The following is a 140,619-nucleotide window of genomic DNA, read 5'->3' as shown; positions in this document are numbered from 1 at the left end:
CCCTGCCTGTGACAGGGGTTGGAGCTGGATGGACTTTGAGGTCCCTTCCAACTCAAACTATTCTGTGGCTTTATGAGAAGAGTCTCCAGCAGTGAGGTTGATAACTTGTCCCTTTGCCAGGGCACCTTGTACTATGCTGGGAAGTGCTTTTCTGAGGAGGTGGATCTGGAACGTGTAGGAACAGATTCTGTCTGAGACCCACGTGCCATGGTGGGGACTAGACCGATGAGCCATGTCAGCTTGGGCAGGGAGTGAAGCCCAGGGGCCTTGAATAGAGGGTAGCTTAGAAACCCCAAGAGGCGGAGCTGGACCTGGAGGGCAAAGCTAAGAAAGGATTTATGAACACCTTAAAATACCAGAGCCCCCACAGTATTACTCTAGATACACTGGCCCAGATTTATTGAGGACAAAATGCTTTTGGTGCCATGCTTCTGAGAAGCATCCTCAGCCTCTGGACCCATCCCTATGGAGCCACACAGAGCTGGGGCAGGCAGTGGAGGCACAGGTTACACTGCAACCTGTGTAAAATACATTCAGAGTCCCAGCTGGGTCTTCCCTGGTGATTTCCAAGTCCCAGGTAATGCACAAGAATGAGCCTGCTAAGGAAGGGGAGAAGGGCAAGGATGTGGGCATGGAGCTGCATTTGGAGTTAGGAACATCCCCACATCTACCCACAGTTTGTTTCTGTTTTGAGTTGGTTTTTGTCTGGGGTATAGCTGCTTTAGCTAAACATACTGTGTGAGGAATATAGAGGTGGAAAAACACATTTACTTGGCTTGAAGCCCTGGACAAGCTGTCCAGACTGCTGCTGCCCACCAGACCATGGAATGGGTGAAGGTAAGGTCAAATGTAGCTGAAGCTGCATTTCTCTGTCCTACGTGTAGACACACAAGTAAATAGCAGGTGGTTTTCAGCAGGAGCTGAGTAACTTCATTTGCAATTACGTATCCTAATTAGCACTCTATTAGTGTTTGCTTCAGCCTGCATCTACTGCACCCAGTCATTGTAGGCCTGGAGGGCAGAGGGAGGAGGAACCACACCTGGAAGCTCTGCTGTGCCCTGAGGTTGGTATCTCTGAGGTCTTTGTGTGATAAGACCCTGGTTAAATCCTTCCACCCTCAGAAGCAAACCCTCAGCTCCTCCCTGACAAAGGTGCAGTGAGAAGCATGAGGGAGCATGTGTTGGTGATGGGGGAAAAGTGTTATTCTTGGCAATCCTTTCCAAGCCCTCTTTCTCAATTTCTTTTCTCTTCTCTTTGATGTTACACTGTTCATTTTCAGATCTTGAGTCACAATATTTCTCCAAGCGAAAGGCCACAGGTTTGGAGAAAATCCAGTTTATTCCTTCAACATTCTTTGCCATTACTTCAGCAGAAAGAGAGCCAAACCACACTGGTACCTGCTGCTGATGGGGATGGAGGAGCAGCCCTGTGCCAAGGATGCTCAATGGCACCTTCCAAAGCCTCCTGCCAGGTGCTTGGGGACATATTGTGGGTGGTGAGGACCAGAGACTGAGTGACATTGAAGGATGTCTGAAGCCTCCAGACAGGGCAAAATGGAGATGTTTTCATTAACTTATCCCTAAGGTGCAGTTAAGTGAAGAGTTGAACTGAGATTTTTTTCCCCCCATCTTTGCCTGGTTTCTCATGGGTAGTATCATAGAATCATAGAATAGTTTGGGTTGGAAAGGACCTTAAGATCATCCAGTTCCAACCCCCTGCCATGGGCAGGGACACCTCTCGCTAAACCATATCACCCAAGGCTGAGTTCAACCTGGCCTTGAACACTGCCAGGGATGGAGCATTCACAGCTTCCCTGGGCAACCCATTCCAGTGCCTCACCACCCTCACAGTAAAGAATTTCTTCCTTATATCCAATCTAAACCTCTGCTGTTTCAGTTTCAACCCATTACCCCTTGTCCTGTCACTACAGCCCCTAATGAACAGTCCCTTCCCCAGCATCCCTGTAGGCCCCCTTCAGATACTGGAAGGCTGCTATGAGGTCTCCACGCAGCCTTCTCTTCTCCAGGCTGAACAGCCCCAACTTTCTCAGCCTGTCTTCATACAGGAGGTGCTCCAGTCCCTGATCATCCTCGTGGCCTCCTCTGGACTTGTTCCAACAGTTCCATGTCCTTTTTATGTTGAGGACACCAGAACTGCACACAATGCTCCAAGTGAGGTCTCATGAGAGCAGAGTAGAGGGGCAGGACCACCTCCTGTGACCTGCAAACTAGATGCAAACTGAGGTTTAAGTTTTTGGGGCCTCTGTTTCTTGAGCTTCAGACATGGCAGAAAAGCCAAGCTTTGGTTTTGCAAAGTTTCATCCCCTGTCAGGAAGAGGTTACTGGATTGGGAAATCCAGCTTCTCTGTGCTGTTCCTCCACACTTTGAGCCAAGTGCTTCAGCAGCAATGACCTGGGGACAGGAGAATTCCCAGAAGAGCTGCAGCCACATTATATTCTTCTAAAAATACCTTCCAACAAAACATAAAACCTCTCCAAAATAACCCATCAGAAAGAGCAGGATCCAATTCCAGGCTCTCTGTAGACCAAAACCTGCTCTGTTAAAGGGGCTCTGCTGGGAGAGCATCCTCTGCAGCACCCTGTGTGGGTACCAGTGATGAGGAAACCGGGAGGTTGGTGGGAAGGTGGCTCGACTGTTGTGATCACATCCCTGCAGAACAGCATCTTGGTGGCTCCAACACCAGGATGCTCTGAGCATCCCTGCAGTGGGAGGGTGGCTCACGGATCCCTCCTCGGGCATTGAAGTTCATTCTGCTCCCTGGAGCTGCAGCGTGGCTCCTGAAGCTGGGTTTGTCCTCCTTCCTCCTCCTTCCCAGAGCCTGTTTCATTATTTGCAGTTAGTCATATCCCTAAGAAAAGCAAACGTTGTGTGATGGTGAGTGGCAGCTCCTGAAGAACTGTCACTAATTATATCTCAGCACTGCAACAGACCACACCAGGCTGGCAGATCCTGCTGGAATGGAGCTGACTCCTCCAAGTGCTCATGCCAGCAGCTGGGATGCCCCAGACTCATCAAGCAGCCGCTCTCCTGGCCCATAGACCCTTCTTCATCTCCCCACCGTCGGTTTAGGGATGAGAAATGGGTTTCATCCCATCCATTTCCACCCTGCTTTTCCTTCAAGCCTGGTGGGTGGCATTTAGGGAGGTCTCTCTTCGACTTGTATGTCTGGGATGGACTCAATCTGCCGCTCACCCCTCAGCAGCCAATGCTCTGGGTTGGCACCATCAGTGACTACTTCCCCTTGCTGTTTGAGCATCACCTCTTCCTTGGATGCTGGGAGAAGCCAGGCATTTCCTTCTGTTACAGTAGAGCTGTTCATGAGCCAGGAGCATTGGATGGAGGGATGAGCAGGATGGTGTGGCTGAGGGATGTGCAGGCAGGTGAGGGATGTTGCTATTAACTCTCTTCCATTTATCCAGCTGAGCAAGTGGTACTGCCCTGCTCCCAATAGGGTTTTGTCCTTTCCTGGGGCATCTGGGGTAGCCCAAACACCATGTTTTGGGATATTCCTCCTAAAACCCTCCATTCCCTGTGGGTGGGCAGCAGGGGCCAGCACCCATCCTGCTGCAGGACATGGGGACGGTGAGGACTTGGCACCAGGACTGTGTCACACCATGCGATGCTGTGGGCACCAGGATCTCCCTCAATCTTGGAAGGTTTTGAGGATGAAAATGCTGTAATCTGGGGTAGAAGATGCCACTGGTTTTGCCTGGTTGTGTAAATGGAGCAGAGGGAGGGAGGTGCTTGGTGATGCCTCTGCTGTGGCTGCCGGACCTGTGTGGGGACCACTGGTGTCCGGCCCAAATCCAGAACATCCCCAAAGGGCCTCTCAGACCCTTGTCAGAGCCATCTCCTCCCTCTTCCCGGTTCACAGAGACAGGCAATCCAAGCAGTCTGCACTGGGGCTAAAACCCCTGTTTCAGCTGGGGTCTGGTCCCCAACCCCAGTGCAAGGATGCAGGATGCTCCCAGGAGCACGGGATGCTCCCAAGGACCGGGATCAGCGCTTGGCTCCGTTTTCCCCCGATGTTTCCAAGGTGTTTTTCCTGGATGGGGTTTTTGTCTTCTTAAAAAGCCCAAGAGGCCAAAAATATCCCTGAGCTCTCATCCCGACGGGAAGCGGCGCAGGCTGCGTGCGGAGCCGACCTTCAGAGCCGCAGCTCCAGCAGCGGAGCGCGGCTGCCTCCTGCTCCCCCCTGCGAGCTGCCGCTTGTGCTGGGCTATTTAAAGCAGCTCTTTTGCCTCTTGTGTGTCTGTCTCAAGGAGCACCTGACGGGAAGGAAGGGGGATGGGTTTCCCGTGCTGGAATAACCACCTGGCCAAGCGTTATCCTGAGCTCGGGTTTGGATGGGATTGGATTCTGCACTGGGCTATAATGAGCATTTAGTTGCATGGGCATATGGCATCTCCCCCTCCCAATGGGACAGAGGGGGATGTGGGCATGGCTGTTCCCTCTGGGGTCATAAGCTGTGGGTGCAGCAACCCAAAGAGGCAGGATTTGAGTGTGAGTGACTCGCTGAGGTAGGATCTGGACAGTTGGGACTCAACAAGGTGTGATTTGGGGGAAGAGACTCAAGGAGGCAGGATTTGGGATGCAGGGACCCAACAGGGCAGGGTCTGGGGGACTCAGGCACCCAACGAGGCAGATTCAGGGAGAGACACCCCATGAAGCAGATGGGAACTGCTGCTCCCTCCCCAAAGGACAGAGATTTGGGCTCCATGGAGCAGTTCTGGCTGCAGCAGCTCTCCTGGCCCTTGGGACAGTGGGGACTGTGGAGAAGGAGCATGGACACAGGAGCAGCATCACACTGGGATGAGTTATGGGGCTTCACACTCATCCTCCTCCCTGGGCTGCCTGAAAACATCCCAGGGGGTTGGTTGTGTGTAGGCTAAGGCTGTGTAGTGCATGAGACACCGAAATGACCTTGACACTGGTTTGTGCAGGTCAGGTTTCAGCTCCAGCAATGCCCTTTGTATGCTCCATGAGGCCAAACCCGCTGTGGTGCTGGCACTGGGTGCTGTGGGGTGCCAGTGGCTCTGCAGCTCAACCCGACCCTTGCTCTCTGCTGTCATCTCTGCAGCAGCTTCACCCGCAGTGTAAACCAGAACAACTGAATGGTGCTCTGGGCTGCTGCAGAGCTGCGACAACGCATGAGCATCCTCCTGCCTCCATCCCTCATGGCTGTCCCTGCAACACCAGAGGCACAAGTGTGGGAGGAAAGGGGTGTCCCATTGCCCCCCATCACTTGGTGTGGGTGGGAGAGCTGTCCCCCCCTGGGCTGGGTATGGTGGGCAGGGACAGACGGACCCAACCATGTTCTCAGCCCTGGCACCAGCAGCATCCCCATGTCCCCACTCCACCTGTGAGTCATGCTGCAGCTCAGCACATGCTGGGTCCCATCCGCTGTTTGCAGGCAGGGAGCTGAGAGCCAGCGCCTGGGAAGCACCATGGTGGGACCTGGGACCCCAAGAGCACAGGGTTTGGGGCCTTGGACCCCATGGACCAATATGCTGAGGATGACAGCAAGAGATGGGTGCTTGAGCTGGTGCCTGTGTAGCACCTGGAGGTGAGGTGCATCAGGCTGTACATGTGGGACCATTACCACATGAGTTTTATCCCATTGCATCTCCTCCAGTGACAGCCACTCCTGATGTCCTCATCCCCATTGCTGCTCCAGGACCAGCTGGGTTAGAGGTTTTCTTCCATGGAAGAAAGCCGTGGGATTCACAATCTTGTGCCAAGCAGCTGATGGAGCAGAGGGGGTGTTGGTAATTCTCCCCCACCAAAGACATAACTTGTTGCCAGCATGAAGAACTCCCAAAATGCTTGTGGAGCTGGGCTGGATGGGGCCAAAGCTGCTTGGAGAGCACAGAGTCAATGGGAGTCTTCCCCAGTGCTGTCAATGCAACCAGGGCATCAGAACATCCAAACCTGGGTTCTTCTGCAATGCTTTGAGCACTGCCCACCAGAGCCAGCAGCCTGGCTGCTCCCCATGAGCTTTGGGTCGCCCCTGGTGCCATCCTCCTGTTATCTTCCCACCTTTTGTGGGGATCTGTGAAGAGGAAAGGATGCTCCTCTCAAACCCAGCACCGCTGGGAGCCCATAGGGATGGCTTCAAACCCCACTCACATGGGAGAGGACAAGCACAGACCTTCGGGAGCCCATGGCTGAAGGCTGGGGGTTTCTCCCCACTTTCCTCCCCATCATTAAGAGGCACCAAACCCTCCTGCTCCAGATAAAAGGGTGTGAGTGGGCAGGAGCAGCAGAGCTAAATATAGCCCATGTACACAGAGTGAGAGCATCGCGGTGGAACGGCATCAATGAACACTATGGTGGTAATGAAGAGCTTCCTAATGAAGAGCTGGGAAACCAGGGGTGTTCCCAGGGAGAGCCTCATGCAGACATGGGGTTCCTGACAGCAGTGGGGGGGTCTGCAGGGATGGATCTGACCAAATCCACTCTCCACATCCCATGTGGAAGTGATCGGGAGTCCCAAATCAGGGAATAACCCCCCAGTGTTGGCATGAGAGAGAAGGTGAAGCAGAGGATGAAGGGACTGAGCAGGCACCCCTGAGATGTGCCTGGCTCTGGGGTGGGGATGCCCCATGGTGATGAACCCCAGCAGCAGAAACAGCAGGCTGGGAGGCAATGGGTGCTGGTGACCTTGACCACTGGCCACAGTGACCAGTGGCCTCAATGCCAAAGGTGACAAACAGACACAGCTCCCCTGGTGCTGCCACTGTCTCACCTTTGCCAATGAGGGCATTGGCAGCATTGCAAAGGAGATTTTCCTAGGATATACAGAAACAGCCTAAGGAGGGATGGGTGTTTAGTGAGCTCATCAGTGTCTCCTTCCATTGCCTCAAAGCCACTGCAGTCCCTGCAGCTCACAGGTTTCCCAAGGTACCAAAGCCAGACATTGAGCCCAATGCTCATCCATATCCCTTCCTGGTCCCCTCCATCTCCCAGCCCTGTGGTGTCTCCAAACCTGAGCCCGTCCCATGCTCAGGGACCTGCCTGCTTGTCCCTGCAGCACCATGGATGGGAAAGAGCCCAGCATATCAAACTGTGGGAAAGTTGGAGTGAAGGGGAGTTTGTCCTGGAATTGTTTGGGGTTGTGTTTCCCTGTCACAAGCAGTGATTAGGGTAATGAAGGGATCCTCTCCCCTCTGCTGCCATCCCTATAGCAACCAGCAGCCTCTTCCTGTTAAACAAGTGACTCATCAAACACAATTACACTGATAGCAGGGACCATGATGGTGACTTCCAGCGCTGACAAAAGAGCTGACCTTTCGGGAGGGAAACATAAGGGGAAAACCTGGATGGGAAGGTGCATTCCCATGTCTGGTATCCCACATCTCCCACTGCCCTCTCCCTCTCTGGGGACTCCAGGTGGGAAATCAGAGCTGAGAGGTGTGAATCCCCTTTGGCTCCATGCAGGTGGTGGGAGGCAGGATTCCCAGTGGGCAACTGGATGGCTCCAGTGCCAGTGCAGCCGGTTGGATGCAGGACCTCAGTCCTGGCTGAGCATGGGGTGACACATCCCTGCAGGCAGGTGTGACCTGTGTCGTCAGCCTGCTTCTGTCCATGCCCCACACCCTGTTCCTGTCCATGCCCTGAACCCGGCTTCCATCCGTGCCATGCATTGTTCTTCTGCACATGCCAGGGAAACTGTTGTTCTGCTCCCAGAAACCTGCACCAAGACCTCCCCAACCCCTTCAGACATGACAGGTTTGAAGTATTTGGAGGGTCTTTATCCTCTCCTGGTTTTCCACTTTCCCCCTCTCTCTGCAAGTCCCTTTCCTCCCTAAATCCAGCTGTGGGAATCTCAATGGAACGATGTTTCTCAGCCAAGCAACCTCCAGCATCGCTGTGGGGAGAGGCACAGCACAGCTCTGGGGTGAAGTCTTAGGACTGAGGGGCAGCAGCTCACACAATCCTATGGGAGCGCTTGGCTTTACCTGGTTATATCCCTTCCTCCCTCAAGTGGATGCGTTTCCAAACCAGTTACTCCCTTTGTACAAATGAGTTCACTCACCAGCAAGCCATGACCTCTTCCCGATGGAGTCCTAATGCACCCCCTGTTTCAGACCAGGCCTCTGGGTCCAGGCAGCGTGGTCCCCAGCCTCATTCCAGGGATGTGCCTGTGCTCAGGAGATGCTCAGAGGGGAGCCTGGCACCGTGAATCCATGCAGGATCCTGTTTAAATGTCAGAAGCCTGAATTAAAGCAATGAATAGGGAGGCCCGGCTGTGCCTGGGTGAGAGGGAGCTGGAGCTGCCTTTGCTCCACTTCAAAGCTGAGTTTGCTCCCTGGGATTTATGGAACCCAGCATCCTTCCTGCCCAGCGGGAAAGGAGCTGGAGGTGCTTTGAGTGCTGCCATGGGGGGCTTCTCCTGCTGGATGGGCTGCGAGGGGGAACCAGCACAGGGTTTAGTGCTTGCGATGGAGCAATGATGTGCGGTGGCTGCACATCCTTCAGTGCTGATGGATCAACACCTCCAGTGGCTTTTCTGCACAGACCTGGGACCTTCCCGGTCCTCAGACTGCATCTCTGCAGGGCTCAAGTGATCCCAGAGTGGGTGCAACAACAGAGCTCCTCCGGAGCAGCTCATTCCAGGCTGGAAGCTCACGCTGGTGGCAGCAGGGACTCCAGCAGCGAGGGAGGCTACTCGGCACATGGCTGCAGGGAGGCTCCAGATTCATTCTCTTTAAGAACCTTCCTTCTTTTGCCCCTTCCCAACCCCAGGAAACCTCCCTCTCCCCTGCACCACATCACGTAAACCAGGTTATCATCAATTATTAATTATCACAATCATTTGCCTTAATATTTTGCCTCGCATCCCACATGTTCCCAGTGTTCCCTATGGCGGCGTAGGCGAAACACAGTCACTCCTGATGAGGTGGCCACTGAGAGCAGTAAATACAGCCTGGGAGAAGGAGGAAAACATGGTGCAAAAGCCCTTTATTTCAGAAACACTACCCTGTCTGAGGAGCCCTGCTTGCCAGAGCTGAGCTGACATATGGTGCCATGGTGTGTGCCAGCAAAGGTGATCCAGAACATGTTCCTCTGGCTCGGGAAAGCTCAGAGCAAAGTCATTCAGGTGGGAATGAGACCATTGAAGGAAGGAGGAAAAATCCTCCCCCTGGTTTGGCCTGAGTGTTTGGTGGGGATGGGGGGGGAGAAGTTGGAGGGAGCAGATCTGCTCCTTCCCTTCTGGCACAGATTGGCATTGCCCCTGCTCATCCGTCCTGGGAGTCCTGTCTCTGTGCTTGGTGCCATTTGGGTCCTGTCTCCATCTGCACACCAGTGGGGTCCTGTCCTTGTGTGGGTTTCAGTGGGAGGCAGGGAACAGCTTCTGCCTAAGAGCTCAGCTCAGTCTCCCCTCGGGCAGGTTAAAGCCATTCCCCTTGGCCTGTCCCTACAGGCCCTTGTCCCAAGCCCCTCTCCAGGTTTCCTGCAGCTCCTTTAGGCACTGGAGCTGCTCTCAGCTCTCCCCTTCAGGAGCCTTCTCTTGTCCAGGCTGCCCCAGCCCAGCTCTCTCAGCCTGGCTCCAGAGCAGAGCTGCTCCAGCTCCTGCAGCATCTCCATGGCCTCCTCTGGACCTGCTCAAGCAGCTCCACATCCCTCTGGTGCTGTTCCCCAGAGCTGGACACAGGACTGCAGGTACCAGAGTACCTCATTTTGGTGCAAGAAGGTCTTGCACAGCACGGGTTAGGCTGGGATGTGTGCTCTGGTGCTGCAAAAGCCAACCTTCCATCTGTAGCTACCAGAGAGGTACAAGTAGGGTTGCAGTGGTGCTGCTGCAGGCAGGAAGGCAGAGGTCCCTGCTGCAAGCCAGACCCTCAAATGGGCCTAATCCAGCTACTTGTGAGAGACTTTCCATCTGAATCAGCTGTTTTTCAACAGGGATTGATGGTTTCATAAGCCAGACTCCTGCCTCCCTCCACCTCATCCCAAACCCATAATGGAGCCCACAATCCTTCCCCCTGCCAGGATGGGAGGCTGGACCCAGCAACTGAAGCAGCACTGGGAGAAGTCCCTGCTGTCGAGCAGCAGCATGAAACCGGCCTCATTTCCTCCTCATAGTCACAAAGATTATGCAAAGCCTTTGAATGTAGGACTTGCCTCTCTCTTCGGCGGCGCGCGGCCCCCAATGGCCTGTTTTGGGGAGGCTGGTGCTTGTTTGCCACCCTGATTAGTCAGCACCGCTAATTATAGCTCTGCTTTACCGTCTTACAGCCCTTCAAGCCCCGCTGGAGTAACGGGGAACAACAGAGGTGCTGCAATGAGGCTGTGTCCGCTGGTGTAAATGCAGGGATGAGCTTCCAGCCGTGCGGCTTTGCACACTGATCCCGGGGGTCTCATGCAGTGAGCTCAGGCTTTGCTGTGGCAGGAGCGAGAGCTGGGGCAGGGGGAAGCTGGTGATGCAGGGAGGGAATGACGTTTCCCCCAGGAAAGGGAATAAAGCTGATTTTAATGCTTTCGGAGGAACAAAAATGACTATGAACTGCATCACATCTGTTCCATTCAGTGTGTCCCAGGTGGGGCTTTGTTACAGCCCATGATGGAGAGTAGAGGATGCTCCGATGAGCTCCCTGCATGCCCATGGAGCCAGGGCAGTGCCTGTGGAGCCCCATTGCGTTAACAGCAGTCAGCAGTGGTGCAGGGCTCCCTGCATAGCCCAAGGGAGCCAATCCCTTTGTCCCCTGGCTCGGTTGCCTGTGGCTTTCAGGGCATTTTGATGGCTGTTTGCAAACCAACACGCAGTGATGAACATGCTACCAGTCCATAAGCCCCATACCCACCCAGGCATTCGTTAGCTCCTCATAGGGCCACCCAATCACCATGAAGATTTGGCTATGGGAATAGCTGCAGCAAAGCAAGCTGGGGACATGGATTCACCATCCCAAGTTCATTGCCTGCCTGCCAAGGAGCCATGTTACCAATAATTTCATTTTTAACCAAAAAGCACTATTTCCAAGGCAGGATGAGGCCCAGGTCAAGTCCTGCTATGGGTTGGCAGCACCCTGTGGTGTTCAGTACCAAGCTTCCTCCTAAGGGCCAAAAGCCAAGGAGGAAGATGAGAAATTAATATGGGAAAAGGAAGGGAAAGCCTTGTCCTTGCTGAGCAGCATTCCCAGGGGAAGCAGGAGGCCTCCCACAGTGTACTCACAGCACCAGGGTTTTGCTGGTGTCTTTGGTCTGATTTTTACTCCTTGCTGTGGAGTCTAGTTTGAGGATAGACAAAGTGTACTTCATACACTGTCAAAAGGTCCTTGCCGATACCCAGGGAGCTCAGAGCTTTACATGCAACTATAAAAGGCAGATGCTCAAACACTACAAATCATAGAATCATGGAATGGGTTGAAGGGACCTCAAAGCTCATCCAGCTCCAACCCCTACCACAGGCAGGGACACCTTCCACTGGAGCAGCTTGCTCCAAGCCCCATCCAACCTGGCCTTGAGCACTGCCAGGGATGGGGCATCCAAATACAATGCACAGCAGCACATCCTCACAGGGGTAGCAACACTTACATTCGGGGCAGCTCTGGGGTGGCCTTGGCTTTAAAATGGCCAGATAACATCACTGTTGTCACCAGGACACTCCGGGGGTGTCCCAGCAGCCCCAGCTGCCCTGACAGACACAATTTCACTTTCAGACAGATGTTCCAGCCCCCTGTGAGCTGCTGAATCCTGGCAGCCCCATGCTGAGCTCTGTGCCCAGCACCACTGAGAGGGTCCAAGGTATCCTAAACAAGCCCCCAGCTAACAGGGAAATACTCTGGTCCACAGCTGTGTGGCCAGCCCATGGGATGGTTTGTGACCTCCTTGATATGTGGCCAAAGGGAGAGGAGGATGGAGATGTGTTGGCAGAGCCTTGAGACCTCTTTCAGCCTGTTTTGTCACCCGGATGCAGACTCCACCAGCTGTGGCATGGGGCACAGAAGGAGACTATCAGGGCCACTGTGGGGCCTGGGATCAAACAGGGTGTTTGAGAGGGGAAGGGCTGGATGCCAGAGGGAGTAGGAACTCCAAGCAGCCACCAGTGACCATGGGATTTGGTGTCAGCTGAGAACCATTGGGGTGCATGTGTGTCAATGCAAGAGGTGGCTCCAGGTGAGAGGATCCAGGGGCCAGATTGGGACGACTTGTTTGTGTGTCTGAGGAGGGATGCACATGTTGGATGCACATGTTGGAGCTGTGGGTCTGGAGCTGCGGGTCTGGAGCTGCAGCAGCCTCTTCTCTGCCAGGCAGGGCATTCGGCAGCCCCCAGGTGATCGATCCAGTGGGGACAGCAGGAACAGCCCAGCTCAGACCTGGGCTGCTCATGGTCCAGCAGCCTGGCTGGGCTGATGCTGCCCACACTCATCCCAGCCTGGGGTCCCTGGGTGAGCCGTGTCCCTGCAGAGCATCCCTCACGGCCACCGCATCCCCGGTGCCGGCAGGAGCAGCTGCGGATGGGAGTCAATCAGAGCTCCGCATCCTCCTCCCCTCTCCCGAGCAGTGCGTAATTACCGGGAGCGGGAGCGGATTCATTCAGCTCCTGCTCGCGTTTCCTCCGCCCCTTTCCGTGCTGCTCATGTCACACAACGAAGAGCAGTCACGCGGCTGCCATCCCCAGGTAGGTGACGATCTGAGTCCTCTGGGATGGGGCTTGGCCTGATTGAGAACCCAGATGCTCCTCAATGGGGTGATGGGGTTCAGCCAAAACCACTGATGCTCACCCGAGTACCTTTGCACCTTCCCGGTGTGGAGCTTGCTGCGCTGCATAGATACAGCCTGGGAGAGAGGGGGGGGATGAAAGAGTAAAGCTGGAGTGTTATGAAACCAGCAGGGAAGGGGGGAGAAGGTGTAGCTAAGATATTGCGGAGCCGGGAGCTGGGCATCCTGCTTTGAAGATGCTGCTCCGGAGCTGAATCACGGAGCTGTGTGTGGCTGCACAAATAATCGTGTCTTTGGGATTTGTTCCTTTCCAGGTTGATCCTTCCCTAAACAGGCAGGAAGGAAGCCTTGGGGGTGGGTGGGTGCTGCAGTGCTGTGCGGGGGGCAGACCCCTGCACCCACCGTCCTTGGCCAGGTCCCCCATGCAGGTGAACGCCAGGCTGGGTATCCCATACAAAGCTCCCGGGTGTTGATCCTCAGCGTCTGGGCTTTTCCACTGCCTGCAGGGAAGCCCGTGTGGGATGAAGGCTTTGGGATGTGACATCTGCCCCTGCCTGGCTGCACAGAGCCCCCTCAGCACCCCGGCTGCCAGCCCGGGGGGTGCAGTGGGGTTGATGCTGCTGTCTCTGTGCATTGCCCTTGAATGCCACACGGGATCCCCCCCTCCCTCCGCATCCCTCGGCACAAGTGAGCTCCGGGGCTTGGCTTGTGCCCATCCTGCACCCGCAGAACGGAGGTGGCAGGGCCCGACCTTGGGGAGGTGCGTCGGGAATGCTCATGAATGAACGGGGCGGGAGCGAGCGGGGCGCGGGAGCGCGCGGGTACGCGCAGCCCCTCGTGCCTGCGGGTGTGGATGGGATGTGGAGCAGGGAGCCAGGCTCGTTGTTATTCTGATCACAGCGGCTCTGATTCACAGACTTGGATCATGAATATAAGTGAAGACTTTGACGTCAGAGTTGAGATTTATCAGCAGATCCAATGGGGCAGGAATATTAAGTGCAAGTCGATGCCAGCTATCTGCCAACGTTATTAGCAATGCTCGCCGAGGAATGAGGCTTAACACCAAGGGCTGGAAGGACTGGGAAGGGGGAAAATAAAGACGGGGGGAAACAAGCTGATCCTCGAGCATTAAAGCCAGGTAAAACAGCAAGCCGGGCGGTCGCGGCTGAGGGAGGGGAGGCGGGGAGGGATGCTGGAGGCAGCGGGTTGCTGGCAGAGTCCCCCCGACCTTCACACCAGCCCCGGGGGGGATTTACTCTGCCAGGGGACCGAGCCGGGCAGGGCAGGAGCTTGCAGCTCTTCTGCAGCGGCTGGGAGCATCTTGCACCGGCTTTTGCCATAGGATGGGGAAGGAGGGAGGAAGGAGAAAGTTAATGCAGGCTGTTCCTTGCCGTTGCCCTCCCGCTTCATCAGCGGCGCCGCATACATGCGAGGGCTGGCCTATTAATAGCATTTATTTTTACTCGCTGCGCGCAAAAAAGAAAGGGCTGAAGGAAGGGGGGGGGGGGGGGGTGCGCTATAAATAGGCAGCAAAAGGTAATCGTGTCCCAGGGAAGGGAGGAGGACGGGGCCGCCGGTGCTGTGCTTCCCCCGGCGGAGGGGTGCGCAGCGCTTGCGGATGCTGCGCGGGCAGAGCGCATGGAGGGTGCTGCCTGCAGCGGGGCGCTGAGTTGTGCTCGGCCTCAGCCCGTCGGGAGGAGCGGGAGGCAGCGGAGCCGCTTCCCCGGCCCGAGGGGTGCGTGTGGGGCCGGGGTGGGGGTGACTTACTGGGGAAGCTGCAGTCGGGCTGGGGATGCGGGCGGGGGCGCTCGGTGCGGGGCTCGGTGCTCTCCCCGTGTGCTTCTCCCCTCATCGCATCCCTCTCCCTCTCTCCCCAGCGATGCTGCACGGCCCCGCCGCCATGGGGGAGCCGTGGCAGCCGCAGCCGCAGCAGCAGCGGCTCCCGGGGCTCGGCAACGCCTCGGAGCCCAGCGCCTGGCCGGGGACGGCGGCACCGGGTGGTGGTGCTGGTGGTGGTGGTGGGTCCGGTGCCGAGGGGACCGTCAACCCCTGGGACATCGCGCTCTGCGCCACGGGGACGGCGGTGGCAGGGGAGAACGCGCTGGTGCTGGCGGTGCTCTTCTACACGCCAAGCCTGCGGGCGCCCATGTTCCTGCTGATCGGCAGCCTGGCCCTGGCCGATCTCCTGGCTGGGCTGGGGCTTGTGGCCAACTTCGCCGTGCGGTACCTGCTGCGGCCGCCCAGCGAGGCGGCGGAGCTGGGGGCTGCGGGGCTGCTGCTCGCCGCCTTCTCCGCCTCGGTCTGCAGCCTGCTGGCCATCACCGTGGACCGCTACCTGTCGCTGTACAACGCGCTCACCTACCACAGCGAGCGCACGCTGGGCTTCACCTGCGCCATGGTGCTGCTGATGTGGCTGCTGTGCCTCGGCGTGGGGCTGCTGCCCCTCCTGGGCTGGAACTGCCTGCGGGACCAGAGCGCCTGCAGCATCCTGCGGCCCGTCACCAAGGACAACGCGGCTGTGCTGGCCGTCACCTTCCTGCTCCTCTTCGCCCTCATGATGCAGCTCTACCTGCAGATCTGCAAGATCGCCTTCCGGCACGCCCAGCAGATCGCCGTGCAGCACCAGTTCATCGCCACGGCGCAGGCCACCTCCACCCGCAAAGGGCTCTCCACCCTCTCGCTCATCCTCGGTACCTTCGCCCTGTGCTGGATCCCCTTCGCCATCTATTCCCTGGTGGCCGATTCCAGCTACCCCGTGGTCTACACCTACTCGCTGGCGCTACCTGCCACCTGCAACTCCCTCATCAACCCCATCATCTACGCCTTCAGAAACCCAGACATCCAGAAGTCGCTGTGGTTGGCCTGCTGCGGGTGCATCCCCTCCACGTTCTCCTCCAGACCAAGGACATCCAGCGATGTGTGAGGACTGAGCACGGAGCGAGAGGCGCTCCCTTGCTGTCCTCCTCCTCCTCTTTTTCCCCTCTGTCGTTATTGTTTCCTACCGGGAGGAACCTCCCCGGGCAGCACATCTCGTTCCATGAAAAGATGGCCAAAAAGAGAGGGGGAAAAAAAAGGGAAAAGGGAAGAAGAAGGGCGAAAGAAAGAGAGAGAGTAGAATGATAATGGTTTCCTTTAGAAATGTTATTTTCTTACACATTTTATTTTTTATTTAAAAACTCAAAACACCAAAAAAAATAGAAAAGGAAAAAAAACCAACAAAAAAAGGATCCTCGTTCGATGGCGTTTGTCTGCTCTGGGGGTAAGGAGCCAGGGGTTCCCCCCCAGGCCCCTCCGGTGCCACATCCCACAAGTGGCAGCAGCCGGGAGGGCGACAGGAGCGGGTTAAGGGTCCGGGCTGGTCCCCACGCTTGGGGTTGCAGTGCGGGGCGTCCATCCCCCTAAAATCAGGGCTTGCGATGCTATGCAATAACGGGGGGCGGCGTTCAGCACCGCGGGCGTGGACAGCTCCGGCTCGGGGGACTGGGGTGGCTTTAGGGATAGGGAGGGGATGAAGGGGACCCGGGGGGGGACACTCTTTACATGTCGTTTGTGAAGCACTTTGAGAACTTGTGGGGCGAAAGGCACTTTAGGGGACGGGCGCTCTCTGGGCTGTCGCAGGGATGGGGGTACCCGGGGAATCCATTCCCCTGCCCCCCACCCCCTGAAAAAGGGGAGGAAAAGGTGACTGCGGGTGTGCAGGTGGGGGGGCAACCGGAGTGCCCCGCATCACAAAGCTCTGCGGGGCCGGGAAGGGCTCTCCTGTCCCCTGCTTGGGGCCGTGGGGTGATGCTTTCACATGGATCGGTTATGGAGGGGGTTTCTTCCAAAGACGGGTCCGGGCTTGCTGGGGTCCCCTAGAGGGAAGCCTCTGTAATCACACGTGTTGTTCCGGATGCTACCAGTTTAATTTGCTTCATCGCAGAAGCTAAAGCACCCTCACATTCCTCTGCTGTGTCATGTGCTTTGTGCGTTGGTGAGACCATGATGAAGTGTCCTTTACTTTGTGCTTTCTTTTGGCTGAGAAGTGGAATAGTGTGTTCACTTAAACAGCAAGCAAGAAACCCAGCAGCCTGCAGAGAGATGGCAGGGCTTGGGGTGAAGCATCTCGGGTGGCTCAGGATGGTGGGTGCTGCTCTGGGGCCCAGTGCAGGAGCAGCTCAATGGCTGAGGCAGGAGTCCCCTACCAGTGGTGTCCCCATCAGTTGCTCTCCTTTAAAGATGCTGTGATCTCCAGCATTCAAAATGCCTGTTTTGAGAGCAGGAGCTGGGTTCTGCTGCACCATGGGCAACACAGACCAAGGTTCCTATCAACACCATCCAATGGCACCACCACCAAACCACAGTGTGTACACTGGTGTGCTGTGGAAGACAGAAATGCTCCTGCTCTGTGAGGTTGTAGTGGGTCCACAGCCACCTTATGGCTGGATACAAACAACTGTGTTTTCTCTCTGGGTCTGTGCAGTGAATTTCTTGCTCCTCAAAGCTTAATGCACATGGGGAAGCTATGGATCTCCAAAGTGTGCCTGGGGCTTGGTCTTCCTGCCTACCTTCGTGGCCAGTCTCTTTGTTTTCATTTCCCTTCTCTTTCGAATACCTGGGGCAATGGACAGTAAGCATCACACTGAATCAGTATATGTTTTAAAGTAAATATATAGGTAAGAAATAATAATATATATGGGAACACTTTTCTCTGCTCATTTTGTTTCTCTGGTTTCTGACAGCCAAGTCCCTGCAGTTCCTCAGTATGAAAACTCAAGGCACAGTTGGTTTAAACCATTTTTTGAGAGGTTGTGAGCATTTTTAACCAGTTTTATACAACCCTATCTAGAAGACAGCATTGGTTTGCCTGTGCAGCTCATTTTGGATCTTTAAATGAAGTGTAGTATTGACTAATCAGCTCTAGAGAAACCTGGACATGTAAAAAGCTGCATTTTCTTGGCTTTCCAGTCAATTCCCTGTTACTGAAGGTTTTGGTTTTAATCATGTTCTGTTTAGAGTTTAAGTGTATGCTTGAAACTTGTCTCAGTTTGAGGGATCTATTGATAAGCTTTGATAAAAGCATACAAGGGTCAATGGAAAATCATTTCCCTCCACAGCAGTAGGAGAAAGATTCGGGATGTGAGGAGCTGAGTTGAGGATACAGCCCCTACCAGACAGTGAAGCTGGAGAGGAGATGGAGACATCCTCACTGAAATGCTTGGTACTAACCTAAACACATGTACAACAAGTGAGGAAGAAGAGGAAGAGGGAGAAGTTCCCTGTGTGACAGTGTTGGAGATCAGTGAGGGTGTTGGATGTTGGAACCTCCTTGTGCTGGACATCAGGGGAGCTAACTTTGTGTGCAGAGAGGGATTGCCCTGGTGTTTGGTGTCCTTCAGTGCTGGCTTTGGGACACATTTAGTACAGAATACAGGGCCTGACTTTGGATGAGGTTGTGTTGCCATAAGGAGCAGCTCTCAGGAATGTAATGGTATCACATGTGGTTGGGGTACCAACAATAAGAGGAACACTGGAAAACAGAAGGGGTTTTTCCAACGCATTGAATTCTCCTGTGGCCACTCCAGGTGGAAACTGGACCTGCTTGGACAGGGATGGTCAGTGTTCGGTTGTGAAGACCTTCATTCCTTGTGCTGCTGAATGGCACAGATCTTGCCATTGTACCTTCAAAACTGGGCTTTGCAAATAGCTTTTGATAAAAGATGAAGGACCAGGGCCTGGTCCTGCTTCCATTCATAATACTCTGAACCCTACAGGAGCTGGTCTAGATCTACAGCAGCAGAAACAAGCAGAACTTTGATTCTGAACAATTACATGAGGTATATAACCAGCCCTATAGCAAAGGTCAGTGCAGCCAGGGAAATGAATTCACTGCTTATTTGGTTGATTTATTCCCAGGTTTCTGTTTGTCGTTGGCTTTTCTACCGTGAGTTGCAAGCAGAACATAGGTATGAAATGCTTTCTGTGTTGGTGGTGGCTGTTTTAGTCAAGGTGATGACAAAAGGGTGAGGAGGAGAAAGAAAAGAGAAAACATTCCCCAGATACACTGTGAAAAGGCCAGAGACATCATTGGATGGGATGAAAACACTGCTGTATGAATGCCCTGAGTTTCATTCAGCTGTGTTAGGGGTGAGTGTGAGTTTATGCATTTACAACAATCCCTTGTCCCTGTCCCAGTGTATTTCAACTGAGAAATGATAACTTAAAGAAGGCTGATGAAAGGTATAGACTCTGCCAACAGAGGAGCTTGGGTTTGGGTTTTTTCCCCCATTTTGTTCGGTTTGGGACTTTGAGCCATGAAAACGCCTCTTTTTAATCAACTTCATTTCAGTAACTCACAGTAACTATCTCAAGGATCTCAGTCCTGATGTGGCAGCCACAATTTGCTCATCTCAAACAGAGTTTTAATTGAGCTTTGACTAAAACCCCAAGAAACCATTACTGTTCTCAGTAGGTGATCAAGTACCTCTTTCTTGTAGAAGCATCAAATCTGGGGGGGGAGGTCTTGAAAAAGATGTTGGGAATCACTTGTATTGATGTGTACTGACCAGCATTGATGACTCAAGTAATTGTTAGCAAGTAATTAACAGCTCACTTTTAATTGTCAGGTAATTGTTCAATGCACATGGTATTTCATTGTATCTCCTTTCATTCACATGCAACCTTTCCTCTCCGTGGGGCAGTCAAGCTGATGAGTTAGCATGTACCATTTGTACCTTTTCTGTTAACAAAGCAGTTGCCTACTGCAAAATCCCTGAGAGCCACTCTTCCTGCTGTCCTTGCAACCCCTGGAATGGAGCTTCCCCATTCCCATTGGAAAACTCTGCAATACAGAACATTATAGAGACAAAATGGATTGTCAGCAAAGACCCAAATAAGAACGGGTGGTCCAAAGCTCTTTTTTGTCCCTGACTTTGAGGGATGGGAACAAATTGCATCCAACCCCAAGGGTAATAGTTGCCTTCACAAATCCTGCTTGATGTCAAGTGGAATTGTGTCTAAAGCAAGGTTATTCCTTTACAAATTGAGCATGCTGAAGCAGGCAGGATGCTGGATGTCTGGCAGCACATTGTGTCAGTAGACACTGAAATCACAAGCACAGGTTTATGGCCTTATTGCAGGATCTGGGAGTTGGAAAACATCTGTCTTATTCCATGAAAGACTCTTTTCCAACTAGGCAGTATCTGGCTAAGGATGAGAGGTAGTGCTGGCCACTGGTGGCCTTGGTTTCCCCTACACCACATAGAGAGTGATGAGGACAGGGTTTGTTTCTGATGCCCCTTGTGAGTAAATCAGGGTCAGGCCCCCGGCAGGAAGAACAGCATCCTTCCTAGATAGTGAATCCTCTAGCATGGAGGGAGTTCATCCCCATTCCCAACCTGCCTCCCATCCTATCTGCTTCTGCAGGAACAAGGCCATTGCACAGCAATCAGAACAGCAGCTTATTTTGATGTGTTTTTATTAACCTTGACTGGGAAAGTTGATCTCAATGGAAAATGTACAGTTATCATTCAATTCTGGTTAAATCAAGCCCCTTCAATGCACTTTATGAACGAGTGAGAAAAAAATGCTGTTATTGCACTGTATCTCTATTGTGTATAATATTATACATTCATCTGTAAGAGTAATTTATTTTTATTACTGTAAATAAAACTGTTGAAGTGATTTGTCAAGAGGATATCCAAAAATAAGGGGAGGGAGGGTTACAATTAAAACAGCTGAAGATCTGGGCTCCTGTCCCAGGTACGTGCCATACTGTGTGTGTCTGTGTTTTGATTTCAGACTAACTGAGTCTAGCACAGGTCTCTGCTTTCCCTCTCCCTGTGTTTCCTTCTACTTGGATTACAATTGACGATAAGAACTGCTCAGAACATTGATTTACGGGTTGGGAAGGAACGGCTCCTGCTGGTTGGAGCCTGCAAGCACAAGGATGGAGATGTTTCCATCAGCAAGCCATCCTCTGCCTTGTGATTACCCAGGCGGTCAGGGATTAAATACCCATGAGAATGAATTGATCTTTGAGAGCTGGTTTCTCCAAATGAAAGGTTATAGAGATATCACAGCTTTCTGCTGCTGCTTCTGTGCCCTGGCCTCTAATAGAGAAGGGAGTATCACAGGGCTGATAACTCACAGCGAATGGCCCCAGTGAGGGCAAGCTGACAAAGAGCCGAACCCAAATCTACTTTAACCTCTTAAAATCTTTATTTTTTAATATTTTTTTAATATTTTTTAATATTTTTTATTTTTTTTTTAATTAGCACATGCATAAAGTGTCAACAGTTTGGGATTAAGATGACATTGTCTGAACAAATGTAGTTACAAGCGGTGCTTCGGATCGATCCAGGTTTCCTCTCTACACTGTACAGAAGAAAGCTTGTGTTGCAACCGACGTAGTCCCTACCTTTCCATCATCGTGTCACGACAGGCAGAACCCACAACACTGGGGAGAAATACACTTGTTCACACGTAGCAACTGGGTACGGTAGATAGATACAAGCAGCAACATCTACTCACCTATTGACTAAGTGCACATGTTAAAAGATCCCATTAGACAGTGAACATCTCCTTTTTTAATGTCAACTATATAATACTGGAAACCAAGTTATGGCCTGTGGTGGGTGACCCTCTCTTGGGAGAGCTGCCCATCTCCTGTCAGCTGCTTCTATCAAATGGCAAGTCAAAGGAAATACAGGTAATGCTTCTCCTGGTATTAAAACTGAGCCTTTTGCAGGAGCATCAGGGCAGCCCCACTGATGCTGAGCATCCCAGGAAGCCAAGCATAATGTGCCATCGGGATGGTGCCTCTCTGTCCCTACCCCTGCAGAGCTGGAGCCAACCTCCATAAAGAGCAGCCCCAGCCCTGGCTCCAGGCTGTATGTGTGGTTCAATTGACCAGTGCCAAAAGGGGAGAAAACGGCGTTTAAAATGCTCAGCTCAAGCTGGCTGCTCACTGACCCTCTGGTTTAGGAGAGTTGGTTGCTCCAGTGCTGTGGGAGGTCTCCATAGTTCATAGCTGCTGAGTTTGGGTTGTGCAGAGGGGGCTTGGTGTGTCTGAGGTGCTCCAGCCCAGCCTGGGCAAGCCTGGATCCCTGGACTGTTTGCTGCAGGGTGCAGGAGATGATCCTCACCTTCAATGTCCCCCAAAGTAACACTCCTGCAGCGCTTGGCTTGTGCTCCTGCTCACTCTGAAGGTGATGGACACCTGGCAGCGAGCTGGCTCCTGGAGGAGAAAGGCTCTGCAGCCTGTGTGTGCATGTCCCACAGCAAAGTGGTGACAGGGTTTGTCCCCTCCTGGCATGACCACTATGTCCTCCTGGGGACTGTCTCCATACCAAAGATGCATCTGCACCTGGAGACGTGTGGTTGCTAGAGCCAGGTTTCCTTGGGTTGGCCAAGATCAGAGTAAATGATGCTCCCAAACCTATTCCTGTGCAGCTGTGGGGTAACAACCCATGCACAAGGAAGGAGGAATCCCAGTGGATACCTCGGGGTCTGGGCAGGTCCAGGTTTCCATCCAGGTGAGGACAGGCTGAGCATCAGCAGTGCTTGGAAATGCTCTGCCCTCCCTCAGCTCTGTGGAGCCCCATGTTCCTTGGCCATGCAGTGGGGACCTCCAGGAAAGGCACTTGTGTCAGTAGGGAGCTGCCACACCATCGTGGCCCCACTGCTTTCCTGACTGGGGAGCACTGGACCTGAGGCCCATGTGTGACACAGCACAGCTGAAAGCAAAGTGCCAGCAATGCTTCAGCATCAACCCAAACTCACACCGGGGTTATCCTGTTCCAGATTCCCCCCATGAGTCAAGCAGCCTCAGGATGAACCAAGTCTTTTATGATGAGGAACTATCAGCCCTGAAACACTCCTAAAAATGTGTTTTGGAGAAAAAGACTTCTTTTCTCTTTTTTTGGTAGGGATTTTCTGTCCTTTTTCTAACTGCTCTGATCTGAGATGAAAGGCACCACAAAGAGAGGCTCCTTTCATGGGAAACTGGCCAGAGCTAAAGGCAGACCTGAAACATCTCAGTATAAGAACTACTCTGGTGGTGTTTGATGCTTGTAACAATGGGATTTTTGGAGACCTGTGCTAAAGATGTGCCAGTGGGACACCAGCAGCTCCTCGACCTGCATCACAGTAACATCATCAGGCTCTACATCCACTTTGTTGCTAATGAGATTCTTACGGTTGGTTTTCTCATGGCAAGAAGATTCTTTCTATGGAGTAAGTGTTCCCAGCTGAGGCATCAGGGATGCACAGGTATTGGTAATAGGTGAAAATCAATGGGATTTGAAACACTTGAGCTGGGGTGGGCCCTTCAGGGATAAAAGTACCTCCCATGGGGGTATGAGACCTATTTCCTTCTTGCACTTGTGGGCTGATATGCTGCTTCCTCTGGTTTTAAACACTGATGTCTTAAGAGCTGCTTTTCAGAAGTGCTTATGATGATAACTGCTCTGTTTCTTGGAGGAGAGGCTGGGTCTGACTTTCCCTCAAGGTCCAATGGAAGGAGACAGAACAGATTGTTCCCTCTGGACATCACATGTAAGCTGTTTGGTTGGTTTAGTTTGGGGTGTGGGTTGTTGGGTTTGGATTCCTCAGCTGAGCTACCCCAAATCTTAATGACTTAAACTGTTCACCTTAATGTACCAGTATAGTTTACATGCTGCAGACTGGGGCCATGAATGGTCTGGAGGAGCAGGCTGCTGGAACTGCTGCCTTCTAGCTGTTGTAACACAGCAATAGCTGCTGTTTTTGGCAGTTAGTTCACATCCTTTTCTGTCTCAGGTGTTTAATCTGCAGTGTATTTAATCACTATTGTATTTGAGGGTCAACAGCAGAAAAGGGGCAACAAAGCTAAGGGAGCACACAACCAGGCTGCCTTGCGTGACTCCTGGATGGTGTTCTTTGGAATCATCCTGTTCTCTTCCCACACTGCTTGTGGGCACGGTACTGAAGGCTTTGGGGCAAGCCCCTCACTCAAGTTCTTGACTGCAGTTTTTCCTTCCATCCCAAGCCAAATGTAGGCACAATCCTTACCTGGAGAAAAGTGGAGCTTGAGACAGTGGACCTGGAAAACATCATAGTCACAAAAACCAACTCTTTGACCCCAAAAGGTTGAAATCCTTCAAAGTCTAGGTTTGTGTGTAAGGTGCCTGAAGGAGGAAAGACACTTTCTATGATCTTAGATGCTATCCCATGAATTGCATGGGGAGCTCCAAGTGTTGGCAGGTAGCTGCAGTGGTGTGGCTGGGCATGTTTCCTATGGCATGTGTGGCCTTCCCAGAGGAGCAGAGCTGTGTGAGGATTGGGAAAGGCGCATCCTGAGGGCATGGTGACCCTTTCAGAGACAAAACCAGCATTTCTTGGCACTCCTGTACTTTGGTCAGGCACTTCTGCATGGGGGCAGTGGAGGGGTAGGGGAACCCCACTGCTGCCATCGGTGGGGGATGTGGATGTGGTGCTGGTTGTGGGGTCACCTAAGGAAAGGACAACAGTCCTAAGGTGCTGCTGCCCAGTTGAGGGTAAATTCATGGGTGAGTGAGCATTTGAGGCTTCTAAAGTGCAGTGCAGGTTATATGGTCTTTGCTGTAAACTGTGAACTCCTCAGGACAGAGTCCTTGCCCTTTTAATCTGGAAAGTGATGTGTGAGCTGAGAAATCCTTACTCCTACATAACTACTACTGCTACAGGAGAACAGGAATCATGGTGAAAGGAAGGGCTTTTGTTGCTTCCCACACTTCCTACAGTCCATCCACAAGGAAACAGCACAGTGCTCCTGCCAGCCATACACCTCTGGGATACACCTCTCAAAGTACCACCTCAGTTGCTACAACCTGCATCCCTCCAAGTGGAACTTCCACTTATCATGAAAGCAGAGGTGTTAATTCAGGCTTTGTTCCCAATGGAGTCTGCAAAGCTTCCATTCAGGCCATTGGGAGACTTGAAAAGGAGATAGGGATGGAAAAGCTACTGGGAGGAAACTCGAGGGCTCCTGTGTGAAGGGAACTGTCTGGGGAAGCCATGTTCAGCCTTGTGTTTGTCACCAGAGTAAAACCTTCCCAAGGTAAAACAGCTGCAGAAGCAGGAGCTCTCACAGGATGGGATGATTGCTCCTCTCTAGGACCCTGTCCAGGATGGAGAGTTAGAAACTACCTAATCCCTTATTTCTTCAGGACATGGATAATCTAAGAACCACTGTTGTTGGCAGCAATGTTCACTCAAAGTCAGGATGTGAACACTGCAGACTTCCACCAACCTTCATGAAACTTGCTCAAGACCCAGACTTCACACCTGATGTAGCCTTCACAGGCAATAACCAATGTACCATGGGCATGGTGGTCCCATAATGTTCTTTCTCAGCTATATCAGAGACGTCCAAGAGGTTCCTGATGGACCTTGAGGACTATAGCACTCTAAGCAGAACCAAACTGGCTTATTTACTCTTGTGCTGCCTCTGCCCAATTAATTTGCAGGCACACAGAATATACTTCACCCCCTTGGCAGTCGTATTTACTGTTTTTAATCTATGCTCATCATTTGGCAAGTAGGAGAAAGCAGATAAAATGGGAAGAGAAACTCCTGGGCTCATTAAATGTTTGGCACTCTGATTATCTGTTGGCAATGAAATGCCACTGCTATATTTTAATGTGGAATATGATACCTTAATGTACAGGAGAGCCTCCTCAGCCCAATTCTGGTACACTTGAGAGAGGAGCAATTCAATCATCTGCGACCTGGATTGGTATTTTTAATGGCTGCCAAGCTAGATAAAATATTTAAGTATTCACTTTTATATCAGGCCACATGAGGATTTGAGCCTTCCAGGTTGTGTAACGCAGCCTGGCCTACTTTTGGAAGAGTCTATGGAAATAGGCACATATGTACAGAACAGAGTACACAGCATATGGGTCAGCCAGCCAGTGTTAATGACTGTGGCACAACCAGGTCCGGCACAGCTAGCCCAGACCAACCAAGGAGTCTGTGTCCCTTGTGTTGGATTTCATAGGTCACCTGGACAAAAACTAGATGAATGCACCTAAAATAGAGATGGTCATCCTCAAATGTGGCTGAATCCCTCAGGCAAAGGCACTGAGGATGGTGGCTTGCCAGCAGAGCTGACCTTATGGGAATGGCTGTATTATGAGACTGGGGCTCTGTGCCACCGTGTGCTTGCCTGCCTCGTGGTGCTGCTAGAAGGGAGCTAGAAGAGCAAGGTGCACCGTGATCAGACTAGAAATGGTTGTCTGCAGCCCACACTCACTATGCAGGTTATTTCTCCACCAGCTACACAGGAAATCTGACCAGTGTGCTCTGATGTAGACATCTTACTGGGGAAAGGCTACCTGTAGATCAGCCCCAACCCTGCTATTAAGACTGCTTCAGTGGAGCTGAGGCAGTTCAGATCCCTGGAAGACCTGGATTGTGATGTCTTCAAGCAATAGGCAATGCTGGGAGGTTATGGTCCTACTTTGGAGTTGAGTGTGTAAAATGGGCTTGTGCTATCGGGCTGGGAATTCCATTAAGTGGGATACAAACATGAGGATGTGCTGGGATGTCCAGGGATGGTGTAAGAACACAAAGGTGTGAGGAAATGGGGTGACCTTTGCTGCCTTCGCAGGGCAGGCTTGAGTTACATGATTGTCAAGTGCTCTGCCATGCACTGGCATCAACCCTGGTAGTAGCATGGGCTGACTGACTGCTGCCAATCCCAAGCACAGCAAAGTCACTGTGGGGTGACAGGGAAGTGGGGGCTACAGCACAGGGCACACACAGAGCATGGAAAGAAGGGAGGCAGTCTCCTATGGACACTCGGCTCCTCTCCAGTTTCCACCAGGATCAGTTCAGCTTTGTGGAACTGGGACAGTCACAGACCTAAGGGATGAACCAGCCCCTTCCCTGCCTCCGTGTGCTGCTGGGGCTCGTTGGCTCTGCCCAAGTCCTAGCTGGGTCCCTGCAGCCAACTCTGCAGCCCTTCAACCGCTGTCACAGGTACCAGAAGCTCCAACAGCCCTCTGCTATTCCCTCTCTCACAAAGGATTATTGCTCTTCTGAGTGATCCAAACAAATCCAGTTTCTCTTCACATACAAACAGTCTTGTGACTGCACCTATATTAATAACACCCCCCAACAAATGCCACCAGGTGGCTGCTTCAATGCTGCTCTGAATCTTCACAAGGCTTTCCTGTGACCTTGCTCCAGGCCAAATCCCAGCTGCATTCCCAAGGAAAGGCTGTCACAGGAGCTCTGTGCCTGGACAGAGGTGCCAGGCTTTGGCCAATTGCTTTTGCAGCCAGTTCTCTTGCATCTTAGAGGGTTAATATCAGAAATGAGAGGTCTAGGTGAGTGCCAAGCATCAGGAATTTCCTGGTCACCTGCAGTACACTGTCTCCATGCTTTGGTTAGTCAGTCCTGTTTCCCTGCCTTTTGGAGATGAGCTGTTCTGTGCATCCTATTGCTCTGCTCCTCCCTGCCTGCAATGGCATATCAGGGAAATGGGAGGCATGGAACCTCCCAGCAGGCTGATGTGGGAACTGGGATTGATCCCTACAGCTAATCCCACACTGTCAGGTCTTCCTCTTGCTGGGAGAGGCTGCCCTTGACAGGTGGAGGAGGAGAAGTGCCTGAGCAGCTTAAATGGTGCTGCTGAGATAGGGAATTCTGGGGTTAAATCCAAGGATTTTATTTGGGTTCCTGCTCCAGCAATCAGCCCTGATGAAGTCAAGAGGAGCTTTCTCTAAGGAAAGGGGGGGGGCAAACCCAGGATGTAGCCCATAGCACCCCCTTCCCCAAACCCGTGATACTTGGGGTATCATTCCCACTTGCATTTCTCAGGGTGAATGTAAGGATTGGCCTTTGGGTCCCAGCCATGTCCTCCCACCTCCTTTAACAGTGTAGTTGCTTCTAGATAGCCAAAATACTGCTTTTAGAGCCATCACCCTCATGGCTACTGGGAGAGCCAGGAAGGTGGGCTCAGAGCCCAGCTTCTCCCCAGGAGAGAGGTAACATGGGGGCTCTGTTTAACCCCATGCAGGGACTTGTGGTATATGGGAACACAAGAGAGAACCTCAAGACACCAGGATGGGCAAGCCCATGGCTGGTCCTGGCCCATTTTCTGCTGGTGGGGAACCTCTCCCTGCCTATTCCATACTGTGATATGTTCAGTATTCTCACCCCTTTGCTCTGCCTGCCTGTGCTCCCCTCTTCACAGCTGTGTGAAAAGCCTTGAATGAATCATGCTCTATTTTCACAAGCAAAGTGGTATTTTCAGTGCCATGCTGGGGGTCCAGCTCTCCAGGGTCCCCCATCAGTGCCCAATGGTGGGGTAAGGGATGGGGCAGGATCAGGCCAGTGGGAATTGTGCCTGGATCTGAGCTGATCCCAATTGTACAGGCGCAGTTTCTGGGGCTGCAAAGTGCAAGTTGAGAGTTTACCTAAAAGCAGCATTTTGCCTATTTTTTCCCCCAAATAATACTGAAATGGTACAGCACTAAGGCCAAGGAGAGCTGGGCTTAGGGAAGCTCCCTGGACACCTCTGCTCCCTTGCCAGCAGCCCCTTTTCCCCTGAGGACATCATATATTGCACCTTTCCAAGCCTAGACAAGTGCTGTGTTTCCCTGCCAGCTGCACAAGCCTTGATTCACCCTTTTCTCCTTGAAAAGTAGGAAAGGATGGAAACAGGCTCAGGTCACCAATGCCTTGGTCTTCTCCAGGGAGCAACAGGACAATGGTGACCAGTCCTATATGAAATGTGGTAAAATATTGGAACAGGTTGCCCAGAGAGATGATGGATGCCCCATCCCTGGAGACAAGCAAGGTTGGATGTGGTTCTGAGCAACCTGATCTAGTTGGAGATGTCCCTGCTCACTGCAGGGCATTGGACAAGATGAGCTTTGAGGGACCCTTCCAACCTGAGCTATTCTATAATTGAATGATTCTATGGGGAAGGAGGCTCCTGCCCACACGCAGCCTTTGGAGCTGCCACATCCTGCAAATGCAGGCAGCAGAGCATCCCCCAACCCAGTGCTTGGCCACCCCTGCACACCCATGGTGGCACCAGCTGTGCAAACAGGCTTCTTCTCCAGGAGCTTCTCATGAACACATTTGATGTCTAGCTGACAAAGCACTACTGCCTCTGGGTTTCCCTTCTCTAGCAAAGCATACTCAGGGCTGGTTTCTGGTCTTGCTCCAGGTGTAAACCTGGAGTAATCCTATCTAATCCTGCCTTCAGAGCAGTCATGAAACGTGAAGGTGCTGCTGATTTCAGGTCTCACTGCCTCCCAGGTGTATCCTACCAGTGCTGCTGCTGCTGCCCGAAGGGTTTTTGACATAGTGTAAAAGCAAAGCTCCGGAATGAGCAGGGCTGCCCGCTCTTGTTGGCATCGAGGTTGGGGAAGGTGCCTGCACACCCCTGGTACGGAGCCGGGATGCTCCGTGCCCGCCCAGCCCCGGGGCCCCTCAGTCTGACCACTCATTATCATCCAGCTCCGAGTCGTCGTCGGACTCGCTGTACTCCACCGCGATCCGGCGGGACAGGATGGTTGCCACATCGTTGCCCACCGGCTCCTTTTTGGCCTCTTGTTCCCATTGCTCCTGGACTTTCCGGAGTTGGATTCCTGAGGTAGGAAAGGGGGAGAAGGCTTTAGGGGCAATGCGGCCAGCACCCATGGATGCACCTGATGTGTGGTGTCCCACCAGTTGAAAGTATTGGCTGAAATGAGATGGCTGCAGCCCCCTTCCAGGAAGATGCACAGGACTATAAAGCTATATGGGATACATGATACATGAGATCATAAGGCTACATAATAGAATAAAGCTCCTCCTCTGCTTCCACTTCACCTGAAGGTTATAACCACCGCTCAACCTAAGATATGCAGGGAAATGGGAAAGACCTTGGATCACATCTGCTGCAACATGGAAGGAGGCCACACACACAAAAGCTGCGAGACACCCCTATGGAACTGCACACCACCTCTGATCATGGGTTACCCCATCTCCCTCCAATCCCCTGCACTGCACTTCTTTCCCTCCCCAGGTCCTATCTGGATGCCACCATCCTCACACATCATCTCACACTCCACCACCAACCCCAACCCTATACCAAGAGGTATTTTGCCACCACGTGGCAGCACTCGGGACCTGTCCCCCCATTCCTACTGCTTCCTACTCACCCCTGCGGATGGCTGCCAGCAGATCGCTCCGGGCATCGCTCATGGGCATCAGTGGGATCTGTGGCTTCCGAGGCTCCACGGTGGGAGCCGGTGGCGATGCCGAGTGTGCCGGTGAGGCAGTAATAGCGGGGGGCCCCGGTGGTGGTGGTGGGGGTGCCACCGGGGGTCCCATGGGGCCGGCCTGCGGCGGGGAAGCGGAGTAGGGCCCGGGGGGCACAGGGGGGGGTGAGGGTGCATAGGATGGGGGGCCGGTGGAGCCGGGGGCCAGCGCGGGGGGAGCCGAGATGGGGCTGTCGAAGGCGGTCTGTGCCGAGGGGATGACGGGTGGGGGGGGCGGTGGGGCGGGCGGCACGAAGTACTCTGCAATGGGCACCGGCTGTGGGCTGCAATGGGAACAAAGGAATGTTAGTGGGACAGGAATGACTGCATCCATCACCCATCCCGGGGACCCGACTGGCTTGGTTTGCTCTGGACCCTTATGTAAGCTCTGTCCCAGTGTCATGGAGGTGGGGGGTTCTGCTGGTGGGATGGGCAATAGGGCATGCAGTGGGGAAATGGTCCCCTCCATCCACCTTGTTGCCTTATCTGGGATGAGGTTACCCCAGAATTGCTCTTGACCGATTTGGCCGTGGGTCTCACTGGTGGTTTCAGCTGCAGAGAAGGGCTCTCCCTGCTACACCAGCCCACCAATGGGTGGTCCACCCCTCACCAAGCCTCCCTTCCCCATGGGCATCCCTCCTCCATGAGAGAAGAGCAGGCTGAAGCCCTACCCGTACTCCTTGACTAGGTGAGGTCTTGGCCCATTGAGGATGGCCTCGGGAGGCTGCGGCACATGAGGCTGCTGGAGCCGGTTGAGGCTGTTCTGCCGGCTGCCTGCCGACGGGCGGTAGACGTGCTCCTGGGGGGGGGCAGCCACCAGCACCCCTTCCTTGTGCTCCATTGGGGCCTGGTGGGATGCTGGTGCCAGGAGCTGTGCCGGGTGGTTGGGGCTCGCTGGGTACGAGTGGTCGGCCGCATCCGATGCGTAAGATCTGTGGTACAGGAAAACCCAACTGTTGTATTCCTGGGAAGGGGGTGTCAGGAGGATGTGGGGCTTGGGGGAGTATTTTGGGGTTAAGACAACAAAGCAAGAAATGGGCACAAAATAGAGATGTGCAATAGCAGAGAAATAGCGGAGGGGAGGAGAACACTAACACGATCTCTTCCCTTAGCTGCTGAATGGAAAATGCTCCAACTTTATCCCATCACCAAGGCTGCTCCTGAGGTCCTGGTTGTGACCCTGAAGGCACCAGCTGCCTCTGAGCTACCAGGGATGTACGGTTGATCACCCCAACCCTCCTACAAGCAACGCATTCCCCCAAAGACAGAGAAAAGCAAAGGAGAGGCAGTGAGCTATACGTGCAGTAGGTAAAACCTGCCTATTATCTGGGGACAGTGATCCTTCCGATGACGCCATGTGATAGGGGGATGGTGAGAACCTGTTATCGGGCCGGAACTCTTTATCATACGCCATCATGTTCCACTCCAGGCGCCGGTTCCGGGCTTTCCTCACTTTCTTCACCTCCCGGGTGGAATCTTCCACCAGCCGCTGCTCCTGGGGGCACACACAACACATGGCTCCATCTCAGCCCTGCTGCTCCATGATCACCACCCAGCACCATGAGATGTGCCCACCACCATGGGCTGGAGCACACGGGATGCACCAGGAAGGTGATTGTCTGCCAGGACCTGGGAAGTTCTCCCCCACCAAGGATCCCCACCTGCTCCTTACCTTCTGCCTGCGCTTCTCCTTTCTCTTATCTTCTGTTGCCTGCAACATTTTCTCCTTCCATAAGTTGAAGAAGTAGGAGGGGTCAGTGTAGAATTTGAGGCCATCCTTTTTGTCATCCCTGGTGGGTTGGGAGAGTGGGTTATCAGCCATAGGAGAACACCCCCTTCCCTTGAGCACGGTGCGGTGGTATGAGCACAGTCGGAAGCTGTTGCCCCACCATGAACATGTCCAATACAACAGTCACTATCTGTGGTACCATTGCATCCCAACCACCCTACACCATGGGGATGGTGGCACAGCAACTGGAGAAAATAGCCTCTCAGCCCTTGCTGAGCAGCAAATGGGGTGCAACCCTGGTATCTCTCCTGGAAGGGACCTCCAGGACCCTTTCGGTCACCCCAAGGAGTGATGCATTGGCCTCCCTACCTGTATGGTGTGAGGATGTTGAGCGGCGGGGGCTTGTCGCAGCGCTGGTACATCTCCATTACCGGGTTGGGGATGGAGTTGCGAGACACGACCTGTTGGTTCTGCACTGTGGAGCTCTTGAAGGCTTTCCTCATGTTGATGTCCTGCAGTGAAACTGGGGGCACAAGAAGAAGAGTGGATGCAGGGGTGGCCTCAGCCCCATGAACCTGGGGCTACTCTGGCCCTGAGCACCCAGCCAGCACCCCAAAACAGCCCCAGCCCCTCACCTTCCTCCACCGTGGAGTCCAGCTGCGTCACCTTGATGACCAGCAGGTCAACCCTCTCCTGCAGTGAGTTCATCCTCATGTAGAAGCTGTTAGCTTCATTGAACAGCTCTCCGAAGATGTCCTCTGCGTGCCTGCCTGGCAGAGGGCAGTGCACACACGTCAGGCAGCTCTCACCCTGCTCATACCTGCACCTCACACCTTCCCTCACTGGCTCCATGGGGCTCCCTCCCAGACCTGGCACAAACCACCCACCCTTGTCCTGCCCCCTCCATGCACACAAGCATCCTTTTCAGTGACAGTGGTACCCATGGGAGGCACTAAATCATCACTCTCTGTGCCACAAAAAGCCTTTGGATCTACCAGGACAGATGCAGCCAAAAACTGCCATCACACAACACGACCTGTGGAAACCCAGTCCTGAAGGTGGAAAAGCAAGAGCAGGGCAGTGGGGAGAGTGCTACAGCAGTGAGAAACTGTCATTTGTTTCACTTTAGCAGTTATTTCCCTGCAGTGCTCGGTGTTATGGTAACTCTTCATTAGGGCTGTGATTACCACAGGACTGAGCAGAGCACTGCTGACATCTGCAGGCTCCAGCACCCATCCCATCTCATCCCCCATCCAAGCTCGAGGTTTCCTCCAAAACCATGTATCAAATGGCTCCTGGGATCAAGGCACTTCTGGAATCCTCTCAGCCTGTCACCTGAATCAAACATTCATGTTTGATTCCCTTTTCCCCTGGATGAGGAGCCATGGCCTGAGCATCTATGGGTGCTGCTCATGTGAGTTCCTGTGCTTCCAGCAGCTCCCTAAAGACAGGGTTTACTTTTCTGGGATGATTTTAGTTCCAGATCTAGTTCTGGAGGAGGGGGAAATCAGAAGGGGAGCCCTGAAAAGCCTGTGCTTCTTTCTCTATTTTAAGTCAATACTCAGCAATGAAATAGGTTGCCCCTATTAAACCTGCACACTGGTGTGCGCAGTGCTCTCATCCTCCCCGTTTCTGCTGAAACCAGTCTCAGCACAGGAAGACAGATGAGGATTTAGACCTTTTACACAGACCTCTCTTTCACACAAGGCTTTAAGATCAAAAAGAACAGGTTGGGGTTTTTTAATCTTCACCTGACCCTCCTGTTTCAGGTCAACTTGAGAAGCAAGAGGCTCACAAAGGCTTTTTGTCCCCCACTGCACAGATCAACTACAGGAGGAAAACAGGTCTTAACAATGTCATCAAGTCCCCATTTGGGCTTGACCCTGAGCATGCTCCTTTTTTAATTAGCTGGATACTTCCTGCTGAATTCAGGATGGTTGCAGCCTGTATGGCTCTCACATAGCCCCATTTCTCTGTGATTGGAGCTGGACCAAGCAATTGTGGTGTCCCATCAGCGTCCCACCAGCATCCCACCATCATCCCACCATCCCACACCAAGGTCCCTGTGCTGTGACTTACTGAGGCTGCCCAGCTGCTTGATGATGGCAGCCAGCGTGCTGTTGGTGACACATTCCAGCTCACTCGTCACCCCCTCGGGTAGAGCCCCCCGGCACAGGTGCCGGGGCTCGATATTCCTCTTCACCAGCGGCATGCTGCCGGCGAGGCCTCACACCTCTCCTGGGCAAAGAGAGAACAAGAAACACTCATTTGTCTGCTTTTATCCCCATTCCCTCTGCTCTCTGTGCAGGGCACTCATCCTGCCAGCACCAGTACACAGCAAGTGCAGCCCATGCAGTGGCATCAGGGCTTTTCCAAGCAGGAGATGCTCTGTGGGTGCAAACCGGTGAGGACACGGATGCCAGGATGGAGGTGAGGACCCTACCCTTGTGCTCCATTGCCAAGCCACCGTACCCAGGGAGCTCTTCCCACTTACCTTCCTGGAGCTGTGCACAAACCAGGAGCAATCCCCCATGTGCTGCAGCCCTGAAAAGCCTCATCCAACCCAAACAACAGCCAGAAGCGAGCAAGCGCTTGTAATGCCATTACTTCCAGCTCAGTGCAAAGCTCTCCAGGGTTTTATATGTGCACACATCACACCGAGGCAAGCTGCCGTGGCCAGCTCTCTGTAGCACCCTACATGCCCCCTGATCCACACCATCCTTTCCTGAACTGGGGATGGTTCATTTTCTATGGGGCTTAAGGAGATGTAGGGAGATGCCTGCACCCAGCAGCCCCATCTGAGAGATAGGAGTGAGAGCACCTCTGGGAGCTGGCAAGGAAGGAGGATAATGGGCACAGTAGGGTAGGAAGGGGGTGCTGGGAGCAGGTCACCCCACTGATGTAAAGAGCAAGTGATGTGAAACAGGCTGAGAAAGGAGCACAGAAAGGCATTTATTAACCACAGTGGTGTCTCCTGGGGTGCTGCAGGCTGGGACTGCGACATGGGCAGGCACAAAGCACGCAGGATTGCACAAGGGGGTCTAATGTGACACGAGTGCATCAGGCCTCAGATCCATCCCTAATCCAAGGGCAAACTGCTGGCTTCAGCATTGAAATCACCAGGAACTGGATCCAGGGTCGGTAAGGACCAGAGGGCACAAACAGCGAGATGAATCCCCCATTTCACACCCCCATCCAGCCCATCCTTCACAAACGGTCCTGCTTTGGCAGCGAAGGACACCCAGCTCCCGAGCAGTGCTGTTAATAGCTGGATCAGAGCAGCCGGGCACAGCAATCCCAACCACGAACGGAGCCAGAAATCTGCAGAGTTCACATTTTTTGGCCCCGGGAGCGTTGGACAGAACAGTTTCCCATTGATGGCCCCCGCCAGCGCTCCCGTCCCCCCACCAGCACCGCCGGCTCCTTCACAGTTTTCAAATGCAAATGCAAGCTCCCTCCATGAAAGAGCCCAAAACTTGGTTCTAAATCATTCATATCGAGCTTCCCAAAGGGCTGATTGTGCTCCCGGATCTGTATGTGCAGGGGGTGAATGGTTGGGCTCTGCTCTGCCCCAGGGCACTCAGGGCACCGTGGGAAGGACCCCAGTCCTGAACCCTCCTTAGAGCCAACCGTGTGTCCTCCAGCGCTTCCCAAAGTCACTGCACATGTGTGGGGAGCTGGTCCTGTTCCTGGCTCCCAAAATATCCTAGAGGCTTCTCCCAGCCGGGTGTATTTTGGCTGGGAAAACTGTGATGGAGATTTCAGGAGAGGCTCTGGATGTTGCTGATGGATGTTTGCTCTGGATACACACAGCTCCTCTTCACAGGCACCCCCCCTAAGCTAAACCCTATATTTGGGCTTATAAAGAGAAGAGCAATGCTGGCAGCTTCACCTTAGGCTCACTTGGAGATGGTTTTATGTGTCACCCCAAAATGTGCACTCAGAGGCTGAGCCCCAGTGTGTCCCCATGGCTGCAGGGACTGGAGGGTGCAGGGCAGAGCAGCTAATGAGCTGCTTGGGCCCAGCAATTAGAAACAGGGAACAAAGAGCCATTCTCAGCACCCGCCTGGGACACGGCCACTGGCACCAGGGCTTTTTGTCCTGTGCATGGGGCCTGGGAGGAATCAGCCTCCAGCCCTCATGGGGACCACAGAGGGGAATGAAGCAAAGAAGGATCTGAGGTCTGATACTTCCCAGCAAGGACAGCCTTGAAGAGGGGCAGAGGGTGGGGAAGTCATCTGATAACAGCATCTGAAACCATGCCATGGGAGAGCATCCTGGAGAAGAAAGGTCCCTTTAATCTCCCTCCCTTAAAGCACTAACAAGACTCAGAGCTTGCAGCAGAAGAAACCAAGGAGTTAGGCACACACATTTTTAGGCTAGGGTAGCCAGGACAGACAGCCTTTCAGTTGCTGGGTTTAACCTCCCCTGTTAATGGCTCATATTCCAAACACAGAGTCAGGCCAAGGGCAATTCATGATTTCTTCCACACATGTGGCCATACCAGAACAGACCTAAGTGCTTAGGACCACGGGCCATCACTGACACACCATGTGCACCAGGCTTAGCAGCAACCACTATGGCACCCCCAGTACAGCCCAGCTTGGCAATGCTCCAGTAAAGCCACATTTGAGTAGTTGCAGGACCGAACTGTCATCATCCCATAGGCACTATTAGCACTTCATGGCCCTGAGCAGCCTCACCTGGGACCCACATCCCCACCCATGGGCCAGGAGGTTATTTAAGCTCAGCTGGGGGTGCTAGTCCTGCTCTGAAGGATGCTCCAGCCTTGCTCCTGGCCAGACCCTGCTGGGTATCACCCCTGCAAGCAGCTCCTGCCCCAGGTAGGTCCCTCAGGGATGGGTTTGGTGCAAGGTGTCTGAGCCATGGGCTGGGTTCTGCTGTGAGATGCCTGCTCCAGCACCAAGGGTGTGGAAAGGAGTTCCTAAAATCCTCCCATGTCTATCCTTGTGGGCCATGGATGCCTGCAGGTGGGGATGCAGCCTTCCCCTCCTGCTCTGCTCTCTGATTGCAGCTCAGGAGAGGTACCAGCCCCTGAGGGCTCAGGTCTTTCTTTCCTTTCTAGCTGAGGGTGCATTAGGAAATGCAGCAGATGGCTCTGAAGCAATGTGGAGATTCCAGCTATACCTGCCCAGCACAGTCCCTCTCATCCCACCCTTCTGCTGCTCTGGCATACTGGTGCAAGCCCCCGTGATGTTCCATCTTCAAAGCCCCACTCAGGTTTAGGTGGCTATATGGGCTTTTCCAGCCACAGTCAGCAAGGTTAGCTTCTCCTTATTTATTTCTCATGGATAGTCCCAGTTTCTCTAGGTGTGGGATTCACAGATACAACCTCAACCAGCTGCAATGGTCTGAGCCTTCCCGTTTCCATGCGTGTCTCTGGGACATCGTTGTAGCATGAGCGTCTCTTCTGCTGGGGCTGGGACCATCAGCCAGGTTCTAGTATTGTTTGCATGGACTAAAATCCATGAGGTTTTGTTATCTCCTCAGTGGAAGTGAGGAGCAATCAGAGGGGTAATGCCAGTGTCAAGCTGCAGGAGGAGGAAAATGGGAGCTGCAAACCCAGCAGGAATTTCCTGGAGGTGGAAGGCAGGAATGAGATCAGCTGAGGGCTTCCCAGGAGCTGCTGCCATGGCACAGGCACACTGTGGGGGCTCTCCCATCACTCATCTTCTCTCCCTAACTACTGAGCAGGTCAGTAACTCTAGATCTTGTAGTACTGGGAAACACTGCAGATGAAAGGCAGTGGTGATAGCTCAGCTGTCGGACCAAGGACACACTTGATGATGATGATAACCAGAAAGTGCCCACTTCTCCACATCCAACTCACTGCTGCCCAAGCAAAGATCAGCTGAGATACCCAGCAGGGGAGATGAGACAAGGAATGAGCTTTATCTTCTGCCCTAAGAAGCTGATTTCTCCCATGGAACAATCATCAAATTGACTGCAGCATCCCAAACCCTGGAGCAGTCCCTGCTTTCCCAGGCCATGCAGTGGGAGAGAACAGGAGGGATGGAGCTCAGTGCTGCCCTGGACCACGACTGCCAGCCCCATGTCCCTGCAGACCAGATGGGCAGTGTGATCTGCAGATGCTGGCTCCTTCCAGATGTCATCCTTCATCTCTGCAGACATCACATCTGGCAGCTGAAGTCCTCAGAGTCCATCAGGGGCAGACAAGCAGCTCTTGTTTTGTCAGAGGGTCCAAAAGATTCGAGTTTCATGTCCAGCCACTGCTCCCTATATTCTTTGCTATAGCTCTTTATGCACATAACTGTCTCCTCGCCTTCACTCTGCCCCCAGACCCACTTGCCTTCTCCCACTGAGACTGAGCTGTGACTTGCAAAGCCAAGCTGGGTTCCTGTGCTGGGGTCCAAAGTGGCCTGAAGGATCATGCATGCTCTGGGTGGCCCTGCAAGGAGGGACAGGCTGGGTGCCAACAGGCTTCTCATGCTGGCTATTCCCCATGGCAGATGTCTGGTTTGTGCCTACCTGCAGTGCAGCCTCAGTGTCCTGCTTCATATCCCATGAGAGAGCAGAGGAATGATGCTCTGCTGCCATCCTCCTTCATGGGGCCAGGGTGGGACAGAAGGCAGTTTTGGGGTTTGTTATCTACTGCTGGGTGTTTCCTGCAGGAGAAACCTGGATTGGGAATGGAACCATGGCAGTAATGAGCGGAGCTGGGCTGGGGAGGATGATCAGCCATTGAGGTATACTTTGTGTGAGGGTACTGAAGCACAGCGCACACCCACATGGATGGTGTATGAAGCAGCAGCTGAGCTTGTATGAGATGGCCAAAAGAAACCTAATTCACCATGTGTCAGATGGCCGAGACCAGCCCTGAGCCTGCATTTGGGGAGGACATGGGTAAGGGTGCAATGAGCACAACCATCTAGAGACCAGGAGCTCAGCTCTGGGCCAAGCTTTGGGGACAGTCCCTTTGCTCCACCCTTGCAATCAAAGCTCTTGCCCAAACTGGGCTCCCCAGTGTGCTGCTGAGCACTGAGGACCGGACACTGCCAGGAACTGGAGGGTTTGGCAAAGGAGCAAAAGCTTTGGTTGGATGCCAGGAGCCCAAGTAGTGCAGGAACCAAAGGGGTAAGTTGAAAACTCCATTATCCTTGAACAGAAGACTAATATCAAAGCAACAGGAAGGGCCTGATCTCACAATGCCTGTTCAGGATGGCAACCTGTGTTTCAGTGCAGGTACCCTGGGAATGGCAAGGTACAGAAGGGCTGTGGGCTTAAGGAGGCACAAGGCAGTCCTTAAATATTGAAAGGAGGGGGAAAAGCCAACTCTGGAGTCAGGAAAGGGACAAGAGGCAGAGGTGACACTCAGCTGGGCTTGTGGGTGCCTGAAGGAGCCTGTCCTGTGGAGCCTGGCAGAGCAGAAAGGGCTGGGAAGGGTCTCTGGGATGTGCAATGTTTCCGAGCAGACAGATGTCAGTGGTAGCTGCAAAAGCAGCTTTGAGCTGATGGTTTGTGGAGCTCTGCCCCAGAGCGTGCTGGAAATCAGTGCAGGAGAGTTCAAAGAGCAACAGGACATGGTCATCAGCAGCTACATAATGGTTGAGGGGCAACCTCTGGCTCAGGTGAACCTAAGTTCCTGCTTCTCAGCCTCAGATGCTCGGCTGCTGTGCCCCACAAACAGCCTCAGGAGGGAAAGCAGAGTCTGTAGCCTAAAGGGGCTGAAGCTTTGGTGCATCAGGAAAGAATCAACCAGCAGAAACTGTGCAGGTGGCTCTTTGCAATGCGGAGGAACATCCTTGCTAGAGCTGGACCAGATCTGCTGATTTACCTCACTCAAAATGGAGCGTGATCTGCACCACAAGGACTCGTTGCTCTAATTTATGAAATGCATCTGTGACCACCTTTTAATCTGTTGCTAGTCCAAATGACTGAATGCTACCAACGTGACAAATGTCCCTGCTTTGTGTGAAGCCGATGGTCACTCCGGAGCTATTGTCCAAAGGTGAAATGTATTAAAACTGGTTGGATCTCCAGCATTCCCCTTGCTTGAAATAAACCAGAGGGCAGATCTTCAGTGGGAGTAAATTCTCATTGTGCTGAGGCTGATGGGCATGGGAGAGGCAACATCACATCCTGGACCTCTCTGCACCCAGGTATCTGCCTTTACACATGGTCTGGGCCATGGAAAGCATCCCAGCCCCATCCCAAGTGAGAAGGATCAGCACATCTCACATCAAAGCATTGGATGGCGAAATGCCTTTGGGACTGAAAAGCCCCCAGATGTGGGATGCTGTTTCTGGTCCCCCATCTACAGGGTAAGCTGGGGCTGTGGACTCACAGTTGAGAGGTCCCAGCCCTGATCCTGGTGGCATAGAGGAATATTTGCTGTTGGCCAAGAACAGACTGGGGCTGAGCTGCAGCAGGGGAAGGGTCAGGCCCTCCAGCCAAAGGGAGGAGGGAGCTGGATCTCTGGCTGGCCCTGGGGCAGAGCTGCATCACTCCCTGGGCTGGGATTGCACCAGTGACCTGTGTCCCATAGGAAGGCACACCACCCACCCTACAGCAGCACCTCTCCTCCAGTCCATCTGCAGCTCTCCTCCCCTGCTAACTCAGCTAAAGGCAGCTCTACCACAACTAACAACTGCCAGGAGGCTTCAGCGAGCAAACACTTCCCAGCAAAGTGCAACATAACGTTAAAGCACAGCTAAAAATATTCCTAAAGAGTTTTATTAGTAAATGCCACAGTCGGTTTTATTCCCCCCTCCCTTTCTGCTGCAGAATGTTTCAGCTCTAGGAACAGCACTTGACTAAATTGCCTCTAAATCACAAACGCCTCTGAAGCTGGGCTCTGCAACACCAACCTTCAACAGAAGCCTGCTTAGGAGGATGCCATAAATGCAACGGCCTCGTTACCTTGGGGTTAGTATAAAAAGCTCATCCTGCTGCCGGTTGGGTTTAAAACAAGCAGGCTCCTTGCACTGTTTTTTATCTAAATGATGCTTTTTTACAGGTTTGTGGGTAGCAAACAGTGTGATTTGGCACATGGGTTTTCAGATACTTGTTTTCCTTAGGTTTTAGTTGATGTGTGGTTTCATTTCTCAGTGATGCTCATGGAGCCAAGGGCCACTTCACCCGGTCCTTCCCATCCCATAGAAGCTGCTGCCAGCAGCACAGCCACTTTTGGCTCTGTCTCTGCTTTGGATACAAACAAAATCCATGCAAACGCAATGCCCCAACATGCTGAAGGGAGAAAAGGGTGAGAAAGGGGGTGGATAAAACTATGTGTGATCCTCCTCCATCATCCTTTGGTAGCTCTGTGCATGGCTCCTGTGCTGGGGCTGCCTGGGAGCAGCAATGCCTGCCTCGATCTCCATAGGAGGAGCCAGGGGATGGGGCGATGGGAACAGCGGCACAGATCCCGGCTGTGTTTTGGCTGGAAGAGATCCCTGCTGACCGGGGAATCATGTGTTGGTTTTCATGACTCTCTATCACCAAAGGAAAACCCTCAGTGACATTTATCTCCCTTTTGTGCTCAGCTCATTAACAGAAGGACCCCTCTTGCTCGCTGGCGGTTTGTGTGACCAGGATGGCTCTGAACAAACCACCCTTATTCTCCCAGTATAGAAGGAGCTTTGATAAACCCAGGAAACCCTCAGCAAGAAGTGAGGGTCCTTCTGGAAAGCCGGCTCTCACTGCCTTTGGGAACAGCCGCAGGACCAGCATCTCCAGCCAGAGAGCTGGCATCTCCAGCCAGCTCAAATGTGATTCCCTCAGGGCTGCGCCTGCGCCCGGGTGGTCCCTTCCCAAAGGATGCCTTTTGGGATGAGCAGCTCTGCAAGAAAGAAAAGCATTCCTGCCTGGTTTATTTTAACACTTTGGGCTCGAGGGCTGTTATTCGTAACTTGTCAAGATCTTGGCATCCGCAGCTGATTTGTCATCCACCATAAAATGGAGGATGAGCATCTTTGGTTCAGAAGTGGGCCAAGGGAGATGATAGCTCAAAGCAAAATATGCTTCATCTCGAGTTTTCTCCGTGGGCTTCAGCTGCCTGGGGAAGGAACGGACATTTGGGGTCTAAGTTGCATCACAGGCATCATGTGTAAGAGCCCTTAGCGTGCTCTGCGTCTGTGACAGAAGAGCACAGTGCACCTTAACCTCCTAGCTGCTGGATGAAGTTTTGCCTGCCTGATGCCCTCTTCAAACTCTCCTCATTGCCAAGCTGTTCAACCTGTCATGGGGATGTTACTGAGATACACAAATGCTGTTATTATATATATATATATATGAATCTAGCAACCTCTCTAAAACCCAGGCAATGAGATGCAGCAACTGAGGGGTGTGCCTTGGCATGCTGAAGTTTGGAGATGAATTATTAATTCTGCCATTGCTGATCTGCCCCCTCCCTCCCTTCAGCTCATGTCCGGCACTGTATCCGGCCCCTGGCTGCTCTCTGCCTGGCAGCCGCAGACAAAGCAGCCACAAACTACACTAAAAAGCATCTTAATCCATAGGTATTTTATCGTGCTGACACCACCACGAGGCAGCGAGAACTCGAGTTTGAAGTCATAGAATTAAAGCTCTCTGCAAGTAGCTGAATCATGGAGGATGGAGGCCCCAGCTCTGCGCTCTTTGGGGGGTGTGTGCCTGCCTGCAGCCTGCTTGTGGGGCTGCTGGAGGGGCTCCAAGCCCCAGGGAGGGCCCTAGGTTAGGAGGTTCCATGCATGGCAGTTGCCATCAGGCTTCTGCCCTGCTTGGCCTTGTCCCCTCTGCTTCCCCAGACTCACACCATGCTGCAGCCCCTCCATGCCCCCCACATTCCTCAGCCAGGGGGTGATGAGCCCTACCCTATGCTGGCTATAGGTGCCTCTCGCTGCACACCAGCTTATCTTCCACAGTGATGTAAAAACGAAAAGCAATGGTGGATCCTCCCTCCCCACGATGCAAGGAGGTAAAGTGATGTGCCACCCCCAGTGCAAGGCTGCAAAGGAGCCAGGTACCCCACTCTCCAAGCAGGAACGCAAAGTGAAAGCACACACACACACACATGCAAAGGTCCAAAGAGGTCCAGAGCACCATGATGTAAATGTGCTAAGTAATTCTGGGGCTCCCCTGCACGAAAAGGTGCAAAGCAGCCTGACTCCCTCTCTTCCATGCAAAGGATCATCCTTCCCCCTTCCCCCCCCTCGATGAATAGGTGTGAAGTGACAGGCACTCTCCACTCACGGATGCAAAGCTCGGACAGCCCCTTCCTAAAGCAAGGCTGCAAACCGACACACACACACACACCCCCATGCACGATTCAAAGCTATGAGTGACACCCCTGAAACCCAGGGATGCAAAACCACCCGGACCCCCTATGCGGGGATGCAGAGTGGTGGAGATCCCCCCATCCATTAACGGATGCAGAACGCTGGGGGATCCCCTCCATGCACAGATGCACCCCCCCCCAAAGGATGCAAAGCCGAGGGGGACCCCAATAAAGAGGCTGCCAAGCGATGATCCCCCCCTTGCAACTCACAAATGGGGGTACCTCCGCTTTCCCCGTGCCGCATCATTCCCGCATCCCCCCCCGCTCACCTCCGCCGGCTTCGGGGGTCCGGGGGGGGGTTCTCCCTCCGCGGCTGCCCCCGGGGCTGCGCAGGGCTGCGGCGGCGGCAGCCGCGCTCCCGCTGCGCGCCCCTCCGCGCCGCTCCGCAGTGCGCGCACGGCGCATGTGCCCGCTCCGCCGCCTCCGCCCCGCTCCGCCCCGCTCCGCTTCCCACGGCCGAGCCCCGGGGCCGCTCCGCTCCCGGTGCCCCGGTCCCGGCCGTGCGGACCCCGCTGCGTGCCCTGTGCCATCCACCGGGGCTCCGGCAGCGGTTTTCCAGCTGGATCGGCGGTGGCACCGGGAATGACCCGCTCAGGGGATGGGACTGCGGGAAAACCGTCCGGCTCTGCCCGTGCCGGATGCGGGTCCGTGGCAGGGATGCCAGCGGAGCCAGGGAGGGCTCTGGTGACCCTTTACCCCCTCCCCGATCTCCTGGTGACCCCCCACCCATCCTCTGCCCCTTCCTCAAACCCTTGGTGATCCCCTTCCACGTGCCGTTGGTGAACCCCCATCCCATCCTCAAACTCTTGATGACTCCCTACCATCTCTTCAGACTCCACAGTGACCCCCGTCCTTAAGCCCTGGTGCCCCCCTATCCCTCCCCAAGCCCCTAATGAGGCCCCGCTCGCAAACAGCCCGTTGCTGTAATTCCAGCCGCTACTAGAGGGCAGAGCGAGCCCGGCGAGGATGTGGGATGTGGGAATCGCTGTCTGCTTCCCACTGAGGCATATGGGGGAGAGGGAGAGCTTCAGCAGAGCGAGGGATGCTGTGACATGGTTTGAGGTTTGGAGTAGGATGATTCACACTTTGATTTTTTCCCATGGAGCGCTCCAGGGCTGGATTAAGCCGTGTTTGCAAAGAGGATATCGCTGAGCTCCCTGTTTCCCAGCACATCAGGGTGCTGCACCTCGGATCCTGAGCACTGCTGTGGCCATTCCTGGTCCTCATCAAAGACAGAAACCAAGAATGGATGCATGGCATGGACATCCCGAAAGGGACAGCTGATATACACACTAGGCTGGATCTAGGGGTCTGGCAAAAGGCTGTGTCCCATCCCAGTGCCTGTCTCTTTCGCAGGCTGCAGTATAAGGGCAGCTATGACATGCCTGCATAGGTCTGCAGCCTGTGCCAGCACCAGCCATGGGTGTCCTCACGGATCCTCCTCAAGTGGCTATAGCAGCTTGGCTGCTCAGGCTGGCTGCTTCAGATTCAGCCTGGACTGCCTTGTCTGGCTGTGCTGTCCCCATGCTGATGCATGAGCTGGTGCTACCAGAGGTAAAAGTGTTCCCTGACCCTAACAGAGCCAGAAGTGCAGTTGGTCAGGGTGAGACAGGCTGATGCTCCTTCCAGGAACAGGTATTCAGAGGACTCACGTTTGGCCAGGAGGTGTGGGCATCCCCTTTGCCATGAGTGATGTATCTGAGGTGAGAGCTGCAGTCACCAGTCACACCCAGACCATACCTGGAACAGCTCTGGGGCTTGTTGTGCTGCAGGTGCAGGTGAGCGCATCATGAAACCACAAATTGATGGTGTCACAACCATCTTGGTCCTCAGCCCCAGAAGCCCCTGATAGTACAGAGGCTTTTTCACCTGGATTTAGATGCTTGAATGGATATGGTTGCTTTCTGGGCTGTAAGCACACACTGCAGCCGGCTCATGTTCATTTTCTCACTGACCAACACCCCCAAGTCCTTCTCCTTGGGCTGCTCTGAATCTCTTCTCTGCCCAACCTGTAGCTGTGCCTGGGATTGCTCCGACCCAGGTGTAGGACCTTGCACTTGTCATGGTTAAACTTCAGGAGGTTGGCATCAGCCCACCTCACAAGTGTGTCAAGGTCCCTCTGGATGGCATTCCTTCCCTCCAGCGGATCAACAGAACCACACAGCTTGGTGTCATCAGCAAACTTGCTGAGGGCACACTCAATTCCATTCTCCATGTCAGCGACAAAGATGTTAAACAAGACCGGTCCCAACACCAATCCCTGAGGTACACCACTTGTTACTGGTCTCCAGCCGGACATTGAACCATTGACCACAACTCTTTGCATGCAACCATCCAGCCAGTTCTTTATCCACCGAGTGCTCCACCTATCAAATTGATGACACTCCAATTTAGAGACAAGGATGTCATGTGGGACAGTGTCGAACGCTTTGCACAAGTCCAGGTACATGACACCAACTGCTCCACCCCTGTCCATCAGTTCTGTAAGGAAGTGATGTCCATCAGGAGCCCCTGGACCCTCTCCTGCATTGCTTGTGAGCTCACAGCTCTGCACATGCCCGAGCTTGGAGAGCACAGGCAAGAGAGCAGGCAGCATGCCCGGGGTGCTCCATGCAGCTTGGCCATCTGCTCCACACATGGCAGGGTTGGGCAGGGAAGGGCAGTGCACTACTCCTGTCACAGATAGAGGGAGAGCCAGGGAGCATCAGCCCCACTCCTGCACACAGGAGGCCTTTGCTGCCTTACTGCAGCCTCAGGTGGTAGCCAGCCCATGTGCTAGAGGACACGTTAGCAGACAGTCTGTCCCTGGGAGGTCTTTGCAGGCATTCTCTGCCTCTTTACCAGCTCTGCAGATTAGGAGCTTCTCTTTCCATGCCCTCTGCAGAGCTATGGGAAGGGATGCTTTGTGCCTGGTACCTCTGCTGTTTCCAGGGGTGCTGCAGCGTGGTCTGGGGAGGGTGCAGGCAGGCAGCAGCACCCTCAGAGCTGAGCAGCACCTCCAGCCCAGGACCAGCCTCTGCCCAGGCTCTTCCCAGCTCTGTGTACACCAGGTGTGGGTTTATTACCCAGTGCTTTTTCCTGTCCCACTTGCAGGCTGGGTCTTAGACCAGTGGTGCACTCCTGCTTGATCTCAGCTGCACGAACCAGCTGCACTGATACTCCTCTGCTCCCAGAGCTGTTAGCCCTGGAGATGTTTGTGCTGGCTTTGCTATGGGTCATGGGGCAGGAGCAGGCAGCCCTCCTGGCCATGCAGCTGTGAAGATGCTCCAGGCTTGCTGTGAACCTCATGTTGTCCTGGAGCTGGGATATGTTCGCCTCCTCCAAACTCAGGATCTGATGGGGAATTTGCTCTGTACCTGGATAAACTACACAGTTACCAGTTCCTACCAGTAATTAAGGTACCATGGGAACAACTTATGCTGGGAGCACATCCACAAACTTCTCTGCTAGCAATGCCAAGTAGGTAGCACCTATTTGGATGGCTCCCACAATAGTGGGACACTGGGGACACTGACACTGGAATAAGCACCGAGCCCAAAACCCCCCAACTCCAACCGCCCATCACACTCAGCTCAGCAAACCAAGCCCTGTGCATCCAGAGCCGGATGCCAGGAGGCTGCCAAAACCTGTCTGCCCTATGGTATGGGTCACAGACCCCCATCCAGCACAGGAGGAGGTGCTGGTGCTGTGCCGCTGCCGCACGCGCCTGCCTCCCATGCAGGCTGCTGCAAGGGGTGAGGTAATCCTGGGTAATTCCTGACTTCCATGGAAATGCCTTGAGGCCGTGATGATTATCACTGTAATTAGCCTCTCTGATTTTTCTTGGTGTTCTATAAAATATTAATTTACAGCTGGATCCTTGCCTCCTTTGTGCGCCGGTTTGAGCTCTTCCCATCGGCAAAGCATCTCTGGCACCTCTTGCCAAGGTCCTGTGGGGTTACACAGCAGAGCCAGGGTGGCCGCTGGCAACTGGACGGTGGTTGGGACTGGTGGCTCCAGACAGAAGCTTCCACTTTCCCACAGGAACATGCCCTTGGAGCTCCTGTTTCAAAGGCAAGACACAAAGTCAGTGAAGCACTCTCAGGAAGCGCTCTTCACATCTCTTCAACTGTATGGTGAAGGTGAGCAGGCAGCTAAACCACTCCAGAAGCCCTTTAATACAACATGAATCCATCTTCTTGCTCTGTTTGGTCAGAAACAGTGTTTTTTGCTCAACTGTATGGTAAATCAGGTGGGGCAGCAACTGTGGTTGAGCCAGACCATGTTCCCTACCCAGCCTGCAGCTGCTAGAGTGAGCATGGCGCTGTGATTTCCACCACCAAATAAAGACAAATGTGGGCCTTGACGGCACATAGTGCCCTGAAGACCTTCTTGCTCACACCAGCACGTTTAAGTTGCCTCATTTTTCAACCCAACTAAGTAGAATCGACTTTAATCTCATTCATGAGGTGGAAAATGCCACCTCTAATATTTTGATCCTAACCATTGTGAAGGTCAGGCAGTGGAAGGATGCTACAGAGTGCGTTTTGCCTTGGCTGAGTATAGCAGGCAGCAGCCCTGCAGTGCTGCCTGCAGCCTGGCTGCCTGTTGTCAGGGCTGCTCTGCTTTGAAGGCAGCACCAGCAGCATTACAAGTCCTGGTATTCTCTGGTATTCTTGCTGCCTTCTCACCATGACAAGCACTGGGCTCTGCACACTGTGTCCCAGCATCCCTGCCAGTGGGTGACTGCTGCCATGTCCCTTCAGGCTGTTCTCAAGTTGTTTATTCCTCTGGGATAATGTATGTGTTGTCTTTGTCAGGCCAGATGTAACAGCTGTCTTGACTACTGCTGAAATCTGAAGAGAAAAGCATTGCTAATGACAGGAAGGGGTCGTGCCCAGCATGTGAATGTCTCTGCTGGAGCTGCTCGCTACCAGAGCTGCTTTCCTGGTGCTTTCAACCAGGCAGCAGATGCTGTCAGTGATGTTTTGTCCTCAGTGTCCCCACACCACTGTGCAACACCCACTGAAACAAAGACAGGTTGCAAAGCCAGCAGGAATTTGTATTCTCTTAGGCCACATCCCCCTGCAATGCTTCCCAAGGTGTTTGCATAAGATGTTTTATTCTGTCACTGCCCCTTTCTGCAAAGCCAAACACACACATTTTGTAGCTGCCAATCCCTTTGGCAGAGGCTCTGGCACCACATTTTGGAGACAAGGAACAAGCTGCTGACAGCCACGCTTTGCCTGGGCAACCAGAAGCCTTTTGACCATGACATGAGGTGCCACATGCCAGCTCTGCAGGGATGTCGGATGTGGGTACCAAAGAGCTTCACCATAACCCATACCAACCAGCAAGCTGGGGGCTTTGGGGAAAGCCATGCCATGGACACAGGAGGGTATTTCTACCACTGAGTGTAACCAGGGAAGAGCAGCTGTAACTGTGTTTTTCTCTCTTCTTTTTTTAGCCATGGTTATTGAGCTGCAAACCCTCTGGGTGGGATGCTCCAGTGTAAATAAAAGCTGATCTTACACCGGTAGCAGAACTACTTCTGCCTAATGTTCCCTGAGCATTCTATGCTGCAGCTCCCTTGTACGTGAAGCCTCCACCAGCTCACCCAGCTCAGCCCTTTAAGCCCCACTTACCCCTGCCTGGTGATTTTACCCCCAGCCCCACTGGTGTTCAGCCCAGGAAGCTGCTTCAATGCATAGCACAGCCAGCACAAGAAAACACCCTCAGAACCCTGTGCAGCCAACATCCAGAAGAGATGCTGCTCAGTGGGTTTTGTGCCTGCCTTAAGGTCCACAGTACTATTCACCCCAAAATCCCTACTCCATGAGAGCCTTCTGTAGCTCTGGAGGGGAGAAGTCCCAGTATGATGGTGTGTGCTATGGCAAAGGCCCCTCCCATCCTTCTCTCTGCTGCTTTTAATCCAGCCCCAGCTCTGCAGCATCAGGGACTTAGCATCGGAGAGGGGAGCAGCTTCTCTGCGCACAGCCTGGGGTCCCCCAAACCCTTCCCTCTCAGGTTGTAGGGTCTTCACGAGATAACCCCAGCAACCTCAGGCTGCCCTACACTGAAACGGTTGTTAGGGTCCAGCTCTGCGGCTCCTCGTGTCGGCAGAGGGCAGTGGAAGACGCTCCCAAACCTCCCCAGCCTCGCTGCGGAGATGGGGATCCGGGGAGGAGACTGCACGGGAGAGGAAGGGAAATAAATGCAGTTCCTCCAGCACCGGGGCTGAGCTGAGTGTGGCGACATCGCCGGGCACCCTATGGGGAAGGGGGGCATTTAGGGCTCATCCATTGGCGACGATGCGGGATGGCGTGCGGGGGAATCCGCATCTCTCATCCTCGCAGCCCTCCGGCTTGTGTCTCTCTAACGCACACGCAGGCTGCTGGGAGCCAGGGGGAACCACGCACTGCTCCTCATCCTGGGTTATAGAAAGCGGATGGCAATGGAGCAGACCTGCAGCTGGCAGTGATTCGCACCCATGAGCAGGCGGGCAGGCCGAGGAGAGGCTCTTCTGGCTGCAGCCGTGACCCGGAGGGTCTTCGCCAAGCCCGGCGAGCCGCAGCACGTCGGAAAACGCCTTCCCACCCTGCAGCCCGACCGCCCCTGGGCCGGTGCTGCTCGGCGGCTGCGGGAGAAGCGAGGACATGGGGCTGGAAGTGGGGCCCTGCCTGCTGCCTCGCTGCCTGCTCCGCACCCTGCCCCGCTGCCTCGCCAGGCGATGGTAATTAATACCCCTGGAGGTAAAGAGCAGCGTGAGGTTGGGATGTATTATTTTACTCTGATAGGAATCTGACACTGACACAGCCATTAGGGTAAAGAAAGAATAATAACTTAGACTTGGCATATATTAAAGTGCAAATACCTTCAGCGTGTGAAAAGACAGGCTTTAATATATTGGTGGGTTTGTAATTATTTATTGAAAGAAGAGAAAAGGCAGAGCTTATTGCAAAAAGAGAGAGAGGTGAGAGAGTAGTTCCCTGCCGCATCCCTGCCCGTCCTGCTCGGTGAACCACAGCGCAGAGGTAACATGGGGTGACCCACAGCCCTGGGGAACATCCCACATCCCGCTGCTGGGATTTACATCGAGGGCTCCTCACCTCCCCATCCCACAGCACGGAGCTTGCATGGCTTGGGGCTGGTGCAACAAAAGCGTTCTCAAAACTCTCGGGGTAGGGGATGCCAGGGAGCCAAAGATCTCATAGGCAATCCGGCATGAAATGGAATAATGAATTCCTTCATCGGGGCTGCGTTTTGCTGCCGCTCAGCCTGTTCCTGGTGCTTTGTGTACCCCGATGGGGCAGAGGGAGCAGCGGCATCAGCGGCCCCACAGCCGGGCTGTTCCCCTGCGAGATGCTCCCGCAAGCCGGCGGCCGGGACGCGGGGACGGGGCTCTCCCGGGCTGGGGGTAGCGGGAGCAGCCGGTGTCTCCGGTGTGTCCCTCACCCCGACCGGGCCCGGTGGGGGCGGTGCTGGCTGCGGCCCGCCCCGGGCTGCGCCCGCCGCAGGTTGCAGCGGTGGAGGCGGTGCGGCCCGACGGGCGATGCGGGGCCGCAACCGGGCCCGGGGCCGCCTTTAGAGCCCTGCGGGCGGGCGGCGAGAGCGGACGGCATCGGGGAAGCGCCGCCCGGAGCTGCCCGGGCCCGGGGAAAGGGGAGGGTGAAGCGGGGGGGAGAGGGCCCCCGGCGCAGGTAGAGACCCGGGGGCCGAGCGGCGCGATGGAGGAGGAGGAGGAGGATGGAGGCGGTGGAGGGGAGGCGGGGAGTGAGGCTGCGGCAGGAGGGGGCGGGCGGGGGGGCCGGCCGGGGGGGGCGGCGGGCATCTGGGACCGGCTGCGGGGCAGTCGGGCTGCGGGCGGCGGCCGGAGCGCGGCCGCGATGGAGCAGCGCGACGAGAAGGGGCAGGTAGCGGCGGCGGGCGAGGGAGAGCCCCCAGCCGGGGAAGGAACCGGGACAAGCACCGGGACCGGGGCAGAGACCGGGACAGAACAGGAGCCTAGCGGGGCCCCGGCGCCTTTCCAGCCCCCAGAGGGTGGCTTCGGTTGGGTGGTGGTCTTCGCCGCCGCCTGGTGCAACGGCTCCATCTTCGGCATCCACAACTCCTTCGGGATCCTCTACATGATGCTGCAGAACGACCTGGGCGAGGGCAATAAGGACCCCGCGCTGGAGTTCAAAACAGGTACGGGCTCCTCGGTCCCTTCCCGGAGCTTGCCGAAGCGGAGCCGGGGCCGCGGCCGGCGGGGGAAGGTGCGGCTCGGCCGCCGTTGCTTCCCGGAGCGCACCGAGGTGGCTTCGGGGCTGAAAGCTCCTTCTCGGATGTGTTGAACCGCGGTTGCTCCCTGCCCCCTTCATCCTTGTAGTTGTGGCGATATTTATCTCCTACAACATCATGTGTTTCTAAGCTCCTATGTACTCAATTAAAATTAATACATCTGAAAAGCATGCCCTTAGCTTGTCCTGCCTGGTGTGTTTTGGAGTAAGGAGTACAATGCTAGTGGATCAGCTGGTGTGTGTGTGAGCCACCCCCTTTATTTTGTATTATCCCCGTCATTTTGTTACGGGTTTTTCATGCTGTCTGTCTGTCTGTCTGCTCTGCTGGATCGCTCGTGGGGGTGGCTGCAGGAGAGCATCAGCCTCCCCAACATGCTTCCTCCAAGTTGCATCGATTTGGTGGGAAAGCCTACACAGGGCAGGTCTGGCAGTGCCACCTGCACAGCTACACAGACGGCGCAGGGTCTCCAGTAGTTAACACCTGTTAGTAGGAAGACAGACGACCTGCACCCAGTTGTGTGTTTTGATAGGACCTAACAGGCTCAGGCAGCGTCAAGACTGTGTAATGTTAATACAGAGAAAAGGGCTGTTTCTCACTGCAGACACCCCACTGTTTAAGTAGACTTGGCAGAGGGATATCAGCCTGCCGGAGTGCTTGTCCCCAGTGGTCCATGATGGACACTAGTGTTAGCAGGCCTAATCTTGTCCTAGGTCTTGGTATCCTCCCCTAAAAGATCATATCCATCCTCATGGTGGACATCCATTTCCCAGATTGCTTTTATCTGGTGGGCAGAGACAACCACTTGGTGTTGTGGGAACCTGCTTGTAGCGGTGTCCTGACTCTGGATGGGACATGGGCAGAGTCAGGAACTGAAGTGTGAGTGTGCTGCAGAGAGCGGCAGTGCTGGGGGGTGTGTGAGGTGTTTAAACACTGTTTTGGGGACCAGTGTTGCCTGCATTCCCTCTGCTCAGCTGATGCATGACCGGTGATCATGCTGATGAAATGCCCTGTGAGATACACCACAGCTACAATCACAAATTAACTCTGAGATACTGTTACTGGAGAAACGATGGGACCGTGTAATTATGGGCAGTAATGGAGTGCTGCGGAGAGCTGAGGACATGTGGCCGGTTGTAATTAGAGTGATTGATGGGCTGTATGTGTGTGTGTGATCCCCAGGAAGCTCATCGCGTAGCGCTCTGTTTCCTGCTCTCTGTGATCATATCTAGAAAGCCTAAGGCAGAGCTCTAAAGGTAGAAGCAGTAACAAAAGAAATTAAATGCTGCAAGTTCTGGTGGTTTAAAGGCTCCATGCCCAAGACAGAGGTTGTAGGAGTTGACATTTGCCTCTTGGTCCCTATTTATTTATGGCTATGACCGCACGGAGGCCTCGAAAAAGAAATCGTGTGGGTGTGCAGGGTGAATCCAGGTTTGGTAATTAAATTGCCTGAGTGACGAATATATGCATTTTGGCCTGGGTGCTTAATGAAGAGGCCATTAATAACCCTTGTGCCGTGGAAGGGCTGGGTCTCCACGCTAAGGCTGCGGTGCAGGGGCTCCGGTGGTGAGAGGAGGTGGTGATGGAGCCCATCTGCAGCCACAGCGCGGTACCTCGGGGGCTGCAGCTGCGCTGTCTGGGACCGAGGGCAGTGGGGTGCAGCATGGGGCCCCCCTCCAGCCCTTCCTCCCTTGCTCCCACCCCTCCCTGCTCAGGGTTGCATAATTTCCCTGCGGCGCTCGTTTGCGTGCAAACACAATCAGGAAAATACTGTAGCTCCTTTCCAAGAGCTAAGTGATAGACAGGGGCCTTCCTGAAAAGACTGACGCTGTCTGTCTGTCCTCTGACATCCCTCTGTTCCTGCTGGCTGCAGCAACAACCAGACCTCGGGGTCCCCCTAGTCTCCCATGAACCAGCAGGTCCAGGGGATGAGGGCATGGTCCAAGACTGGCGCTCAGCACATCGCTTAGCCTTTTGGCTCTGCTCTTAAATCTCCTCTCTGTTCTCAGGACTGAGGAACAAGATGGGGTTTGTATCAAAGAGGAGATCTAGAGGCAAAATTAGGAGTGATGTTGTGAGGCATCCCTTTAAAAATAGGGTTATGTTTATGCTAAAACGGGTGCTCGTCTGCACTAAACAATAGCCGCCCCGGCACTCGGCTATAATTATCAAGGTTTATTTCTTGTTTGCATTGGTCACGTTTTCTGGCGTTTGATCTTGGGAAATGCAGGATCTGCGGAGTTCAGGTTTGGGGTCAGGCTGTGAAAACAAACCCTCTTGCAGCAATGCATTGAATGCATAGGCTGCTTTGTCTAAAGAAATATACTGCGCCACATATGTCAACAAGCAGCACTGGGCTGGCTGGGACCACCGCGTGCCCCTTCGCTGCGGGATGCCAGAGCAAGGACTTTTGCAAGGCACACTCTGTGCTTTCGGGTTTGTTTTCTTTTGGGGGGGAAATGGAGGGTTTGGGGGGGGGGGGGGGTAATGCTGAGGCTGGAATGGAAACATAATATACATGTGAGCACTCAAGGCAGGAAAAAATCAGTCTCCTCCACTGGAGAGGTGATGAGTGATGCTTGAAAGCGTTTGTTGGGAAATGAATGGTAGCGTTTCCCTCCGGTTGTACAAGGCTTGTTCCGGTGCTGAGGGATCTAATGGGACACGGCTGCTCCAGTGCTGGTCCTGCCAGGTGCAGGCTGATGCTGAGCGTCCCAGTGTGCTTGTCTTCCCCAGCCCCCAAAGCCAATTTGAGTGGCAGAATGGTCCTGGTAAGCATTAACTGGGCGCTGACCCTCTGAAATCGATATCTGGGATGCTCTCCCAGCCCTGGCAGAGGTGAGCACAAGGTGAGTCTGACCCCAGCCAGGGCTCTCAGCCCAGAAGCACCCACTTGCACCCATGCCACCCAAGGGTCTCAGTGGGTGCTCTGGCTACCTGGGGAGAGTGGCACCTCTTGGTGCATGTTGTTCCTCCAAATGCATCCCTGGTGCTGTGCTCGGAGGTCTGGCAAGTGCTGTGGGGCAGCCTGGAGAGACACATTGATTTTGTACAAAGAATTTTATCTTTTCCTTCTCCCCTCCTCCACTTTGTGTCAATAGTTCAGGTACAGATTAACTCTCTTTGCTTAATATTTAATGTTTTGGTTGCTGCAAATGCTGCTGCAAGCACTTAGGATGGCCTGAGGAGTTGGTCTGGCTTGCCCACAGCTCCTCTGACTACATCCGTGTGTCCTCTGGCCTGTGGGCAGGAACTTACAGAGCAGCTTTCCTGCATTAGTCTAGCCCCATCCAGGGAGTGGAGGCTGATGGAGCACCCCATGCTCAGGGAATCTGGGCTGATGGACCATATCCCTGCGCTTATCATATCTCATTGTTCCCATGAGGCCAGGGCATAGCTGATGTCATCTTTATACCTGAATTCCAACCTGTTGTGGGGGGAATGTCTTCATGAGCACTGATTCACATCCATAGGACAGTGAGCTTACCTGGAAAAGGCTGGTTTTACTCCAGTATTGTAATAGAGCCTTGGTAAGAATGAGTTTGTTTCTTGGAGAAAATAAAACATTTCAGTGCTAACATTAATAGTGAAAGATGGAGAGAAGACAAGGACTCCTCTCTGGCCTGAAGAAGAGTCCCAGAGTGGGTGAGTGTGGCTGCAGCACTAGGAGCTGAGCAGGGAAACCCCAAGGAGAGCATTAATCACAAGAGGTAGTTCTTGGTAATGGTCCCAGCTGAATTTCAGCAGCACACCATGGCCAGGGTGGCACCAAATAGGGGTGATTGCCATGAAGCTGCACTTCATTTAGCCTGCTGCAATGAAAGGCACCTACCCCAGGTGTGAGGTTTGGGTCTGGGAAGGGTGAGGATGCTTTTATGGACACTCTTCCATACAAACTACTAACCTGTGATGGGTGTCATCACCTAGTGCTGGTGCTAAGGAAACTCCCATCTCCAGAAGGTGATACTGTGGTTGTCGCCTTCTTACCCAAATCCACAGGATTTGGAGCTTTAATTAATTGCCAGGGAGCTGTGCTGGCCCCATTTGACAGATGCATTGGCCAAGGATGCTGTGGACCTCAATGTTCCTGATGGCTTTCTCACATCCAAACAGGTTTCCACCGTGCTCTGCTTTTCCTAACCCCATGGAGGGATGCACTGTCATAAACAGTATTTACATTGCCTGGATGGGGATGTAAACCTGTCGAAAAGAGCCAAAAAGGTACCTTTTATCACCCAACCCTGCTATCTGGGGAGTGCAAAGGGCACCCCGGAGCTTTCCCAGCTTTACTGGGAATTTCCCACAGTGGGATGCTGGTGTGCTGGGCTTTTCCCCAGCTTGGCTCCTACTGCGTTGGGAGCTGGAGCTTGTGACCACAATGGGAGTGAGTTTTGGAGGAACTGGGTTTTCATGGCTGGAGCTGTGTGCAAGGTGCCGTGTGAGATAAAGCAGCCTGAAAAGCAAACAAAACACAGTTGCGTCATCAAACCTGCTTCTTGGGGCCATTGGGAGCGATTGAGGTTATGAGGAGGCCAGAGCACTGTTTCTAAGGGAGGTTCTTGTTTTTAAAGGCTACAGGGGCCCTCCCAGCCAGTGCACTTGCTGGTTTAGTGGCTTTTAATTCATTTAATTCAGTCCCCTCCAAGTGTTACAGGCACTTTCCCACCTAGCCAAGGAGATGCTCCAGTCTTAGTTGTATTTCCTGGTGGCTGTTGTCCTCAAGTGGTGGCAGCTCCCATGACCTTGCTGCTGTATATGAAGTTGTGCATAGGGTTGTGCAATTGGTTTGGCTTTGTTGTTTCTCTTTTGGTCCTTTCAGTTACAACAAAACAAACAGAGCCACCCCTTCTTGCAGAGATCTGATCATAGTTTAAACTGTGAAGGTGCCGGGTTTCAGCTGAGACAGGGCTGAGAGGAGGAGGGGTTGGAGGGTGAAGGGGCTGGGTGATGCAGAGTGTGGGCTGGGATGGATGCAGAGGTGTGGGGTGAGATAGGGTGCATGTACAATGCTATGGGGCTTAGGGACAGCAGCAACGGAGCAATTTCAATTCCCCTTTGGGGAGAAATCCAGGATCTTGGTCAGTCACCCTTTAATCCACCTAAAACCCTCCGCAGATGGAAGCCAACCATCAACTGTGGTGGCTGACACCCAGCACCTTAAAATAGACCTGACCCATCAGGTTGGGTGAAGCCCCATAGCCGGAAGGCACTGCTGACCTCGCTGCAGTGCCCATAGTGCCGGCTGCACATAGCTCACACGGGCGTTGTCACCCGCTCGTGTCCCAGGGCAGCTCCTCTGGCTCCCTCCCTCCTTATCCTTAGTGTTACAGACACTTTCCTGGCTCATCACACTTGTGGGGCAGCACTTTCAGGCACCCATCCCATCAGGTATGAGGTGAGGGGAGGGAGAAGCTGTCTTCCCAAAAACACAGTGTCCTGATGGAGACTGCAGCTGGGGTGGATGTGGAGCTGAGGCTGCCGGACTCCCTGTGTGCTCTGTGGCTGTTTGAGGAAGGAGCAATAACCTGGGTTTCCACCATCCCAAGGCTGGTTTTGTATCCTGTATGGGGGAAATTCCCACTGGGGATATAGGTAAACCCAGGGTAGGAGCCCTGCTCTTACCATGTTAACAGGTCGCCAATCCCAGTGGGACAATGGCACCAGCAGCTGCTGCTCCAGAGGGATTCAGATCAGTCAGCAGCATCTCAATACAGGGCCTGAGTAGCTTCTTGCTCTTGTATCCCAGTGACTCCTTGGGACCTCTGCCAAAGCACTGTGGGGTGTGTGCCAGCCATAGGGAGAAGCCACGAGCAGGCTGACGGGGACCTCAGTGGCTTTTGGGTCAGTGCCACATGTGCTTGTTCTTGCCTGCTGCCCCCAGTGTGGGCTCCCAACACAGCCCCCTGATGCTGGAAACCACTGAGGCTTCACCCTGACTCAGTAATTGGGGTTTTGTCCACTTGGGTTTCTCGGTGCCATAGGGAATTTTCTGGCATGTCACCACATACCTTGGTCTCTTCCACTCACTTCTTTTGGGATGATAACCCTTCAGGAGTTTCCTATGAGCCAGGCAGCCATGAAGGAGGATGCCAGCACTTCCCAACTGGGACAGTGACCATGCATCCCCCATCCTGCAGCCAGTGATTCCCTGAGGAATCACTTTTCCCTGACTTTCCACAGCCATGAGCCTGTGGCATCAGCATACCTGCTCTGGCTATGGGGAGCAAGAGGACTTAGGTACCCCCACCATGTATGCCAATATAATATGAGTGCAAAAATGCTGCTGCACCCATTACAGCAGGTATTTGTTGGGCTTTCCCTTCCTCTTCCTCGAAGGATCGATTAGTCCATATTGCAAGGGAAGGCGACGCTGCCTTTTGGCATTCACCCCTATGGAAAAGGGCCTGGTGCAGGGCACATTCCAGGCTGGGCATCGCCGGCGGCTCTGCCTCCTCTCGCGCTGGGGCTTTGCCAGTGCCTGCCGCGGGCGCTGTGGAGCTCGGTTCACTCCGGGCTCTTTCCATTCATCCACCCCAAGACAGTTGGGGCGGTTGCAAAACCCACATGACGTGTGCTGGGAATTGCTGTAACACGCTCCTCGCAGGCGCGAGCCATTCCGATCTCTCCCAGGCACCTCGTACAACAGGTCCTGCCAGCTCCAGGGGCAGGCGGGATGCGGGGCTGCCTGCAGAGCCCTTGCCCACACCGCTGCCTGCCCGGGGCATGGGCCGCAGGCAGCAAAGCTCCTGCACCCTCCATCAAGCACACCCCGTGGGCAGGGGTGCAGCCATGGAGGATGGCACAGCCCTGGGTTCCATCAGCACATCTTCAGGCTTCTTTTTCCCCCCTTGCCCTTTTCTTTTGTAGATCCCTAAAGAAATTACCTGTTGCCAGAGCTCCTCACTCTGGAGCACATCCCTCCAGAGCCAGAATGGGGTGAAGCATAGGGGAAAGCCCTCAGGAAGGGCTGCCAGGTCACAGCCTGTGGTGGGTTGCTTTGCTGGGACTCGTCTTGGGCATGCCTGGAAGCTGTGCTGTGCTGCCCTCCATGCAATGAGCAGCTCAGGGTGCTCCAGGCAGCCTTTTTGGCTTGCATGTGATGGGTGAGAGGATGGTGATGGCATGCTGGCAGTTCAGCCCCATCACACCTTTGCTTTGCACACCCCATGGGAGCATCAGCCTGGGGATAACCCGTACCTGCATTCCATAGGACACAGGCAGAAGAGCATCACACCACACTGCTGCAGTATAAGCTCTCAGTGCTATTTCCTAGTGCAGGAACCTCAGAGATGGTATTTTGGGGTTGGTGCTGCCAGCACCATGGCTGTGGGAGCATCTGGCCTACAAAACCCTATGGTGGAGGAGCCGAGCTCACCAAGACCCTGTTTCTTCCCCTCTATGGGTGGGGGTTTTGGCTCTGGGTTTGGATTTAGCAGCTCAGTGATGGTTTTTATCTTGCTTTCGCTGGTGCAGAGCAGAGAGCAGGGCCGGCAGCCGGTATCCCTGGGGCAGGGAAGCCCCACGTGCTGCCGCTCGCTGCATGGGCTGACTTGTTGGGGTTTGCCCCGGGCAAACACCGGGGCCCTCCTTGGGGAGGAGAAACAACCCTCCTGCAGTGCCTGCAGTGAAGGGTCCTGCTTTGAGCACCCACCCATCACCCTATCCCTATGGATGACCTGGAATGGGGACACACAGTCCCCCTGCCCTGCCCGGTGGCATCCCCAAAAGCCCCTTTCTTGGCCATCTTGCATCAGGCACCAAAACAAAGGCTTTGTTTCAAGCTCTTGGCCTTAATCTGTCTGCCCGCAGCTCCTGTGCGTAAAAGGGAGATGAAATCCTTCCCTCTCAGGGGGATGTTGCGTGAGCGGCTGTGTCGGTGCTTGCCAAGGAGCCAGGCGTTTGGGCTGGAGGGTTTGCAAACCTTGTGTGAAGCAGAAGGAGCTGGTTTAACAGCACACTGGGGCCCACCGAGGTGGAAACCAAACCGAATGGCAGTTCCTTAAAGTGAAGGTTGTGCCTCCTGTGCTCCATCCGAATCGGGTCCGATGGCAAAAAACCTCATCTGTGATTAAAGATTGACGGTAATTACATAATGGGTATGCACCAGATGATGCCCAGACAAGCTCCCTCCTGGGATTTCCCAACTTTTGGAGTGTTTCAACTTTGCAATCATCCTAAAGTGCTTCTACTATGGGGGGGTAATGGTTGATACTACGGCAGCACCCAATGCAATTGCACAAGGCTTAGCAGTGGCAGCGTGGCCAATGGAGCTGAGCTGGTGGATGAGCCTCTGATAGCCTGGACAGCTCTGGGGCATGGCCAAGTACTAGGGATGGATCTCCCCATTCCATACCCAGTATTGTTATAGCAGAAAAGAGTAAAAAATAAGAGAGAAAAGCTGCTTTTTGGGTCTGGTTCTGCAGTGAGCAGGGTAGCTGGGGCTGCGCTCTTACTCTATGGTCAGCCGATAGCAAAGAGGCAATGTCAAGACGTTCTTGATGGCAGGCCACCTATTAAGGCACGTAGTTTAGCAAACCCCAGTTTACTTCTTAAGGTTTGCGTAAGCAATGGAAGTGGGGAGCACTGGGGCTGTCTGGGATTAAACTCGCCTGAAAGCCAAGCACGCCAAGCTTGCGAACCAGGGGAGAGCTTAATTAAAGTCAAAGCAGAAGCGTTTCCAAGAAAATAATACGGGGTTATTTAAACGGGATATTTGTGTTCGGGGCCCAGAATGTCTCTTTTCCCTGTTCGGTGTCAGCTTTAATAAAACAAAATGAGATCTCCAAGAAAAACAAATTGGAGAGCTTAAAAGGCGCTGTTGCGGAGATAAAAATCAGTAACACTGTTGCTGGTAACACCTTGGGTTATTAAAACGGAAAGAATGCTAACGATGGGATTTGCATCGAGCCTCTCTTGTGGCTGAGCCCCTGCCGGGAGCCCGCTGGCCCAGGGAGAGGGGCACAGTGTGGGCCCAGCACCCCTCACCGTGGCCTCTGGGCTGGAGGTGCAGGGAGCTGGCGGCCTCGCTGGCTGGGCGGATTGGGGGATATTTGGGAAACGGTCACGTGGGGAGGATTTGGGAGGATTTTGTTTTTCTTTGCTAGGGCCAGTGAATACGGCTCTGCCGAAGGCTCGTGGGGTCAGGCGCTGAGGACTGGAGGACTTGGGAAATGGCAGGAACAGGGATGCAGGGACACCAAACTTAAAGGAACAAGTTAAATCATGGCTGATTTTGTTGGAAAAGATGCCCTGGTACATCAGAGCTCTTCCAGAGGTGTGGAATGTGTGGATGAAAATGCCAAGCTGGACTGGCTATGGCCTGAGGGCTGCACACTGAGATGCTGGGCTTGGGAACCAGGGCTGCCTCCTTTTGAAGCAGTGCCCTGATCCAGTGGGATCAGCTGAATGTGCCAAATCCTGTCCTGGGGGCCTGCTCTCAATGTGTCCTGGCTGTTGTCAGGTTCTCCTGGCCGTGTGGCCACAGGTTGCTCCCAGGATGCTGAAGCAGGGCTGGGGAGGGCTGGGGAGCAGCTGGTGACATGGATTTGCACTTTGGTCTCTCGACCATCTGCCTCTACTTCCCTGCAAGAAGAATGGATTAAAAGCTGCCCTATTTTTTCCCATGTGCTTCCATCCTGGCTAGAGCTTGACCATCTCCTGGTTGGAGGCTGTCAGAGGCCACCAGTACCTTCCCTGGGTACCAGCCGTGGTCTGCAGGGATAGAAGTGGGGCAGCACATAGGCATAGAGGTGATGCTGCTGACCCAGGTTTGGGGTGAAGAAACCCAGTGCTGCTTTGGGGTCCTGTCTGCCAAGGAGGATTTTGAACGAGGGGCTTTAAAATGCCAGGAGTGATGCTTTCAATCCATAAACCCAACCCACTTCTGCCTGCCAGCGGACAGGGATTCAGAGGCCAGCTCCTGCCTCTCTGCCATGCCCAGCTCCATCAGATAAGGCAATTATAGCTTATCATTTCATTGCAGAGTATAATAATAGCACAGTGTTATTGAGATTGGATGTTGCCAAGGGGTGGATATTGGTGGTGTTTGGTTTCTGTTTCTTTTATCAATATAAGCTTGTTGAGTCCATGGCACTGCTGGAGGTGTGAAGTCTTCATGGGGCACCTCCTTCCCCTACCCCACCATGTCCCATGCCCGCAGGGAGATTCAGCATCAAAAAGAGCCATGCTAACCATCCCAATGCCAGGGAAGCTTGCCCACAGTCAGTGAGGAACCACTGTGAGGGGAATGTGACAACCAACAGGGATGTCAACAACTGCTTTCTGGGTGGCTTTTCCCTTGCACACTGGGAATGTGGTTTCCATCCACTGCAGGTTTTTCTTGTCCTGCTTGGCAGGCTGTGGGGTGCGTGCTTGCTGCTGCATGTGTGCATTGGGTTAATGGTGGATGCTCTCGGGTGGGACAGCAGGGTGTGCATCCTAAAGCCCTTGCAGGAGGCATTTCCACTCACAGTGTTGTGTGTGAAATGCTTGACCAGTTCCTCTGCATCAATGTGGGTGAAGGAAAACTTCATATCTGGCAACCCTTTCCCAGCCTTCTGGGGCTGGTGTGGGAGAGATGAGTGAGGCTCAGTCCTGATACCCAGAGCTCTGCTTTCCTGTGACTCGTGGGGTCTGAGTTTTCCATTGTCCCTATGTGGCTGTCAAGGTGACTGTGTGTTCCCTGCATCAGGATTTAGGGCATTTCCCTGCCCAGACTGGCCTGGCTGTGGATTCTGCCTTGAATTTTGAGACCCATATTGGTGCAGCGTGGGTTTCTCACCAAGAGCTGAAGTTTTGCCATGTTTGTCCTGATGTCCTCAGGGTAGGGTGATAAAAGCTCAAGACCTCTGGGCAGAAGGAATAGTGTTGCAGCTGGGAGAACGTAGCCCTTGCGATCTGCATTTTGGGAGACGGCCTCTTCTAAAGGAGATTCATATAAACCCAAATATGTTGCCCAAAGCTAAGAAATCATGGCATAAGCTGTTAAACTCTGCCCTGCTTCAGTTCATCAACCAAAGCACGAACCAAGGAGTAGAGGTACTTCAGGTCCTGATCTGACCTCTGTGGCTGGCTGTTAACCCTCTCTGGCCCATCCTAAAATACACCTGGAGATAAGATTAGCTCTGGTCTGGATTTGAAAGGTTCCCTTGGGGCAGCATCCTCCCAACACCAGCTTTCCCAGCCACCCCATGTGCAGCTTCTCCCTGCTAGTTTGTGCCCCATTGGGCTCCTAAAGCAAAACACACCACAGGAAAAGGCAGAAGGCAGTTTTTACAGCAGGGTGGTGGAGAGCTTTTCTGCACAATGAGGGTGGTTGCTTAGATTTTTATTGCAAGATGAAGAGGGAATGAGCGAAATAACAGCCCAAAAAGCAGCTGGGAGCATGATGCCAGGCAGAGCAGCTTGAAAAACAATGACTTTGAAGGTTTTAATGTTTCCTCTGCTTCAAAAGCAGGAATTAGCTATTGCAAAATGCCATTGCTGGGTGATGGTGGCCCCTTGGCCACACACTGACACTGCTTGAAGCACATAGACTTTTATCACCCGCTATGCTGGAGTAAAGCTCAGGCTTTGTCCAAGCGTTTGAACTTGGGAAGATGCTGAAGAGCTGACAGAGCAGGATGCTGGGGCTGGTGTGCAAGCAGCAGGTTGTTGGCTGTTTTCCCCATTAGTCAGGCCTGGTGCCGAGTCGATCTCTTGTTCCATTTTCTTATGAATGAATCAGTTTTGGCTCAGCCCGATGGTCAGACTGGTTAAGCGAGAAGCAGCTGGTGTTAGTCTCATTAGACATCAAGACAGGAGTGAGCCTCTCCCTGGCTCTGCAAACACCATGTGATTCCCAGCGGCCCTCAGCTGCTGTCTTGGTGCCCGGTGGGAATGGCAGCAGAGAAGCCCTGGTGGCTTCTCCATGACCCCATTCCCTCACACCTCTGTGCACTTCCTGGCTCCTCAGCACACTGAAGCTTCATGGGCAGGTCAAAGCAGCTGGTGGATGCAAACAGGGATCAGCATCCCATGCTTTCTGCTGTCCTAGAGCATCTGTCCTTGGTGAGTGCTGCAGCACAGGTTTACTGGGGGGGAATTTCAGCTGCAGGTTGTTTGCAGTGGTCACTGCTTGTCTGCAGCCAGGGAGCATGGCTCAGATGCACTCACCGTTCCAGTCCCCAGGCAGCCTCAGTTCAAAGGTGGTCCTTGGTTAGCAGGAAGAGCTTTAACTCTACACTGCTGAAGCTGCTCAGCCCCTGCTCTTCCCTTTGCCCCTGGGCATGCATGGGCTTCATAATAGAAGCTGGAGCTCAGGTGCTTGAAAACAAGCCCAAGGACTGGAGCTTGGGTTACCTTACAGCAATCCCACACCTGCACCTGTGGAAACAGGGTAGTTCTGATTCCTGCCCCTACCCCAAAAGGCACCATTTCCATGGGGAGAAAGAGGAGGCTCCCTCCCACAGAGGTAGGATGTGTGGCTTTCAAACCTGAATTTCAGGAGAACCAAAACTTACCCAGTAACTGATAGAAACTTTCATTAACCTGCCCTGTTATTTATTTTGATTTCAAAGCCCTTGATGCAGCAAAAAAGTGAAGGCATTTCTCCAGGGAAGCATATTAATGTTTCACTGGGCTTCGAAGCACTTTGCTGCCGAGGCACTTTGAGTGAATGGGCTGTCCCTGGTTCCCCTCTGTCTTGTTAAACATTGTGTGGCTCCAGGGAAGCCACAGTGCAGCCATCATGTGGGCTACACCTCTCCAGGGATTGCTTTTTAATATATATGTATATGTGTGTATACATAGATGCTCTGAGAGCTGCAGCAGCTCTGCTCTGGAGCCAGGCTGAGAGAGCTGGGCTGGTTCAGCCTGGACAAGAGAAGGCTCCTGAAGGGGAGACCTGAGAGCAGCTCCAGTGCCTAAAGGGGCTGCAGGAAACCTGGAGAGGGGCTTGGGACAAGGGCCTGTAGGGACAGGACAAGGGAATGGCTTTAACCTGCCAGAGGGGAGACTGAGCTGAGCTCTTAGGCAGAAGCTGTTCCCTGTGACGGTGCTGAGGCGCTGGCACAGGGTGCCCAGAGAAGCTGTGGCTGCCCCATCCCTGGCAGTGTTCAAGGCCAGGTTGGACACAGGGGCTTGGAGCAGCTGCTCTAGTGGAAGGTGTCCCTGCCTGTGGCAGGGGTTGGAACTGGATGAGCTTTAAGCTCCCTTCCAACCTAAGCCATTCTATGATTCTTTGCACACAGGCATGTTTATATGCACATAGATAGGGTGTGTGTGTATGTATTATGGATCTCCGTTCAAGGTGGAGGGCCTGGGGCTGGGTTCCTGGGATGCTAATGGGAAACACTGATTGGTGGGTACCAAACCTCAACACCTTGGCTGTGACTTTTCTCACCGAGAAATCAAAGGGCAGGGCTGTCAAAGCCACTGGGTGTCTGAAACACTTTCAAATGAGACCAGGTCAGCTGGAAGTAACAGCCCACTGGCACAGGGGTATGACCTGCTTCTCTTTGGGGATAAAAAAATATTAAATACAATAAAATATTGCTGTTCTTCAGTTTCCTTTAGCTGTCGGATATGCCTAACTAGAGCATGGTCTGTTTCTTCTGAGCTATCCACTTGTTCTCAGATATGTGCTTTAATGTCAGGAAACGCTAAGGAATTGAAATCACATGGATATTTCATCTTGCTTTTGGCCTCCAGGCGTTTTGTTTAATGTTAATACTCAAGCCTTATACTGATGGGGATTTTCTTCCCCATCCATAGGCTTCAGGAGCACTATCCCAAAGGTGTTAGTGTCTCTGTGTGGTAACTCTCCAGTACTGGAGGAGGAGATAATTCCTTGATGGCTATCAGAAGAGCCCAGATCTTCCACCACGGAGTCATTTTGCTGCATTGATAGGGCTGGGGCCAGTGTGCTGCTCAAGGGCTCTGCTCAGCCTGCTTACAAACAGCTTTTCTTCATGCTGTTTGGTTTTATAGGTGCTCACTCAGCAGAGGAGGCTCCTCAGTGGATCCCTCTCTGCACTGTCATCCCCTTGTGCTGTCCCTTGTGCTGGGGCTGAGCACTGCCACCATCCCAGGGAGCTGCTGCCGTGCTGGGAGAGCCCAGATGGAAAAGGCCATTGCAGGGGGGGTGTTATCTCCTTTGTGAATGAAGCTTGGGGGCAAGACAGCTTCAAAGCCAACTGGAGCAGCCTGGAGTGGGGCCTCCCTTCAGAAGGTGCTCGCAGCAGCCGCTGCCGCCGCCTTGATTTTCCCTTTCATATCCCTAACCCCGTGTGTAGTCTGGTATTGGGCAGACTTTGTCTTGGGGGAAATTGGGGCCATGTTGGGTGTAAGCAAATAAGTAACATAACTGGAATAGTTTGATAATGTTCAGGTGGGCGGCTCTGCTTGGGTGCCGCAGGGGAGGCATCGTGGCTGCCCCAGAGCTCCCCATTCAGGATGAGGCCATGGCAGCATTTTTCCCCCTGGAGCTTTTGGGGGGTCCATGGGGTGGTTATGGGATGGGGGGGGGGGGGGTGGTTGTGGGGAGGATGCTGCTGTGCAGCACCATGGTGGGGCAAAGGTGGCAGTGCAAGTGCCTGCTGCTGGGACAAATATGGGGGATGCTTTCTTTCAGCATCACTCATCCTTGAGGTACCCCAGTGTTTTCCAGTGGGTGCCTGGGAGATCTGGCTCTTCCCAAGCCATTCCCATTCCAACGGAGAAGGGCTGCTGCAGACCTCTGCCTGGTTACCTGCAGCACACACACCCAAGCTGTGCTCCCCAAAGCATCAAACAACCTTTGGGGTTCAAACCCCATCAGTGGCTGCAGGCCATGGCAAGGACACCCCGACACAGGGCTGGGAGTAATACAGCCATTAGGGGTGGCAGGAGCCCTCCATCCCTGCAGGGCTCCTGCAGGGTGGGTATCTTGGGAGGTGCCTGTTGGGGTGCAATGTGACAAAAGCCAAGAGCCTGGAAGGAAGGAGCAAGGGACAACTGGTCAAAGGGACATGGGAAGGTATCTCCACTAAGCTTCACACACTGTGAAAGGGTTGGGCTGACTGGGAGAGGAAGGGGAATGATGTGCAGTGCTGACAGCCAGGCTGGGGTTGTCCCTGTAGAGGAGGGAAGGTGCATCACTGCCTTCAGCTCCCTAAAAAGATGGTGAAAAGGCAATAAGCTGTTTTCTCTCTCTGGTGAGGGACGGGCCGCAAAGTGATGCCTTGAAACTGTGCAGCAAGGATGGTGTTGGTGGGAGAGATCATTGGAGTACAAGATGAGCCCATGTCTAGGGGAGGGTTGGAGATGCCCATCACTGAAGGGCTTGGACAAAAGGGTGGGCAGAAGTTTGTCAGGGCTGGGAGGAGACTGCAGATATCCTGCAGCAGCACTTATTTATATGTATATTTTTATAATTTATGTATATTTATATAATTTATATATAGAATTTATATAAATTCATATTTATATGTAAAAGGGTGGTTCAAGTGCCTGGGTCGGGTGGAGGAGCTGTGGTCAGGGCTGCTGGTTTGGTCTGAAGAGCACTGTGACTCGGTCCCTAATGGTCAGGGCTGGCAAAGGGCTGGAAATGTTTTGCTTTCTGAGCATCCCATAATGAATTGCAGGGAAGGCTGTCAAGTACCCGACCAGGAAGGGAAAAAGACCTTCATGAGCCTGTGATCAGCCCAACATTTCTCCTGTTTATTTTCCCTGGCTTCTTTGTTTTCCCTTTGAATAAAAAGGGTGTTTCTTCTCTTTCCCTCCGTTTAACTGCTATTTATTTGCTGGTAAGTGGAAGGAATTCAGCTGGGATCAGCCCTGCTCCTGCCAGCAACTGGAGTTGGAAAGTTTCCGTGGGGGAGATGTGAGAGCAGAGCAGGGGGTTGTGTTCCAGCCGCCGGTGCTCGCTCTGTGGTCCCTGCGTCATTGGCTAACTAGGTTGGTGGGTTTAATTCTCCTCTTTTACTGGGATGTTGACAAGTGCCCATGGGGATTGCAGTGGGAAGAGCATGGACCTGAGCTGGAGGGTTTCTTCTTGCTATTAATGGGAAACAGAAGATGGCTTGGGAGAAATTTGGCAAGGAGGGAAACTTTTCTGTCTCTTCCAGCTTGGAAAAAAGCATCCTTTCTCACCCCAGCCTCCTGCAGAAGGTGGAAAGTTCCCAGACACAGCCCAGGCAGGGTTTGCTGGAGGGGGGTGAGAGGAGACAGCAAGTTCCCTGTGGTTTCACAAGGGATGGCTCACTCTTGTGCCATGAGCTGTGTTTTGGGAGGGTATTCAACCAGGGGCTGGGAGCTGTCCTGTCTTCTCCATGCGGCATCGAGTGGTTGAGATGCTCCAGGTGTAATGTTGGAGATTTTTGGAGTCTTGGGTATAATACAGATGGAGATGTGATGGCAGATGTGGTGGTGGGTTGTGCTGGGCATAGGAACCCGTAGGGATGCACACGATGCTGTGCCTGGCCGGGAGATGAACCACTGACCTCTTTGGCACTGTCCCCTTGGCCTGGCCCACGTGTTACAGTGCTGCTTTGCTGTCTGCTCTGGTGCTGGCCAGGAGCCACGACCTCTGCATCCGGCAGCGTATCATAGAGCAGCCAAGCTGCTCTGAGCCGGGGAAGTGCCGCAATAGCCACATGTGTGGGGTGGCTGGTGGGGCATGGGGTGCAGGTTAACAAGGGGCAGGGGGTGAGGTGCCCACAGGGTCACCCTCCTGCCCTTCTGGAGCTTCAGGTGTCCCCCCAGTACTTATCTAGGTATCAGTTGGCTGCGTGCTGCAGGAGCTGGGTACCAGGATGAGTCTGCCAGTAACAACAAGTGGCCATAGTGGGGATTTGGAGGAGATGTCATGGTTTGGGAATGGGGGAAAAGGGAGAGTGCCACCACTGCACTGCTGGGGATGGGAGGATGGCAGTGGCATAAGTGCTGAGCTGTTCCCAGCAAGTGCTTTGTGTGCTTGTGCAAGTGAGTGGAGGAGGTTGATCACAAAGTCCAATGGAGTTTGATCAGGTCATGGCTTTTCCAAAGGCTTCAAATTTTGGACGTGCAGTAGCTGGTGTTCAGGGCTGCGGCTGACCCACACCATCCCGATGGAGTTAATCATTGCCTGGTGTCAGCAATGGGAACCCTTTCCCCAAAAACACAGGGTGAAGAGCCAGCACATGGGCCTGGAGGAAACCCCAACCTATCACACTGAGCTGGGGAGAGCTGGGCCCCCTGACCCAAACCTTTACCCTGTCCCTAATGCTGACCAAACCCTTAAATCCTGACCCAGACCCTTTACTCTTCCTTTCATTTCATAAGGTGGATAATGTGTTTATTGCCCTGAGGAAGAAGAAGTTGGGGGTGTTGGTTGATGCCAGGTTGGATGAAGCCTTGGGTGACATGGTTTAGTGTGAGGTGTCCCTGCCCATGGTAGATGGGTTGGAACTGGATGATCTTAAGGTCCTTTTCAACCTGAACTATTCTATGATTCTATGTGAAGTTCAGTGTAACCCAGCTTCAAGTGTGAGCTTGAGCCCAGAACCCCCTTATGTGCTGGGCTGCACCCCAGAGAGTGAGCAGCAGTTAAGGGAGGGGATTCTTGCCCCTCTGATGCACCCTGGGGAGACCCCCCCTGCAGTCCTGGTGCAGCTCTGGGGCAGCAGCACAAGAAGGACCCATTGGAGAGAATCCAGAGGAGGCCACAAACATGCACAGAAGAGATGGAGTAGCTCTGCTCTGGAGTCAGGCTGGGAGAGCTGGGCTGGTTCAGCCTGGACAAGAGAAGGCTCCTGAAGGGGAGACCTGAGAGCAGCTCCAGTGCCTAAAGGGGCTGCAGGAAACCTGGAGAGGGGCTTGGGACAAGGGCCTGTAGGGACAGGCCAAGGGGAATGGCTTTAACCTGCCCGAGGGGAGACTGAGCTGAACTCTTAGGCAGAAGCTGTTCCCTGTGAGGGTGCTGAGGTGCTGGCACAGGGTGCCCAGAGAAGCTGTGGCTGCCCCATCCCTGGCAGTGTTCAAGGCCAGGTTGGACACAGGGGTTGGAGCAGCTGCTCCAGTGGAAGGTGTCCCTGCCTGTGGCAGGGGTTGGAGCTGGATGAGCTTTAAGGTCCCTTCCAGCCCAAACCATTCCATGGCTCTGCAATTGCAGGATGGACATCCAAGGGACATCACATCCAGGGAGAAAAAATATGTCAAAGAAGAAAGATAGAATGAATCAGGATGAAGGTCTCCTGGGCTGAGCACCATGTGTTGGGGTGAGCACTGGGAGCTCTGTGGGCAGCTGGACCCTGGGCCGGTGCCTGTGGTGCTGTGCTCACTGCTGGTGTTCCTGACGCTGGAAGGGGTTTTTTATATATATATAAAAAATACTTTCTTCTCCCTGTGGGTGTGTTTTGAAAAGGGGCTTGGGAACAATGAGAATTAACAAGCAGATAGAGAATTAAATGCAGGGTCTGAGTCTTCAAATGTGAGCACATTTCTGAGCGCGTGTTTGTGCCAAGATAAACTCCGTCAGGAATAAACATCATTGGACATGAAAGGCTAATTACAGATTGGTGCTCCATGGGTGGGAGGAGGGAATTTTCACCAATTAGAATGGGACTTTTCTGTTTTCCATCAAATTGCTGGATGAAAACGCTGCCAGGGGCTGCTGAGGTGTTCGACAGTGCAGTCGAAGGAGGGATGCTCGCCCCCAGGCCATGCTGGACTTCCCCCTGGTACTAAAGAGGCTTTACCAGTTCATTCAAGCAGGAGCTGAGTGAGGGCACTGGTTTTGCCCCACAGCAGTTGAACCCCAAGAGCTTCCCACTTGCAACCGTTGTCTCTCCCCCAACCAGATGGGACATGGGCAAACTTGGTCCAACCCAGCAGCATTTGGAGTCACCCAACATCAGGAGCGATTGGAGTAGCCAGTCCCAACCTCCTCAAGGGTGCAGGTCATGGAAAGATGTCTGGATGGGATGTGGTGGATGGGAGGCTGTGTTGAGATGAAGTTGTTGCAACCCTAGCTCCTATTTGTTGGGTAACTGTAATGTGTGGTAGGTGAATCATCCCTCAGAAATTGTAAGCCAGAGGCGATGCTGAGAAGAAAAACCTTCCCGGCCTGCAGAGGGGAATGCTGGGGAGAAACAATCCAGCCTGGGCACATAGTGGGTTTCAGCTGCAGAGCATATGCTGCCTTGTTGCTTTTGGATGGATTTCACAAGGATTTGCATTTCTGGACCAGCTCTGGGGCCTCCGAGGCCGAGTGGGAGCCGGGCTGTGGATGGGGAGGACGTGATGCAGCTCAGACATGAGCTCCAACACCATTGTGCTCGAAACAGGGTTGAATTTTACAGCTTTGGAATGAAACGATGCAAAATGTGGCTGGGGCCGAGTTTCACTGAGATGCTCAGTGCATGAACCTTAGGAAAACACTGCGCCTGCCGCTTGCCAAGCTAAACCACAGATCTGTCTCCATCTCTGCTTAACATGGCCACAGGACAGCTAATATTGAGACTTTCCTCTCACATAAGCTGGTATCTGCCACTTAGTGGTTACAGGAGGTGGTCTGGGCACTGTCCCTGAAAAGTCCCTGTGTCCTTGAGAGCAAGGGAAGGCAGAGAGGCCCGATCAAGAGAGATGTAGTGTGTTTTAAAGCCTAGTGCATTCCCACCCTGTGCTGCTCTGCTTCCCTGTGCTCCTGAAACAGGTAGAATCTGATTCTTTAAGTTTCCTATGGCAAAGACTGGATGGATGCCTGCTGGGTCTGGTATTTGAGAAGCTGTTGTGTTATCCATGGTCATGGGAACGTGCAGTGATGATGGTAGCTGCCATTTCTCCAGTGACATTCCCACTTTTACTTAGTCTGTCCTAATACTGTCACGAACAGGGCACTGAAAGGGTCTTTAGCCAGACCTGACCTCAAATAATTCCTCTGAATAATCCATTTATTCCAAATTTCAGTCTTCTATGGAATTGTTTCCAAAAGAAGGAAGGGGGGGGGGAGAAGTCAGCCAAACCTGATGAAGGAGGACTTTGTTCTGAAGCTTTAGGGTATGGTACCAAGCAGGACTTGCTATACAATTAATGAGTTTATCTGGCTTTTAGCTGCACGTGATGCATGGTGGCTGCCACCGCATGGCCCTACCACCACCTCCCATCCAGAGGAGCCCAGCTGCTCTTCAGCTTTGGTTTGCTGCTCTTTAGCTTAGTTTCCCTTCCTGCTGTGCATTGCAGTGGCCTCCTCAGATGTGTCTTTGTGTCTGCCTTCATTTAAGCCTTGACCTACGCTGCTGGGATGGGCTCAGTCCATGGGGGGTGTTGAGCACATGGGCCAAGCTGCCGGGAGCATTTCAGGCTGTACTTTGAGCAAGAGGATGACGCAAATCACTTTTTAAGGGCATGAGATAAAACAGCTGCTTCATTTCCACTGCAGATGTGCGGTGAGTGACATGCATCAGCTCCACAGGGGACGGGTACAGTCATCTGCTTCCCCGCTCTATGTAGGTAGGGCCATCAGATTGCTTGGACTTACAGGCCACCTGCAAAGGGAGCCAGGTAGGGCTGGGAAGGGCTTTGAAGATGTGTGATGAGGTTTATCATGCTAGCAGAGCTTCCCTGTCCTCAGAAAACAGGAGTCAAGAGGCTACTTCTTCCTTAGTGAAGGGGTGCAGATGGGGAGATGGAAGTGAATTACCTTTGGCTGCCGCATCTCATCCAAGAAATGCCCAGTGCTGGGGAAGGTGACCCACTGCAGCATGTCCCCATCCCCTCCAGCAGCCGCCGTGTCCTGGCTGCACCGCACAAGCGGGAGAAGCCGCGGGAAGCGAGGGAAGACACTTCCTCCAGTGGCGGATCTGAGGTCACCTCCTGGCCCTTGATCCCTCCAGCCGGAGGTATTTGGGTCAGCGGGGAAGCACGTCTGAGAGCGACGTCCCTTCCTTCTCTCTCCCTGGAGATTCATTTTTAAAGGAACAAATAGGCTTGGCCACAAGTGCTACGCAGTACGAGGGTTTAATGATGTTTTTTGGAACAATGAGCTAAATACCAGGATCTGCGTCTCGGAGCGGTGATGTATTCTCCTGTTGTTTCTCACCTTCCTGCCACCCACCTTGCTCTGCTCCCAGAAACCTTATTCGGCTCAGGAAAAAGCCAGCAAGGAGCTTTTCATCCTTTTGGGATGGCCACGCATGAAAGAGAGCTGATCCGGTGTCTGGCACATGGGACCTGCCTGGACTGACCCCAGGGGTCCTGCCTGTCTCTTGCTGCCATGAACATGTGGACATGGTGCTCATAGTCCTCCCTGGTCCCTTGGCATCACCAGCCCTCTTACAGGTCCTGACCCCATGTGCCAGTCCTCCTCTGGGTCTGCAGCAGCATTGGCACCCGTTGGCAGGAGGAGCTAGTGGCTGAAGCATGCCTGGTACCAGAGCTCCATCATGGGCACAGCTTGATGCTATTGGGTTGATGGTAAAATGAGTCACCTGCCCAGTTTCTACTGCCTTGAGCCCAGAGTGAGCAGGGCCAGGGATGAAGGTTCAGCTTGTTCATGTCTCCTAAATCACTGTATCATGTTCTTCTTGGAGATCCTCAGCCACTGTATTCCCCTGTCCATGTTGAAGGACCCGTTGCTTTGGACCTGCCATAGGCCAACAGTTTGGCTGTCTTTGTGAGTCAAGGTGGGAATGAACAATTCCCACCTTGAATAGCTGGAGCTTCACCCTATGTGATCATGCTGTGGGAGGGCTGCTGCTGGGATGCTCCCCTTGGTCAACCTCTCTGCTCCAGCAAAGGGGCACTCATCCCATGCTAGGCTCTTTCCATACCCCAAAGCATCCCTAGGACCACCAGGAAGGTCCCATCAGCTCTGGAGGGTGCCAGTGGCCTGGGTGGCAGCAGGGTGTGATGGTCCCTGCCAGAGCAAGCAGTGAGCAGTGGGGTACATGATCCAGGTGGGGGGGTCATGGCTCCCTAGCTGCTGTCTTATTGCCTTCAGGAGGGATTTTGGGTGGGAGCAGGGTGGCATGGATAGGGCTGGTCTTGATGTATCTCACAGTGCCAAGCAGGGTGAGTGGAGAGGTGGCTTTCGAGGAGGAACAGCGTGTGTTGAGCCCCTTCTAATGCTACCAGCCCCAAATCAGAAGTCATCTTTGCTCCTTCTCACAAAAGGAGATCACTTTAAATACTTCTTTCCCTGAAAACCAAACCCTAAAGAGGTGGTTTCTGAAGCTTTTGGTGTTTCCTTAAAGGCAACCCTTGGAGAGGGGGTTTCTTGGCCAATACCAGCCAGATCCCCCTGTGGCATCCAGCCGGGCAGCTCCAAAACCAGCCACTCCAGGGACGTGGTTGGACTCATGGCACCTTGAGACTCAATCAAGTCTCAACCTGACTCCTGTCCAAGTTCTGCACAGCTCTTGAGCTCCTTCCAGCCCCATCTCCAGCTGGATTCGGTCCATTGTTTCTTTCAGGATCTGCTTGATCGCACCATGCCACTGATAAGGCTTCGTGCCTCTTGTGGGGGCTTGTCTTGGTGTGTTTCAGTATCTGGCCCAGGTTATCAGCCACAGAGGGTTGTGAGGTGTGGCCGGGTGAGGAATTAATAATCTCATCCAAACCCTATGGAAATCAGAAGCAAAGATTCTCCTCTTTATTTTTATCCTGTGGGCTTTAAATCAAGTCACAACTTCTCCAGCATCGGAGGAGCTGCCGAAAGGAAGCCCTGACTCAGGCTGGTTAAGCCCTGTCTCGTTTCCACCAGAGGAGTAGCTGCCTCTGCCCTTCATGTCTAGGAAAATCCAGGAGAAACTCTAATACTGTGTTACACAGATGGCTAAAAATAAACCCTCATTCCCTGGAGCGGATCCAGAGACTCTGGCTCCTGTCTCAAGGCGCAGGTTTGGGTCCACACTTCACCTGAACCTCGTTTTTACCCCAACCTGTGGTTTTCTGCCTTGGCTTTCCTCCAGCCTTGCCCTGACCCAGGTGGAGGAGATCACCAACATCTCAGTGAGGATAAAAGGATGGGGAGGGAGTCACACAGCCCCTTCCCCAGTGCCTGCCTTGGTGTAAATCATACTGGGACCAGAGCTGGGACTGAGGTGCCTTTCTCCTGTCCCTAGGTCTTGCTGATGTTTCCTTCCAGTGCTGGATCTCACCCAGCCCTCCTGGCTTCCCGGGGCTTCGCTGGGAAGACAAAACCCCGCTCTGGAAGTGAGGCTATTGTTCTTACTAATTTTAACTTTATGTTCTTCCCCAAGCCTATTTTTATTCATTGCTTGTGGTAAGCCCTTTCTCTAAGGTAGAGCAATTTGCCACGGGACTCTATTTTTGTGTTTACCGGTTTTAATTGAGTGCTATCTCCCTTTGACAAACCCAAAGCTGTAGGAGCTTTTAAGCAGCCTGTTGCTGAGCCTCTCGTCCTGGGTTTGCTTTGATCTCTGCAGGTGAGTGCGTGTTTTTAGGGCCAGAGATTGATACTGCTTATTTGCATGTAAATCTCTGCGTTATTAAGCTCTGAATCTGGCCCTTTAAATATAATACTTTGCTTTATGCTTTTATTTCCGCGTTTCTTACAGTAATTTCCAAAAATAACAAACTTCAAACATGATGGGGCCATCTAACGTTTTACTGCCTTGGCTGGAGTAGAAGGAACATTTCTGGAAGTATATTATCCAATTTAACGAGCCTTTTCCATCTTGGCTTTGCTCCCACCCCTCACCCCCTCTCGGAGTTGTTTTGGACGGCTCTTTGGAGCCGTGCCACCTAATCCTATTAGAAGGACTTACATTGCACTGTGCCTTGTGTTTCTAACCAAGAAAATCAGCTGGAGAGGGGGGTCCTCTCTGTCTCCCTCTCCCTTCTGTATTTTGCCTGGTGTTGAGACAAGAGCCTGGCAAGTTCCATGAGGTTACAGCTCAGACCTTGCTTTTCTTTTCATTGCTCTGCTCTGCATTTGTTAAGGAAGGCTTCAGTCAAAACTGGGTCCTTGAAAACTTATAACTGATTTGGAAGGGTCAGTTCTTCCCAGGCTAGAAGGGGCTTCTTTGTGTGGTCCTTTTTGAAAGGCAGAGGTTGGAGAGGCTCTTATATAACCAGGGATTGCTGTTTTCTGAAGGGACCTGGCTATCTTCTGAAGATCTCACGGCTCTCGGAGGGGTTGTTATTGTGCAGGGCTGTGCTAAAAGGGTTTGCAAAGTGTTCGGTTTGGGTGCAAAAACAACAACCCAAAAAAGGGCATTAAAAAAAGCAAGGAGTACACATCCTGGGGCCTGTGTGGGGCAGATCGTGCTTGGCAGCCCAGAGCTGGAGCTGGGAGATGCTCCAGGATGTCCCTCCACTTGGTGCTGGGTAAGGCTGGGCCCCCCTTGTCTGTCCATCCTGCCTCATGCCCCACCAAGGGGACTGCTTTACAGAGCTGGTAAACTGAGATGTTTATCCTTACCACATTGCTTTTCTTGAAATCCTGCCTTTCCTCCCAAAATAGTCACAGAAAGCATTAAAGAGACACAGTGGAGGGCAGGGAGAAGATGAGGAGCTGAAATAATCTGGGAATAATAAAAGCTTCTGGAAAAAAATATAGACAGACAGACAGTGGTTTTCTGCAGAGGTGGGTTGGAAGGAGACATGAGATCATGGTTCACTTGGGCATCACCTGGCAGGGCCAGGGCTGTGATCCAACCTGGCACAATCCATGTGTCTCCCATCAGCTCAGATGCAGTGAGAAATCCCCACTGAACATGGGGCAAGGGGCAGGTGAGGCAGTCCTGTTCCTGGGGAGTGGTGATTGGATGAGTGGGGTACCTGGGGACACAGAGCTATGGCTCAAGGTAGGAAACCCTTTATAGCCAGAGCCAGGGAGCAGGGAGCTCTGAGGAGTTTGGGGTGCTCCTTATGGAAACAGCAGAAGTGGAAGCATCATTAGGGCTCCTACATCACAGGATGTAGGGCTCCTCATCACACAGGGGCCATTAGAATAAAAGCGTGGAAAGCTCAGCACCTATGACATGTATGAACCCAGTGGAGGGGAATAGAAGGAAAACCTGACCAGTGAGGTGCCATAGATTGAGCCCTGTCCGTGATGGTGGTGGGCAGTGCAGTTGATAACAGTGTTATCTGTGAGCTGCACCATTAGTAACAGCATGGTGGGGCTGCTTCTCCTAAAGGCCACCTTCAAAGCTTGAGTTGATCCCTGTTTTCTCCCCATGTAATGTTCCACCCTGACCTTCACCTTTCTCCTCTTTCTCCCCAGCATGGGTCGGCTCCTTGGCCATGGGCATGATTTTTTTCTGCTCTCCCATTGTCAGCATCTTCACCGACCGGATCGGCTGCAGGACCACAGCAGCAACGGGAGCTGCCATCGCCTTCATTGGGCTGCTCTCCAGCTCCTTCACCAAGTAAGGCTGCAAAGAGGCCATCCAGCTCCTCAGCAACCTCCTCTTCCTCACTGCTCCCTCCAACCCCTCTGCCTACATGTTGCTGCTGCCTTTTGGGGTAAAGCAGGTGGTTTCCATCCAGATGAGAGGGCCCCTGGCATCCCTACAGCCCAAGTGCACTCAGCCTGTTACTCTCCAAACCAAACTGAGTTGTTCTTTTGTCCTTGTATAACAAGAGAGCAAAATTTACCTGAGTGAGGGGCTTTAGCTTATGGGATTTCAGCTCTCAGGTCCTTCATGTGATCTTTAAAACACAGTGAGAAGTTGGCAGTGCCTCTTGCAGGCAGCTCCAAAGAGACACTCGTGGGCAAAACCATTCTCTTTTGCAACTGATTTTGCATTTGGTACTGAAAGTAAATTAATGCTTAGTAAGTATTTGGATGTTAGGTATAACTGATTTGGTGTGAGAGTCTTTCCAACCCAAGACATTTGTGGGAGCAAAAAGACGTCACCTCTGGGCTCCTTTATGCAGCACTTGTTAAAATGGAGTCTCAAGGGCACTATGGAGACACCCTCTAAAGAATCATTTTTCTGTAGAAAAAGCATTGCTTTGGGTTGGATTTCAGTTAAAATCAATATTGTTTTAATTAAAATGCTTTAAGTGGGCTTTTTTAAAGCAAGAACACACTAGTTTCTCACAGAGCAATTTGCCTCTGCTGTGTTCCTCCCTGCCTGCATAGGATAGCAGGTCACCAGCTTCCTTTCACCCTGGTCATTGAAACCTTCATGTTTGCCCCAGCCCTGGTTCGCTGTGGGTGTGTGCTGTGTGATGGGTCCCCAAGTCCCCAGCTGTGGGAGCCCCCACTACATGGAGGGGGACTGGGGACCAGGGCAAATATCAGCCAGTGGCCTTGGAATGTTAAAACCACCTTGGGAAGCAGCATGGGCAGCAGTGTGGAAAGAACCACACTCTGCAGCTTCCTCTGCAGGTGCCACCCCTTTGTGTTCCTAAAGATAATAGTAATCAGTAATAGAAAGTGCAGTCAGTCCTGAAGGGATGCTGGGCTCCTGGCAGTGCAGATCACAGGCACTTCCCATGTAATCTTGCTTTCCTTCTAATCAATGAAGCTTGTAATATTCTCCCCCCTCTTGTAAAATGTTCGTGCAAAGCAAACAAGCTCTTGGGACCACATTGCTGCCAGTGGTTCATTGTGTTTGGCTTAAAAAGAACCCAAACAGCACAGACAGAAAAGAGTATTATTTCCAGGAGAGCTCCAGAGCTGAAATTCCCATTTCCTGCCTTTTTGCTCTCAGTTCACATTCCTTTGGCTGCCTTTTAAGGGAGAAAGGAGCCCCTTTGCAGATGGACTGCAGCAAGGGAAGCTGCCTTCGGCACAGCCGAGCCAGAGGAAGAGCAGCAAGGCTGTGGGATTTGGCACTGCTCCATTTGGATGCTGAAAGCCAGTCCTGAAGTTTGGAGGTAGCAAATCCTGCTCACCCAGAGCAATGGAGAAGCTTTTCTTCCTGGTCCCCCTTGCCAGCTCCCCCATCCACAGCTGGAGATGACCCACTCACTGCCAGCTGTGCTACATGCACTGGTGCAGAGGGAGCTGCTCTTCAGGAGCTGCTGCTGTAATGGGGGACACAGCCTGGGTTTGGTGGGCTCAGGCAGGGCTGGATCAAGCCTGAACAAGCCTTTATCTCCTGGTTTCTCTAAAATGGGTTTGCTTTGTCCAAATGGAGGTTCAGGGGGTTCCCAGCACTGCATCGAGCTGATCCAGAACCCCACTACTGAGCCTCCAAAGCTCATGCTCAGTACCTCTTGCTCTCAAAGTACTGGGAGTTTCATATGAAAACCATTAAAGGAACAATATATGGTGAAAAGCAGAGCTCTGGGAAAGGCTGAAGTTTTCTGGATGGGGTTGGGGCAAAGCTTTTCCTCTTTGCTGCCTTGCACTGAGGTGTCTCCTGCACTCATAATCAGCTCTTTCCATGGGAGACCTTGTTAGCCAAGGGAGATGATGCTGCCCATCCCACCACAGGGCAGATGGCTGATTCCCAGCAAGCAGGATGGGAAATCCTGACTAAAGAGCATGGCTAAAAGGAGCCCATGCTCATTCAGGGGTGTCTTAGCATCAGCACAGAGCAGATGGCCAACCACAGCATTTGTCTCCATTTATCCAACACGTCAGCTTAGTGCCGTGCCAAAGCTGGTGTGACCCAGCCGAGATGGCCAGGGTGGGTGTGTGGGAGGTCGGTGACAGCCTGCATGGCCCAGCTGCTTGCCTGGATCCTGCAGAGAGGGTTTCTGATGTGGCTTCATTCTGGAGTAGCTGGAAATTGCCTTTTGTGACAGTCATTTGTCTTTGGACCGTTGGGTACAGCAAACATGCTCTGCTCTTTGGCTAGCTAAAGAGACATGCATGTAATGGAAGAAATGATGAGGTTGTAAACGTTTTCTCAGCTTCATACTCTCTGTTAGAGCTGGGCTGCTGTCTTCTTGCTTGCTGCATGAGCAGTTCTCAGTAGCACATGAGTTGTTCTGAGTGTTGATGTAAAGACCCTATTTGTGCAGCATGCGTGGCCGGTGAGCTGCCCTAAAGGTCCCATCACACTCTCTTCCCAGCCTTGCAGCTGAGTGTACTGCATGGGGATGAAGAGAAGTCTTTCATCTGGTGAGCAGCAAAATGGGTTATTTGCACTGCCTAAATTTAGGCTCCTTTCTCAGCTGCTTTTGTTGACAAAACTGGGCTGGCAATTGGGAAATGGCTCTTTCCAAGGGCTCTCCACCTGTTGTGTAGAGCAGCCACTTTGCTTCCTCCTTGAGAGCAGCTACCAGTGTAAGGTACAAATGAGATTGATTAACTGTCTAATTGAAGGTCCCAGAGCAGCTTAAAGAACAACAACTTAATTAACCAGCCTGGAGTCTGGGCAGAAACTCAATGTTTCCTTCCTAAGTGCCTAATAACCAGCAAGGCTGGTGCCTTCTGCTTTCAAACACTGGGTGCAGAATGTTTTCAATTAGCCCTTTCAGTGGGGAAAAGATGTATTTCCAACTAAAAATAACCCACCCTGGCTACCTTTAGAAAACCTTGCTTGTTGTGGGTTAAAACCCATTCATGCTAGGTCATCTTCCCAAGGAGGGCAGGTTGGATGCTGCCCTTTTCTCTTTGCAGAAAGCACTCCCCAGTTAGCCTTCATGTTCTGGAAGATTTAACGTGCCAGCTGTGAAATGAGGATAATCCTTGCTTTGGCTAAGGAATAAGCTCCTTGAGGCCAGCCTGTCTGTGTAGCACCTGTGGCATGTGAGACCTGGGTCTTGACTCAGGACCATGGGGGGAGAAGTCTTCCTTACCTGTGTGTAATGTAACCATCTCCATGTGTTGTGGTTTTTTCCCCACCAGGTCTCTGGAAGTTCGTTATTTCACATATGGGATCCTCTTTGGCTGTGGCAGCTCCTTCGCCTTCCAGCCCTCGCTGGTCATCCTTGGTCACTACTTCAAGCGCCGCCTTGGCTTGGCCAATGGCATCGTGGCCGGCGGCAGCTGCCTCATCTCCGTGCCACTTCCCTTCTTCCTGAAGGTTGTTGGGGAAGCCATTGGGCTGGCACATACTTTCCAAGTACTCAGTGCCTTAATGCTCATCCAGATATTCTTGTCCATGACCTATCGGCCCATCTTGCCACCTTCTTGTGACTCTCGGCAGGATGGGCAGGACAAGCTGGGCAGCCGGAGCATGCGGCAGCAATGCTGGTCCCAGACACGCAAGTATTTCAACTTGAGGATTTTCCGGAGGAAGACCTATCGGATTTGGGCCTTTGGCATCGCTACTGCTGTCCTGGGATATCTTGTGCCCTATACGAACCTGGTAAGAGCCTTGGCTAGGACTGGAATTGAAGGGAGGTCCCTCTCTATGCAGGCAAGGAAGAGGTGGGAAGATGGAGATGGGCATTAGGGAAAGGGCCACCAAAATGCCTTGAAGCTAAGAAACTGCTGCAGGCATGTCCTGTAAACAGGGAGAATGATGGAAGGAGGCAGCTTGGTAATGATGCTGTGTGTCCTGAGTGCCAGGGTGTGCAGAGTGGTCTCTTCACATGGCTCCTGAGAACAAGCACTGGTAACAGGAGAAGAGGAGGCTGTTGGGTTGGTGTGTGCAGGTCAGCTTGGTGTAGACATGAGGGTCACACAACCACAAGCTCTCTGTGGGAAGTCTCGTCCCTTTTTTAGGATATGAGAGGGATTAACTGAGGATTCACATCCTTGCATCCTTCATCCTAGGTAAAATACGTGGAGAAGAGATTTCAAGAAACCAAAAAGGACTGGATCATCCCTGTTTGCCTTGGAGCCATGTCAGGGCTGGGGCGCTTGATTGCAGGCCGAATTGGTGACTGCATTCCTGGGCTGAAGAAGATTTACCTGCAGGTATGTTGTGTCCAACCCTCCATGTAGCTGCTGGCTAACCACTGTGGGTCAGGGGATAGCATCTCTACATCAGTATTGACACTCTGCTTCATCACTGTCAACTACAGACTGCAAATCCTTTTCTGGTTATTAGCTAACACCCTTGTCTGCTGTTAGGGAAGGGTGTTATAGAAAGGTGCACAGAGAAGTTTGACTTGAGGTCTTGGTGTCTGTTCAGCAATCAAAATCTGCTATCCCAGCTCATCCCAAATTGCTGGACAGCCTCTAACCTTCTTGTGGTTTCTGAACAACAAACTGCTGAAATGTAGCAGCTAATCCAGAAGATAATCCCTCCCAAAGCTTCTTAAAAGGTTATTCACAAAGGCCTCTCCGAGATGAGAGCAGAGGCTGGATGGCATTGCTGGGTCCAGAGGAGGTGGTGATGTCTTTGACCTGTTCAGGATCATCTTCATGATACTTCCTGCTGCCCATCCCCACTCATCCTGCACTCCAGTGACATGCTCACTTTTGTCTCCCCAGGTTGCATCCTTCGTGGTGTCGGGCATCCTCTGCATGGTGATTCCCCAGTGCCAAGGGTTTGAGGGTGTCATTGTCATCTGCCTTTTCCTCGGCCTTTGTGATGGCTTCTTCACCACCATCATGGCCCCCATTGCCTTCGAACTGGTGGGGCCCATGCAAGCATCCCAGGCCATAGGGTACCTCATGGGGCTGATGGCTGTGCCCATGACCGCGGGTACACCGATAGCAGGTTGGTAGTGCCGCGGTGCCGGACCTGGACCTAGCTATTGGGAGGGAGCAGATCCTTGTAGAAGCTTTCAGCTGTGGTGATGTTTTGGTGTGAGATGAGCTATATTGACTATACTTGAATTTTCTGGGTTATCGTGTTGCATGGGGGTTGGAGTATGGATGTAACATCGCTTTGTTGATATGTCCTGTAGCATCTTGGGGCCTTTCTTCAGGGTGATGAAAGGTGACCAGAGGGGGAACAGTGAGAGTGACCCAAGATCATATTAACTGATATCTGTTTGAAGCTGAGTTAAAAAATGTCAGATATTAGTGTTTTATAAGTAGTTTTTAGATATCTAGAGACTGATGGCTAATAGATAACTTCAGCCCTTGGATTGCTGAATCAAAGTAAAAGATGGAACCACCCAAACCTATGTCTTCCAAAGACTTGGGTATGGGTTTAAGCACAGTGATAACCACAATGTCCCTGACAGTGAACACTTTGCAGGTGCCCCTTGAACAGCAGAGTATCTGCATCAGCAATTGCAAAGCTAAAACTGTTTAAGTGCCTCTGATCTTTCTGCTTCTGGCAGCCAAATTCAGTTTAACATCCCCATGCAGGAACATGGGGGTTGCAGATGTCTTGCTGTTAGGGTGCTGCTGCGGTACCTTTGCATCAGGCTTGCTGAGTGAAGGGGCTTTTTTCATGGACATAATCCCCAAGCAGGAGGGATATTCTAGTGCTGACAAATAGCAATGTGTTATTTCCCAAGGATTCCTGGTTGTGTCAGAACTTGTCAAACCAACAAGTGCAGAACCCCATTGGTTTTTAAGGGATCAGTTATTGTCTGTAACTGGCTGACTTTCCCATGTAGATAAAATATCCATAAGCAAACCAAGGAGGTTTGCATTCCAGATGGAGGTCATCTGCAGAGGAACAACCTCTGCCCATTTTCTTATGAGCTCCTGGCCAGCAAGGCACTGGGAAGAGTCACCTGAAGTGTTTGGCTGTTTTACAGCACCTCAGATTGTGTATGGGATTGTTTGGGATGTGTGCCAATTGTGTCCTGTTCTGGTTAAATAGGAAGGGCAGCTGAGGCTTTCCTTAGCTTCCTTGCTACACAATGCTGGCTGTGCACATCCTTTAATCAGGGACATACAAACTCCAAGGAATGCAATGGAGAAAGGATTGGTTTATAAACCCAGATCTGGTGGTTGGAGAACTCATGGGTGGAAACGAGTTGGTCATTAGGCTGACATGGCTATAACCTCTGTTGTTCCTCTCTTCCAGGATACCTCAATGATTACTTTGGGAATTACGACGCAGCCTTTTACTTTGCCGGAGTCCCCCCCATCATCGCCGGCTTGGTGCTCTCTGTTGTCCCACTGATCCATCAGAGGATGCTGAAGAAGCAGCGCCTGGATTCTGGCAAAGACAAGATGTTGTCCTCGGAGGCGGTGGTGAACGGGGAGCTGCTGCCAGGCTGTCCAGCCTCTGAAGCACACATATAACACCCCGCTCACCGACACTGTCACCACCAGCAGCCTCTCCATAGCCCAAGCACAGGTCCTTTCCTTGACGGACCATAATTCCCAGTGATTGCAGATGCACTATGTTTGTAAAAGAAAAACCCACACAAAGTTCTTCTAGTTAAAAGCTTTTAACTAGCAGAAACGCTCTTTTTTGGGGGACAATTTTGGTTTCAAAGCCTGTTTTTGGTTTCTTTTTTTCCCTTTAACCATTTTTCTAAGGAGAACTTTCTCACCAGGATCCAAACTTGGTCGATCTCCTGCTCCTCTCCCTGGTTTTCTATACGTCATAACAGAGGTTTACAGCTAACAAATGCCTTTTCAAAGCAGGCTGCAGATGGAGCTTGTGGAAGCAGCTGCCCATCCTTTGCTACCGGTGCCACTTGGGTGTCATGTCCTAGCAGGACAGCCCCCTCCCGTCCAGCACCAGAGGCTGGTTTGGAGCCAGCGGATCGGAAGAAGGAAAAAGGCTGCTTTAGTCCAATGCACAAACCAAATAAATGGTCGGCGTGTCCTGCTTTAACCTTCTTGTTTCCTTTTCCGCTGCTTTCCCACACACCAGGGAGCTGCAGCTGGGACCATGGGGAGCTCAGCCAGCTCCAGTCTTTCCACCCTCATCCACCAGAGCCACGCAGGAGCAACATGTTCCTGCAAAATATGCCTTAAAAATACATGGACAAGACCAGCAGGTCCCTTAGCCACTTTCCACCTCTGTTTTCTTACTCAGTGACTAATGATTGGGCTTGTAAGGTGTGAAAGAGAGGGGCAGCTCCCAGCACAGTATCCGGCTCCACAAGGTGAAAGCTGCTGAGATTGGACACTTTGGAGATATCAAGACACACAGGGTTTGGGATGGAGCCCCATGTGTTATGGGTTCACTTCATGCCAGGAGGCAGCTTCCCTGCCAGGCACAGGGCACCCATGGGTGCATGGATGCAGTTAGATCGGGGTACAGGGTGTATTATGCAGCAATAACCGTATGTTAGTATTGGCAGGGGAAGCCTGGTGTTTCCAGAGGGTTTAAAAGCCCTGGCAGTGTTTAACTCAGAGCCTGTGTGTTGCTGTGCAGAGCTTGTGCAGGGTCAATGCTGTCCCCATGGGGAGAGGGAGAGAGCTCAAGAAAGCAGCACAGCCCATGGGTACCCACCACACAGAGCAAAGGCAGAGCTCAGCTTTGTGTAGTCCTCCTGCCTTGGTGGGTCCCCATGTCATTGGTGCTGGCCAGGACCAGGATACCTTTTCCTGGGAATAATAACCCAGGAGAGAGCAAGAAACAAGGCTCGTGTTTATCCTGGCTGCAAATCCATCCTTTGTTGGATTTTCATTTTATTCATCTGCCATTAAAAAGCAAGAAGCCTAAAGAGGGATGTGCACCATGGGAATCGTCCCTCAGTGCCCCCATACCTCGTGTAGGGGTTTGTAACACCAAGACAAAGCTTTGCTGTTGAAACTTGTTTTCATTGGAGGCCATCCTGTGAGCAGCGGTGGGACCTTTGTATATAGGCTCAGGATCCTGCATGTCCCTCTGGTCCTGGTTTTAATCCACGTTGGCTAATGCATTAGAAGGTCTTGTGGTGTTGTGGCCCTTCTGTCCCCGTATGAGCTGGAAAATTAACTGGTGTGTTGTGACGTGTTTATGACTATAAAACAAGATGTCCATTTGCCTCTTTCTTCTCTACGCTTTCCTGTGACTGTTATTACCCTTCATTGCCCATATTGCATCATCTGCTACAGCTCTGCTGACCCATCGCTTGGTTTAGGAGGCAGCAGGAGCTTCACTGGGAGGCAGGACTTTGCCAGGAACTGAATCATGGTGTCCGTGCTCTGGCCGCATTGGGATTTGCTGGGTTTATCCTAGGCCAAGGCTTTAAAGTGGTGCTTTTCAGCTGGGAGCATTGGCAGTGGGGAATCTTCAAAGCCATCTGATAACTGAATGAAAGAAATGCATTTAATCATAAGCCTTTTTGTGAGTTGGGGCCTTTGTTCAATGGAGTTCTTTAAATCATGTTTTTCATCTTAATGCCCCTTGAAGGAAAGTTTATGAGGGATTTCAATACAAGAAACAGCTTCTTCAGACCAACAAGAGGACAAACAGAGCTGCCTCAAACCCGTGTCTGGCCTGAGCGAGAGGCAGAACCACCGATGACTGCATCCTTGTGAAACTTTGTTGTGGTAAAACCTCGCTGGTCCTAAGGTGATTTATGCTTCAAATGCCAAATTTCTACAGATTTCCACTTGCCTTAAATGCTCTGTCTGCCTGCAAAGGTCTTTGCCCCGGGAGGAACCTGCATTCAGTGCAATGTGTGCTTAAGGCTGCAGCAGCATCAGACCAGCTCTGTGTCAACCAGGAGCCAGCGAGACTCCAGGAGGGATGGTGGTACCCATGTTCATCCCTCCTGAACTGTGGTCTTTGCCTACTGCTTTTATTATCAACCCTCTTGGAGATTTCAACTGATGAGCTGCATTCATGGACTACATGAGTCTGGTCAAAGGAATCCATCCCTCCAATCCATCCTATCCTGGGCCAATATCTGGGATCAGCTTCCCAAAACCACTTTGAGCATCTTTGTCTGGTCAAGAACCTGCCCTTGGACAAGATGAGGGCAAATTCTGCACCAGAGAAGGCATGTTTGAGCAACAGCAATGAAAGGTTCCCCTCGTCTGCAAACACAGAGGGGAAGAGGAAGGGCAAAGGTTGGAGTAGTCTGTCAACATAAAGGGGAGTATTTTGGGGTTGGTTTGTGAGCTAAACGCTGCCTCTGTGTGTGGTTTGTCCCTTGAGTATCAGGCAGTTTAAAAGAATATTGCAGACTCGTGGCTTGTGAGAGGTGGGATTGTGGCCATTTGAGCATCTATAAACAGGGAGAAATTGCATTGGTCTCCTAAACATCCTCTTAGCCTGTTGCAGTCTTGTGCTGTGACAGCAAATAGGTGCAAAAAGCTCAGTCCTAAACCCCCTCCTGTTTCTTCCTATCAGGATCTATTCATCTTTGCCCAGCTCATCCATGTCCTCCTCTGGACGGACGAGGGCTGAACAGGAGGCAGCATTCACAGTGATAGAAGGCAGAAGCTCTTCCCTGTGAGGGTGCTGAGACACTGGCACAGGGTGCCCAGAGAAGTTATAAATGCTCCATCCCTGGCAGTGTTCAAGGCCAGGTTGGACTTAGGGGCTTGGAGCAACCTGGTCTAGTGGAAGGGGATTGGAACTGGGATGATCTTAAGGTCCTTTCCTACCTGAACCATTCTGTGATTCTATGATTCCATGAAAACTACTTCTTATTCAGCTTCCTAATAAACCCCCCCAAACTTGTCCCTCCACTGTGAGTGCCAGGCTGTGATTCCTGCCCCACTCCCCTGGTATGGGAGGGGAAAGTGGAGCCCGTCTCTCCGGGCTCGGCCAGTTTTGGGAACCATGGGAGCAGGTTGAGTGCCCTGAGTGGGAAAGGGGTGGAAGGGAGTGGGGAAGGACCCACTTTGCTCCATGCCCAGGGTGTTTGGGGAGCTGCAGGCTCGCGTTGTAGCCTTATGTAAGTGTACAGCGAGCGCAGGACGTGTCCCAGCAGCGCCCTGCTCGGGGCTTGGCTGGGGCTGCCTTTCTAAATCTTTAGCTTGAGGGTGTTCAAAACTGAGCTGTTGTCTTTTCCTCCCTTTTCCTTCTGTTTTTTTTGGTGCTGCAGAGTCAGGCCTGGGGTTTAACTCCTCTTGCTCTGGCTGAGGGATGGAGTGGGAGCACCAGCCGAGCTGGAAGGGCTCAGGGGGTGCTTGTTTTCAGCTTTCGGGTCTCCTGGTGATGGGCAAATGTGCAGGAGCTGCCCTGGAAGTGCCATGATTCATGGCTTAGAGCTTTGCTGGAGTTGTGAAACAAAGCTGGAACCATCTGTGGGAGCTGCTTCATTGCAGCGTGCCCTGCCCTGAGGTCCTATGGCCAGGGAAATATGTGTTTGGAAGTCGCATAGCTGAAACCTAACAAATTCTGGCCACTCATTGGCTGGGCTTGAGGTTTCCTAACATTGTCCTGCTGTGGGAGCTGTGGGAAGGCCACATCCTAATTGCCATCAAAGCTTGAGGGCTTTTGCAGGTCTGCTGCGGTACCATGGGGTTTGGGACCCCTACTTTCAAGACGTTTTGGCTCTGCTTCCCCCCATCGTGGGTGGTTTGCATCCCTCCGGGCTGAGCTGCCTGGTCTGGAGGAGCCAGGAGCAGGAGGTGGCCTGCAGCTGGGCCAGGACATTCCTGACCTTCCATGCCTGACAGTGCCACAGTGATGGAACGTCTCTTCTGGCGTTGGTACATTGGTGCTAGGAGCGATTTGCACTGGGCAGTCTGATTTGGTGCTGAGGATCTCATCTATGCTTGCTTAGATCACTCTGGTTCAGCATCTTGGGAGGCTTAGGGTGGATTTTAACCCTGGCTGACATCTGCATCTGTATGTGGCCATACAGACCTCTGAGTAACAACCTGCATAAAGGTAACTTGGACCAAATCCTCTGGATGCAGAGGGGGGCAGATCCAGCTGCCCCTTGCCACCTCTCCATCCTTCACTGCAACCATTACCAGCTTGCACGTGCCTCTGTACCCAACAGTTTCGTTTGGGGGTTACCTTGGTTAACTTGGCTTCAGTTATTTTCACACTGGCAGAGTTTGCTTTGCCTTATCCAGCTGGAAGCAGAAAACTGGAATGACTTTGAAAGCCCCAGCTCCTTGGCCAAGGCAAGTGGGGCAGCCCCATCCTGCCACCCAGCCGCTGCCTTCCTGCCACAAAACCCACCCTTGGGCAGCTCTTTTGGGCCCTTTTGTTTAACCTTTGGGGACAGTGATGTGATTGATGGGTGCTCCTTAAATACTCCTCCAATGTCCTCTGCATAACACATGGCAGGGATGAAGCTGGTACCGTTATAGAGAGGCTCATCCAGCAAGCAACAGACCAAAATGGAGCTGTTTCCCTTCTTTTGGAGAGCCTCTGGGAGGAAAGCAGACACAGGGATGGATGGAGCTGCCATCCCTGTGCAGCTCTGAGTGGGTTTTATGGCTGAGCCCCAGGGGTGGCTGCAAGGGTGACTGTCCCCATGGCCGGGGGGTGACCATCGCTCTGGGTGCTTTATCAGCTTGGCACCTTGGATCCATAGAGTTTAGTCCTGGTGACAGTGAGGTTATCACTGGGCTTTGGCAGGTCCATCCTGCACAGCCCCTTTGGGGGTGATTTAGGGTTAGGGTTGTTGTATCTTTGCAAACGTTGCAATGCCCTCAGTGCTCCCACCAAGGACAGACGCTGCCAGTGTCCCATTGTCCCCTCTTCCCACCCCAGCCCTGCCACCAGGGTGGTAAAACACCAGCACTGATTGCAGGAGCAGGGCTTGGGTCCCTGCTCCTGGTGGAGGCAAAGCAGGAGGGGAAAGGAGCACAGACCATCCTGTTTCCTGTGAAACATGGCTTTGGAAGGAGGTTTTGTGCCTCTGAAGTTTCTCCTCTGTGTAACATACTCCCCAGCACTCACCCTCCGTCCACCTCCAACCAGCAAGGCAAGCGTAGCTCTTAACTGTAGCATTAGAGGCAAGACTTAGTGTCTATTTTACTAAGGAATGAAGCTTATTCTCTTTTGTGTTTGTTCACTTTTAATCACAGCCTGTAAGACGAGTTGTTTACTGGAGCAGGTTTTTGTGTAGCATCGTTGCTGGTTGGTGACGGCCAGATTGCCTCAATGCCGTTGGGTTTTTGGCTTCAATCAAACCATCTTGGGAAAGAACACGGCTTCTGGAGGTCTCAACCCTCCCAGCATATCCTGTTTCAGCCATTTAAACTTATTAAAGCTGGAGACAGGACATTTCTGGAGAGGCTGAGGGCAATTAGGAAATTACCCCGTTCTCCCTCCCCTGCCCTGGAATCCAGCAGGATAAAGCCAAATATTTGCTTTCGGATGGGTGGGTTTGGAGCCAACTCCACATAAAAGCACCAGGGCAAGGCTGGAGTTGTGGGTAACTCATGAGACAGCTTGTTTTTAAGGCAGGACCTCCAGTCCTGCTGCCATCACCCCCCGCTTAGTGAAGCCTGATGTGGTGCCTTTCTCCAACCCTGCCGCTATCCAACGCTGTTGTGGTCGGTGTTAGCTCCGGATGGAAAAGCTCCTGCCCCAACCGGATCCTGCAAAGTGTCCTGGGCTGAAAGCAGTGGCCTGAAAGGAGCCACAATCCCATGCAGAAGTCAGGCCTTGAAGTCCAAAATGATTCCTTTTGTTGTGCCATCTGCTCCTTGTAAGCCATTTGTATTCCCTTCACATTTTGTATCTGCAAGTCAAGTATTTGAATGTGTGTCTTAAACAGTATGAGTATCCTTTCAAAATGTGAATTCCTGGTTGTTGAACTGCAAAAAAAGGAAGAAAGAAGACCCCAACCTCCCCCTATTAGCACATTTTTGTAATTAATGTTTTATGAATGTTGTTTAAAAAAATGGTGTAGAATAAAACCAGTTTTAAAAGGAATAGTGTCTGTGTCTTGCCAGGTTTCCTCTCCCTGTGGCTTTCCTGACTGCTGGCAACGCTCTGCCTGGTGCCTGCCCAGGATCTCCATAGGAAAGGGGCTGGGTTGGTGGCAGTTTAACATGGGAGTTATTCCTATCAAGCCTTTAAAACACCCTGGGGAAAGGCTGTGCTGAGCTAGCTAAAGGGAGACAAGCTCCTGATGCAATGCAAAGGGTGGAAGATGGATGTGGTGGCAATGGGGTTGGTCCTTGTCCCTGCCAAGGCATAAAGAACTAAAGCCAATGAAGCTGAGAGCATCTTGGTGCCCAAAGTGGTGCCAGTGAGATCCCTGTGACAAAGACAGGCTCCCCTCCATTGCCCTGAGTATAGCCTTGGCTTCCATCAACCAGTGCATTTGCTCCATGGGGGTTCTCATACAGGGACAGCACCACAGCCTGTCTTTTAACTACTATTAGTAGTATCATTTCACCCTTTTGGCAGCAGTTCTGGGGCATGGTGAGGCCTCCCAGGTGTTAGCACTGATCACAGGAGAGCTACTCTTTTCTGTCAATAGAAGCAGTCATGGGATGGTTGAGGGTGGGAAACACCAGGGCTGATTTTGCATAAGTGATGTTCCTGTGGCTGTGAGACATTGAAAACAAGGCTTTTATCAAGGGCTTTGTATTAATGATTTGTTTATGCTGGCTGCTTCAATTGCCATTAGATGAAAGCTGATGGATGCATTAGTTTTGTACAGCTCAGGCTTTTTTTCCTATTTTAAAGTGCATCTCAACCCTTTTTCAAGTTAGGGATGTTTACTGCAAATAGGCTTTAAAACCAGGACCCACCAGGAGATAACAGCTGGTAAATAGAGATTCAAAGGGAATGAGAATACAGCAACAAGCTGCTCTGAAGGACTTGGTGCGGTGCATGCAGGGACACAGCTGCATCCCAGGCCTGAGAGTGGAAAACACCATGTGAGCATGTGGAGCTGCACAGAGCTTCATTTACAGGTAACACAGCAGCCAATGTGACCTGAATACTGCGATCATCCCTCCACATCAGGAGATGGTGCTGGGGGGTGTGATAACAGCAGGCTGCATACCCACAGAGACACCCAGAGAGGGATGGATGAGCCCATCACAGCCCATCTCTGCAAGCTCCAGGTAAATCAATGCATAGATACATATGTATAGATGTACCTCCAGAGGTGTGTTTGTGCATGTGCCCAGTGGGAATCCCCACTCAACCTCACTGCTGGTTGAGATCAAGGCTCTGACAGGCTCCTGGGGCTGGCTCTAATGGATGGAAAGCTGGAAAAGTGGGGAAAAAAGAGTGGTTTAGATCAGAACAAATCCCTGAGTTTTCCAGCAAACTGGAAAAGACCAAACCAAGCAACAGCAACCAAAAAAGGGTGTTTTCATTATCGTAACACAATAGTTAAGTGTTTATGTAGCTATTCATGCATTAACATTGCGAGAGCATGGATTAAAACAAGCTGATTCTAGATAATGGTTTACATTTGTACTTACAAAAGGCAACATTTACATGGATGTTTTATATCTTAAATGTGAACCACATGTCAATGTTTTAGGTTAATAGTTACAAATTACATATGGTTTTAGCTCTATGTGTATGTGAATGGCATATAGGGCATCTACAGCTCCATTTAGCTGTTACTGTTAATTTATACATGCATACTCTCACATATATACCCATGTATGGGTGCCAGTGGGGGAGGCTGACCACCTGCAAGTGGTTACTGGGCATCTGGGGGGGCTTTTTTGCTCCTCTCCCTGCAGGCTCTGGGCTGGGCTTGTTTTCTTTCATTGTCTTCTCCATCTGTTTTCCTTCTGCAGGACTCTTAAATATTATAATCCTTAAATAATAAATAAACCACCCAAACCCAGTCTGCAAATGCCTTTGAAGGAGGCATTGATGAGTGGCCCAAGTGTCTCTTTTTAATCATCTCTGCCTCTAAATGCAACTCCTTCCTAGAGCCATTGCTTTGCTGTCATTATGTAAAGCAATCAATCATTTGGGACCGATCCCTTCTCAGGGCTGTGCAGCTGCACCCATGCTCGGCAGGGATGGGAGGGCATTGACTTGGGGGGGTTTGGGATCCTCTGCCCCAAATGCAGTGCGAGGCATCCATCCCCAGGTCCTGGGATGTGTCAAAGAAGGGAAAGAACATGCTGGAGGGGATGAGCATTGGGGTGAGCTCGGGTTACGCTCGTATCCTTGAGGGTTGGGTCCCAGGGACTTTTCAAAACGCAATATGGGAAACCGCTTAATACTGGCAGCAGGGCAAAGCCAGGCAGGAAAAATGCATCTGTGCTTAGATCTAAGGCAAACAGCACAGTGGAGGCATGGAAGAAGGAGGAGAGGGGGGAGTGCAAGGTATGTGTGGCTGGGAGGCAGTGGACAGACCAGGCTCCCTGTGGTACCCAGGAGCCAGACCAAGGCCACCCCACAAGTGCAGGAACAGAGCAGCACATTGGGCTGCAAGAAGCACTGATTCCGTTTGGAGCCGTTTGCTGTTCATGCTGTATCCCGGCCGAGGCTTCGGGGTGTGCTGCCTTTTGATGCTGGCACAAGAGCTGCACCGAACAAGTCTCTCCCAGTCTCCTGCAGCCCCACTTGATCCCGCACTGGGAACACACACAGCATGGGGGCTTTTTCGGCAGGGTTGTGTAAACAGCCCCTCCTGTGGCTGCAGGGTGTGAGTGTGTGTGTGTGTGTCCCCATTGTCCTCACCTGCTCCAGCTACCACTCTACATGCAGCTCGGGTCAGGGTTGTGTGGTTATCATCCATTGCTGCTCATCCGGAGCATTGGCCAGGTGGGACCAGTGCCATGGCTGACCCTGCATCACCCCAAACCCATGGTCCCCAGGTCTCTTCTTCTGGACCTGCTTTGCACCCTCGTGACCCAACCCTGAGGATCCCCATGGTTTTCTTCTGCCCGTGTTCTTCTTCCACCTGTGTTGGTGTTTTTACCCACCCCACTCAGATGAGCACAGTTCAAAAGCCTTTTCCTTGTTCACCTTTACCTAGTTTTCCTTCAGTTTAATTCACCTCCTTTTTCCCTTCCCCTCTTCTGTCCTTCATCCCCCTCCATTATTTCCCATCCCCTGTCCTTCCTGTCCCCCACACATGTAGGGAAGATGGACAAGCAGCACTGCCAACAGCAACCAGCTTTTAGGGCATTTTCCAGCCTCCCACAGTATTTCAGTTTATTTAGATGCATCTTTACACATTAAAGCAAGAGGATGCCAAAGGTGCCAGCAGCAAAGACCGAGTCATTTCCAAGTTTATTTGGGATTTATCTAGGTTGTTTAGAAGTCAGAGCCTAAACTGTTCCTCCCACTGCAGATCCTCCTGCCTTTCGCTTGCCTGGTGCTGCTTCCCCTCGGCCAGCAGCGAGCGATGCTCCGTGCGGGTATGCAGCAATCCCACCTCCCTTCATGTCACAGATCCCTGCTCTGGGATCAGACGAACCCGCTCCTGAAATAGCTTCAAGAGCTTTCACACCCACAGCACCCTTCAGTATTAGAATCATAGAATAGTTAGGGTTGGAAAGGACCTCAAGATCATCCAGTTCCAACCCCCCTGCCATGGGCAGGGACACCTCACACTAAACTGTATCACCCAAGGCTCTGTCCAACCTGGCCTTGAACACTGCCAGGGATGGAGCATTCACAACCTCCCTGGGCAACCCATTCCAGTGCCTCACCACCCTCACAGGAAAGAATTTCTTCCTTAGATCCAGTCTAAACCTCTGCTGTTTAAGTTTCAACCCATTACCCCTTGTCCTATCACTACAGTCCCTAATGAACAGTCCCTCCCCAGCATCCCTGTAGGCTCCCTGCAGATACTGGAAGCTGCTATGAGGTCTCCACGCAGCCTTCTCTTCTCCAGGCTGAACAGCCCCAACTTTCTCAGCCTGTCTTCATACAGGAGGTGCTCCAGTCCCTGATCATTAGGCAGCCTGTGGGCAAGGTCTTGGTCTGGGATGGTGTCAGGGCTGTGAAGGGAAACGACCAGAGCCAAGAAACTGAGCCAGGCACTTTCCTGCCTCATGGCTTTTCATACAGGACCCATCACAATGAGCAAAGCTCCTGCTCCAGAGCAAAGAAGCAACAGCCTCGAACCTTGAGCCTGGAGGTATCACGTTCTGCAGATGCATCCATAGATATCAAACCAGGGCAAACAACAATCCCTGCTGACAACCGAGAGCCTGGCCAGTGTCCCTGCTGCTGCTACCATGGGAGAACCCACCACAACCCCCATAATCCGACTCCCAATGCTATCACAAGGATGCCGCCTCAGCCTTTTCCTTAAGAACCCAGGATGGTGCTGGTGTAGGGTGCCCACATCCAAGAAACCCTCAGCAAATATGGGAGGACTCCTGGTTTATGAAGTAATCATTGTTGAGGGGACTTGCCGCCTGCATTTCCACATGCTTGGCTGAACAGGGGATTTATTCAGGGGAACAGTTGGAGCATGCAGCACCAGCATCTCATTAGCGTCACAGACAATGCCCCTCCAGTTCAAGACTAAAAAGTAGGTTTAATTTTCCCTATATAACCTCATTGTAAGGGTTTAGGGAGCCACAACAGAGCTGAATATAAGTTTATTATATTAACAGCCCTGAAACAGGTTCAACTGCGCTTGAAGCAGCTGGGAAGGGTGAATGAGCAGCAGCCTTTTCTTTCCTCTCCTCCTCTGTTTCCAAGCCCTGGATCCCACTTCTTCCAGAAGAGCCCTTTTGGAGGTGAGAACCCCCCTGCATACATGGATACTCCTGCACTCCCATCACTCTGGGATGGACACGTTTGCCAAACACGACCTTTCTCCTCCCACCCAGCAGCAGGACCAGCAAAGGGCCAAACACATTCCCCTGTGAAGGTCTGGATCTGCCACAGACACGTGCCCTTAGGGCAGGACTAGTACAGTGTAAAAGGTTACAGGTCTAAGCACCAAAAGGGAGGAACAAGGTTATATAAAGTTTTACAGGCCAGGACAAAGACCTCAAATACATTAAAGAAAACAAACATAGGGATGAAGTCAGCCACACACGTGCTCCAAGGCTGGGTTGGACTCTAAGCAATTTGAGTCACAGAATCCCAGACTGGTTTGGGTTGGAAGGGACCTTAAAGCTCATCCAGTTCCAACCCCTGCCACAGGCAGGGACACCTTCCACTGGAGCAGCTGCTCCAAGCCCCTGTGTCCAACCTGGCCTTGAACACTGCCAGGGATGGGGCAGCCATTGGGGTTGATCGGCAGCTTTTAAGGAAGAAATATATAGAACCCAAACCAAAGGACTTCCTAAAGGGAGATGTGGGGCTGGAGAGAGCGACCTAGCAAAGAACTCCTGATACAGAGTGTGGGAACTGCTTCATGGATGAAGTCACCAAAGTAAGAGTTGACACCAACATTAAAGACTCAGTTTCAGATGGAACTGCACACTTGCAGAGCAAGGACAGACCACGGAGCTCAAGACAAAGCATATGGGAATGGGAGGGAAATAGAGACCACCCTTATCCAAGAGCTCTCCGTGTGGAAAGAGGGAACTGGAGCTGAATCCTGACTCAGTGCAACCTTGGAGAAGCCCACAGCTTTCCTCCTTACCCACCGAAGAGCAACACCCACAGTGCTGTTGAGCATCATGGCACCCAAAACACCGGGTGTTGCATTTCCAAGCTATCCATCACCTTCCTACCCTGCCTTGTTTTACTGTCATCACGCCCCTCGGGGGAGCTGAGGTGAGGGAAGCTGATAATGAAGATGCCTTCCCACACCCTGAAAAATTCCCTTCCCACTCAAGTCTTTGCACGTACATCAGCTACTGACTTTAGGATGGTTTTAGATCCTCATGAAAGCCACTGAACACTGTGGTTTTAGGGAGACTCAGCCCTGATGACTGGGCCCTGGTACTGGCGGCATCCATAGGAGTCACTGCTATGACCCAACAGACCACGTGCAGACACTGCTTTGGTATCTCACATCATCCACTGACAGATTTACACCAGGCTGGGACAGTGTGATCTGTTGCTTCAGTTTTATGTAGCAAGGAGCAATAAATCCTTCCAAGAAGCCAACTCTACCATTCTGGCGCCTTCCTTTCTGCCCAGCCTCAAGCGAAAAAGCCTATGGAAGAAATAGATTCCTACCACATCCACCATTGTTCACTCCAGCACATTCCCACCATAAGAAGGACAAACCCAAGGAGTGATGATCAAGCACAAAATGAACAATTCATGCATTTTATTGAGTCTATTTAAATTTGCATTATGACATCTTACATAGGGAACAAACTCCTCCTAAATGTTAGCTAGCAAATCTGGTCAAACTCTTGTCCCATGACCTCAGAGTACCATTTAGTATTAAACATGTCCAGTAGAAACAGATGTAAAGCACTGTACAAAAGAAAAAAGGGGAAAATAAGGAAAAATAAAGAAACCTGTTATATTCTCAGTGGAATTGAGGGCTTCCAAACCAACAGCCTTACTAACAGGTAGTGAAATGCAGGAAGAGGCCTCGGTATTTTAGCTTAAGGGAACAAAACCAGATGAAACAATCAAAAGAAACTCAATGGCATGTTTTCCCATTAAAAAAAAAGACAAGATAAAGATGTATCTTCTATCAAAAGGAGGTTGGGAAAGCCCTGGTATAACAGATGAAAACACAAGTTTTATGTACTTTAAGTCAGTTACCCTTGATTCTCTCTCCACCCTCCTCCTTCCCTCCCTAGCCAAACAAACAAAAAGCCCAGTGTATGTGAGGGTGGGAAATAGTCTGAATTTGTTACAAATTCCCCTAACGTGGCTCCAGGCCAAGCCTCATCCAAAGCACCTCCTGCTGGGAGAAGGCAGAGGCGCAGGCAGGCTTTGCCCTAACCACTGAACCTCACCAGCTCCATGTGTACTACACACCCTTCCCTGAACAGGGAGCAAGGGTGGTCAGTGAGAAAAACAAGACATCAGTTATGTGAACATATATTGAAACATATATATGTGAACATTAATGAAAAGCATCCCAACCTAACCGTAAGGCTGTGGCTAAGCCAACATGATGCTTTGTATCATAGTGTGATGGTGAAGATCATGCTGGGAGATTCAGAAACTCCCTCGTTGCACTGTTAAAAGGCAGAGACCCATGGTCAGACTGTAACTGCATTCCTCTTCTCATCACATCAGATCCTCATCATTAGGAGAGCACAGGGAACCTCCTCTTTGTGTAGGCAACCATTTGGAGATAAACATGGATACAGATACACCAGGAAACATCACTTGGACTTGCCACATTTGCATAATCCAGCCAAGTGACAGAAAACTGGAGTGACAGCCATTGTGGTCCATTGTGCCAACTGTGGTGGGAACTCCATTCATCTGCAAGTGGGCACAATGGACAATTCCAGCTCCTTCAGCACTGCTGGGATATTCGTGTCAGTGCAGCTGCTGCACCTGCACATCCAGCCGCCTTACAAAAGGTCATTTATTGAGCAATGTGCACTACCTACACCAATCAAATCATTTTTAAAGGAGATCAATTCACTGCCTACAACTCCTCTGCAATAGAAACCCCAATCTGTGCAAAGAGAAACGTAACAAACCCCAGGAGTACCTTCACAGCCTTTTAATGGACTAAGCCCCAGTTAAAAAGAATGCAAGCACCCAAAACTCTGTATTGGTTCATAATCTGAGTTAAACTATCAAACATGCTGTTAAATAACAAAACCACTGTGCGTTCTTCTCTGCTTTGGCCTTGTGACTTGCTGTGTATTAAGGTCCTGTTGGTACAAGGAGGAAAGGAATTAAGCTCTCACACCAGACAAGATATTCCCAGCAGGAGCGTGGATGGTTTAGCAGTGTGACAAAGCCACCATGATAACTACTGAAGGGAGCAATAACAAAGAACTCCCTTCAAAAATAAAGCCACAGCCTTCAGTGTGAAAGGAACCACGCTGCTCTGAGCAGGATTCTGTGCTCGGAGCAAGGAAGGCTGAGAGAGGCTCCCACACGGTGGCACTGCAAACCAGGCAGCAGAGGCAGCCAGGCAGCCTCTGCCTCCTCACTCCCTAGTGCTGTACAAGGCCTTTGAACATAACATTAGCCATTTTAACCCTTCTGTGGCTACAGGCAGGAGTTAACATGGCTGGATCCCTGCATGAAATTGTTACCTAAGGGACGGGTTCAAACTTAAACAGGGGAAATTTAGACTGGATATAAGGATGAAGTTCTTGACTGTAAGGGTGGTGAGGCACTGGAATGGGCTGCCCAAAGAAGTTGTGAATGCTCCATCCCTGGCAGTGTTCAAGGCCAGGCTGGATGAAGCCTTGGGCGATATGGTTTAGTGTGAGGTGTCCCTGTCCATGGTGGGTGGGTTGGAACTGGATGATCTTAAGGTCCTTTCCAACCCTACCTATTCTGTGATTCTAAGATTAAGTGGCAAGTACAAATTCACATTAGCAAAATGATCCATAAGCTGTAAAATAGGCTAATTGTGAACCCTGTTATATTAAGAACATCCTTCATATTTGGTTAGCAACCCAAGAGTTAACACCAGCTTTTTCTAACTCCCATCTAACTTCAGAAGAATAGAAGTTGAATTACCAGAGGCCAACAGATGACTCAGCTACAAAAAAAGAGGTCTTTGCTGTATCAGCAATTTAATTCTGCCAACTCCTCCAGCCATCACACAAGAACTCCCCCCAGCACCTTCATGAGCACGCTCAGCACTGGAAAAGGCATAGAAAACATTGAGAACACTCAAGGTCTCCTGACCTGAGATTAAATTATTTGTTCTTGGTACCATTTGGGAAACCTCCAATATTTTATTAGTTGCTATTGTTACAGAAAGATAAAATGTTAAGGCATGCCACTATTAAGCTATAACAAAACTGTAAAGTTGATTCTACCAATGTGAACAGTTACTGGAAACTCAGACCGTTAAAAAGAAAGCTATGTTGAATGACAGGTATCACAGCCGTGCTTCACATTGATTTGCACCAGTGGGCTCCTTTCTTTCTGGTTACCAGTTAGTCCTCAGAGATGTACATCAGGTTTTGAAATCTACCATGATATTCACATAAAGAGGGTTTTTTCTCCTTCCAATTCTATGCTCCGTAAGTCGGTAAAGCTACTGGAAACTGCAACTGATAGTGTATGCATTTGCAACGTGAAGGCTACTAGAAGAAATTCAGAAGTATTATTTTGTTGAGGAAATTTTGGCATAGAGAGTCCAGCACCTGAAACAGCTCATTTCCAATTACACAGTGATGCATGTCAAGAGGGAAAAATGCAAACCCCACAAGCTTATTGATTCGTCTGTTCAAGAAGAACGCACGCAGGAAGCCCCACCAGGAGGAAAGTCAGCTCAAGAGCCAGTCAGGGTTTCCCACTGAACCAAGCACCACAAAATGCACACGTAGGAAAACTTTGGAATTTTGGGACATTGTGGAATCATTAACTAGCTGATGAGATGTTCAAATGGCTTCGAGCAGAGACTACAGTTTATGCAACCACCACTGTAAAACACCAAATGTGTTTTAATTAGGAAAAGAAAAAAAGAGATAAGCCAGCTTTGGTTTTATCATGTGAGGAACAAGCATGATTCCCACAGAGCCAGCAAGAGCAGTTCATATCCCTCAGCAACTACTGCCCTGGAGTCCAAATACATATTGCTTTCCCTGTCACATGCAAAAGCCAGAAAATAATCATTACAGAATAGAACAAAACTGATCATTGAGGGTGAAGGATCTTTTCCCTGATACAGATGAGCTGAGGTACGTTCTCCAATTCTCCATTTCAATGTCACACACAATTTAAAACGTAAATTAATCCCATTTTAATATGTCCAATAGGAGCATAAAGAGTTTTGATATTCTTAGCCCTGGCTGCACAGTTAAGTGTAATCCCATAATCAATTATCATTTTCAAATTTAATCTAACTCTGATAATAGCTTCCAGTTAACACTTGAGTTATTTTCCTGTGGCTCTGAAGTCACAGGCTACTAACACTGGATGTATCAGCATGTTCACTCAACAGATGCAGAGGATGCCAATATAATCAGAAGTGTTAGGGAAGAAAAAAACCTAACCCTGTCAATACGTATTTGCTGAACAGTTACAGACAGTTGCCTCCAAAATTCGAAGTTGATAGAAAATGAAGCATAAACCTCATTGAATGAACTGGTACATACTGGTTTGTAGTATCATGTATTAGCAACCATACCAAGCAATAACCAGCCACTCCACTAGAATAATCTCCTTTTTGGTGGCATTTCCAAGCCAAAACACTGCAATTATAACATTTAATTTCCATTTTTTTAATGCAATTAAGATGTCTAATTCAATTGGGTTTATATTACAGTAGCTGTTCACATAAATAGTACAGATATGCACTGCTCTTGACAGGTACACAGTCACAAAAGCAGCTCTCTCGTATTTAGTTTGCTCTCTGTGTGGTGGGTTTTGTATGAAAAGCATTCTTGATTTCTAAGCATGGTACAATTTTAATTCTTAATGCGTTAGTACAACAGTGCATTGGAAAAGTACTGAGCTCCTACAAAAAAGCTTTACAATTTTAAAACAGATTTTTTTTCTTCTTTATTTAAACAAGCATAGGCAATTCTTATATTTCCACAACAAGATAAATATCCCAGTTAAGCTAACAGCTCATCCTACAGCGTGTCATAGTGATGGGGAAAGGGTTAACTAACATTAGTGTTATTTACACAGACATGTCCAATATCAACCCAGGATGAAACTTAAAAGTAGGTTCAAGTGTGCAATTAAGTTCACATCATTCTTTCAGATAGTTGGATTTCTTGCAAAAACTCCTCCTTGATTCAAGTACATTTAGCTGGGATGACTTCTCCAAGAACTCCTCATAAGCACAATCTTGAGGACGTAACGTTTATTGGACTGGGATGGCAGGGGCTGGGTGGGAGAAAGAACTTAATACTCTTCACAAAGAAAAAGAAAGTATGTTTAAGTGAGTAGATGTCTTTGGACAAGTGAAATTTAACACCCAAACTGACTAAATCTCAAAAACTCTAATTAAAGAAACTTTCCAATTTTAAAAGCTTGAATTCAGAGAAAAGGCTTTCATGAGGGAAGATTCACTCCAAGTCATTACTATACATTGAGGTACCACTCAAAAAGTGGCCATAAAGGAAGTGACTTCTTTGCCCATCACTATCACACTAGCTGCTTGGCCATAAATCCAGATCTCATTTAGACAACACTCTCTCTGTTACCGGAAGCTAAGACTGCTCTGCGACAAATGGGACAAGTGGAATTCTCCGATAACCAGCGATCAATGCAGTGGACGTGATACTCGTGTGAACAAGGCAGCTTCCGGAGCTTGTTGCCTTCCGTGTACTCGGTAATACACACACTACAGGTTTTCAGAGCATCGCTCTCACCAAAATTCCTCATTGCTAGGTTGTCAATTTGTTCTTTGGTGAGTCCTCTTGGTTGGTCATCATCATCTTCATTTAGCAGGAAAAACTGTGCTAGGCTAAGGAATGGGAGAGAACCACTTTCTTCAAATGTGACTGAACCCCTTGTATTCCGACCTTCCCGCCTGGCACCAGATGTTGAACCACCTTCATTGCCACCTTCATACACCTCCCCTGAGCTAACATCTGTATTTTCATTGCCTGAAGTACCACCACCTCCATTCTGTGGCTCAGAAGCATCCACATTCTGATTTGGAGTTGGGCCATTAGGGTCTGCATCGCTATCACTATACATAAAGTAACTCAGCTCTCCAAAGCCTGTCATTATCTGCCTTAGCATAGTCTGAATAGCAACTGATGTAGTCTCACTTAAGCCTGTATTTAAGATCCTACGGATTGGAATCCTAATGGTACTGACATAAGTTCTCACTCCAGCCCTTTCTGAACGTGAAAACGTGCGCCTAAACCCTCCCCGTTCACTTTCATAGGTGACAGTGTTGTTGGGTGTTTGGGACCTGGACCGAGTTCTGTTGGCTATGCTGTCTCTTTGCCGATACTCTCCTGGACGAACTCTTCTCACCTGAAGATCAAGCACTATGGTAGGAGGCCTCTGCCCAGGAGCTGCAGACTCACTGGTACCATTAGTTTCTGAAGAGCCTGCTGCTTGAGGAGCAGGTCTTGTTTCAGGGCTTGAAAACAGAACTGCATTTTCACTTGGCATCTCAGTCCCCACTGCATGCTGCCTTAAAGTCACATGCTGCCTAGTTCTAGAGCTTCCCTCGACTTCATTCACTGAGGAGTGGTCAAGTGTTTGAGATGATGTATTGTGATGAGACCTGCGAGGAGTCTCACTAACTGGATTAATAGGTGACCTACTTCTATCAGTCCTAGCCCGCGTTCTCCGCTGTTCTGGACTCCTACTTCTTGCTCTCCTCTGCCCTCTAGGAGGGGAAGCTTCCTCAGTTGTTAGCTCCTCTGAAGTGCTCCTTTCTGATCCAGGCTGCCTTACGGATGGCGATTCGGACCTTGGAATTTCAGAGTCACTTTGGCTGTTTTCCAAATCCTCCCCACTGGAAGGCTCTAGAGATGGCTCATTCTCAGTTTCTGGATTTGTGTTCCCATTATTACGGTTGACATTTATTTCCAAACTGAATCTGAAGTCACCACTATTGGGGTTAGTCCGGCTCACTGCTCTCCAAGACTGGTTTCCTCGTTGCCCACTTCGTGTTGTATTTCCAGTCTGTCGGACTGAATTAAGCCAGTCTATTATAGAATCTCCATTTGAAACATCTTCTGCGGACTCTGCACCTGTGAAAAAGACAGGGAACTACCAACATTAGAGTACTGAGCTAATTTTGGAGCGATCTTTTCCAAGAACATAATTGCTTAGTTTAACAAGTGACAATTTAGAAGTGCTTAATCCTATCAAGTACTATTGTGGTTTCACACGTAGCATTACAATTCTTAGCTACCAGAGCTCTTTTAAGGGAGCAGGAGTGGACATTTTACTAGTAAGTACAGATAGGCTGCAGCCAGCACATAGCAAGCAAGTCATCAAAATAACACACTGTCTATCATTAAATGAATGGAAAGTCACATTTCAGGTGCCTTAACACATCAATATTCTGTGTTTTCCTTTCCAGACAATTAGATGATCTATCGACCGCTAAATAGACAATTACAGTTTATCTTGACCCTTCAGTTGAAGAATAGCTTTACAGCAAATCTATCTCACCAAAGAATGAATCCCAGTGGTAAGCTCCAAGTGTCCTCCACCAATCTCTATAGAAGGGGGATAAAAGCAATGTACCATCTTTGGAAGGGAAGAATGGTGACTAAAAAGAGAAGGATTGCCAACGAGCATCCCAGAAGGGAGCACACAGGAAGACAACCTCTGAAAACAAAGAAAGAAAAACTAAAAGAAAACAAAACCAAACCTAAATCAAACTTTATCTTGATACCAGTAACAGATTCGTTATGAGTGAAATCTGTCCCAGACTGACCTCTGCAGCAGGTATCAGACATAATGTTCACTTAGCTCCAAACCAAAGCTCACCTTGCACCTGCCTAGGCTTAACTTGTTCCACTCCTGCACTCAAGTTAAGGTCCGTATGGGGTGCTAAAGTTAAGAGTTTTCACAAATACTGTATATACCTCTATTCTCATCACTGTTTTGCTGTGGCGGACCTTCTTTAACTTGGTGTAGCCTTCTCAGCAACTCTTCTTCAGTAATTTCACCTTAGAAAATAAGCAAAATTTTCCAAAAATATTTCCAAATCATATGTATGTATGGCAAGCATTATCAAAAGCTTCTAAAGAAGGTACAAGCCACTGCTTGTCTTTTTGTCTAATTAAATCCTGCCATAATGAGACTGCCAAGCAGGTTGCTAAGGGGAAGTTCCAACACTTCAGCACGACTGTCCCAAGTAAGTTTTGCTGAAGTAGAAAGATCCAACAGTTTCAACCTATTCAAGACAGATGTGCTTTCTGGTTCTGTAACCTCTGCAACTTATTAGCAACTGTTGTCAACCTATACCAATTAAATGGCTGTCCAGAGTAAAATATTTAGAATAACACCTTCACAAGCATGAAAAAATGTTTAGATTAGTTCAAGCAATGTTTTAAATTAGAACTGGTTTGAATTGGGTATCATCCTATAAAGAGTCGATTTAAAGTATTAAGTCAATTGAAAACTGACATTAAAATGCCCATGCAGAATCTCACACCAAACTACTTACCCTAATTACAAACTCTTAACTCACCAGTACAAAACTTTTACATAGATGCTTAAGGGAGATTACTTTTCAATCAAAAATGTCTAAGGGTCCACAACTGGAACAACTCTGGGTGCTCCCACCAAGTTGTGTAAACACTAGGCTTTCGTATCTGATGAACCCACATCCTGACTACCTCTCCAATAGTCAGGGGACCACTCAAATTTGAATATGCACAAATCAGCAAGAAGCTACTTCCTACCATGGAACACAACTGCAGCACACAAACTAAATGGGTGAAACAGTTTCAGGAGAACAGAAAATGACACAAATCACCTACAAGCAATCCTTGCAAATGTACACACACAGGCATTACCTACCTGGTGTTCCTAGCAAATTGTTGTCTCTCATAAGCCTGTAGTCCTCTTCACTCAGGTTGTTTACAAACTGATAGAAAGCTTCTTCTCGATCTAACCGATCCAGCTGCCTCTGACGCTGTGCTTCCGATTGATCGATATTCCCTTTATCACTAGAATCTGAGCTTTCCATCTTGATGAATGGAAGAGTACCTAAAAAGGAAAAACAAACCCTTTATCCAGTGTAGTGAAACACAGGCATGGAATTTTGGCTTATTTACTACTGTCTTCATTATCCTTAAACTGGGGGAAGAAGTAGGTTATTAATGAAGCTTCAGTTAAGATGAAATACATAACTGCAAGGGATCAAAAGCGAAATCATTCTCCAAGCATAAACCTCTTCATGAAACACAAAATCTATGCCCATCAATAAAGGAGGAAGTATAAACACATGGAATATCATCAGCCATAACCCTTAGTCCATCTTTACATTTACTTAGTTAACTTGGTGTCCAGGACACTGCTTTTTAGCATACAATATTCCTAATACTGCAATTGCCTCCCAAAGCATACCTTACAGTGCCATACCAATACAAGGCATAAGCCATCCTTGATCACACCCTCTAAAAGAGCACAGGATTATACATTTATTGCTTCTTCCTACCTGCTGCAACAAACACCCTCTTCACCATCCAGGTGAATTTTAACAGAATTAAGTGGTTTATGAAGAATTCAAATACAGAAGATGAAGATGCTACAAAACATCATGTGTCCTATTCATTTCCTCAAGAAAGGAAAAGGGTTTGTAAAACCAACTTTACAGTTTTAAGTCAGGAGAAGAATTTGCTTGCAAGTTTTAGCATTTACTGAATTATTAATATTGCTAACTAAAATTCCCAGGACAAAACTCCACAGCTTATATCAGATATAATTCCCAATACAAAGAGGTGTCTTCTATATTCCATATTTTTAACTATAACCTTATCCTCCTTGGTTTTCATTTGCATGAGATAATTGACAATGTCTCAAAAAATTATTGATGAATGCTATGTCTATATTTGATAAATATTCTAACACAAGACATGCAAAGCAGGAGACATTCTGACACTAGTTGCACTATGCAAATATATCAAATGAAGTTAAAATAATAACTAGTTTCCTTAATCACTATGCTTCGCTATTCACAACATCAAGAATTTTGCTCTACAACTGGTAGAATCTAGTTACTCAGAGAGGTGATTAGCAAGCTAATCCTCTGCATGCTAAAAAGCTCTGCAATAACATTCCCCATCAGAAAACATTCCTTTCATTTAAACCATACTTCATGTGACACAAAATACTGGAAGAATAAAGCTTTTCTGCTTCTCACTGGAACGTTTCCAACACTTCGACATCTGTCTAGTGCAAAAAGCATCTTTTCTGGGTTTGTCAGCACAGCTGTCAAGTCAAGACTGCCCACAGTTTACATTAGTGCTTCTCCACAGAAGAGCAGCACCACACACTCTCCAGGGGCACTTTATTTCAGCTGCTATTGAGAAAATTAAAGTGCACTGAAAACCTCAGTGTGTAACAGTACAAGAATTCCAGAGGATGGAGCATCTCATTATTGCAGACGTGTAAATTATAAAATAGCTGCTCCAATCCTCTATGTCTTCAATTCTGACACAGTAAAACTCACTTGTAAGTTAGTCACACTACAGCATAAGTGACCTGTTGCCACCCAGTAATACAGTCTGCAAGGCTACTGGTGTTATTTGGTTCTGTGAATTTCTGTCATTTTACCAATTAGGCTTATTTCTGACCTTTTTATCAGTATGTAGCAGCAACCTCTAGGGTTGCTACTGTTTAAACTGGAAGCCTATCAGCTTTCTCTGCATTTCTAAATCTCCAGTGCAATCTGAAGATGTCATGGCCTGTCTGAAGACTCGCATGTGACATGCTGTCAAATGAACCCTCTCACAGTGGAAGTTGTGCAATGGTTTCAGCAGGTACATTCAGCTCTGACTGGGCTCAGTGATGAAATCTGTATGCCCTTCAAATCTCAGACGTATTTCTAATGAGAACATAGCTTGGCTTGAAACTCAAACAACTTTTTACAAGCTTTCTGTAACAGAATTATGATTCCAAGTAACTTCATTTAAAGACACAGTCATTCCAAGAAGACACCAGAAACACAAAGACAGCTGCTTTTAAAGGAAACAGCTGAATAAAGCCGTAAGTAGAATGAGGCTCTCATCCAAACTGAAGCCTTGAAAGAGGTACAAGTTCTCCAGGGATACACATCAAAACTAACCAACATTCCCTTTTTTAGGACAACAATAAAAAAAAAAGCTGACAGTAAAATTAGGAAAATAAGGGAATGTATTAAGATGCTATGGGATGGAAGCAGCACAAAGTTGCGTAAAATATTTTCCCCCTAGTAACTGCCGCCTTGGTATTTACTGACTTGAAAACACATAGAATATCTTCATAAAGATGGCAGTATTAACATATTTGTAAGCATTACACTAATTCGACAACAGCTTTTAAGAAAGAAAACGGCACTATGCACACAAAACATGACATGTTTACTGCTTATGCTTTGAAATTTTCCTTTTAACTGCAAATTCCAGTGCTTGAAAGGCACCTTAACTATGTAATGCCTACTGGATTCAAATACATTTGCCTATTCCATTTCAAAAAATTAAGGGGCACCATTCCTGGTCATGGAAAATAGGAGTTTCTAAAGAAGCTTCAGAACATGTGAAGTATGTGTGCGTGGGGAAATAAATATCTTCTTTACCCCTAGAGTGATGTACACTTTAATAGGTGATGCTTTAGGAAATGCTCAAAGTCTTACTGATTTACAAGTTTGCTCCTCTTCTCTCCTCCATCATCTCAGCTCTTCCCCCCGAACCATAAAATCAGCTCTCGGTCAAGACTGAAAAGATGCTATCGCTAAGAAAAAAAGCTGCACAAGTAGGATCTTGGATTAAGAATTTAATTTACATTAGGACTATTTTTACTAGTGACAAACTCGCTGTGTTTTCCTTTTGCTAGCTTCTGCAATAGATTACACTCGCCCACCATACCCCAATTCCATGCTGTTTAGTTTCAATGTCCTAGGAATGCAATGAATCTCTATGGGATGTTTACACAATAGAAATACAGAAACACATATATGTGCATCAGCACCTTCTCTCTAACTTACTATTGACAGCAATCTACCCCAAGGCTTCTGCTACTTTCTGCCTTTTCACTCACCACTCAGCTCATTGTCCACGTTGTCCTTTTCAAGCTTCATCTCTCACACCACTGCAGAGCTCTACCCTACCAGACTGAACTTACTAGAATATTTAGACTACTACTGCCTCAGCATGACCCCATAGATCCCATCTGGCTGTAGCACGGGATCACCATGGTGGCAGTTACGGTATCAACTCCTTCCTATTTTAGCATGGTACAGTAGTGCAGAAATAACATGTCCCTCACTCAGGAGTCTGCTCTCAGCTCATACACGGCAGAAAATTAAGACCATCTTAAGGAAGCCAACTACAGTAACACAGGGAAACCCAACAAGTATACTATTACCTTACAACAAAGCAACCAAAATTTGATTATCTAATAAGCAGGTACGCTTCAACTCTGTTTCTCCTAGGGGTTTAGTTCAACTCAGAGGAAAACTTTGTTCTTAGCCAAGTTAAAAGATTCACAATTTCCTTCTTTACTATCCTTCCTTGTCAGCAGAGAGTTGACAAAGGGTGGGGAAGGTCATGTCTATGAGCAGGAAGTCCAGATCTGCTGATTACTGCCAACTTCAGCTGGGGTATCAGGTGATGAAAACCTCTTTATGGAAAAACAGGGGGAACTGCCTAAAGGTTGCACAAAACAAGTGAATCACAACTAGAATATATAATTTTCTTCTATAAAATAAAAAGGAGAGGGGGGATGTTCTTCACCAGCTGAACATCCAGACACATTAACTACAGTGAATTCTTAACTGGTGTTCCCATCCTTCCACAAGTCAGCAAAGTATTTTCCCTGCAGTTACGCATTAACAACCTCGGAGATTTCAGAGCACAAACGACCAGATGTCTCTCCACTGCTGCTAGAGACTGCAGGAGCTAAACCAGTAAGTCCACGAAACATACTGTTTGTTATATTCTTTTATTCAAAAGGAAGGAATATTATGCTTATTTGGAGAGGAAAAATTTAAGAGTACTAGATATTCCTTCAATAAAATACTACTTATTCCTTCAATAAAGTACCAGAAGTATTTTATATTTTCCCTTATGCCAAGTCATGTGTAAACTAAATCTAACCCATCAGGAATTCACTACTGCTTAAAACCACCCTAGTGGGACAGCAAGCAGCAGTAACTTACTTATGTTATCCATCTAGCTTCAACAGTAACACTTACCTCCATACTGCAGAATTCTTCCCAGAAAAAGTACTAACGGACCATGAGGCACAGTGATAAATCACAAGCTCTTCCTCCTTCAAAAACATGGAATATCTCCCACTACCAGTTATCTCTATCAAACACCAAGACACTGCTTTAGCCTGCACTCCTGATTTCTTGAATTAAAACAAAAATTACATGTAACATTAAAACTCCCATTAAACTAACTAGGTAACACCAGATGTGTCAAACTCACAAATCCCTCATTTGCAGGGTTAAATGGAAAAGCAATACCTAGAAATTAGAAACCATCACGCAATTTATGGGGCAAGACTCAAATTCTAACAGGATACAGGCACTGAATTAAACGGCAGAAACAACTCAAAACACTCATGCACTGTCTGTAACTTCCTCCAAAACTCCTCATCTAGGTGTTACTGGTATTTCAACCTTACGTGAGAATTTGTAGCATGCTGTATGTTAGAAATGCTTCCTGAACCACCTCCTGTTTCAGCAACATAGTTACCTTTGCATAAACAAAAAAGATGAGGGCAATATGAGTGTTTCATAGATGTACTCAGCAGAAGGCTAATTTCTCATTTATGATTCATAACTTCATCATAATTAGGTACTTCAACCGGTAGAGCACCTTGCTTGCTTCCAGTCTGCCGAGATTATCAAACCCTTTGACTACAAGAAGTGACTCAGGAGTGGAAGCCAGAAATACTTATTTTCTGGTTTGGCTTGTTGCAGATTAACTATTTTTTCCCTTTCCCTGCTTTCACTGAACATAACTCAAAGACATTTTAGCTCTACAGCAGAAGCAGAACACAGCTGTCTGTCTGAAGCACTTTCCATGAACTCTGACTTCAGCAGCTCTAACATACCATCCCATTTGGCAGGACCAGCTCCAGCACTCACTCCAATTCCATTTCTCAAATGACATCAGAACAGCAGCCAGAACAGGCAGTTCTGTTACTCTGGGTTCTCTATGCTTAAAACAGAACCAACTGCATGTGCAGTGTTCATCAGAGCCACCGCACCTCACAACTACCAGGTTATCCTGGAAGAACTATAGGTTGAAAAACAGTTTCCATACCAGTCAGCATCCAGTTCCTCAATACTCAGAACTAGCAGAAAGACATTTCAGAAACTACATTTTCATCTTAAATATTTCATCATTCAAGTCTGCAAGCTCAAAAGCAGGAGGAAAACCGGACTGTCAGTAAATCCTGTCATTAAAGGAAAAAGATTCCATAAACCAGTGAAATGAAACAGTGAAGTATTTGCATTATACATGGAGCTTCATTATGTCAAGTTTGGTTTGTTGATTTTTAATTTCTGTACAGGTGCACAAGTTTCCTTTTGTGAGCACAACAAAGACTTTGACAACACAGGTACAATTAACTCACCTACATCTTCAAAACAGTAACAAGCTAACCAACTTTTCTAGTTTTCAAAGCTACATCATGAATTTTGGATACACTCCTTTTCCTGCTGTTCTTGCTTTGTATTGACACTCAGATGAACAGTATCTACACTCTTACTAGATTTCTACTATATTTTAAACACTCGAGAACTATGTCCTCTTTGCCTCAAAAATTATCATGGAATATGTAGCACTTCTGAAAAGCCAGAAGGAAATTGTCTTCTATATAGTGTTCCATGTAAACTGCTATAGAATTTAAATGCCATCTTAGCAAGCAGTGTTAACATGGACTCAGCTATTTCACTACCTCAGTACGTTTCGAAGCGAAAGCCCTAAAACGAGATGTCGTTCTGAACATACATTTTCAACAATAGAAAGCAGTTGAATACTTTTGCAGAACAGTTGCAGAAAATTCCACAGAATAAAAAAAGAAGGAAAACATTTCAAGGGAACCAACTGTTGAGATGAAGAGAAATACTCTTGGATGCACTATGAACTCCTGAGAAGCCAGGAAGTGAAGAAATCAGGAGTAAAGAATCCTAGCACTTTCCAACAGTCCTACAGTATCTAAGGCACAGCAGGCAACTTACTGTATAAATTCCCAACTCAAAAACATCTAGTTATAAACCAAAGAAAGCTCATTACAGTTTTCCAATTTTATCTTCTGTATGAAAGGGTAAAGCTTAGCAATCCCAGAACACTGAGCCCATGTGGAATGAAGATGGGGCTCTGAAAATAAATGCACTAAGAACTGACAAAATGCAGGCCTTCATATTAGCATCTGCACTTACTAAAACAACACTTTTTCACATGCAAGTTGAAAATAAAATTAAGATAGTATTACCTATTGCCTTTAAATTCAGATAATCTGCTTAGTGTGTACACAAGATGTAGCAAGTTTCCAGCACTGCAGTCTCACAAAATGATGCTCTTTTCCACCAGAAATGAGCTTCCTGCTAGGTCAACAAGCAGAAGGGTCACTCTGAAGCTCAAAGGAAGAAGTAACGGAGCACGCAAGTAACCAGCGTTGATACTGAAAACCAGTGGTATAAACAAGACTGATACCAAAGGAAGTTGTACCCACAAAACTATATGATGACCAGCATGTACTGCTCTCATTTCTGAAGAAACAGAACTTCTGGTTAGTGAAAGCACTGAGCCAACCATAACTCACTGAGTTTCTATTAGAAAAGAAACCCCACTTTTAAATTTACTGCCAAATCTCACCATTTCCATAACACTGCTGCTAATACAGCTACTTCTGAAAGCAAAAGGCTGATAAAACATTGACAATCACTACAACCACAACCCACACAGGAATTCTGGTACATGGATTTTGGTTGTTGAGGTCTAGTGCCCAACAGAGGAGCAGATAATCAAATTAAGCAAAAATTTATTTGAATTCAAGTATCTGAAGCTTAGAATTCCATTTCTGATGATATACCAAGGCAGGCAAGCTCAAGCATTTTAACGTGACTACGTGCACATACGTCTTGCATATTGAAATTGAGAGTGCTCCAAGCAAAATGTTTTTAAGTTACTAAATTAAGAGAAAATGTGAGCTGACTTTTCCATATTCATTTATTGTTAGAGGGTTTTATGAGACAATATGACTCTGCAGACCTCCCTGAGTAAAAAGCTGAGCTTAAATACTGCACATCAGCAAAAAGTTAATAACACATACCTCATTAATTTAAAGCTAAACAGTTTGAAGGAGACACAGGCTTGTGCGCTTCTTATGATCTTAACTGCAGCCAGGAACCCATGCAAAAGCTAAATGAAGTCTCTGCAATGCTTCTGGCTATCCCTGCTCACCATCTGAAGCTTCTGCCTAACTTCTGAAGCTGATGCACTGTTGAGAAGTATTGTCTGAGATGCAAAAGGCCATCATAAAATTATCTTGAAGATGAAGGCAGTCATGTTTGGGTTTATCCCTTCCAAGGTTCATTTCTGCAAGCTCAAGAGATGGTAAGTACTTAAGGCTGAGATTAAATTACAAAACCTTTCATAAACAGCCAATAACTTGGGTTTGGGGATTTCAAAGTTTTAATATATGGAAATTGAGTTCTCCACCAAAAAAAAAATACAATTAGAACAGTCCAGTAACATGTTAAGCTGTATTAAACTGGACTTAAGCGCAATCTTTAGACTCAAGTAAATGAAGTTATAACACTATGTTATGGCTGTAAAAAAAGTAGTACACCACCTCCACTGCAAATACAGGCATTCTACTAAGATTAAGGAATCTATTTTGCTATATTCCCATAAAGAAGAGAAATAAAGGAACAAGCTAGGCAGACACATTAATATATGGGTGTTTTGAAACCATTTCAAATTAAGAATCACACTCTCAATCCCCCTAAAAATACCAGTGCAAAACAAGGAGAGAAAGGAAAAATAGAAAGACACGTAATGGAGATTCCAGAACGTGTAACACTGCTTTCCAGTACATTTGGGCATGTCTGTGAATTCAGTAATAGGGAAAATAAATATGATAGAGCTGGCAAGCACTACACGCTTGAAAAATGCTGGTGTGGTTATTTCAGTGACAAACATTCATGTAGTCAGAATTGCTGATGAAGAGAACACTGTAATTGTTGAGCTTTAGTGGTCTAACATAACAAGAAACCCTTAATTTTATAACATATGGTGTGCTTGCTCTTGTTAGGAGCAGGCAAGCCATAATTCCAAGCTATAATTCCTTTAATTCCAAACTGGTAAACCTGTGGAGAGAACACAGTCAGTTTAACTGCTGGAGTTGACCACTACAACAAAACTAAACTTCTGACTTCCAATTATAATATTTAAATGTACAAGAAACAGCCAACTGTTTAGTTAAAGAGAAAAGTAAAAAGAAAAGGCTTGACAAATCACTGCAATTAAAATTCAGGGACAAACTGGTGTCAGAGCTTCTTTAGCATTCTGACAACCATTTTCAGACTGAACCTAACCAGTTCTGCTCATATGAGCAGGGAAAATAAATGAGCTGTGTGATGGTTCTGCTGGGTACAACTGAGTCTGAATTCCAGCTTACAAGCTTCTCTGTTCCTGAAAAATGGTGAAACAAAAAACCAACCCTGTATCTTGTGCTGTGACACCTTTTTCAGGCTCCTTCTACTACACACCAAAATAAAAAAAAACCATAACAAACCTTAATAGCAACATTGTACATATATATATACACTTATATACAACCAGAATTGTTCATCTACTAAAGTAAATCACTGAAGATAAAATAATATGTACATCTAGCTGGACCTGACAATGATTTTGAAAACACAGTAAACAGAAACCTTAACTGTCAACAAACAGTATTAAAAAGGGAAGGAACAACTTGCACAGGAAACTAAGATGACAGAGCAAAGATGACGTGATTAACTGGTAAGAAACTCACAGGGTAGGAATAGCAAACATCACGGGTTCTAATAGGTTCCAAGCTGATCACAACCCCCACAACACAACATGCTAAGAGCTTTCTTGCCTGTGTCGTACAAGACTTCTCGTCTCAACTCAAGGGAAGAATAACCTGAAAACACCATTCTAAAGAGCTACAACTCCTTAAGTAGGCACTAAGTCGTATAGAAAAGCCCAAAACAATGCCTATAATTCCCCCAAACACTCTACCCCTCCTAAAAGGGGCTAATTTCAGTTCCTCTTCCAGCCCAACCAGACGCCTAGAGAGCGAGGGGCCCAGCAGCCCTCTCGGAGGCCCAGCAGCCCTCCTCCGGCTCCAAATGGAGGAACAGGTTCGCCCCGCTCCGTCGGGAAGCTGTGCCACACACCCCGGGAGAACGGGAAAAAGCGCCCGAGGTGACAAAGCCCGGCCCATCCGGGGGAGACGGGGCCGAGGATCCCCGCATTGCCCCGGGCACACCCGCGCCCGGACCGCCATCACCGCCGCCAGCTCCATCACGGCACCCGCTCCGCCTCTGCCGCGGGGCGGCTTCGGCCTCCCGAGCCCAGCGGAGCCAGGAACCGCCCTGCGCTGCCCGGGACCCCGCAGCCCGCACGGTGAGGACCCAGAGCAGGGGCAGAGGAGCCCCTCAACCCCCGGTTCCTCCCCCTGCTCCGGGGGGGGCCGCAGCCACCGCCGCCGCCTCCCCCAGGCCTGGGCCTCTCCCTCCTCCGGGCCATTTTGAGAGTTCGCTTTGGGCCTCACTACTCACCGCCCGCCTCCGCCGCCACCTCCCCGGCGCTCGTTCCGCTGCTCTCCCCGCTCCTCAGCGGGCTCCGTCCCAGCTCGCCCCGTTCCGTCCGTCCCCGAACAGCCGCAGCGTCGCCCTCCCTCCCCTCTCAGGCGGCCATTTTCTGCTCCATTGTTACCAAGGAACGGGGGCCCGGAAGCGGCTGCCGGCAAAGCGGAAGTGAAGGCAGACGCGCGTCTGCGCAGGCGTCGTCGCCCCCTGCGGGATGGGAGGAGTGGGGCGGGGATGGGGGAAGGAAGGAGGAGGAGTGTGTGGGATCGCGTAGCTACAGCTACCTCAGAGCTGCCGCCATTTTGGCGACGGGTGCAGGCCGAAGGGGTCTCTGCAGCCTCCCATTGCCCTGAGGTGGTGTGGAGCGTCCGTTACAGCGCAACAGCAGTGAGGCTTGGTTTGCCGTAGCAGCAGAGCCTGGCAGTGTCGGGCCCATTTCATGTCACCTCAGTGTGTGGTGGGCAGAGGGGTCAGCGCCCAGGGCTGTGGTGGGTAGCGATTGTAAAGGGCGAGTTGAAAAGTGGCAATGAGTTGGTGGGAACACTCTGCGTGCCCTAAAACCATAACATGGTGTTCTCTGCTGCTGAAGTGTGTTGTGTATTAAAGTCTGTGTAAAGGGCAGGATACTCCTGTTTTCTGTAAGACACTGAATTAACATTGGACTACACGTTCTGTAAAGCTGGTTCTTAAGTTAAATTTTCTTGCAGTTCATCTCACCATTGAAACTACAAATGGCATCTGTGGTACCTCCAGGGACAGAATATCTCCTTAATGGCATTCCGGCAAAGAAAAGAGGGCAGGAACTGGAAACACACAGTGGGAAGAAAACTGGCTGAAAGTACATAGAAACAGGAGAGAAAAAACCATACAATCACAGCTTTGAACCTAAGGGGGCTTGTGCTGTGCTGGGTGTCAGTGCTAGTTTGAGGAGAGGGGAAGGTTGTGGCTCTCCAAACTTGTCTCCCATAGAGGATGGAAGGGTTTCCCACAGAGTTCTGAGAGATCCCATTTTAAAGCCTGAAAAGTTTATTTTGTAAGGAAAGTTGAGGCCATTCCCTATTGTCTCATATCGTGATACCTGGGAGAAGGGATTGACACCCACCACACTACAACCTCTAGGCAGTTGTATAGAGCAGCAAGGTCTCCCTTGAGCCTCTTCTCCAGATGAACACCCCAGTTCCCTCAGCCCCCCTTTGTAAGACTTGTTATCCAGCCCCTTCACCAGCTTCACTGGTCTTCTCTGGACATGCTCCAGCACTGCAATCATAGAAACATAGAATAGTTAGGGTTGGAAAGGACCTTAACATCATCTAGTTCCAACCCCCTGCCATGGGCACTAAACCATGTCACCCAAAGCTTTGTCCAGCCTGGCCTTGAACACTGCCAGGGATGGAGCATTCACAACTTCATTGGGCAACCCTTTCCAGCGCCTCAGTCTTATCCATCTAAACCTGCATTTTTAATGTTAATCTCTTGGAGGACCCTAACCTGTGTTTGATGAAAGATGCAGTCACCTCATTGCTAGCAAAACATGTTCTGGAGGGGGTTGGTGAGAGGAGGGTGGCAGTTAAACACAATAGGAAATGTGTAGGAATTTGGCACCCACAGAGGTGCCATTTGTGCCTTTTAAAACTCACAATTTGTCATCTACAGTAACAGGAAGATGCTCTGGTGACCTCCTGCTTCATTCTGTCAGCTGAAGTGTGGTTTGAAGACAGGAGTATGAGCTGTGTCAGAAGCCGTGTGGATTTACAGGAGTTCTCTGAGCAGGTTCCTGTGCCCTGGCTGGATTTGTTTCTGGTCCCAGCCATGTCATTGTTCCAGTGCTGGGTCTCTGCCAGGCAGCAGCAGCACAAGAGCTGCCTCCAAGGTGTGCAGGCAGCATCCCTGCCTGCTGGCTGCAGCACTGCTCAGGAGGTAGCAGAGGATTGTTTTTTGTCTTGTTAAAACAGATGTCTTTGTGGTAACACAGCTCTCCTGCTCAGTTAGAAACAGCTTTAAAGGTTTCCGAGTGACTTAGGAGCGTTATTTGCAATTAGTTATGCCTGTTTTTCCCCTTTCCTTAACAGCAGCTCCACCTCACTTGGTCCAGGTAGAAACAACAAATAGTTTGAGAGCTTCAGAGCCGCTTCACATCAACAGTCACACGTCGGGGTTGGAAAACTCCAGAATGAGCCAGGAAACAAACACAAAAGTGGTGTAAATATGAGGCAGAAGAGCATGTGGGAAACCCATGTGTCTGAGTGACTGAACAAGCTCCATTTTGGCTTCTTCTGCTGACTTAAAGGCAAGATCCTTGCACTGTGCCTAGCACTTGCACTATGTGTGCTGCATTCCAGTGCCACGGCACAGTCGGGCAGATTCCTCTGCATCCCATGAGTCAGGCTGAGGGCAGAGCTGCAGTGAAAGGTGCGTGTCCAGGAGCACAGCGTCTGTTGAAGACACAATGTGTCTTTGCTCTTCAAGGCAGCCCAAAACTTCAGGCTGTGAAAGAATAAACAAGACAAAGCAGAGACTGCAGCAATTTATACAACCCTAGCATTAACGCTTGACTTTGTAATGATGGAGTGCTTTGTTACTGTACCTGATTCTGTGTTCAGGCTGGAGCTGTCCAGAACCAACCTAAGGCCTTTGGTCAAAAAGGTTTTTAAACATACCCTCATTCAACTCCACAATAATAAAGCATAGGAAGAAACTCTTGCAATGTCCTAGAGTCACATTTGGTTATTCCAAGTGGGTCAGTCTGCTCTAACATACGTCTGTCCAGAGTGTTTTGGTAGAACAGGATGAACATCTGTCCTTAAAAAGGAAATTCCTGGATGATAAATTTGGCACCTTTCAAGAGAGGGTGGAAGCCCCAGCTCACCACGAGGTGTGGAGAACAGGCTGAGCAGGATAATGACGCTTGGTTGTACGCCATGTTCTACAAGAGCTTTGACAGCTTCAATGACGGTATTTGCAGTACCTGAAAGGGGAAACAATGATCTGTTTAGTATCTCCCCTCTCCCCTTGTTGGAGAACTTGTCCTCAGCCACCCGAGGACATCTGTGCTCACATTGGGGTGGCACTGAATGACAACACCTTCCTTTCCCACTGCAGAACTGCTGCCTCTGCATGTATTAACTGGAGAAGACTTTGGTATCCTGACAAAGGAACTTCATCCCTACTCTGCAACAGCTCTGCTGGGTCTGAGCACTGAAGTCTGTGGATTTGATTAAAGCCCTGAGGCAAGAAAGCTCATCTAAAATAGTAAAATAGCAATTAAGAGCTCCATGTGTGCAACCAGAATTAAATCTTACCCTGGAAAAGTTACTTCATCCTGACAAACTCCTCACCACACTTACCAGATTATGGGTTTTTTGGGTAGTATTAACTGTATTTAATTCTAAAGTAATTTACTTCTAGGATTTTAATACTAATCCAAAAATGTCTGTTAATAGCATGAGAAAAATATGGTTTGAGTCTTTTCTCATGGCACCTATTAAAAAGTTAAATTGATACCAAGCCTTAATGCTGCAGCCGCTCTCACAGACACAGGCGTGCCCGGGTGATCAGCTCCACATTCGTGCTGGTGCAGGCTGGCTAACACGGACTCTGGCACAGCCTGACCAGTTCCCTGCTATGGCACCTAAACCAAGGAAAAAACCTAATCAAAGCCCCTTAAATTTGGCAGTTTTCCTTTCAATTCCGTGTCCTCCCTGTCCGGATGAGTGGAACTGCACGAGACAGACACTCACTGAGTATCGGGTACATGAGCAGAACCTTTCTCCTGTAGATGTCCGGTGGGAACTTGGCGTAGTACACTTTGGCTCTCTGCGTCTCCTCATCGCTCTGGATCAGGATCTTCCCAATGCGGATGGACCTGCAGCAGTCTCGTAATCCTTGTTCCATCGCCTCTCCTGAGAGGAGCAGCACCAAAAACCAACAACAAATTGTTACGTGCTAGGAAAGGGCACAATTGCACGAGGCTACAATTGAGCAGACCCTGCAGTGCCGTACTGCTCAAAACAGAGATTCTCCCCCTCCCATTCCAGGTGTCAGAACCACTGGAAGCTCTTTTCCTTTTCTCCCTGTCTGGGCAGAGGCAGGCTCTGCTCAGTGTCGCTCTGCTCCTGGGTGTCAGTGTTCACACACACCAGCACTGAGCTCTCAAAGGTGAGAGCTGGAAACGTCAGAACAAATGTGGGGTTTGAAGAATGTCTTTGAGCTCTGCCCAGAGACGCCCCCGTGCAGGAAGCAGTACAGGAAGCTGTGGGGCCACTTACATCCCAGACACAAAGGACTCTGTGGCATTGGGCAAAATGACCCCAAGCATGGTTCATTTGGAGCCCTGTCCCTGAGCTGCAGTGGTTGGAGCACACAGGCACTTGGCCTGGCCTCTCACAGTGAACAGCTGATAGAGAAGAGGCCAGATGAGATCTGTGGCAGCAGCTGTTTGTCTGCTAAGAAGTTAATGACAGACACTGCTTGATGCTCTGGGATCAAGGATACCTAAGAGAGAGGAACTGCTGGTGGGTTTGGGTAGACCTGTGCTGTAGAGAAGTGCTGTTGCGTGGTTTTGAAAGGCAGTTGCTTACAGGCTTCCAAAACATTTAATTCGTGCTCATTGAGCAACCAGAAGCTGCCTACCACTTCTCATTATGCTGACTCCACAGTTTCCCTTTTCACATCTGACTCCTTCGTACTTGTGTCCTGTTGAAGTGCTCACAAACAGGCACAAGCCTGCCTGCAGAAGAGATGGTAGGGATATCACATTTTGCAATAAAGAGGGCCCTACAAAAGACTCAGTTGAAGGCTGAGCCCATCTGGGGATGGGAGTGAAAGCATGGCCTTTACTGGAGCAAGTGTGGTGTGTCTCTGTCATGCTGACAGCAATGCCAAGCACAATAATGTAGGTAAGAGGCTTCACTAATAAATCATTTCAGGAAGCCCCTGTAACATTATTAAAAGTAGGCTTTGTTGAGTTAACCAGACACTTTCCTGAATGTCACAGTTTCAAGGAGCAGCGCTGGTAGAATAAACCTTCAGTTAATGAGACATCTGATCTTGTCTCTCACGATATTTTGATTGAGGAAGAGGAACCGATGTAAGTCAATATGACAAGTATTAATTGGACTGAAAACGAACTGACAGGTCTCCAAGTGTAATTGTAAGCAGAGGCATCACAGAACGAGGCACAGCTCCTTTCCTATGGGTTCTTGACCCTATGCCGCTCAGTGTGTGAGCAGTGACCTACAACAGAATGTAAAATCGTTACTGGTGATCTGCAGGTGCACAGAAGTTAAGGGCAGGTCGCTGATACCAAACCTGAGCTGAATCACTTAATGAGCTGAGCTTAAGTAAACAACATGTTTTTCAATGCCAGCAGATGTGAAGTCGTTAGCCTATGAATAGAGCCGCAGCTGGACTACAGGGTGGGTGACAAAGTCATAGAAAACACTGATTCAGAAGAGGAATAATCAGCTGAACATGAGCTCCTAATGAGATGCTCTGCGAAGAGGAGCGGATGCTTCTGTGCAACCAAAAAGGGAGACACAGACAAGGGAGATTTTATTACCTAGGTTGTGGGCTCCAGGAAGACTTCTCTGAGGGCTGGAAAGCACACCTTGGTTAGAAAACACCCAAGGAACACAGCTTATGAAGACATTAAAGGCCAAGGGGCATTTTAAATGCAGTATCTAGGAGGGCAGATGGCAGATTTGACATTACAGGGTTCTTCAGCTGGCAAAGTGCTGTTTGGTAGCTGGACATCCAAATGGGCTGCTGTGTATTTTTAGCAGTGGTGAAAGTTGTCCACTGCAACGGTCCCCTACGACTTGCCGGCTGGCAGAGCGCCTGTCGGTGCAGAGTCACTGCAAACACTTAATGAGATTGGGTTTTTCCAATGGAAACACTGTAGTTTGAACAAGGATTAATTCAGAGGAATTCAGCCTCCGTATGAGGCTGGAATCGGGAGCAGGTTATTGGAACAGCTCCTGCTAGGTTCCTTCTGAATAAATACAGAATCCCTGTGACTGCAGGCAGGCGAAGGGAGGAGATGGAGCAGCTGCACACTGCCTCAGCCGTGATTCGTGTGTGCTCCCAGTTAGGTGTAAAGGACATTTGGAGTCACCTCTCCTCCCTTTCCAGGTTTAGGCCATATCCGTAAGGGGCTGCAGCTTTCCAACACTTTTTTTTCCTGTGTAACATTATCAGGGTGAGCCATAGCCACCCTGAGCAGCACAAGCCGCAGGGCAATCAGCATGTGCAAAAACACAGCTACCAAAACCTGCCTCTCACACTTCTGTTGCCTTGCCTTTTGCTTTCACTCTGTACTGCAAGAGCAGTATTAGTCACTGGGAAACTGAAATGTGTTACAAAGTGAGAATACAAGTCAGCCTTGGCATTTTGAAAGAGCTGTGTATTCACTGGGGTTTAGGTTTTGTTTAGGAGAAGTAGGGACTCTGGGCAGGCAAGGACCCTGGAGAGCCAAGGACTCTTTTATCTTTTCACTGATGTGTATTCAGAAAACAGAATGGAATATTTTGTGTCCAAGTCCATAAGAGAAAAAGAGAGAAAGTGGGAAAAACAGGATGGGCTCGGAGGGAAGAGATCTTTCAAAGACATTTTCTTATTCAGCGTACATACCCTTTTATTTACACCCAGACCATGGTTTTGATGGTCACTCGCCAATCCTCATCTTCAGGCGTGATTTCTAACATCTGATATGCAGCTTGCGCCTGTGTCAGTGACTCTGGGTCCTGCTGCCTGGTTAATCACAGGGCTGGCAGGGGGGACCCGCAGTGGGTGTCTGCCTCTTCTTCTCTGCAGCTGTTTCAACAGCAAATGCTAATTCCTCTCCCAATGTTTTGCTCTTTCTGGGAATTTAAAAATAACTCGCCTAATGAAGCAGTGCTGAGCAGCTCATATGTCCAGACAGATAGGAGCGAAATGCTTCGCTTCAGAAAGCAAAGCCGCTCGTGGTGGCAGTGCCTTTGAACAAGTCCCCCAAGGCCCTTTTCCTAATAATCTCAGGACTGGCTGAAATTAATGCAGGAAGAGATTCAGAGGAAGGGGGAGAATCACGTCAAAGGGCCTGGGACTTGGGAAGACGTTTCTGGGTGAGCTGTAATCAGTCCCATCCTATGACATCCCTTTAGCGCTGCCATTTAATTACTCCATTGCGGGCAGGGGTTGATGTGTGTGTCACATAGCACAGACATCCGGAACATGAAAGAAAAATGTGGTGCTTACTGAATGCTTTACTAAGATCAGTGAAGCTCCTTGCCCCTTGTTAGTGCAATGGGAAGCTGAGCACGGAGTGACAGAACTGCCTGTCCAAGAGCAGCCGCCAAAGCACAAGCAGAGACACAGCTGTGGCACTTTTCAGTTTCTCCCTCAAAACCTCCTTGTTTTGTTCCTCAGCTTTGGTTTTCTGTCCTCTGTACCTGTAGATCACCGTCCCCATTGAAGTTTGGCCTGCAATGAGCACATCTGCCTCCATAGGACAGGACACATGAGAACAGCAAAGGGTGAATGCCCTTGTATTTTCAAGAGTAGCTGTAAGAGTGATTACAAAAACAAGCTGGGCATGACATGCTGGGAAGCAAAAGCGTTATGGAAAGGCAGGCATGGGGTCTAGGGGGATACTGGGCTTACTGTGGGCCAAGACTGGAGGCAGAAACCCTTCCCCTGCCCACTTCTAGCCTTCATAGCCTCTTGGATTGATTTGCAACGTTATTGTTCTCTTCTTCTTTAAGATTAAATCATTCATGATGCAAGTCCTTGAGGTTTCAGGTGTACTTCTGTGGGTGCCATAACACTTATCCTCGAGTAAATGTTACCCTTTCTAGTGTGTCGGTGATGAAATCCTTTTTCTCTACAGCCAGATGGATGATTATTGCCTTCTTCAAATCAATTCTCATTTTTCTTTAATTGCTTCTGATGCCCTTGGCACTGTTGAGCGACAAGGTCTGCACTAGGAGGCTACCAGGGTAACCCAGCAATCTCCTCACCTGCATAAGAGGAGGTTATTGATCCTAGAAGGTTGGTGGTTTTATTTGGGGCAGCAAGGTTGAGGAAAGAAGAGTTTGCCAGGCAGAGGCTCATGCTCGTACCTGTGTTAACCCTATAGGTCTGTTTCATGCAGCATGTCTGTATGTTTTTCCTGAGCTGAAATGCCAGCTCTAGGGTGCAATTCATCATTCCCTTGAATCTTGCATCAGAAAGGCTGCACTCTAAAAGGATGGAATGAAGCCAAACCTGAAGGATCATGTGTTACTTCGGGTCTGTCCTTGTGTCAGGAGGACTTCCACCACTGGGATGCAACTGCTAAAAACCAGGAGCTTCTTTGCACAGAATAATGAATTTCATCCTCCTCCTCCCTCCTTCCACCAGGAATGTGGTGTGTGCCATGTCCAGAGCAATGCAGGCAGCAGCACTTTTCCTTTTTCAAGCTGAAATCTTCGCCCAGTTTGTAACCGCAGCCCTAAAGTTACACTGGTGATCACTCCGTACTCCAGGATGCAGCTCAGGCATGAGCCTCCATCAGCCTGTTTCCTCCAAGTTAGCAGAACTTTACAGATATGGCAATAATGGAGAGATTTCTATCTTCCTGTGCTCAAATCCTAACCCTAACTTCAAACAGCCTTGACCAAAGCTGTGAAATGACTGTGTCACTTGCACCACGAGCTCCTTGAGCTTCTTGGGCCTTTCAGATTCAGTAATAGAACTTACTCTTCAGCTCTTGGTTTCAGTGATCCTGGTATCATAGTCCCAACAGAAACTGGAAGCTTCCCACACTCAAGGAGATAAGCTCTCCATCAGTCTACCCCCAAAACACCCTGAGCTTGTTAAGCCTGTTCATAGGAAGGATCTATGACAGTGCAACCCCTCCCCATTACATCAGGGCACATTGTGGAGGGGTCAAGCCAAGCACCCACCTTCTAACAGAGCCAGGGTGAAATCCAGCGTGTGCCTCAAGGCTGAGCTCACCCTGTAGCCAGGGAACAGACCATGTCCTCGAGGGACTCATGTCAACGCTGAATCTCTTACACGGGCATCTCACTGAACACCACAGAAAGAAAGATCTTGAATAGTCTCCACAGCCAATGTCAGCGTTTTGCAGTGTTATCCGATGGAACAGGAAGGAAGGATATAAATTCCTTTAAGATAATGCTCATGGTGTTAAACAATGTGATTAAGCAGGCTGCCTAATTCTCCTCCTTGGTATCAAACTGTCCTGTTTATCCCTGGTTTCCCCCTCACTGCCCTGTCCTGGGCACACTGCTGCAGCATGGGGCTGACTCCAAACCTCCACCACTTTAGCAGCTGCCTGCTCTAAAAACGTGCCCTTATCTCTCAGTCTGCAGTTTATGTGCAGTCTTTTTATTTCCCTTCATGTAATCATCAGACGTTTCTGCGTTTCATCATGATAAATACCAGACTGTTGAATCTCTGGGGCTGCCAAGAATTGCATCCCAGCATAGCACAAATAGAGCTGCTATTTTGTTTAATTCCTTCCTTTAGTTTAGCATTTATTCTTGCTATTGTTGTCCTCAGAAGGATAAATAGGGCTGCATCTTGCTAGCATACATTACATGAAATAATAAATAACATGATGGGCTGAAGGATATGAGGACTAAACATACTATATTGAGATAGTCAAGCACAGGATGTGATAATGTGCTATTCATTATACAGGTGCACCAGTGCTCGCTACAGGATAAAATTAGATTGACTCATCTGTAGGTCATGTACCTTATATGGCTCAGAACTGGCAGAGATTTTCTGCTGTCTGTACTGGTAGTGCATTGAAACAGGAGCATGTCAATCATAGCCCTGCACTCCAAATCAAGGTTTCCATGATCACACTGTACTACGCAGTATAAGGCATAAAGGATCCTGGTCATCACAGCTTTGGTACCACATTTGAAGACATCTTTTCATTTATACTTTTTAAATGCCACAGGTTTCTCTTTCCCTTCCTCTCAAAGAAGAAGATAGATGTGCAACATGCAAAAAGATAAGAAGCACATGGTGTTTGATAGACAGCTTGCTATGTCAAGCATTACCCAGGTTATTTGCTCTAGATCATCATCTGAAGGCACATTCAGTGATGCTGAGTGACTCTTTGAAGTGGTGATACTTCAATAGGCAGAACCAACTCCCACCAACAATGGCTGTTTGCTGCTGCAGTAAGTCATGCTGCATTTCAGACAGCAGGACAGGCTGAGCCCTCACTGTGGCTCTGGGTTTCCTATTTCCCTTGATGCCTGCATCCCCTCTGCCAGCTTGAAACCACCATTCTTGAGACACTTCTGCCACAGAACCTAGCTATATAATGCCGTGTGCTCCAGAAAACACAACCCTTAAATACTTTTCTCTTTGCAGGTGGATTTGCTGTCTGAAGCTGCCTTTATTTATACACCACTATGGTTATTTCCATTAAAAGGCTGGATCAAGCAGTCTGGAAGACCTCTGAATCCATTGTGATGGTAAAGAAAAAAAGGTGCAGTATAGACAAGAGGAGATGGAAGCGTCTTTTATGCTTTATGCAGGAAACAAAGAGATGCAAGATGGGAACTCACTTCCATGGGAACTCACTTGTAATTGTTTAAGCCCTTCTGTCCCCCAGACAGAGAGATCAATAAGAGCCTGCGATGTCATTTTGGCTGCCTGGGTTATCTCCCTGGGTGGCTTGTCTGCAGGAAAGGCTATTGAATGGGAACCCTATGGGTATAACTGCTGGTCAGTGTCTCTGTGGATGACAATTGCTTCTCCTTCTGCATTTTAAGATGGCTCAATATATAAACTCGCTGCAGGGCAGGAGCAAAGACAAAGCACCAACAAAGAGCTGGATTTAAGCTCTTCTTCCAAACAGTCGTGGTTCCCTCAAGAACATCATTACATTCCGAACAAGCAGAAGCTCCCTCATTCCCATCAGTTTTAATGAGGTTAGTTCTTACCCAGTGTCTGATCTCCCATTCTTGAGCCATTTCCAAGTGTGATGTTCAGCCACTGCACTGAATGTTGCTGCAGCTAATTGTGGTCACTGCAGCTAACGGTGGGCTGACCACCAAGCCCTGTCATCCCATCCCAGCAGGACCAGAGCACACCATCATCAGTTGTGTGAGGCAGCACATGAAGCCAGGTCAGGCTGTGCTCTCCATCTCACGTACCTACACACAGCCAGAGCCATCTTCTCTGGCCACAAGCAGCAGCTGCAAGTAACATACATTTTCTTTGCTTGTCTGTTGGCTGCTGCCAGCAAAAAGACATTGCTGTTGGTATATGAGGATTCCATATGGCACAAAAACCCTCTCCATGTCCTTAAACACAGAGGTGGCTGCAGAGCAGATTAGAGGGGCTTAGGAGAGCAGTGTTACAGCATCACTGCCACCAGTCCCCTCATGCAGCACCCAGTGGGACGCCTCTAGAGCAGGAGTGAGACGAGATAAAGTGGAAAAGACATTTTAAGGGATGCTGCAGAATTAAAGTCTTTTACCTGGCTTGGATCAGCCAGGTTTTCATTGGTGATGAGGCAGTGACAGGCAGCTGGAGATGAAGGTTGAAAGAGAGGAGGGCAAATGGTTGGCTCAGGACAGTTTCTGAGGTTTGGGGTCAGTCAGCAGAGAGATCACTTTTTCGGACACAGAGCATGGCTTTCACCATGAGGCATCTGGGCTCTTTATCATCCCCACAGGTCAGCTCCCCAGCACAGTAAGTTCACCAATGCCAGCACAAAGCACTTGGCTGCTGTTTGCACTGGCATGTTCCCAAGCTCAGCAAAACAGAGAGATAAGCAGTGCAGCCAACAAACTCTATGACCCACACAGAAGCTCGCCACTTCATAACTGCTACAGCATGCTTAATACAAACCTGCTGTTGTGTTAAGCCCTATATTGGGTTCCAAAAAGGACTGTGGTGGGTTCACCTTGCCTGGACACCAGGTGCCCATCAGGCTGCTCTGTCACTTCTCAGCAGAATGGGGTAGGGAGGGAAATAAGATGGAAAGAAACCATGTATGTTGAGATAGAGGCAGTTTCATAAAGCACAAAAGGAGGCCATGCACAGAAGCAAAGGAAAACAAGAGTTGTTCCCTGCTTCCCATCAGCACACAATGTCCAGCCACTTGCCAGGGAGCAGGGCTTCAATATGCACAGCAATTGCTCCAGAAGACAAACATAATGCCCCTTCTCCTCCTTTCTCTTAGCTTTATTGCTGAGCAGACATCATACAGTATGGAATAGCCCTTTGGCCAGTTTGGGTCCTGGCTTTGTCCCTCCCAAGATCTTGCCACCAGGCTCCTGGTGAGGGGCAATGCTGGAGAACCAGCCTTGATGCTGTGGAGCACTGCTCACAGTGTGTTGTGACCACTGATGTGTTATCAACACCTTTCCAGCTACCAGCACACAGACCAGCACAATGAAGGGGAGAATTAACTCCATCTCAGCCAGACCCAGTGCGTCTCTGTTGTTCCTGTTCTCTTGGAAGAAATCAGGAAGGTGCTTTGCAGCCACAGAAGGCCAGGCAGAAGAAGGGGAGTGCTTGAGAAGTGTTTAGATGGTAAGAAAGTGGTGAGAATTGAGGAGGAATTAAGTGAAATGGGAAAAATGGAACTTTCGTATCTCAAAAGAGAATGAAACCATCAAAGAATATGAAGAAGCTGTCCATTCCAGCTGCTGCTTTACACCCAGGACCTGGCAACACCCCGATATAACAACTCTTACTGTTTCAGGAGAGGTGATGGGGGAACCATCTTCCTCACATTGCTGGGATAAACAACTTCCTCACATTGCTGGGATTTAGGCTCGTTCCTTAATTTCCTCCAACACTTCTAAGTCTCAGCTCCTCCTCTGCCATTTGCATGTGTTTATCTCTTCCAAATACTTATAGACAGCAACCACATCTCCCCCCCCGCATGATGTAGCTTTAACTAGGGACAGTAAAATGACAAAGAACCTGTGCAAACAAAAAGGCAAAGAGATGACAGGGGTGTTTTGCTCCCCTCAGCACTACAGCGCAGTGACTGCTGTAATTCACAGTGGTATCACTGCTGTGTATTTAAATCATACACGCTTTGCAGGCAGCAGGAAAATAAACATCCTAAGGAGGGATTCAGATCCATGTATCTTCTGAGCATGAGCTGGCTTGTGAGCCTCAGAGCATCTGAAGACATCAGCAGAGTAAGGAGATGCAGGAGTGAAGGCTCAGTCCCGCAGCAAGGTGGGGACCATACAGCAGCATCACTCCTCCCTCTGTCCCAGTATCAGGGTGGACAAAGTGCTCCGGTGGCAGCAAATGCTACAGGGACACAAAGAACCAGGCACTTGTTTGCATTCAGCTCATTGGAGCTTGTAGGTGTCTTTGGAATCCTTTTGTTGTGGGGTTGTGATGTTCTTGTTAATTCGATGTAATCTATCACAGAGTTCTGAGGTGACAGAAGTGGCCAGGAGACAGGCGGGCAATGCAGTGGCAGAAGCTCTATTCCCTTCCAAAATCACCTTAAAACCCCCAAATGACTGGAGAAAAGGCCCCATTATTTGGTGACCATTTATATTTCAAGGTCTCTGTCTCCAGTGAAGGAGGGGATGTCTGCATCCTTCCTTCCTCATAATTAATGACCTGGAGACTCATTTTTAAGGTGCCCCTTTCCATTGATCTGCAATTCCACTTCAGAGGCTATAACTGATCATACTCGATTTTCATCAACTCAGATTTGGTCATGAATGCTACTTTCAGCTATAGGAATCGAGTTAACTGCCTCTTGCCTTCTTCCTATTTATATTTTAACTGCATTATGTGGGAATAACGTGGCATCTTCATTCAGAATTAGTCATTTACTTTATGTAGAAATCTGCAGCACGTAGTAATCTCAGCCATATTCAGCCAAGCAGGTAAGCACATACTGAGGTCTACAATTAAAATCCTTAATTAAATCCTTAAATTAAGCACACACTTAAATGCTTTGCTAAAGAGGGATATAATCTCCAACATGCTGAAGATAAAGTATGTGTTGAAGTGTTTTACTGAACCAGTGCTTTTTGCTGCCACACAAATCTATTTGTGAAGGTGTAATCACACAAAACCCCCCAGCAGTTTGATGGGGGAAGCCTGGGAGTATTCATCAGCATAAACCACCCATCATCCCTTCTGACAGCTCTTACCTGGGGTTTGATGAGGTGTAAAACAAACCCCATTTGGATGTGGGGTTGCCAGGCCAGTGGGTCACCATTGGCTGTGCTGGGACTATGGCAGCACAAGCAGGAGGCTTCAGAGCTCATCTGTGGCTTGGGTAAAGGACAGTCCCAGCGTGGGTGTCTGTTGGGCTCGGTGGGCTTACATCCGAGATTCAGGGCTTGCATCCAAGCCTTGGGGCAGGTCTGGGCTCCGTGTTGACTTAGGAAGATGGAAAGACCTCCTCTGCTCCACCAAGCACCGGAGCTGGCATGCTACAGTGAGTAGGCATATTTATGGAGCAGGACAAGAGACAGGCTTGGAGATGGTGCTAGGGCTGCATCCTGGGCCTGAGGGAAGGGTTCTGAATGAGACAAGCCAAAGACTTTAACTGCTGCATCTGCAAAGGCTCATGGGGTGAAGGAGATAGTTGATTCTGGTATGAAATGGCAGGGATGTCAGCTAGCTGCTGTTAAAGCTGAGCTTTAATAAGCTCCAGGTGGGCTATCTAGTTGGTAATGGGGGCCAGGATGAGACCTGATGCCCTGAGTGCACCTGAGCCTCCTCCTCCCCACCAGAAGATCTGCCAATAGCTCCAGTGCCAGTAGCCAATTCCCACCTTGGATGGTGTAAAGCCACCCGTGTAGGGCATACGGCATTGGTGGCAGTGGGGCTGTGGATCTGTGGAGGGGAAGTGGGAGCATCGGCACACACAGCACTGTTTGCATTGCGTGCTGCTGCTTCGAGTGCTGCAAAGCCTGCAGACACCACACTGCAACAGGGCTCCTCATTGAGGGCTCCCAGGAAGCATCATTCCCAGGTTTGAAGCACATCCAAGAGGAGCACTTACAAACACACAAAGCAATCGCCAGGTTTCTGTATCCACTCTCTTGCCGGAAGAGAGGAAAATGCATCCACGATGTAAACTCATCACCTGACACCCTCTAGAGGCCTCCTGCCTGCAAACGCTTCAGTGTGAGCTCAGTTCAGGGGAATATTCCCACCTTGTCCTGTCTCGTTCCAGGTGATGGGCCCAGGAGGGCCGGGAGCACGCAGGGTGGTGGCTGCGCTGATCCGGTCCTTTGGTGAGACAGACACCAGTCCATAGGCACAGGCTTGGGAAGAGGAAGATCCGAGTCCTTGTGATGCGACGTTACCAACTCAGGGAAGGGTCAGCAGAGAGGGCCCATCCGGCCCATTTCCCTTTGGATACATCATGCAACCCAACCAAGGTGGCAGCACAGGATGACCTCAAATGTTCGACAGAGCTCAGGCTGCAGCACTGCTCTCTGATGTCTGCTCTGACTGGATCTACACCATCCCTACATGCTACATAAGGTGAGCCCTTGGGATGCAGCCCTGCTCCTGGCTGGCCCTTCTGACCCTTTCTGAGTGGTTGTTGCTGAGCCCACTGGGTGGTTAAGCAAAGCTCAGGTGCTGTTGGATTACTTTTCCCATCACTGCTTTGCTCTCCCTGCAGGTTCTCTGGTTTTAGCATACTGCACATCTTCCCCCAGTGTGCTCTGCAGCAAGAGACTGATGACATTAAAGCAAAACCCAAGCAAAATGTACAGTAAAAGCTCAGCTTCCGCATGTATTTCGATCCATGCCATTCACCACTGTGGGACAGGGAGACCTGAATGAGACCCTCATGGGCTTGTGCACCCTTAGCCGAGGCAGGTACTCCAACAGCTGGAAAATGGCACAGCTGTGGTTCCTCCAAATGAGCGTAACCACATCTAATGCACCCTCATAGTCCCAAATCCATGCAAACAGAACCCAAACAATATGTGTCTCCTCTCAGCACATGCCCTGGATAATAACACATTAAACCACACTGACCCTGCCCCTTCAAAATGAAAGAGCCTCTGAGCTTTGGCAGGATAAAAAGGAAAAAACCCACCGGATTCATTGGAGAACTGATCAGCTTCTCCCATTCCATGCTCTGATCAGGTAAGAAACCACCACAGTCCAACCTGGTTCAACTAAGCCAGGCTGTCTCCTCTCCCTGGATGAAACCCCAGACACTGGGTTATAGCAGGCCAAAGGGAGCTGAGCACTGCGGTGGCCTGTATGGGATCAGCAGCAGGATCCTGTGGGAGCCCCTCACAGCAGGAGCCCTGTGCTGCTCTGGGACACTTGTGCCCAAGCCCACAGGATTTAACTAAGGCATGTTTGAAGGGGGTGATAAAGACAGACAGACCACCAGGTTATCCATCAACTGAAGCGGCTTGATGCCATTGCTCAGACCACTCCGGAAATCTGGGATGCCTTGTGGGAATTCTCACCTGGATGTGGATGAGCTTCAGGAGCATGCCCTGCTTAAACACATGGGTTTGCTGGGACCAGCTGGGGACGTGGACAGGCCTGCAGTGATTTCCTGCATCCCACTTCCCAGGTGTTGAGATAACCGAGTTCTCTGTGGGAAGCAGCACCAGGAGGGTGGGTTTCTCACACCAGCTGCTGGGGTGGTGAGCGTGGGTATTAAGGTGGCTTTGAGTCAAGGTACAGCAGAGTAGCCTTTAGGCAGAGGTAACCTCATAGCAGGAAATGCTATGGGAGACAGATTCCAAGTCTAACTCTTGCCAGGATATGTGTGTGTGTGTGCTTGGTGTTACCTCCTGACCTCCTCACTACTGCTCCTTCTGTTAACCAGGCAAAGCATCTACACAGGTTGAGAAGCCACTGTGCAGACCCCTTCTCCTAAGCCATCCTGTAGCATCTGCTGCAGAATTCCATTGCTGCTGCAGGTGCTGGCAGTGAGACTGCAGCTGGAACCACTGAGGAAAGGCTGGTTTTACCCAGGGCAGGTTTGTCCGCAGCCTGAGGCAGGAGCTCCCAGTGCTATTAAATCACATCCTCATTAAAACCTGTCTCTGCTTTCACTCACCTGGAAAAGCCGCTGGGCCATCCACGTAGATGGATGCTGGTTCATCCAGAACTTACAAGTGCTTTAATTACATGTGCATCTAATATAAATGTGTTAGATAAACACAAAGACACTTTAACAGAGCCCTTTCTGTAGCATTACTCAGGTATACAAATGCTTAATTAAATGTGTTTTATTTGGGTAAAGATGGGGGTTTTATGCAACTAACAGGTGCCTTATTTTATAGGGTAGTTTTCCCTGTATTTTGATTTTTAAATGTGGGAATTTATCCCTTTGAACAAGCACAAACCTCTGCCTTTAAAATGCTACAAAGATAAAGACTGTGCAATTCAAGTGGAGGGCAATTTAGCTCTAATTTACCCTTCCCAGCTGTTTATCTTCAGTTTTAGTACTTTACTTTGCCAAGGCGATGATGGCATCTCTGTGCTGGTCCCTTCCATCAATGCTTGCCTGGGATCACCAGCTCTGATTACCAAAACAAAGTAAATGCCCAGATTAAAAGCACAGGGGCACTGGAAGATCATCATTAACCTGTGCAAGATGGTTGGGGCTTTGCCAGGGGGGAATGCCTTGTGTGGCTCAAGACACTGTTGTCCTATGGCAAGAGGCCCTATTACAAAGTCTATCCCAAGACTTCCAGCTAAAACTTGCACTGAGGAGCTGCAGCTGTGTCCAGTCTACAGGTTGTGGGTCTGATTCCATGTTGGAGGGCAGGCTGGATGGATTGGGTGAGCATGGGCTTGACTTGGTCCCTCTACACTTTTACTTACCAGTAAGCAGCACCAGGTCGGGTTTGGTCCATCTCAAAGCTGAGCTGCAGACAGGCTTCCCTGCTCCAGTGCTTGCCCCACTCGCTGCTTCAGGCTCCCATCATTGGGATCTGCATGGATGGGGCTTGGAGCAATGTGCTCTAGTAGAAGGTGTCCCTGCCCGTGGCAGGGGGCTGGGACTGGGTGAGCTTTAAGGTCCCTTCAACCCAAACCAGTCTTGGGAAGCCCTCAGACTGAATTAATGCCCCCCTCCCATTGCTCCTATCAACATGAGAGCTAACAACAGGAATGGGAATTAAAACCCCACCATTTGCTAGAGCATTTTCACAAGAAACCAAAGAGGAAGACGGCAGCGCTCATAACCATGGGGCATCCCACTGCACCCACCTGCTCCTGCCCAGGAAAAGGCCAGTCCAGGGGGTGCTTCCAGCACTGGGAATGGGATGGGACCGTGGGCTGGGAAGAGGCTCAGGTCTTAGCAGGCTGCACTGCCCATTTCCATGCCCTTGGAAGACAAACCCGTCATTCCTTCTGTGTCAACTTGGTGACATTCCCATTGATGTTTATAATTGACATTCCTCAATTATAAATAGCCACACTTCCTTACAGCAGACGGGAGCCAAGTGCTTTCCACACCTCTTCCCATGCCTCCGTCTCTCATCTGCTTCAAGCTAAGGTGCATCAGCCTGATGGTGCCATGGGGCCGGGATCAGGAGCGTGCGTGGAGGGGACCGGTCCTCACCTCTTCACAGGGATTTGCTCAAAAGAAACAATTCCTAATAGTCAATAAACGGCAGTTTTAATTTCTCCTTCATCCATGATCTTAAAATGAGCTTTTAAAGGTTTTTATTTATTCCATAAACAATATAACAAACCTCAGCAAGTTAACAAGATGACGTTTCCACCATACAGAGTCAGTCACAAATATTTAAAACCTTTGCAACAAGAACAACAAAACCCAAAATCTTACAAGAATAATTTACAAGAGGATCTATAAAACAGCAAAGCGCTCACAAATTGTCCAGGTTCCTTTACACGATATCACTACACTCGTTCACAACAGCTCTTTTTGTTGTTTTGGGGGGTCGGGGGGGGTGTTTTTATTACAAAATTCCCAACAAAAGTTGTCATTTTTTTGTCTTTGTATTTTGGTTTTTAAAACCAGAAACTTTTAAGTATACATCCTTTTATTAACACCCGGAGGTGCAAAAAAAGGGAAACCTCACACATACAAACACTTCACAGCACTTTCCTAAGAAAAATATACACTTACAAAATATTTTACAAATTGGCACACTTAAAAATATACAAGATTTTGTAGGCGTCTTAGAGTGATCCTTAAGAATTATACTTCAATTGACTCTACAGAATATTTATAAAGCTTATTCTAAAAGAAAAAAGGCAAATCATTTCCAAACATGTTAAAATTGCAGTGTAAAATGTGGAACAGAAATGGATATGTTACATTCATAAAAAGGGCCATTTTATAGTTCTTAAATGCTCAAGGGGGGGATAAAAGTTTTCTTTAGCACCATAAAACAGGAGCAACTTCCTAACGAGGTGCCTCTAGTTCTATGGGAGGGAACTCAAGGAGCAGTAAAGTACATTCACATCTCTGGAGGCAGCAGTCGAAACGCCCCGGAATGGAGCAGCTCCTTGGATTTCTACCCTGCTTCCCACTGGGAGTAAGAGACAAAAGGAGTTTAACTGGTACCTTTCTTTTGTGTGTGTGTGTGTGTGGTTTAGTCTACGTTTGAGTCTTCCCTTTGTGCTTTTGCAATGGACGTTTGTCTGTCTAGCGAAGGGTAGTGGCGAATATCAATTTGACTTCTGGTTTCCTTTTGTACCAAGTGTTCAAAGGCTCAGTAAACGTGTCTGGCAACCCAAGCATCCTGCGAGATGGAGGGCATCCTCCTGCTTTAGATCCCAATTCCCTTAGATGGCTGTTACTCCACTGTCATTAGTGTCACTTGTTTACCTGAGAAACAGATTTGAAAGCCTTGCTTCTACCACAGACATTGTACTTTGATTATTTTATATATATTTAATTCCTTTTTTGTGTTTTTTTGCATTATTTCATATGCTGAAGAGATAAAGAGGCACATTCTCAAACAGACGTCAGCGGCTTGAACCATGCAACTTCCACTGGACCCCCTGGGAGCTGCACAAAGTCCAACACACCGAGCTGAGAAAGTAAGACCGAGGGCCTGATCCTGCACTGACTGAAGTCCACACACCTGATCCTATGCTCACTTAACACTGATCTCAAGGGAGTTTTTGCTCATGATTTAACAGCAAAGGATGGTGCCATCCAGGAAAGCACTTGGGGAGCAGGAGCCTATGGGACCCACATGAGTGCTTTGCTGGATTGGAACCTTAGGGAACGAAGAACATGGTCCAGCAGGTAAAGGATGAAAATGCTTACAACACCTTTATTTTGGTTCGTGGCTCACTGGAGCCATAGTGCCAAGAAAAACCAATAGCAATGGGTTCACAAAGCGACCAGGCTGAAAACAGCCTCAGCTCTTTCCTTGAACGCAGACCTGGCCTCAGCAGGACAGCGCAGCACCAGCAAGGGACAGCCCTAGTGCTCTGCTCATCTCCTCCTCCTCCCAGAACGCCTAAATCTGGTCCACGGTCATTATTCTCAAGCTGTTGTTCAAGAAATCCCCCCTTTTTATGCTTATAAAAAGAAAAGCAAGATGTAAACCTGGAAAAGAGGTTTGTTTTTTTTCTTTTATAAAAACCTATTACTTGAATCCCCATCATTGATTGTATTTCTATTTACAAAACCTCTGTATGCAAGTACCTCCAGCAATTGATAGTCATTGGGGGTGGGCTGGCTACTGCTAGGTCGCTGTAGGGTTTCTTTCTGCAGGACATCCCCTGCATGGCACAGTCACTGCAGGGAGACCGATGCTCCCATTCCACAGGACTCCTTCAGGAGGTGGAGCAAGAGACACAAGAAGTGCTCCACATTGTTCTCCTCTTGGATGGATTTTATGATGTTCCTTTACAAGTGGCTGGTTTCCCCTTCCTAATTTCACTGCCAATTATGGGTTGCCCTAGCCGCAGTGTGCCAGCACAGTGCAGCTTTAGGAGAGCAGCATCACTGACACTGGTCCTGTCATACAGTGCCCAGTGGGACGCCTCTAGAGTAGGAGTGAGACAAGTAGAAAAGACATTTTAATGGACACTGCAGAATAAAAGTCTTTTGCTTGGATTAGTTATCCCAAACAGGCAGGAGCCCAGGAAGAAGATGCAAGAGGAGGCTCTAAGTGCAATGGGACTGAGCTGAAGAACAAGCTGAGATGGGAACCAACACGGGGACCCCAGAGTGCATGGATGGTGGGCAGGGATGGATGTGACCTATGTCCTGGTCCTCCCACAGCTGGCAACTGTGCCATAATAAACCAAAACCTCACCAATACTGACAAGAAGGGCAAGTGGAGAAAGGTGGAGTGGCAAGGAGTGAGGCAAAGGTGGGGAGCGATGAAAGCCTTGAGGTAGTGACAGGCAAGTGGAGATGCATTTGAGGAAAGCAAACTTGCAGCTCTTCAAGGAGTTGGTCAAGAGGATCCCCCAAGGGAAGTGCCTGCAGGGATGGGGAGCAGAGCAGAGCTGGCAGATCTTTAAGGATGCTTTCCATGGAGCACAAGAGCTCTTGATCCCCAGGTATAAGAAAACAGGAAAGGAAGGCAAGAGGCTGGCATGGCTGAGTGGAGACCCACTGGTCAGAGTAAAGGGCAAGAAGGAAATGCACAGGCAGTAGAAGCAGGGGCAGGTATCCTGGGAAGAGTATAGGAATGTTGCCTGGTTATGTAGGGATGGGGTTGGGAAGGGCAAAGAGCAGCTGGAGCTGGACTTGGCAAGGGATGCACAGAACAATAAAAAGGGTTTCACCAAAGGCAGGTTCTGCCTGACCTACCCAGTGGCCTTCTATGAGGAGTGACTACATGAGTGGAGAAGGGAAGAGCTACGGATGTCGACTATGTAATGATTCTGTGAACCTGATTCTGTGACTTCTATAAGGCTTTTGACATGATCCCCTAAAGCATCCTTCTTCCTAAATGGGAGAGGTGGATCTGATGGATGAACTGTTCAGTGGATGAGGATGGATGATGTCACATCTGGAGGGTAGTGGTCAACAGCTCAATGTCCGGATGGTTATCAGTGACAAGTGGTGTCCCTCAGGGGTCCACACTGGGACCAGCACTGCTTAGTATCTTAATCAGTAACACAGTGGGATTGAGCAAAGTCTCAGCAAATGACACCAAGCTGAGTAGTGTGGTTGAAATGCCTGAGGGACACGATGCCATCCAGAGGGACCTGGACAAGCTTGAGAGATGGGACCATGCAAACCTCATGAGGCTCAACAAGGCCAAGTGCAGGGTCCTGCACTTTGGTTGGAGAAACCCCCACTATCAATACAGGCTGGGGGTGAAGGGATTGAGAGCAGCTCTGTGGAGAAGAACGTTGGGAAGAAATCTTTAATGATGAGGGTGGTGAAATGCTGGCACAGGCTGCCCAGAGAGATGACAGATGCCCCATCCCTGGAAACACTCAAGGCCAAGTTACACAGGGCTCTAAGCAATCTGATCTAGTTCAAGACATCCCTGCTCATGGCAGGGACCATTAAAGGTTCTTTCCAACCCAAACCATTCTATGATTCTATCAAGATCAAAAGGGAGGAGGACGAATGGTCCAAATTTGGAGGCCAGTCAACAGAGATCACGTTTTCAGCCATAGAGAAGGGCCAGTGCCACACCACAAGGAAACCAGGCTCGTGAACATCTTCCCAGTCAGAGATTTTATGGGAGGACAAGGGATGACCACCAAAGACAGAAGGACTGAAGCAGAGAGCAACAAGGCAGCTGGTATTTGTGATTAACAGCGTCCTGAAACACCTAGCTGGGTATTTATGGATTTCCAACACATAATAAAACATCTGATATGTTTTATGCCTTATCTTCATGCCCTATTGAATATCCCTCACAAGCAATAAATATTGCTACCTGTTTCAGTACAGGGTATCTTATTACAATGAGTCCCATATTCATAATATTAAGCATAACGAGCACAGTGCAGGCCAGTTGAAATGTGCTTACAAACAATGGTTCTGGGTCAAAAAGAAGAGCAGTGCCATATCCCAACCCTGGACCTGACCTGTCTCCATGGGAGCTGCAGCCTGAATATGTGAAAGAAGGGAGCTGGCAGCTCCTCATCCTGCAGCATGCAGAGGAATGCTTAAGAAACAGGATACATCAACACCATGGCAGTGGCTGGAGCTTGTAGCACCTGATGACCATAGAAACAGAAAAGACAGATATTGGGGTAGCAGGGGAGAGGATGGTGGCTGCAGGTGAGCCTAACACCCAGGGATGGAGCTGTAGCACAGCTCCTAATTAGACCCTGAGCATCCTCTGGATCATCCTCTGCTGGGATGGGATGCTGCACCCTGCAGAGTACCCGGGGACCGCACTCATCCAGAGCAACTTGCTCCGGACAACACCAGCATTGCATTTTTCATGGCATAAATGAACTCAGAAGATGGTTTTCAGAACTCCTATTTTGTTCAGAGTTCCTTCCTTCATCTGTTAAGCAAAATGCAATGCAATTACCTTGCTGTTCTCTGCGGGATTCAGAGCTGAGCCTAAGCTGTACCTGGAGATCTGCAAATGCTGAAAACATTTTGATTCCAAATCGACACTCTGCAGCTCCACTTCAGCTCTAAGTGTTCACTCTGCTGTTTTGCTAAATTAACTTACAACTATTCTGCTGTTTTGCCTTGCACCTGGGCTGAAAAAAAACTACTTGTAAGGAAACCCAAGTCTAGTCCTGTGCTCACGACCAGGTCAAGAACATGACCTGTCTGCTATTAAGGCTCCTCTCTCTCATCATTTTCTGTTGCATAAACATGTCCAAGCCTCATGTCCTTCTGCTCCCAACAGCTCCCAGTTAGCAGGGCTCTTGCATATCAAGGTTTCGTAAGAAATCAGCAGCAAAATGCACAGGCTCTCAGTTGCACAAGGAAAAGAGATATTTGTTGGGTTTGTTATTGTGGTGGAGGATGAAGGTGTGGTGAGTAGGGTTACAAATAAGGCCTTTTGAGAATACATTTAGCATTCAATCCTTAATGCTGTCTTGATAAAGTCCAGTCATGTATGATCCGGCCCTGATCGGTGACATCACAAATAGCTCCGTTTGATTTTATGATCCTATGAACTCAATCAAAGAAAAGGGTCCGAGTTGTGTTTAAAACTAATGACTTCGCTGTTGAAAGTTCAAACTATATTGGCATCGCAAGGTTAGACATGTAGGAAACACCAAAGCTATGACAAAGAGAGCGCTCTGGACAGGCTCTGCATCGAAAATGTTCAAGAAACTACTCAAAGGAAAAGTAAATAGCAATAAAGGTACGAAACGTATTAGTTCTGTTTTTATAACTCTTTTAGAATTCATCCCAGGTTCTTATAAAATATATAAAACTGAGATACAAAGAATTAGCAATGTAACTTTGCATTTCAAATGATCTTCAGCTACAGGTTTTGCTTTAAGAAAACAGACACTTGAAAAGCAGCTGTTCTGTAGTCTCTAGATGCAGACACTTGAGTTCCTGGCAAACTTACCGTGTCAGTGGGTTTCTGAACTCCTCCACCATTTCAGCTCTCTCCTATACTGAAACTCAACACTTCACCATGAAGTTGTTCTGCTCATGGTTTCAAAGAGAGGACATTACCATTACCAGCATCGGTTTCAAAGTTCCTTTTTCCTTCCCCCTCCCCCCCCCGTTCTTTTCCTTTTTTTTGTTGGTTTTTTCCTTTTTCTTTTTTTTTTGTATTTTTTTTCCCTTTATGAGCTTTAAACCACAGGGTGAATCCATGAAATGAGGTAAGTAAATTTGGCACACTTTTAGTCATGTCCATAAAACTTTTGGTAAGTTGTAGAAGTGAACAACATCGTTTTCCTCGTGAGTTACAGGTGCTTTCAAAGGGGGGTGGTTAGTACTTAACAACTGGAATGTTTCTAGTAAAACCAAAAGGCATAGCTGCAGAAAACACTCACAACCCAATGTTGATAGAGAAGTAAAAATATATACAATACAGTCACTTGTTCATAGTTTGGCACAATTGTTTTGTTGTTGTGGGTAATAGTGCATAAACTACTGTACAACAGTATGACTTTTAAAACAGTCTTTTCACAGAGAATTACCAGATTAGGTTTTGCTTTCAAAGAATAAAATTCCCACAATTTCAAACTCTTCATTTCAGCACTTACATTTCAACGTACCACAAGGCAGATTTCAGAAAGGAACTGATGGGAAACCAAAAAGTAAACCCAACCCAAAAAGAAACCAAAAGGAAACAAACATCGACCGTCTTTCTAGAAAAGGGAGTCTCTTCTTCAAATACAGGAAAACCCAAAAGTGTTGTTTCTGCTTTAAGAAGAATGGAGTCTGATTCCCTGCAGGAAAAAAATCAAACATTTGATGCCATCTCAAGTTAGCTCGTCTGGAGTCACCACCACGACGGAGCGAACGCGCTAAAGGCGGGCGGGTGGAGAAGATGCAGCTTTAGATGATGCAGGTTAGGAGATAAAACAGCAGAGGGGGCCAGAAAGCACTCAAAAATTGCCACGTGAAGCTCAATTAGGAGCGAGTTCTCATTTGCAAAGGAAAAGAGCCTTTTAAGTTTCGAGATCTTGGCTTTTGGATGCATAACCTCTCTTATTTTTATTTATTTTTTTGTGGTTTGTTTTTAATATTTTTTCTTATAAAATGTTTCAAAAAAAAAAAGAAAAAAAGTCTTTCCAAAAATCATTAAAAACAGCGTGAAATCATGGTTTGTTTCGTTCTCCCCCCAATAAATAAGGAATTAAAAACCGAAGAAGCCAAACAGCAGGAAAGAGTAGCCTTGTTAGTTTTGTTTTCACCCCCAGCCAAGCCAGAAAATTGGTCATTCTTTAGGTAGCTTGCAAGTAAGAAGTATTTTCATGCATTTCAAAAGGAAAAACCAAACCAACCCAACCAAAAGAAAGCCCCAAACCAACCCCAAAACCAAAACGATAAAAAAGGGGAATGTCTTTTTGTGTGTTTTGTTTTTTCATGCAACGTTTGCTTTCAAGGAAGGAAAAACTGAGGAGCAGCCTAGCAGGTGGGAAGGAGGTTAAGGGGCATTCCAGCCAGTTTGGTGCAGCATTACCTCAGTTTCTCAAAAGCAGCTGTCACGGGTGGGTCCTTGTGGGGCTGTTCGCGGTCCATTCGCTTGATTTTACAGTTCTCATCCCGCAGCGATTTCGAACTGGATTTGTGACGATAGAGTTTTTTATGGGTAGGTCCATTATTGCCTAAAGTGCTCAGGTTACTATAGTTCTTATCAAAAAAGGGAGTGGGAATGTCCGTGGTGAACCCGGTTGAGCAGTTGGGACGACCGGGATCGCAGGTTGCTGCTTTGCCGTTTTTGCTTGAGCCCTTGTTGTTCGACTTGTGGTTCTTGGCTGCGGGTGGCGAGCCACCATTCGCCTTCTTCTTTGACTCTTGGGGTGTCCCTGCCAAGATCTTTAGAGTTTTCAGTTTCAGGCTGTT

At 50.0% G+C, this 140,619-nt stretch overlaps 6 protein-coding genes across 7 annotated transcripts in view; 2 read left to right on the top strand and 4 right to left on the bottom strand.

Annotated features, from left to right (window-relative positions):
- The first annotated feature begins 14,567 nt into the window (after positions 1–14,567).
- LOC101878227 (G-protein coupled receptor 12-like) lies at positions 14,568–15,611 on the top strand. Its single transcript, XM_005144875.4, has one exon. It carries the CDS (start codon positions 14,568–14,570, stop codon positions 15,609–15,611), a length of 1,044 nt encoding a protein of 347 aa, XP_005144932.3.
- Positions 15,612–26,492: 10,881 nt separating this feature from the next.
- Positions 26,493–43,273, bottom strand: LOC101874683 (wiskott-Aldrich syndrome protein family member 3-like). The gene is made up of 9 exons (XM_034064228.1): positions 43,244–43,273; positions 33,758–33,916; positions 32,314–32,448; positions 32,048–32,201; positions 31,622–31,739; positions 31,269–31,444; positions 30,621–30,881; positions 29,851–30,233; positions 26,493–29,295 (listed from the first exon to the last, which is right to left on the bottom strand). The coding sequence occupies exons 2-9, from the start codon at positions 33,888–33,890 to the stop codon at positions 29,138–29,140; spliced, it is 1,518 nt and encodes a 505-aa protein (XP_033920119.1). The 5' UTR covers positions 33,891–33,916; positions 43,244–43,273; the 3' UTR covers positions 26,493–29,137.
- A 7,532-nt stretch (positions 43,274–50,805) lies between these two features.
- On the top strand, positions 50,806–89,695 carry SLC16A2 (solute carrier family 16 member 2). Its single transcript, XM_031045257.2, has 6 exons — positions 50,806–51,140; positions 76,420–76,564; positions 79,948–80,410; positions 80,821–80,964; positions 81,484–81,712; positions 82,982–89,695. The coding sequence occupies exons 1-6, from the start codon at positions 50,840–50,842 to the stop codon at positions 83,200–83,202; spliced, it is 1,503 nt and encodes a 500-aa protein (XP_030901117.2). The 5' UTR covers positions 50,806–50,839; the 3' UTR covers positions 83,203–89,695.
- Positions 89,696–98,329: 8,634 nt separating this feature from the next.
- RLIM (ring finger protein, LIM domain interacting) lies at positions 98,330–107,472 on the bottom strand. 2 transcript variants are annotated; one of them, XM_034063891.1, is made up of 3 exons: positions 107,456–107,472; positions 104,237–104,425; positions 98,330–102,450 (listed from the first exon to the last, which is right to left on the bottom strand). In XM_034063891.1, the coding sequence occupies exons 2-3, from the start codon at positions 104,403–104,405 to the stop codon at positions 100,916–100,918; spliced, it is 1,704 nt and encodes a 567-aa protein (XP_033919782.1). In that variant the 5' UTR covers positions 104,406–104,425; positions 107,456–107,472; the 3' UTR covers positions 98,330–100,915. The 2 variants fall into 2 exon arrangements, with proteins under 2 accessions (XP_033919782.1, XP_033919781.1); XM_034063890.1 differs by lacking the exon at positions 107,456–107,472 and adding an exon at positions 103,297–103,380.
- Positions 107,473–116,956: 9,484 nt separating this feature from the next.
- LOC117436245 (uracil phosphoribosyltransferase homolog) lies at positions 116,957–120,919 on the bottom strand. Its single transcript, XM_034063499.1, is given in 6 exon segments — positions 116,957–117,024; positions 117,027–117,053; positions 117,085–117,183; positions 117,956–118,117; positions 118,848–118,944; positions 120,866–120,919. Coding segments are annotated over 6 exon segments (507 nt in total).
- An 18,390-nt stretch (positions 120,920–139,309) lies between these two features.
- The window catches only part of NEXMIF (neurite extension and migration factor), a 9,575-nt gene continuing 8,265 nt past the window's right edge, over positions 139,310–140,619 (bottom strand). The window contains exons 2-3 of the mRNA XM_005144854.4: positions 140,237–140,619; positions 139,310–139,499 (exon numbers count right to left, since the gene is read on the bottom strand). The exon at positions 140,237–140,619 is cut by the window's right edge and continues 3,917 nt beyond it. Of these exons, the coding sequence (XP_005144911.4) occupies positions 139,310–139,499; positions 140,237–140,619 (573 nt within the window). The remainder of the gene's footprint in view (positions 139,500–140,236) is intronic.

Source organism: Melopsittacus undulatus, chromosome 6 (genome assembly GCF_012275295.1).
Source record: "Melopsittacus undulatus isolate bMelUnd1 chromosome 6, bMelUnd1.mat.Z, whole genome shotgun sequence".
Classification (NCBI taxonomy): Eukaryota; Metazoa; Chordata; class Aves; order Psittaciformes; family Psittaculidae; genus Melopsittacus; species Melopsittacus undulatus.
The sequence above is the reverse complement of the archived record's forward strand: the minus strand, read 5'-3'. Positions and strand labels throughout refer to the sequence as shown.

What these genes read in the sequence shown, in the direction of transcription:
- RLIM (XM_034063890.1), bottom strand. Translation starts at nt 104,405, where the DNA reads ATGGAAAGCTCAGATTCTAGTGATAAAGGGAATATCGATCAATCGGAA. An exon ending in CAATTTGCTAGGAACACCAG is followed by an intron (nt 103,381 to 104,236) that starts GTAGGTAATGCC and finishes TTATTTTCTAAG; the next exon opens with GTGAAATTACTGAAGAAGAG. An exon ending in AAACAGTGATGAGAATAGAG is followed by an intron (nt 102,451 to 103,296) that starts GTATATACAGTA and finishes TCTTTTTCACAG; the next exon opens with GTGCAGAGTCCGCAGAAGAT.
- LOC101878227 (XM_005144875.4), top strand. Translation starts at nt 14,568, where the DNA reads ATGCTGCACGGCCCCGCCGCCATGGGGGAGCCGTGGCAGCCGCAGCCG.
- LOC101874683 (XM_034064228.1), bottom strand. Translation starts at nt 33,890, where the DNA reads ATGCCGCTGGTGAAGAGGAATATCGAGCCCCGGCACCTGTGCCGGGGG. An exon ending in AGGAGAAGCGCAGGCAGAAG is followed by an intron (nt 31,445 to 31,621) that starts GTAAGGAGCAGG and finishes GTGTGCCCCCAG; the next exon opens with GAGCAGCGGCTGGTGGAAGA. An exon ending in GCTGGCAGCCATCCGCAGGG is followed by an intron (nt 29,296 to 29,850) that starts GTGAGTAGGAAG and finishes TTCCTACCTCAG; the next exon opens with GAATCCAACTCCGGAAAGTC.
- SLC16A2 (XM_031045257.2), top strand. Translation starts at nt 50,840, where the DNA reads ATGGAGCAGCGCGACGAGAAGGGGCAGGTAGCGGCGGCGGGCGAGGGA. An exon ending in CGCGCTGGAGTTCAAAACAG is followed by an intron (nt 51,141 to 76,419) that starts GTACGGGCTCCT and finishes CTTTCTCCCCAG; the next exon opens with CATGGGTCGGCTCCTTGGCC. An exon ending in CGCGGGTACACCGATAGCAG is followed by an intron (nt 81,713 to 82,981) that starts GTTGGTAGTGCC and finishes CCTCTCTTCCAG; the next exon opens with GATACCTCAATGATTACTTT.